General features: G+C 52.4%; 6 protein-coding genes and 1 long non-coding RNA gene across 13 annotated transcripts in view; 5 read left to right on the top strand and 2 right to left on the bottom strand.

The window, feature by feature from the left end:
* The window catches only part of PFKL (phosphofructokinase, liver type), a 6,520-nt gene extending 4,048 nt beyond the window's left edge, over nt 1-2,472 (top strand). Inside the window, exons 16-22 of the mRNA XM_055723993.1 lie at nt 1-93; nt 233-397; nt 610-671; nt 1,030-1,141; nt 1,222-1,321; nt 1,453-1,558; nt 1,644-2,472. The exon at nt 1-93 is cut by the window's left edge and continues 60 nt beyond it. Coding sequence (XP_055579968.1) covers nt 1-93; nt 233-397; nt 610-671; nt 1,030-1,141; nt 1,222-1,321; nt 1,453-1,558; nt 1,644-1,791 — 786 coding nt within the window. The 3' untranslated portion in view covers nt 1,792-2,472. The remainder of the gene's footprint in view (nt 94-232; nt 398-609; nt 672-1,029; nt 1,142-1,221; nt 1,322-1,452; nt 1,559-1,643) is intronic.
* A 2,637-nt stretch (nt 2,473-5,109) lies between these two features.
* On the bottom strand, nt 5,110-11,911 carry CFAP410 (cilia and flagella associated protein 410). The gene is made up of 7 exons (XM_055723925.1): nt 11,766-11,911; nt 11,096-11,114; nt 10,377-10,423; nt 9,344-9,573; nt 8,538-8,709; nt 7,799-7,892; nt 5,110-6,190 (listed from the first exon to the last, which is right to left on the bottom strand). The coding sequence occupies exons 1-7, from the start codon at nt 11,894-11,896 to the stop codon at nt 6,065-6,067; spliced, it is 819 nt and encodes a 272-aa protein (XP_055579900.1). The 5' UTR covers nt 11,897-11,911; the 3' UTR covers nt 5,110-6,064.
* Nucleotides 11,912-21,448: 9,537 nt separating this feature from the next.
* On the top strand, nt 21,449-42,699 carry TRA2B (transformer 2 beta homolog). The gene is made up of 9 exons (XM_055723428.1): nt 21,449-21,600; nt 28,237-28,370; nt 32,275-32,437; nt 33,268-33,456; nt 34,772-34,887; nt 36,062-36,145; nt 39,882-39,944; nt 41,396-41,469; nt 42,283-42,699. The coding sequence occupies exons 1-9, from the start codon at nt 21,565-21,567 to the stop codon at nt 42,291-42,293; spliced, it is 870 nt and encodes a 289-aa protein (XP_055579403.1). The 5' UTR covers nt 21,449-21,564; the 3' UTR covers nt 42,294-42,699.
* LOC129737045 (uncharacterized) lies at nt 21,607-28,132 on the top strand. Its single transcript, XR_008734405.1, has 2 exons — nt 21,607-21,743; nt 27,680-28,132. It is a non-coding gene; the product is annotated as an uncharacterized LOC129737045 (long non-coding RNA).
* A 7,048-nt stretch (nt 42,700-49,747) lies between the features above and the next one.
* On the top strand, nt 49,748-83,242 carry IGF2BP2 (insulin like growth factor 2 mRNA binding protein 2). 5 transcript variants are annotated; one of them, XR_008734359.1, is made up of 18 exons: nt 49,748-50,049; nt 50,570-50,630; nt 61,412-61,460; nt 61,824-61,875; nt 62,413-62,476; nt 64,744-65,016; nt 69,087-69,221; nt 69,736-69,858; nt 70,135-70,270; nt 70,460-70,588; nt 71,517-71,540; nt 72,969-73,034; nt 73,201-73,317; nt 73,584-73,658; nt 73,895-74,026; nt 74,327-74,440; nt 74,968-75,136; nt 80,969-83,242. XR_008734359.1 is itself a non-coding variant. In XM_055723184.1 (17 exons), the coding sequence occupies exons 1-17, from the start codon at nt 49,860-49,862 to the stop codon at nt 75,061-75,063; spliced, it is 1,833 nt and encodes a 610-aa protein (XP_055579159.1). In that variant the 5' UTR covers nt 49,748-49,859; the 3' UTR covers nt 75,064-76,656. The 5 variants fall into 5 exon arrangements, 3 of the variants coding, with proteins under 3 accessions (XP_055579159.1, XP_055579158.1, XP_055579160.1); XR_008734358.1 differs by lacking the exon at nt 80,969-83,242 and adding an exon at nt 75,769-76,656; XM_055723184.1 differs by lacking the exon at nt 80,969-83,242 and having other exon boundaries at nt 71,520-71,540; nt 74,968-76,656.
* SENP2 (SUMO specific peptidase 2) lies at nt 82,718-103,502 on the bottom strand. The gene is made up of 17 exons (XM_055723186.1): nt 103,211-103,502; nt 100,013-100,068; nt 99,309-99,442; nt 98,428-98,503; nt 97,849-97,927; nt 95,205-95,349; nt 94,186-94,289; nt 92,250-92,344; nt 90,974-91,031; nt 89,216-89,279; nt 88,383-88,532; nt 86,894-87,025; nt 86,276-86,479; nt 86,073-86,152; nt 84,675-84,759; nt 83,893-83,988; nt 82,718-83,321 (listed from the first exon to the last, which is right to left on the bottom strand). The coding sequence occupies exons 1-17, from the start codon at nt 103,309-103,311 to the stop codon at nt 83,259-83,261; spliced, it is 1,722 nt and encodes a 573-aa protein (XP_055579161.1). The 5' UTR covers nt 103,312-103,502; the 3' UTR covers nt 82,718-83,258.
* A 797-nt stretch (nt 103,503-104,299) lies between these two features.
* Nucleotides 104,300-126,862, top strand: AMOTL2 (angiomotin like 2). 3 transcript variants are annotated; one of them, XM_055723181.1, is made up of 10 exons: nt 104,300-104,468; nt 119,777-120,552; nt 122,023-122,257; nt 122,799-122,943; nt 123,100-123,192; nt 123,871-124,166; nt 124,277-124,569; nt 124,694-124,905; nt 125,075-125,227; nt 125,531-126,862. In XM_055723181.1, the coding sequence occupies exons 2-10, from the start codon at nt 119,837-119,839 to the stop codon at nt 125,587-125,589; spliced, it is 2,202 nt and encodes a 733-aa protein (XP_055579156.1). In that variant the 5' UTR covers nt 104,300-104,468; nt 119,777-119,836; the 3' UTR covers nt 125,590-126,862. The 3 variants fall into 3 exon arrangements, with proteins under 3 accessions (XP_055579156.1, XP_055579154.1, XP_055579155.1); XM_055723179.1 differs by having other exon boundaries at nt 104,302-104,468; nt 125,072-125,227; XM_055723180.1 differs by lacking the exon at nt 104,300-104,468 and adding an exon at nt 119,389-119,506 and having other exon boundaries at nt 125,072-125,227.
* Nucleotides 126,863-137,361: the final 10,499 nt, after the last annotated feature.

The following is a 137,361-nucleotide window of genomic DNA, read 5'->3' as shown; positions in this document are numbered from 1 at the left end:
ATCATGTGCGTCATCCCTGCCACCATCAGCAACAACGTGCCGGGGACCGACTTCAGCCTGGGCTCGGACACAGCTGTCAACGCGGCCATGGAGGTGAGGGAGGGCAGGGGGCAGCTCGCTGGGTCCCAGGTCCTGCCATGTTGTGGGATGGCATGCGGGAACGAACCAGCGTCCCATCCCGGGCAGCAAGGACAGGTTTTCCTGGTGTGACCCCCGGCTTCTCCTGGTGCAGAGCTGTGACCGCATCAAGCAGTCGGCCTCAGGCACCAAGCGCCGCGTCTTCATCGTGGAGACAATGGGGGGCTACTGCGGGTACCTGTCGACTGTCACTGGCATTGCAGTGGGCGCCGACGCCGCCTACGTCTATGAAGATCCCTTCACCATCCATGACCTGAAGGTGAGCAGAGTAGGAGCTGCTTTCTGGCAGCATCGTTTGGGTAAAATAGGATGGAAAACTGGGAAAGGGAAGGCTCCGAGGCAGGGCAGAGTTTGGAGGAACATGGCCAAGCCCCGTGAAGCTGCTGGGTTGATGTTAGTGGCACTTGGGTCCAAACAAGAGGACCAGAGGGACCCAGGATGGCTGCCAGCATCCTGGCGTTCATCTTGCAGGCCAACGTGGAACATTTGACTGACAAAATGAAGACGGATATCCAGAGAGGGCTGGTACTGCGGTGAGTTGGGGACGCCTGGGGTCACTCACTGAAAAACCCAGCCCTGTGGCAGGGAGCAAGGCCAGAGCTGAGCCCTTCCCGTGGCCAGAGACAGTCCCTGAGTGCAGCGAGGTTTGGCACGGTGGGCGCGTGGCATCCTGCCCGGGGTTGCCACGCTCGGCCAGAGGGATGGTCCTGTGCTGGATGCCTCTGCTGCTGTCCCCACCCTGCCCCAGCATCCTGGGCCGATGGGCTGGCGCTCTGGGCCTCAGGTAGAACAAAACCCAGCAAAAATAGGTGTTTAGGGGAGCACAGAGGGACCCCTTGGGGATGCCAGATTGTGGAGCAGCCCCCCCAATCCCTTCCCTCTGCTCCCCAGCAATGAGAAGTGCCACGAGCACTATACCACCGAGTTCCTCTACAACCTCTACTCGTCTGAGGGCAAAGGCATCTTTGACTGCAGGATTAACGTTCTGGGCCACCTCCAGCAGGTACAGGGGACAGGGCAACATGGGCCACTGCTTTCCCCAAGACTTGGATGGGCCTGACATCACCATGTCTTTGTCCCCAGGGGGGAGCCCCAACCCCCTTTGACCGCAACTACGGGACCAAGCTGGGAGTGAAGGCGGTGCTGTGGATGTCAGAGAAGCTGGAGGAGGTCTATCGTAAGGGTGAGCCGAGGGCTGTGGGTTCTGTGGTGGGGTGTGGGGAGGCTGGTGGCACCGGGCAGCCCCTGCTGCTCTGGTCTTGGCCACTTGGCCCCCGGCAAGGCAGCCACAGTCGACAGTGTCCTCCTACCCAGGGCGTGTGTTTGCCAACTCGGGAGACTCTGCCTGCGTGATCGGGCTCAGGAAGAAGGTGGTGGCCTTCAGCCCCGTGACGGAGCTCAAGAAAGTCACTGATTTTGAGTAAGTCCCATCCCCATGTCCCAGCAGTTCACCAGGTCCCAGGGGGACCTTCCCAGGTTCTAGAGCCATGTCTCCCCCTGCGCAGGCACAGGCTGCCCCAGGAGCAGTGGTGGCTGAACCTGCGGCTGATGCTGAAGATGCTCGCCAACTACCAGATCAGCCTGACCGAGTACATCTCGGGGAAGATGGAGCACGTCACCCGCCGCACACTCAGCATTGAGAAGGGCTTCTAGTCCCACCAGCCCAAGCCGTAGCCCCCACCCACATCCTCTCCATCCCCACGTGCTGCTCGGGGAGCGCCGGGTCTCCCCTGTTCTCAGTAGCCGTGTAGCTTCGCCATCAACCCCTTAAAGCAGGCAGAGCCTGGCTGTGGCTCCCAAAACAGCACAGTCCTGCCCCAGGTGGCTGGTCCAGGGTCTGATCCCTGTGCAGACGCAGAAAAGAGGTGTTGCTAGAGCCCAGCTGCGGAGCCCAGACCCTTAATCTTCCCTTGGTAGTTTATTGCTGTTATTTAATGATGGGGTATCTTGATTCCTTATGTAGCGGCTTGACCGCCTGAGCCAACTGCTGCTTTTAGTCACCTGCCTTGCGCGCAGGAGGGAAGCTGAGGAGGATACGCCGCCATCCTGGAGCGGGTAGGGGCTGGTTCCAGGGGCTTTCGGCTGCCCCGTGAGGTAAAGCTCCATCCTCCCGTGGCATTTGCCCAATGGCATGTCTGGAGGGCGCAGCACAGAGTACCGGGCCAGGCAAGCCCCTCTTCCCTGGCCACCTTGCATGACGCTTGGCTGTGACCGTCACTGTGTGGCCTCGGGTGCCATGCCTGTCATCTCACCACTGCTCTGTGACACTCCCAAATCTTGTACTGTTCGCAGCGCTGCTCTCCTCCTCTAGAGATAAAACCCGCTGGAGCCAAACCTGCCTCGCTGGAGAGTGGTCATTGTGCGCCAAGTCCCCGTGGGAAGGGAAGCGGGGGCAGACCGGGGGTTAGGGTTGGGGGGACAGTCCCCATGAACAAAGCCAGATGGTCTCCCAGAGCTGGATTAATGCTGGGCCAGGAGGTTTCCCTGCTTCTGTCCTCAAAGCCCGAGAGAGCGGGACCGCAGGCGGCCTCTGCCTTGCCGGGCCGTGGCGGTTGCAAGGTCAGCATCCCTCTGCAGGCAGACTTCGCAATCCCAGAGAAGAATTGCTTCTTCCTTGTTTTGGTTCCCACCTTCAAAGAAAGCGCAGAAGTGATTTATGGAGGCGAGATGTTTGTTAAGGCAGTTTCTCAGGGCAGTTGCCAAGCGGGCCGGCTCCCACGTGCAGCACTCGGGCTTGGCTGCGCTGCGCCGCGCTCGGCCGCTGCCGGCCGGCTGTGCGTGTGCATCGCCCCTTTCCCAGGCCACTTCCCTCCTGGGGCTTTCGGCTGACAGCTCCAGCCTCTGAGGCCTTGCCAGCACCAAGATGCATCACAGTCTTTTGGGTCAAACACACAGTTATTTTTTCCTCCAGCAAGTTGTCCCCAAGTGCCAAGTCCCTGCTTTCAGTGCTTTTCCTCTAGTTGGCCACGTTACTTGTTTTAGGCTCCGGAGGAAGATGGTAATTTCTTCATCTTCCCTGCCAGAGCTGGACACACAGCAAGAGCAGACCTTGCTGACGGGAGGCTGCATCACGGCTCTTCCCAGGCGAGTATCTGCTGTGGGGACCCCAGGCAGACCTGGCCGCTCCTCCCAGTGCCAGCAATGGGAAACAGGCTCTTCCACCATCCCACATCTGAGGAGCCCCGACTGGCTCCTGTGCAGGACCTCACATCAGCCAGGGACCATCCCGCGCTGTGCTGTCCCCCACACCTGCCCCACCGCTGGCCTCCAGGACCCCCGCGGTTGGCCTGGACACAAATTGTGCTGGATCCGGACCCGCGGACGGACAGCCGCTGGCACAGGCGGAGACCGGGAAACATCTGCCCTCGCTGCTCCATATCCCCTGCTGGGGCGGGTCAGGGCGAAAGCAGGTCACACCACACAGCTCTTGGCAGCCGCCCTCCAGCAGCCGGGTGCAGGGTGTTAATGGGGAAGGGGGTGTCCCCACGCTCAGGCCAGCTTCGCATTTGGATGCACTTGGGGACAGGGGTCACTGGAGCCTTCGCACCTCATTTCCACTCAAAAAAGCCTGGAGCGCCAGATCCCAGATCCCTTGGCGGGTGGGGGGGGGGGAGATGGACAGGGACAGCCCCAGCATCCTGCAGGGGGGCAACCACCCTGTGTGCTGCTAGAACGAGCAGTAGGGGATGCGGTGACGGTGCACCCAGGCACGGCCAGCCCAGCCCCGGCTGCCCCCCGGCCCTGAGGAGAGGCAGAGCAAAAAAGCTATGAGCATCTTCAGCGAAAGGCAGGCTGCCAGGCCCCCAGAGGGAAGAGGCCAGCCCCCCCCTGGGCTGTTCCGAGGGTGTGCGGGATCAGGGTCACCCTGCGAGGAGCAGTCGGGAGCACCCAGGGCAGCTCACCCGGCCCCAGGAGCACCCGCCCCAGCCAAGCGTGACAAGCGCAGCACGTAGGCAGCGAGCTCTGCTCGGGGACAGTCGTGCAGTCAGGGATTAACAGCCAGAGTTCTCCAGCGCGGAGGGGAGGAACGGTGCCAGAGCAGCCTCAGGCCACGGCAGTTGCTCCATTAGCTGCCCTGATGACAAGCCATGACACTTGCTTTGATCACTCTCCTCCCAGCAAAGCTGGGGGGTCTGGCTCCCCTGTCCCCTGACACAGACAGGCGCGACTACTGCCACCGAGCAGGCTGTCGAGGCAGCCTGGGAGAGGACGTGCCCTCAGCACAAGGGCAAGATGCAAACAAGATGACGGGTATGTCTCTCAGGCCCTGGCTGTCAAGGAAAGTCTGGTACATTATAAATCACACTGGCTATTTAAACGCAGCTGGGTTTAATGCAGAAGGCAAGAACTAGGTCATTTGAGGAGTTAAAGGCATCAGCAATCTTCATCCAAGTGACGAGGGTCAAACTGTGCCCCTTCCCACCAAGGTCAAGTAAACAGGCCTGTGGACACAGGCTGTCACCATCCCCGAGGAGCGTTCCTCACAGCAGCATGACCCGGCGCACGGGTGCTCGGACCCCCGTACAAACTGGGATAGCAGGGATGCGGACACGCCACCCCACCTCACACAGGGCCAGGGTCTGCAGCCGAGCGGCACAGAGGGGCCGCGTCCTGTGCCTCGGAGGCCACTGCCCTGCCTGGGTGGGCTCTGTGCCTCTGCCATGAGCAAGTGAGCTTTGCCCGCTGCCTCTTTTGCTTCCTGCACTCGGCGGGGACTTGTGGCCGCAAGGTTCCCAAATAGCACAGCCCCTTTGAAAAGCAGCCCCTGCAGCAGCTCGGTGCAGAATCAACCAGCGCCGGGGGCGAGCGAGCCCTTTGACGGGTCCAGTGAAGCGGGAAGACGCAGGGGCCCACAGCGCTGCTCCTGCTCCGCAGGGCTAACAATGCAAGCCATGAACCAGACATAATGGAGCAATGCCCAGAGTCAGTTGTTCTCGCTATGTTTGCTGAACCCCAGCCACAGCTTACACGTCCGAGAGGGATAATTGGTTTTATTTGGTATGTCACAACATTTTCATTTGTATTTAGCGGCTCTACAAAATCTTAGTAAATGCAGCTTTTTCAGTTACACAGAAATGCCACCCTCGATGCCTGCGCAAACCTGACAGTAACGCTTGGCTTGTTTTCTCCTAAAAACGCACAGGGGCGTTTTATTCTAATGTTGTTTCCTTAAGATGCCTACAGGGGCATGTGGGGGTGAGAGTACAGCTGAGCATTCAGGATCTAGGAGAGAGTCATTTGTTTCACCTAGGCTGCACCGAGCTTTTCTTTGGTCCGCCTGACCGCCAAGTCAGGTGCTACATGCACTAACAAGCACCAGAAGTCATGAGTTGAATGTAAATTAGGAATTTGACATTGACCTTCAAAATCTGCACCAGACAGTTCTGGGTGATCATTTCAGGCAGCATCTCCCCGACAGACTTCACAAAACAAACTCTGTGGTAGAAACTGCCTTCAGAGCCTGCAAACACACAGGGGCTGGCTGCTGGTTAGTCTGACAGGGAGCCACTGACAAGCAGTGACCTTTCTAGCTGGCAGCAGGCTTGGCCAAGCCCCCTTCGATCGCGCAGCACAGCAGCACCTCTCACTGCGGCCCCGCTCGCTTTTGCTTTGCTGATTTACCGGCAGCTCCCATCAAACAGCCCCAGTGACATGAGACACAGACGTTAACTGAGCCTGTTACACAAGCAGGAAAGCTCCCGCAAGCCAGGTCAGGTGCTGCCCGCCCCAGTGTGACATACACAGCTGGGGGTGATGTCGGGAGCTACGGGGCAGGGGCAGCCAGCAGCACCCCGTTCCAGCCCCTCCGCAGGGGAAACACAGCGGGAAACACGGAGGCTTTGGCTGCAGCCAGGCATGTGTGGGCAGAATGGTGCTGCGGGGCTGGGGCTGGCTGGTGCTCCAGGGAGGTTTGTAATGGGCACTGTCACTCCTCCTGCAGCTCCTTCTTCCGAAACGCCTGCAGTCTCCTCCCCACCGTCTGCTGGACTATCTCCAGACCCTCCGTGTCCAGTTCCTTCATGAGAAGCAGGATGGCATTCAGGACATTGTTCTGTCGGGACGAGAAAGACAATGCTTTACACAAGCATGTTAACACCAGCCCAGAAAAAGACACTTGATTTTCAAAGTTGCTCTTTCTAGGAACACCACCACCACCACAGCCGGCCATTTGCAACAGCCACCTGCAGCTACAGGGACAGAACGACCAAGCCCTCGGGGCAAACACCGACAGAGACGTGTCAGGAGGTGAACTGGAATGCAGGACAAACCCATCCGCCCAGTCCTGCACCGACTGCCCACATGCCTCTGGCTCCCCGCCACCCTCCCAACGGGCTTCTGTGAGGAAAGGCGCACACAAGAGTGCAAGAGCAGCCGCCCTCTCTCTCCAGCGTGACTACATGTAGGATGGGAAAGGACAGGAACCTTCTGATCTGAGGAATAAGAAGAGCCTGTAGAATTGTGAAAGCGTGAGCTGGGAGGAACGCTTGAAGGCCTTCAGCCCAGCCCCCGCACTGACACAGGACTACTGCCAGCACCAGACCATGGCTCTGTCAAACCATGTCTTGCAAAACTCCAGGGAGACATTCTGCAGCCTCCTAAATAACTGTACTTCTAGGGAAAATATTTTTTCTAACATCCAACATGAACCTCCCCTGCTGCAATCTGTGGCCATTTCCCCTTTAATGTTTTCTTTTCCTGAAGGCCAAAGCCCGTGGGTACTACTCGTGATGCTGCAAAGTGATTCACTCAAGTGTTCACTCATAAAACGTGAACAGAGATCGCAGGCAACTAACATCAGAATGAGGCAGAACGTGGTCTAGATCTCACTTTGGCCTCCCTGCACCAATTGAAGTGATGGCGCTCAGCCCAACAGACAGCAATTCCCAGCTGAACAACCAAGATCCATGAAGTTCATCCAAGGCTACACCACGGAAGGGGCTGAGGAACCACCTAAGCTCTCAATGAAGCAACCTCCCCCTAGGCCGACAGTCTACCAGCTGCATTTCAGCTGCTGCCCATCCAGCACGTGTTCCTAGCACAACCCCAGGGAAGGGGCACACGTGAGCTTGTGTGCAGACAGACCAAGAGGACAAACTCCACTGGGCTTTCTTTATATTGCATGATGTCTTAAAGATAGAAGAGAATGGAGTATTTTCAGTTGGAATGGACCTACAAAGATCACCTAGTCCAACTGATGACCTGTCTGCTTCAGGGCTGACCAAAAGTTAAAGCATATTAAGGGCATTGTCCAAATGCTTCTTGAACACGTGACAGGCTTGGGACATGTCTACAGGGTGTGACCACCCTCCCGGTGAAGAAATGCTTCCTAATGTCCAGTCTGAACCTCCCGGGCACAGCTTTGAGCCATTCCTGTGTGTCCTGTCACCGGATCCCAGGGAGGAGAGCTCAGCACCTCCCTCTCCGTGTCCCCTCCCCAGGAAGCTGCAGACAGCAATGAGGTTGCCCCTCAGCCTCCTTTCCCCCTGAAATTAGACAAGCCCAGGTCCCTCGGCCACTCCTCACAGGACACACCTTCCAACCCTGTCCCCAGCTCGCTGCCCTCCTCCAGACGCGTTCAAGCACCTGAACGTCCTTCTGAAATGGGGGGGCCCAGAGCTGCACACAATGAAAAGCAATTTGGTCTTTAAAAGATACTCACTCTCTTCTTGCAGCTGCAGTCTGTCCCTCGAGGTGAAAAGGAGGAAAATTTATCCCTGGGAACAGGCTTCATACCAAGCTCCTCTCGAATTTTGCTAAGAAGGGGAAGAAGAGCAAACGTTATTATGACCAGCTGGGAGAACCTTACACTGCCAGGTGAATCCTTTCTAATCATGGGCAACCACGCAAGAAACATCCAGCTGAAGGACTCAAGGCACATCTATTCACACACCACAACACCCCAAGCAAAATTCCCACGTGAAGCAAGAACCTCACAGCTATAAAATATAAATGAGGATGCCGCCACAAGGAGTCTGCTTGCACCCCCACCTGGGGCAACAGGCTCCCGTGCCTGACACTAGCTGGGACTGCAGACTGTGTGACAGTGCACTGGAACAACACATGCCGCAGCGCTGACATGCGCCAAAGCGTGTCGCAGAAGCAGAGATAAGCAGGAATGGACTGGGGCTCACGCTTCAGAGAGGATCCATCTCTGTCCGCACATGCAGCTGACACTCGAGAGTAAGTACCCACCTACAGAAGAGCCTGTTTTGCAGATACAGAACCAGACCCACAAGTGCTATTAAACCAGCACAGCTCCACCACGGTAACTGGAACAACAGGAATCTGTGCCAGCCGCAGGCCTGGCCCACGGAGTATCAGGGTTGGCTGGCAGGGTCCTTTCATGCCACATGCGAGTTCAGCCCAGAAATCCTAACAGCTCACGAGTAAGCCCTCACTTTGTCTCCTCCAGACTGAAGTTCAGCAGTTCACTCTCAGTCTCTGTTGTGGATTCAGCAGCACTAGATACAGTGGACTCAGGGCAGCCGTTTTCCACATTCCTCCTAGCTGGTGGGGCCATGATCTCCTCACCATCAACCAGGGCCTGGGACAGTTCTTCCTCTGTCACAGCTGCAAAAACCAAAACAAAAGCCTGCTGCAACAAGCTCCAGCAGCCCAAGAACACAGCAGCTGTAACAGGGCAGGTACTGCTGCTACAGAGCTACATCACTGGGGTCTGGGCCAAAAAGTGTCCTTTGTACTGGCCTTTTGCTTTCGTCGTCCTCCTGCAGTAAAACCCGCAAAGGAGGACACTGGCAGCTGTCACCCATCTCACAAAGTCAGAAAGGTATCAGGGAGGGACGCAAACATGCTTTGTTATCTCTTGTCTCTGGAGAAGGCTCCAAAAGCTACCAAATTACTGCTACCAGATGGAAAAGCTTCTTTTTTTTTTTTTTAATGACAGCAGATCCAATTACAGAATCTTTGTTTTGCCACAGCAAAGAGTTCTAAAAAACCACTAATTAGTGGCACCATCTCCGCTACAATGAGGCTTTTAGTCCTGCTGGTGTTAACTCTGGCGCTGCAGGGAAGGGAAAGGAGAAAACAGAAGCGGTGGATCTTGCAGAAGGGATGCTCAACCTCTAACACATCCTGACTCAAGGAAGAGTCAAAGGATGCCTTAAAGAGAGGAACCAACACGTTACCGGTTTCCACGTCGCCCTGCCTGTAGCTTGGGGTTGTCCCTTTACCTGCAAGCACCCACCTTGGTTATCAAGCTTCTGCAGGCTGGGTAGGTTACGCAGCACCGTCATTCGGTAGCGGTGGGGGTCTGACCCACAACAGGGATTTTCAGACAGCCACAGGACCCTCAGCCGGGGTAGGTTTTTGAGGTAGAAGAGCTCATTTAGGCTTGTAATGTTGTTCTTCCTCAGATAGAGTTCACTCAGATTCTGGCACTGATTCAGCGGCTCGAGGTCTGAGATGCCATTCACGCTGAAGAGAGACAGTAGGGTCAGAGACCAGCAAGCTCACCCCTCCCTCGCTGTACTGTTTAGGTGGCAGCACAGCCCCTGTAGCACAGTGGCTTTCCAGCCCCCTTTCCTGCAACAGTTTCACTGAGGAGTCTCATCGTGGCACCTCACCGTGCCACAGCATGGCAACAGACATTCAGTGGGCTTATAGCATTTCATTGTTTTAAACAGGGGAAAGAATTAAAAAAGCAGGCTCTCCTCTCTCCTGATGATGAACAGCCTCTGCTTCCCCCTAACACCTGTCGCACCCGCACACGTTTCTGTAGCAGTTCCTCAGACTCGCTGAAGGAGAACCCATATAAGATTCCCAAGCGAAAAAGCTCAGATTCACAGACAGCACTGGGTCCGTGGGATCCCCAGCGTAGGTGAACGATGGGTGTGTTAGGGGGAGGCTTACAGAAATTAAAAGCTCTGTGAGGTCCATGAAGCATTTCAACAAGCATTCTGCAAACGGGCCCCATGCAGAGGCCCAGAAGATCCCCATCCAAACTACGGAATAGGACTTGGGGAGCAACAATCCTAAGAGGTTTATAACACTTCTCAAAACAGAGATTATTTTCTTGAGCAGCAAAGGGAAACGTGCATAGGAACCAGCAGAAGAATAATCATTTCTGCATCTCTGCTGCTTGAGAAATCAGGCATGAAGAGCCAGGCAGCTCAGATGCACAAGCACAGAAAAGTGGTAAGAAACCAAGGGACAAGGCACAGCCCCACGAGAAAGGCCATTTCCCCTGCCCTCTCCAAAGCTGGCAGTCTGTCATTCACCTGAACGTGATCACCTCAATGTTGGGCAAATCCCGGCATATCGATATCTGTGCAGGAAGAGACAGAAACAGCAATTTGACACTCCCAGAAAACAAATACAAATAAAAGCAATTTAAAATCACACACAAGGAAGATAAAAGCAAAACAGCAGTTTGGGTTTGCTTGAGTCTAACCCAAGCTTAACACCACCAGAGAGATTTGTTGCCATGGTCAGTGCAGAGTCAGCAGCTCCTCCACCCTCTCTGCCCAGCAGTGGAAGCGCAGACACCAGCATCACGTTGCTCTTCTGCTCCAGCAACTCCGCAGTCTCTGTGCTGGTTTTCCAGCCCCCAGACACAGGAGAGGATCCCTCCTACGCCAGACAGCCCTCTCCTAACAAGGGCACGTCATCCAAAGTCCCGAACAAATGACGCAGGACTCAGGGTCCCACTCTCTGGGGGTCTGCACAGGACCTCAGAGTGGAATTTTCCAAGTGCTCTCTCGAAACACCACCAATCGTTTTTATTTCTTTTTTTTTCCTATGAGATGCTAATCAATTCTGAAAAGCACTGCAGCTCACTGGCACCGGGCCAGCCCAAACCCAGGCCTGCGCCCTCCTCGGCGCCCTGTCAACCCCATCCTCTCCCCACACCGGCTGCTGGCTCAGGCTTCCCTCCGGCGGGGTGCGGGCTGGGGTCCACCACGGCCGCCCAGGCCCGGGAGCGCTGCGCCGTACTTACATCAGTCAGGTGGCTGCCCCTGCGGGAGGAGAGCAGGGGTCACCGGCGGCACGGCAGGGCCCAGCCCCCACCTGCTGCCCCCAGGCCTGGGCTGCACAGCCCCGGCCCAGCCCCACCACTGGCCTCCTTGTTCACCCCTTCGCAGGCCGCCTGCCCCCCCATCCCTGCCTGCCCCCTACCCCATCCCTGCCTGCCCCCCATCCCTGCCTGCCCCCCTACCCCATCCCTGCCTGCCCCCCAGCCCTGCCTGCCTCATTACCCCATCCCTGCCTGCCCCCCATCCCTGCCTGCCCCCCCATCCCTGCCTGCCCCCCATCCCTGCCTGCCCCCCCATCCCTGCCTGCCTCCCCATCCCTGCCTGCCCCCCTACCCCATCCCTGCCTGCCCCCCATCCCTGCCTGCCCCCCATCCCTGCCTGCCCCCCATCCCTGCCTGCCCCCCTACCCCATCCCTGCCTGCCCCCCAGCGCTGCCTGCCCCCCCAGCCCTGCCTGCCCCCCCCGCCCTTCCTCCCTACCCCAGCCCTGCCCGTCACCCCCCGTGCCCCCCAGCCCTGCCTGCTCCCTGTGGCCCAGGCCTGCCCGTCTCCCCGGGCCGGCTGCCGCCGCGGGCCCGACTGCGCGTCCCGGCCCGCCTCCCGCCCGGCCCCGGACCCCCCCGCCGGCGCCCACCAGCAGTTGAGGCGGCGGACGCCATCGAGCGCGGCCGCCTTGGCCCGCGCCAGCACGGCCGCCCGCGTCAGCCTCATGGCCGGGCCGGGCCGGGCCGCGGCGCCGCCGCCATCGCCAGGGGCGGGACCCATCCCCCGCGTAGGCTCCTCCCGGCCGGGGCGGGACGGGCCTTGGCACCGGGGCCCCGCGGGGCACTGGCCGGCCTCTCACCCGCAGCCTGGGCTGGGGGCCGGGCAGGGCAGGCCGGGCAGGCCGGGGGCCGGGCAGGGCAGGCCGGGCCGGGCAGGGTAGGGTAGGCTGGGCTGCGCAGGGCAGGGCTGGGCAGGGCCGAGGAGGCCGGGCAGGGTAGGACAGGCCGGGCCGGGCCGGGGCAGGGCAGGCCGGGCTGGGCAGGGCCGGGCAGGGTAGGGCAGGCCGGGCCGGGGCAGGGCAGGCCGGGCTGGGCAGGGCAGGGCAGGGCCGGGGCAGTTCTCCTCCGGTACCCGGCTGTGCTCGGGCTGTGGCCGCTGGGGCTGCCCGCAGCAGCTGGCTGCCCTGCAGCCCCCTGAGGCACAGTTTTACTTAATTACTTAATAGTTACGTGCAAATTGTATTACTAATTTCATTGCATGTTAATTAGGGAATATTGCGTACATATAGCTACACATTTACAGTATATATATTTATATCTAACTTTACACATGAGTATATATACCTGTGCACACATAGAATACATATATACCCCACTATATATGTATATATCAAGGGTGCATAAATGAAATACATACTTCCACGTATTTCTACACCACCTTGTGTGTTAACGTATAGAAACTCAGGTAGCACTGCTGACTGCATCAGCACCAGGAGCTGCAAGGCCTCTCCTGCTCTCATGTTTTGGGGTAAAATTGCTGTGTCGTGCTGCCATCTTCTACCTGGGGGGCAAACACACAGGTTGAACTGGGATGGCTGGAATGAAGAGGCCTGAAGAAGCAGTGTGGTTAGCAAGGACTGACAGTCCAAAAGAAAGGGTTAATACATAATTTCCCGATGTTTTTCTGTGTGTTTCAGCCTTACTCAGCAACAGAAACCACTGCAGGAATGGGGGCTGGTGGTTATTTAGTTGTTTGCACTGGTGTTTTGGTGCAGCACTTCAAATACGTTGGAACTGAACCCTCCGTTGTGGTGGTGGTGGTGGTGATGGCCTCATGGTGGGGAGGGGACATGGGTGGCACTGAGCTCCCAACCTTCCTTACCGCCATGCTTCTGGATAAGCAGGGGGCCAAAAGATGCATTTATTGGGACCAATGGGCATGCACTTTTGAGGAAAAATGTGGGATAAGCAGGTCAGGCAGATCATCCCTCTGCATTTTCTTCTTTCTGTCTCTCAGCACTGGGCTGCCATCACACCCATGGAGAGCTAGCCAGGACCTCAGGCTGGAAATCCAGTGTACAGGTGTTGCACAGAGGCTTTTAGAGCTGCATATACAAGCGCTTGGAGGCAGCTGAAGCAATTTTTGGAGTTCTTGACTTTTCTGTGTTGCAGCTGTTCACAGGCCAGCTGGCATGAGGTGGCTTCTGAGACAGGATTTGGCTGCCTGGGCCATGTGTCAGGGAAGGCAGCTGCAGGATCTGAATCCTCGGTGTCACGGGAGGAACAGCAATGTACACTGCTTTGCAGTACTTTTGTTCTCCAAATCCCAGGCTGCTTTCACTTCCAGTGGAATATGGAAAAACCCGAGCATGTTTTCAGCTGCCCGGTGGCACAAGCCCAGCCCCAGCCATGCTTCGCTGTACTGTTGGCAGCGAAGCCTGTCCCTGAAACAGGCTAAGTAGATTAAGGAATCTTCTCTAGGTGCCACAGAGAGATTTTTGTACTCATCTTACTGAGAAGTGTACACTTCAGTCTGTTCAAGCATACACATCTTCCTCTTGTCTGCTCTGACATCTCTCCTGCCACTGAAACGTGCACAAAAGATTGTTTCATTCAAGTTAATTCAATAAAATCTTAACTCTCTGTTTAATACTACAAGTAGTATCAACAATAATCTCAGGCAACAGTCCTCCTGGGTCTTTTAAAAAGAAGAGAGCTTAAATAATGCATATAGACTTGTAAAGTGCAGTAAAGTAGTGGCCTGGAGAGAACAAAAGGACCGCTGATGTCTGGGGCCACATGGCCTCGTAAGGCTGCGGAGCATCACCTACAATCTGTGGGGTGTCCATGTCCCACTTGCGGCCTTGCAGTGTCACCTAGCAGATCCTACAAGGCTCCAGTGCAGGGACTGAATCTCGCCCCTGTGAGCTCCCCAGCCTCTTGGCTTGTCTCATACTCTGCCACGATGAGATTCAACTTGCCCCTTCATTCCTGGTGGTGGGCTGTGCTCGCTTCTCAGGTCTGTATGCAAGACAGCAAAAAGCTCTTCGTTCACGTGGGCTGAAATCTAGAGTATTTTCAGTTTGGTCTGCACTACATGGTAGTTACACGTTCTCTTTCCAGCTCTATATCAGTGTTTTATATAATACACCTATTATTATTCATTTAATTATTGCTTTGTGGAGGGTCCAGGAAAGGCATTGCTTTCACGTAATTGTGTGTATTTTCTCATTTCAGAAAAGCTCTCACTTATGATCAACAGCTTTTGCTGTGGCCTGTGATTCCTCCATACAGAGTTTCAGGACTTACTTGCAATGCCCACAACAGCTTCAGAAAGAAGTGTTTGAACCCCTGAGCATCCTGGCTACTAAACCAAACCTTCCCTCGATGTGCTATGGGATTGCTGTCAGCATGTGAGTCATGGCAAAGGGAATTTGGAGGAGCTGGGAGCTGCCACTGATGATGATGATAAGTGCTGCTGGCAGTAATCCCAAGTGTCATTGTTTCTGCCAGGATCAGCACCTGCCACTGCTGCTGGTAGCAGTCACACCTCCACACCACTCTTCCTGCTTGTCACCACCATCACCTACGGGCTGAGTGCCATAAAGTTATCAGCGGTTGCCTCCTCTGTTGGCCACGGCGGTAGTTGCTAACATCCCCGTGCCGACGGCAGTGCCTGTATGGACACACTCTTGTTGAGCCTTGGTAGTAAGCAGCCTCACTGCTGCAGCTGGGAGGGCAACCAGAGCCACCTCTCTTGGTGCTACCCCACTTGCAACGGTGCTATCTGCTGACAGCAGTTTTATGTAGCCCAGAAGCTGATCCCTACCAAGCACCATCCTGGTTAGGAAGAGCTGTTAAAATGGGGCAGAAGGAGCAGGATGGATTTGGAGAAGGCATTCAGAGAACCTTTGATACCCTCCTGGTGTCATGAGAGGGGTTGTCAGCACCCCTGGAGATGGGCTGTGCTCCTCCTCTCCCACGCAGTGTGTAGCAGGGAAGGGCAAGCAACGCCTTCAGGGCAGCCACTGGGGTGTTCTTGGGAAATGTCCACTGTTTAAAATGTCTCAACAGTTGTCTCTGGGCAACAAGTTGTTCCCGTAACTGCTCCAGCGTAACATAGCATCATAGCAAGCTTGACCATGATGTCGTGGTTCAGAGGATGCTTTACTCATGGCAGCCCTCCAGCAGCTATTCCACCCAGGACATTCCTTCTGTGCAACTGTCACTGCTCTGGGCTCAGCAACACCAAACAGAATCACTGTTTAGATGTTGGCAGGAAATGCTATGGTTTCATAAGTGCTCATACAAAAATCTTGTCATCATGGAGACAGGCATGTCACCATAAACCAGGGGTCCTCAAACTACAGCCCACGGGCCAGATATGGCCCCCCAGGATCCTCAATCCGGCCCCCGGTATTTACAGAACCCCCCTGCTCTGCCCCCGCCAGGGGTTGGGGGGGGAAACCAAGCAGCTGCAGATGACTGCCTGCCACTTCATCTGCGCGCCAGCCCCCTGGTTAAAAAGTTTGAGGACCCCTGCCATAAACCTATGCAGGCTCCATCAAGAGGCTCAGTTTTCTCTGTGGGAAGCATCCTCTTCAGCCCCTCTGAAGAGCCAGCCAAGATGAACACCAGCGGCTACAAGACACTGCCAGAGCCAGTGAAGGAGACAAGCACACCTGGGTTGCTGTTTGCGCCAAGTTGACAGAACAGCTTCTGCAGAAATTCTGGAAAAGAGATTTGGAGAGGACTTCCAGGAAACCTCCTGCTACCTACCGGGATTTTCCCATATGATCCCACCAGCACTAGCACTGTTTCACTGGAGAGCTATATGGACACCACAGCAAGTGCTTCTGAGGCCACCCTGGGACACTGCGTAGCTCCAGTGATCCAACCAGGATAAGGGATTTCACACCAGCCAAGACCCATCTAACCCAACAAATACAAATTCTCAAGACAGCCATCCACGGTAAAAGGAAATCAAACCAGGCCACTTCAATAAACAATAGCTTAAAATTACATCCTTGTCATGTCAGGCTAACTAAAACATAGAAAGCATTAAATCGAGAACTTGCAAGTTATTTGTATAGCAAATTGCTATGTTATTAAAAGCTAATCTCATCGGAGCAGCTTGTCCTCATAGCCAATTGCGTAGAACAAGTATTCAATTTACTGTGCAGGCTACAAAATTAAGAGTGAAGAGGCAAAGGCCACCAGCTACGTGGAAGACTTCTTCCTTCAGACTCATCACTCTGGTGCAGGAGCTCTGTTGGCATTTCTTTCCTTTCTTTTTTACGCTGTCATTATACCAAGACCATGCTGTTGCAGTCTGGATTTTGGTGCTTTGCTGTGCTGACAGAGCTACTCACTGGTTACAGCTGAAATGCCCAAATAAGAAGTAATTTCCACTGTTCACAGTACTCTGTAGGGACTGTTATTATCAATTCCTTCTGTCAATAATAGACATCATATGAATACATTTACATGAGAATTGGGATCCTGCTGATTTGCATATAATCAAAGTAAAATATTACACTTCTTTATGGAGAGTGTGTGATCCTGTGAGATTCACAGGAAGGAGCCTGAAGGGATCAGGATGAAGTGTCCCTCCCTTATAAAGCAACCAAAAAACATGCAAAATGGGCAGAACATCAGACTCAAGGTGACTCGGAAAGCTCTCTCTTGCCTTCCTCCTTTCTGATGGAAAACCCCCACCAAATTAGTGAAGCAGGGCGAAGGAAGCCAAAACACAGCAGGAGCTGTAGTGAACTAACTGCACTCAACATACTGCAAAGGAGAGGGGAATAAAATGACAGGTACTGGGGAAGAGATAAAAGGGAAAAAAGCAGAGATATCCTTCCAAAGGGTTTATTGATCATTGCAGACATTGGTGGATTACAGCACCAGCCCTAGAGCCACATGTAATACTCCAGATTTGAAGTCACAACCAAGTGGCATATCTGCTAGGTTTTTAAATTACATTTTAAGAAGGATCTAGAGAAGAGCACAAGGGGGTACAAGGAGGTAAAGGGAGTTTAACCAGCACTGTCTTCTCCATCCAGATCTGTCAAGGACAATGCTGCTTTGCCGGGAGAACGTCCCTTGCAGCCCCGTTGTTTTACTTCTCAGTCCTGCTGTGTCCTCACATATCCATGAGGAGGTCAGTGTCATGGAAGAACAAAGATTAAATGACGATTAAGTACATTTATGAGAAGATTAAAGATTAAGAACAAAGAGTAAGTGAAAAGTCCTGAGTAAGAAACACCTGTTTGTGGCAAGGCGCTGCTGTAACAGCTTCTCAAACAGCACTTTCGCTCTGTCCGGTACCAGGAGTTACGTATAATCCCCAAACCTGATCCCAAGAGAAGCAGAGTGGCTTGTGTCTACACTGCTCAGGTCTCTGGAGCAGACTGGGTTGCTTTTACTGCTTCAAAATTGTCTCTTGGTAGTAACCTTTAGGCTATTCTGGAGCTGTGCAAAGTACTAAAGTCCATCCATAGGTCCTGCTGCTGCTGCAGTAAGGTGGACTTGGTGGTGTTTGGACTGCTGCTCTTCGCATTTGCCACATCTGTGCTAGCTGAGATTGACTTGGTGTTAATTTTCAGGGCTTTTTTCCAACAGATAATACATGGAAGGAAATAACTGAAAAAACAAAGGTGGGAGTTCCTTAAATTCCTGATTTCACATGCATTTGAATATTTTTTAATAAATCCACCAGCATGATTTCTTTTCAGGATTGATGGAATGAAAGTCACCTGATACATTTGATAGGTTTTTAAAAATATTTTTCTGTTCCTGATCAGCTGTTGTATCAAATTAATGAATTATGTGCTAATGGAATTTTTACATGCTGGGCACAGTACAAATGCAATGGCTTCTGTAAAGTGTGTCAAAAAGGGAAGTTTTTTATCCTGTGCTGTTTAAGGCTGCTGAGCAAGAACGATGAACCACCCCTGATCAGCTTCAAATGACTAACAGATACCATATGTAATTTGAGTAAAGGAAAGGAAAAATCCACTCCTATGAGTAATGCAAGATGAGGAAAAATTATTATTTTGACAAACAGGTCTTTATGATGCAAAAGGCAGACTGTGATGCTCACTCATGCTAGTTCTTTGGCATTTGCTTAATGAATTGCAGACTATGAAATAACCTGCACTTCTAGAAGTTATGAAAAGATGGGGGGGTGGGGGGTGGTGTTTGGCGGTGCATTCTGATTCCAACATGCCTGCAGCTGCAGAGCCAACCTGACAGCTCCTTGCTCTCCCTCCACCCCTTCTTGCCCCTGCGCTGCCCTGGAGAGCATGCCAACATGTTTACTAGAGCACACAGAAACATTTGCAAGCAAGCCAGCTCGAAAATAATTACTGAACTAGCATTAGACAGTTCTGCTGCCAAGGGTGACAGTCCAGTTTCTCAGACAGCTTTTCAGTGGCAGCATGGGCGTGAGCTCCCACCACCATCTTGCTGCACCCCTTCTCCCTGGCTGTGCTCCACCCAGAGCTGTGCCGCACCAAGCACTTGTGCAGCTTTCTGCTGGAAGGGGATCAGAGAACCAATCCTGCTAAGAATGACCTTTTTCCCTGAGCGCCGGCTCACCTTGCCACTGAAAGAGCAGATGGAAGTGAGCACAGAGAGGACAGTCACTGCTTGAACCGAAGTCATATCTAAGCATGTTCTGAAACTAGAGTGCATGACCTCAGCTATTCGTAGATTTTGAGACATCTTTTCTTGGGAATGAGTTGCACCTGAAAATTATGTAGCATGTGTGAGGCTGCTATTTTAACTTCACAAGTGGTTTTTATAAAATCTGACAGGAATATGGTTGTGGAGAACATGGTCGGGGTCCCACAAATGCATATTCACGTTGTAGAAATGCAATCTGGAAATGGCCCAAACAGATAAGAAAACATCTCACAAAACATCTCTTAAACCAAATCGCACTCGCTGTGCAAAGGGAAAGGAAGGGCTATGTCTGTGGGTGCCTCTGGGAGCAGGGAGATAATCCCCTTGGGATCATTTCACACATCTGCGTCACTGTTGCAGAGGCCGAGAACAGTGGGCTCAGACGTTTGCTGAAAGGTAGGTTTGCTTCGGTAGCTTTAGGTTTACCAAGTTTAAATGCGAATAGAAAGGATCAGAGCAGTCTCTGATTGTCTGCCCTTTTTCCTTTGTGCCCTGTTCTCAGGAGCGTTGGGGTGTCTGCCACCACCAGTACAGGGGAGCTGCAAGAGGCCCTCGCTCCGAGGAACTCCAGCTGATTTATCGCCGGTGGCATTTCCTTGGTTCTGCTGGCGAAGAGCAAGAGCTCAAGGAGGGGTGGGCAGACCCCGCAGATCAATGCTTGGTTCTGCAGCAAGTGTTCTGGGCAAAGATTTGGCTTTTACAGTCACAAGACCCTCTTTGAGGGTTGAGGACTGCCTAGCTTTGTAAGTATAGACCAAGGGCTTGAAAACAAATGGCCATTAAACTTTCAGCAACAAAAGTGAACCAAAGAGATTCCCTGTAGAGTTCAGGTGCTTTCAGTCTAAACTCTCTACTGCACATTTTGGGTGAGCGTTATGGTTTCTAAAGACAACCCAGAACTTTGATCTCAGGTTCCTGAATATTAGGCAGCTTTGACAGGTTGTGTCAGATGTCTCTCCCTGCCCCTTTAGTACAGGATATTCCTTCATCCCCATCTGTTACAAGCAGCATATAGGGAAAACTGATTTTTCTGAGCTTGAGTTCTCAGTGATTCAATAAACATGGTGGTGTTTTCCGTGACTACATCCTTCCACCCTTGCTTCTGAGTTTGTACAGTGCACTGTATCACTAATTGTCCTATAAGGCCAGCAAAGCACTGAGATGAAACCATTGAAAAGTGGCCTTGAAAAAGTTGTGGTTATCTTAAAATCAGCAAAAGCCGTGAAAATACTGTTCACTTTCCTCTTTCGTTGATTTATCTTTGTGTTCTAGGGCTGGCAGGGAAAAGAAAGGCAGCCAAGCTGCCTCTAGCATGTCTCTTCTCATAAGTGTCAAAGCTAATAGAAACAGAGCTGGAGTTCCCCCTGGGCGTTTCAGTAGTCATCATCTGGAAATCTGCAGCGCTGGAGCTGCTGCCGCACAGCAGGGCTCACCAGCGTTTAAGGCTGTCAGTCACATTGCTGTCTCCACTTTGCAGTTTGCCGCCAGCCTGCTGTCTGGCATGTTCAATTTTACTGCTCCGGCACGTTGCTGCCACCTCTTAAATCTGTGTGGCAAATGGCGCTGGCAATAACCTCAGCAGCAAAAAATGCCGTTAAAAGAGGTACTGAACAGCCCTCTGCCTTGCCGCACATTTAGCAGCACAAATACAGGTGGGTGCAGAGCGTTACCCCAACTCTCACTATACAGAAAATGCATTTAGGTGAAGAAAAATAATTGCTGTTGGCAGGTCAGATGGTTGTGGGAGCAGCTGTGGACTGGGAGCGCACCCTCCAGCAGCAGCGTGCGGGGTGACTGGTGCGCTGGGATGTGCCAGCCGGTGTGATGACTCCTGTCTCCAGACTTCAACCCTCCCACAATGCCGTGATTTCAAGAGCACAGAGTAAGTCAGGTTTTTGCTTAAACTGAAGGACTGTATTGTTAAGACATGGCAGTCCGCTCCATTTGGGTGTCCTTGTTTAATACCTGCACAAGTCAGAGCTGCGTTGACCCATTGGGGATGGGGGTGCTTTAGCCCTGCTGCTTGTATTGCCAGGGTGAAATAAACCAAACGTGACAGCAGTCAGTGACAGCTGGAGTGCCCGTGATGAGAACAAGGTGCCTGTGCCACTCCTCGCAGACGCAGTACTACGTGTTTTAGGAAGAAACAATTCAAGGACTGAGCAAAAATGCCTGTTCAGTGATGCTATGCTGCCCTCACGTGGGTATTTCAGAAATAGCCCACTCTTTAATCCCGACCTGCACTAAACTAATGTTTTAAAACACTCGGGTATCTCCTCCAAGAAAGCCCCTTGCAATCACAGTGATTTTTTAAAATCATTTTCACGGCCTGGGCAGCCTGTGAGGCCGGGGGGGCAAGAGGAGGTCCCGGCCTCGGCCGCAGCCTCCGCCAGCCGGGCGGGCAGCACCATCTCCACGCGGCACCGGCGCTGGCTCCTCTGAAGGCTCGTCAGGCTGTGACCCTCTCGGGACGGACTAGCTCCCGAGCCCGGCGGGGCGACCACCGCAGGCCGCGGCCAAAAGCCAAGACCTCCCCTCAGCGGCGGTGGGGGTGGGCGGGGCCTCGCCTCAGGGCGGGCGGCGGTGGGCGGGGCCTCATCTCAGGGCAGTGGGCGGGGTCTCGCCTCAGGGCCTGTTGCGCGGGGGGTGTAGGCGGGGCCTGGCACGCGCGCGCGGGCTCGTCACTTCCTCTGCGGAGAGCGCTGGCGCCGGGGACGGTCGGGTCGGCGCGGCGGTGGCGGGGAGCGGTGCGACGGGACGATGAGCGACAGCGGGGAGCAGAACTACGGCGAGCGGGTAATACACGGAGCCTGAGTGCGCTGCCCGGCCGCCCCCCCCCCCCCCGCCCCCTTTCTGGGCGGCGCGGCCTCCCCCGTGGCCGCGGCCCGGGCGGAGCGGGTGGCGGAGCCGCCACGGGAGGGGCCGCTGCGGCGCGGCGGGTGAGGAGGCCCCGGCGGACGCGCGTGAGCAGGCCCGACGGGACCGGGGCTTAGCGGGGGAAGATGGCGGCCGGCCCGGCCGGGAGGGCGGTAGGGGCGCGCGGCGGGGACGCTCTAGCTGCCCGCCCGCCGGCGCGCTCCATGGTGAGTCTGCCCGGCGCCATCTTGGGCTGGTGACCGGGCGCGCCGGAGAGGGACAAAATGGCCGAGGGCGGCGGGGCGGCGTGTCCCGGGCCCTGCCGCTGCGCCCCCGCCGGCGCGACTCGACCCGGCGGGGCTGCCGTGTCCTTGCCCCGAGCGTGGTGGGGCACGGGCTGTGGCGGGGTCTCCCCCGGGCCTCCCGCGGCAGTGCTGGGGGTGCGCGGCCCTTCAGGCCCCTCCGAGCTCGCAGCTGGGCTGCGGCGGTCTCGCCTGGTGCCGTGGTGCCTCGTCCTCCATCCCCCAGCCCCGTTAGGTAACGTTTGGGTAGGGAAGGAAAATCCCGAGCTGATAGTAGTGTGTGAGCCTTTCTTATACTCCACCAAAGCTGCATTGCAGTTCACTTTCGGTGAATTACTTCATAAATTGAGCTCTGATTTCCTGCTCCTCTCACTCGCTTTTAAAATACTAACTCTGCCTCTTGCTGTAGTTGCAGTCTTGCATCCAGGTGGCTTGGTCTCTCGTTTAATGTAAATATGATTGCAGTAGTCGAAGGGTTAAATCTCAGACTGAACGGGCTTAGTGCTAGGGCAGTTTTGTGAAACCTGCAGTAGACTGTTCTTTTAAGCTGCATAGCAACTTCGAGATGTTACTGTCTGGATGGAATTTTACCAATACCGCAGTAGATGACTTGCTACACTTTTCTTTTTTGGTGTACATCTGCAATACAGATTACTTACATAGTTGTTTTTTCTTTAGTGAATCAGTCTTGTTTTCCTTTGTGGTCTTTAATTTTTACTGCAACAAAGTGCAGTGCAGGGGTCAATACTGTGTTTTGGGGTTTTTTTTCCAGCATTAGTTCGTAACTTTTTAACTTACTGTGGCATCAAAGGGAGTTGTGGAGGTGATCAGTAGTTTAAACTTTAAACCTTTATTGGAAGTGGCAAAAAAAAAAAAAAGAATGTAATGATTCTGAGCACAAAATTGCAGTGTGTTGCAGTGTCTTTCTTTGAATATGGTCCTTTCTTACTCAGATGCACTATAATAGGCTTTAATAGTATGAGTGTTTCTACATTAAGGTAGATTAGAAAAATTTGGTCTCCAGGAAGCTAAAAATACTAGATGGAAATGAATGCTGAAAGATAGGGATTAAAGAATAGACTTGTACCACCCCCAGTGTTATCTCTTCATTGGTGTCTTCATGTCACTCTTAAAACTGGTGTAATTTTAGTGAGGGAGTATTACTTCTGACTTGCCTAAGGTGGGTTTATGTGTGTTAGTCTTTAAAAAGTTGATTTAATTGCTGTTGTGCCTATCAGACTGAAAACCAGTTAAAGATGGTAGCCTGACTAGAGTAAAGTTTGCCAGGGGATAACCTGCATTGTATTCTCAATCAAAATGAGTGGAAATGTTAAAACCTTTGTAGCCAAGTCTTTGAAACATAATTCAGGGTATGATAGGACAGCAATCTGTCCCACCTGCTTTTCCATTCTGTCTCTTCTATACTTGTATTAAAAATAATATAAATTATGTGCAGGCAGTCTTCACAACTTTTGTTGTGAGTTGTTTGTAAGTTGTTTGCAGTTTACTTGTTTGTAAAATTAAAAGATAAAAACGATAGAGCTGCGAGCCTGCTATCTCAGACTAGATCAGGGAGTGCCTTTTCTAATGCTATTGCTAGTGTTATTTATGATATTTTTTGCTTACTTAAGGCTTATATTTTACTGAGTCAGTGGCTTTCTACTCTTTCAAGCTGGAAGTGCTAAGGTCTCTGCAGAGCAGAAACAGTGTTTGGATAAATAATGTAGGATATGAATTTACAACTGTCTGTTAAGCTGTTCCAGGTCTGTGCTGCCAACAAGAATTTTGCTCCTGAAAATGTGTTCCTGTTTTCTGCCTTGTACTAGTGTTTGTATAGTCAGATCTGGGAATTAAATCAGATTTATTTTTTTTTTATTTCTGATTCAGCTTCCAGCTGCATTGGTTTGCAGGCTTGACTCGATAGTGTAGCCACGAGTCCTAATGTCAGCCTTGGGGATGAAGAAGTACCAAGTGCTTTTTGCAAGTAATGGGACTTGCTATTTCATCAGCAACACAAACTTAAACTGGCTAATGTCACAGTTTAAGAAGAAAAAAAATCCCTAGTCATATTCTCTTTTACAGTTTATACTCCATTGTGGGATTAAACTCTGAAATATTTTTTTTTAACTGAAGAGTCTATATGCAACCAATACTTCAGATACCGGAATATATTTCCAATACTGTCAGTATGTTGTAATTGCCACATTTTTTCAAGTCACTTTTGTTTTCTTTTCTTTCATTGAAATTGTGCTCACTGAAGTGCCTGTGATTGAGGCATGGAAGGGTTGGAAAGAAGACTAGTGAAAGGAAGAAATAGTGAGTCTCATCCTGTGAATTAGTGCTGATAATGATTACTTGGTATGTGTCTCTGATCAGAAATTGTTTAACATGGTAGTCAGGCTTGTTTGTGGTTTTTGTTTTTTTTTTTTATCAGAGCAACTTGAATGGTATAAATGCTCAATTTATAGGTCTACTTACAAGGTACTTAACACACATTCTTTTTTTCAATGCTGATTTTATTAATAACTTGTGGAAGACTAAGGAAGCCGTTTGAGAAGGTTAAAAGCAATCTGGGAGCTTGATGCCATGAAAATGATAGGTCATTCTCTGTGTTCTTCCTTCAGATGGCACTTGATCTAACAACTTGGTGGGCTGATTCAGTGTCCTAAGCTGTTAGAAAATAGTTGCTTTTTGCTGATGGGTTGGTTTCTTGCCAGCTTGGTGCAATGAATGAGCCCACAGGGTCAGCGCAAGTGGCAGAGGTGGTGGGAGGAAGCTGGGCTTCCATGCTCATGATCTGTCAGCTTGATTTTTTTTTTCAAAACACACGGGTTTTTTGGTGGAGAAACACGTAATTCTGTTTAGGATTTTAAAGTACTAATAATTTTATTTGGCTGTGTCTTACATTATGAAGCAACTGAAATCTGTAACTTGTATTCTTGTGAGGAAGAACAGATCTCAGAAGTGCAAAGAACATGCAGTCCGCACTTAAATACGCTACAGCTGCTTCTGTCCATGGAAACCTGTTCTATCTACTGCCCCCAAAATAATCCTGCTGTTGTGACTTTCCCTGTTTATAGAGTAGATGACCGTTACGCATCTTCAGAAATGTGCTCAGAGGTGTTAAGAAAACCGGCCCTACAGTATTACACATTGTTTTTAAGATGCTTAAAGTATGGAAAAAGTAACTTGGAAACCACAGGCATGGGCTTCGGGGATTCCACTTGAATTCCAGTAATGCCTGATGAAGGGGAAGGGTTGTTGGTGAAGATCAAGGGATCTGGCAGTTCTTAAATCCACGCTTCACAGAGTCAAGGTTAGGGGGAAAACATGGTTATTTCATAGGGAACACCAGTCTTTACCTGCTTACCAGCAGTGTTTGAATACAAGTAGGATATAGAAGGTTGTTTCTTCTTGTCTTTGTCTACCTGTCATGACAGGAGCCCACTTTGGCGTTTTTTTAAAGAAACTTACAAGTCACAAAGTGAAAGAGCAAAAAGTAGAAAAAGAAAATGTATTAAGAACAGAGGCAGATATTGGAAACTCCAATTTAAGTGAGCTGTGGGAGTGGCTTGTGTGAACCCTCAATGAGCGTCAGTGTAACTGGTTGTAAACTAAGTTTGGAGTTCTGCAGACTGCTAGTGCTTGAAACTGGGTAGGGAGGATTTCCTGGGGGATGGGGTGGGGAGGGTAACAACTTTGAAATTTTAGGGGTTATTACTAGTCTTAGTAAATATCCGTAATATGCAATTAATTCCTTTCAGGCTGTAAGTAATAAAGAAGTGGTATAATCCTATACAATGGGGTAGATTGAAGATAAAGGTTTTGAAGAAGGATGATCTGGAAACAAAATGTGGATGTTTAAAAACTAGAAAATGTTGTAAAGTCCAAAGGAGCTGGATGAAAATAAACCAGCTGTTTTAATTTTCTGATTTACATATACAGTTGTCTTAGGGTGTTTTTTTCCCAAGTTTCAGATCTTGTGTCCAGTTTCGACATCAATCTTAAAGCAAATCTTTAGCAAAGATTGTCCAAAAAAATGTATCTGATTAAGACTTCAGTCATTTCTTTATGTATGCTAATACCATTTCTCCACCAGTTTCTTCAAAGCTCATTGAGTTCTACAAACTCTACAAAGGGGGTATGGGCTATGTTTATGGGCAAGATCCTCCCTAATGCTTCCCTCCCATCCTGTGTTTGTGTCCTTTTCAATACTACACCACCTGTGTTTGAACATGGCTCCTTCTGTCAAGCATGAATCTGTCAAGAGATTTATGTTTTGTGATCAGAAGTATGCTTCCTCAAATGAAGTACAGTCTTAGTTCTGAGTTTTAGCCCTTCAATCTTGCTTTGTCCAACACTTGTGTTTTTAAAAGAGCTGAAGACTTCTTACGGCTAGATTAATACATTAACTCAGAACTCATGTTCATGGATCATTTGCTTTTGAAGGTAGCAATAGGTTGGGGTTGAATTCATTATTTGCAATTTAAATTAGTTCTCAACATTTGCACTGCCCTTTGCAGGGTTAGTATATGAGGTGGCTACAATTTAAAATACCTGCTTAAACATTTTGACAGAAGAGAATATGACCAACTTCGCATTGTTTCTGTTGTTTTTGGTATTAATTGAAAATGTGCTTTATCCTGCAAGTTGGGTTTCCCCCTGCCTGTGCAACCCCCCACCCTTCCCCAGTACTGTATGGGAGGCAACTGTAGATAGCTAAACTTTAAGTTCTATGGATGCAGTTTAAGTACAATTAAATTTTGGATTAGCAAATGCATTTCTGAATGCTTAGTATGGAATGCCCATTAAGTTGAGTGTTCAGGTTAAGAGATGTTACAAAGATAATTATTTTTTGAGAAAAATCTGGTGCTCTGGTGGTGTTAGTGAGTGTTCTTGATCAGAATTGATGTAAAATTAGAATTGTTTTTAGAAAAAATAGAATTCTGAATTTTAAATTTTCTCTAGTATCTTGAAATAAAGAATATATTCTAGTGTGTTTGAAGTGTTTAAGCTGTATGAATGAAGTTAAGCGTTATACTGGTTTAAAAAAAGTGCTAATTAGGTTGTGTCATTACCAGAGAAGATTACAAGTAAAGAACAGAATAGCTGGGATATTATCCCAGAACAGTGTTAGAGTTCATTGCACAGAATTGCATTTTCAGTTGGTGGACAATTATGATTTACTTGGAAGCATGAAGCCTGCATATGTAATCACACTTGTGCAGGCAGAGTAGGGGTGTGTGTGCTCATAAACCTTTGGATTAAGCCTTCAAAACTGCCAGAATGTCCCAAAAAGTAACATAATTGTAAGTCATTGAAGAAACAACTGCATTCAGAAAGCACATCAGTGAGTTGCTCTAGCTGCAGTAGGGACCTTACTTAAGTTACTTGTTGATTTTTGTCTTGAGTACGTGGTAGACTGTGCAAAGTATTTTGAATTTTCTAATGCTAGAATTCATTAGTAGATACTCAGTTGATCCACTGTGCATTTGCTATTAAATAAAGGCATAAATAGTGAATTCAGTTACTTAGTAATAAGTTAAACTGAATTAACGGAAACTGTTTATAAAATAGTAGGGCATTTGGTAGATTCAGTTCTTGAACTGCATATATATTAAAAGTCCACAAAACATTTTTTTTCTAGTTTCAGTTTTGGCACTAGATTTTATCCTGGAGTTTTTAAATATTCTTCATCCTGTTCTTTTTCTATTAAGGTTAATGTTGAAGAAGGAAAATGCGGAAGTCGCCATTTGACAAGTTTTATAAATGAGAATTATTTGAAGCTCAGGAATAAGTGAAGCTGAAATTTGAAAAAAAAGAAAGTGAATGCATGCTATTTATCAGACCAGAAGTCCCACTTGTAGAATATTGAGCAATTTGTGTGAAGTGGGGAAGATGAAAGAAGTCAGAATTTGAAACGGAAGAATGAAGAAAAGGAATAAAAATGAAGTTAAGATAAGAAGTAATCTGGAATCTGAAAGCACTACGCTAAGTAATTACTAGTCTGTTTATGTGTCCCTGTATATTTTGCTAAACATGCATGCATTATCTGTTTAATAGCAAAAGTATATGCAGGGTAAAGAAGTGTCTACCAGGGAAAAAAAAAAAAAAAAAAACAAACCACAACTTCTTAAAAATCTAGGCAGTTCTAATGCCAACTGCCCGGACACATAGATATGAATTTTTACCATTTATTTCACTGGAGCTTGTTTACAGACCTTAGGTAAACGAGAAATTGTGTACAAATTAGGCTTTCAATATCTGCGTGCAGGAATCCCGTTCTGCTTCCAGAAGCGGAAGTGCTCATGGGTCTGGCAAGTCGGGGAGGCACACCCCTGCAAGATCTCGATCTAAGGAGGATTCCAGGCGTTCCAGGTCAAAATCTAGATCCAGGTCTGAATCCAGGTGAGTTTACTTCTTTTACCTCTTCCTCCTCTTCAAGTTGGATGGTTATGTTGGAGGTGAACTGAAGTCCAGTTTAGCCCATTTCTGTTTCCAGAGATAATTGGTGATCTGTGGGCATTGAATACAAAGGGGCATGTGTGGTTTCAGAATTGGAAAAGCTAAACTATCAATTTAGATCTTTTTGCAGCTTTTTCTAAGAGGTAGTCAGCTGTGTAGACTTGTATCTCTGCTGATCTCTTGAGTTCACAGGTGGCCAGCCTTTTAAGTCTTAGAATAATGGCTAGTTCCTGAGTTTGAAGTGTTAGGGTTTGTTTGTCTGTGCATTAAAAGAAATGGGTGCATCAGCAGATTTTCAGTTTTAGGTCATATTAATGTATTACACTTTCTCACTGGAAGCAGTGATGTTTCTGGAGTAGTTAATGGTGTATTCCCTGAAAAAGAAGCAGTAGAGGTAAATGTGAATTTCAACAGACATCTGTCTGACCTTTTAAATAACTTTCAAGTCGAATGGATACATAACAGTCTGGGAAGCTTCAAAGATTAGATCGCTTTCCAAGCTCTCAAAAGTTGTGGAGAAAGTAGCTTGTTTATTGTATTTGTTACATGTCAAGGCAAATGTATGCTATGAAAATGCCTTTTGCACACTATTACCTACCCTTATACTCTTGATAAAAAAGCTGTATGCAGTGACGGAATTCCTCTTAAAACTGTTATAAAAACAGACATAAAAATATGCTGATAGTCTAGAAATCAGACTGTAAATGTCACTGCTAGCCACTTTACATTGGCTTTACCAGCTGTGTCGTGTAAGAGGTGCATTTTAATGAAGAATGAATAGAGGCAACAAAACCTGTAAATGGGTAAATTATGTTATTTTCTAAAGAGTCCAGATAATTGAGTGCTGACTACAGAAATTAATGTGGTTGTAGTTTCTTTACTCATTCATAAGCATTCCGGTTAAAAAATGTAGGGCTTAGCATGGGATTTCTAGTTGAGCTGTTCAGAATATACTTTATGTGTATAAGCAATGAATTAGACTTGACAAAGCCTGGGAGTCAGGCTGGAGGAAGGCTGTCAAGACTGGAAGATAGTGTTTTCCCTCTATCAGTGCTGTTTAGATCTCCTTGCAAGGTCAAAGTGATCAGTTTTGGAAGGCTTTTGTGAGAAGGAAGATACTTGGGAAACTTTGACAGCAGAGGAATGGTTTGGTTTTCTTTTGTGTACTTCAGACAGTGTCACAAGTGTCAAATCATGCACTTGTAGTCCCTGTAGTGTAAGAATAAATATGTCAAATTAAATGAATAAATACTTGGTAGAGTAAGACTGCTGTATAAAGTATGGAATTGCGTTAGTGAGGAATTCATAGCACGGCTCAGGAAGTGTCCAGACCAAAAAAACCCCGACCAAGCAAGTCAGGACCGAGCCCCGCATATCCTTCTGCACTTTAATCCACAACTGCTAGGGATTTCACACTTCTTTAAAGCACCATGTTTTTCTCACTTGTGGAATAACTATAATACTGTGTAAGAATGCGACTGCAAATGATATAAAATGCTGGAAGAAGCAAATACAGGATCTAGAATTTACAGGAGACCTGGCAAATCATTTACAAGAAATCTTATTCAATTAAATCATTACAAGAAATCAATTTAAATGATAAACTGGCCACTGAGTTTTTGATGAACAAAAATACAAGCCTAAGACTACCACGTCTTCCTGAGCATTTAACAGCTGTCTTGAAAATGCCTATGGCTGGAAATACTGGAAGTATATTGCAGAATAAAAGTGTGTGTGTTAGCAGATTTGGGCAGAATTGTGTCAAGGCACGTATTTAGAACCAACATACTTGTATCTCTTTTCAGTGCTGTCACACATTTGAATGTGATCACGAGCAGATCATCTAACTCTGGCTCTCAACAGAGAAATAACCTTGTGAGAACTTTCATAACTCTTAGTAGTTTCTGTTGCAAATGTATTTTTGAGTTACCAGCTTTATAAATTAAACTTTGATTTGGGAACAAATCTGTGTCCTGCGTATTTTATCAGTTGGGGTGTGGATACATGTGGTTTAATAATATGCTTTTATTGAAGTTCTCAGCAGCAGCGTAGCAAGCTTGTTATCTTTGGCTGACTCTGTGAAGTCTAAAGAATTCTTAATGAACAAATAGGATTTTCAGGTGTGGTGGCTTTGCAGCAAAGGAGAATAATGGTAGTATGATGTTTAAGGCAGCATATCAACAGTGCCTATTTAAAGTAAGCCTCATTCTCCTGCATAATGGATTGCCTATTGTAGAAGTGTCCAGCTCTTCTTCAGTGTAATGGGTGCATTCTTTCACCTGGAACATCAGTCCTGTGTTTGCTTTTAATTTTTTCCCTATGTCAGCAGTTGAAATGTAGCTGTATGCATGTGATGAACTTCTTTATTAGTAGTAGTATTATTATTATTTTTCTTTCTTTACTGTCTTCCCTGCCTCGGGGAACTTCTCACTTTTTTTACTTTCTGTTGCCAAAAATAATTTATTCTTTCTAAATATGTAGTTAGAAGTGTTGTAATGGGACATGCTGAAGTAATTTCTCCTGGACATATATACATGTTTCAAGGTGAGGAAGACAGAACTTAGTTGGCTCACTTCTTAGGATGCTGAAGGCATTTTTTTAAGGAGGCCTGTAATGTGCGGAGTATATACTGGTGCAGTTTGACCGTCTGGTGACACACCTAGTGAGAAATCCTGACTGTAGAAGAAGCTGTTAAATGCTCAGGAGTGAAAAACGGGTTCAGGTTAAGAGCTTCATTCATGCCAGCGTAGTGGTGGTGGCGGTACTGTGAAACATGGCTGTGCAATGATGCTAGCTTGTGGTCTTGGTCAGTGCTTATCTGCCTTGGCTTCCACAAACTAGAGGAGGGACACTTTAAACACAAACAGGAGCCCAAAGATTAACAATTTATGACTTAAGAGCCTTTGAATATTGAACAGTGTATTGAATTTCTTAGCCTTGCAGTGATTGTTTTTGAGTAGTGTGTAGATTATTCAGTGACTGCAATCAGCAGGCCAAGCGCAGGCGTAATATTCCAGTTTAAGTGGCTGCCCAGCTTTTCAGCTAAGATTGTCTGTGTTTGGAGGGCTGAGGGTTTACTAGAAGGAATTGGAGTGTTTCAGAACATCATGTCCACAGACCTAGTGCTGTCAGAAAACATTTCTGGAACTGTTATGAGGCCTGGGCCGAATAGCGAGCAGTTGCATCTTTGCCTAAATAAATTTGAAGTATGAACACGTGAACATTCATGAACAGCTAATGGTAAATAACTGTTGAAATACCAAAAGTTACATAAAGCCTACTAGAGCTTAATTTCTTCAGTTTTGTTAAGCTTTATTTCAAGGGCATTTGCCAGGTTTCTGTGTTTGTAATTAAGCACTGTATAAAAGGTGTATTTGCTTTTTAGTGTTGCTGAAAGCAGTGATAGAATAAGCAGAAGTGTGCATCTGTGCAGTCATGCATGCTTTATGTTAACAGGAGTAAATATGACTTATGTCCTTAAAAGAAAGCCACCCCAGCTATTTTTACTTAAATGATACTGTAAATATTGTGAATAATCTAAGTAAATGCTGTGTCAAGACAGAATAGCCTTGTTATAGAAAGTTACAAGCTATTGAGGAATTATAAGCTGACTAAAATGGAAGTTGAGTTCCTGTTCTGCAGTAGAAATGCTCTGAAAGCATCTGCAGTAATCTTAAGTACACAGTCCTTGAGTAGTGATAAATAACTGAATCATGTGATACTGCAGGTTTTTGGAAAACAGTTACTTGGGCTTTTTGTTTAGGAATATCTTGAGATATTGTTGAAGGGTTAAAAAGCCCAAACAAACCCAACACTGTACCTTTTTCTTTTTTCTTTTTTTCCTCAGATCTAGATCAAGGAGGAGTTCCCGTAGACACTACACAAGATCACGCTCTCGTTCCCGCTCTCATAGGAGATCCAGAAGTAGGTCTTACAGTCGGGATTATCGGCGACGACACAGTCACAGCCATTCACCCATGTCTACTCGCAGACGTCATATTGGAAACAGGGTATGTCTTGTTACAGAACTAGATGGCTTGTACATAGTCCTGAATACATCCTGAAATCACTCCATTAGTTGGGGGTTTCCAGAAACACATTCTGCTTCCTGCTCAAGTTTGTTTAAAAGATATTGTTGAGGTCAGTTGTCATTTGACTTTTGGTAAACCGTGGATCTCTCAAGTTTGCTTAGGATTGTGGAGTGGGGGTGTCTTGTTCATCTGTCTTTAACAGACTCTTTTAGAAGTGCTACCAGTGTAAGCTGTTGTCACTACACCTGCTGTAACAAATGGTTGAATGTATGCAGCAAAGGATGGGGGTAGAATTAGGAGGGAAAAACATTTGTGCTTTTCTTGATTAGAAAGCCTGGGAAGCTAAAATGTTTAGCTAAAAGCTGTTTTGATGGTGCCCTTATTAAGGGAGCATGCAAACCTGTGTGCTTTTAGCTGCTTTACAGGCTCAGGTGGCTAAGCATGGTGTGGTTTGTGCTGAAGTGGGGAAACAGTGGTAACTAACACAGAGGAAGATATGATCCAGGTCTCTGTATGTATGTATCCCTCCACATTCAACAGTCATCAGTGAGCCTTTGGAGGGGAAACTTAAAATACTCAGTACCTATTATGTGCACTGAGTACCCTGAGGAATGCAAAGTATTCTTGTGGAAGGAGGCTTCTCTATCTGTAGGTTTGATTGTAATAGTGTCTATTACCAAGTTAACCCAGCCTGAATCTCAGTTGTATCTTGCTTTTGTTGTGAAGATCTGACAGTCACAACTTGTGAAATACTTTGCACTGCAAATACAAGCAATTTTATTCTGGTGTCTGTTTGTCCCTTCCTTTAGGCAAATCCTGACCCAAATTGTTGTCTTGGTGTGTTTGGATTGAGTCTGTACACCACAGAAAGAGATCTGAGAGAAGTTTTCTCCAAGTATGGTCCAATTGCTGATGTTTCCATTGTGTATGATCAACAGTCTCGGCGTTCGAGAGGATTTGCATTCGTGTACTTCGAAAACGTTGAGGATGCTAAGGAAGTAGGTTGGGGTTCAGCAATGTATGTATGGCATGTTTGCTGTGTTTCAGTTGGTGGGATGTATGTTCTTTAACAGGATAGAGCCTGCAGAAACTCAGCCTAAGAAATACTTGGCACCTCATAATAAATACTAGTCTTAGTTCAAAAGATACCCCCTGTGTACCACAGAGCGGAGAGGCATGAATGCTGGTCCCAGTGCGGGCTGAGTTGTATAATTCACAAAAGCAAACTTCAGGCTAGCACAGTGCAAGCGATGCCAACAAGAAGATAAAAGCACCACCTCTCTGTTTAAATATGAGATGAGAATTCCTTCCTGAGTCCACATGTGATCTTACATTTAGTACAGGCATGTTCAGAGTGGGCCAGACAGCCATTTCAGAGCTCTGTAGGAGCACTAATGTGCATTCTGCTGACTAATGCTTCAGTCTGAAAGGGGCGTGGGGGGGGAAATCTTTTCTGAAAATAAAAGGCCAGGCTGTTTGTGGCTTCCTGGTGCCTGCAAGTGTTCCTGGGAAACACTGAGGGATTCAGTAAACTGAAGCGGTGTCAATACCATATAACAAATTACGGGATTTGTGCTTAGAAGTGCTATATAATGAACAGGGAATTCTGTACTCCAGGTATGGAATACTACACTCAGGCGAGCCCTTGGAGAGCACTATAACTCTCTAACTAGGCTTATATTCTGCATAAATTCCACTACTTCAAAGTCTATAGTGTCATCTTTTCCAAATTTGGCAGGAAGGCTTCCATGTTAGGTTGGAGCTTTGGACAAGTCCTGCTACTTGACAGAAAAAAACCCATTGGTTTTGGGTCAGGGGTTTTTGGTTTTTTGGTGGTTTTTTTTTCTTTCATATTTACTTGTGACTCGGATATTACTGTATTCAAGATCATGGTAGCTTTTGAGGATGTATGGGAGGGGAACAAAAAACTCCAATCAACATAAGCGTTCTTTTAACTTCTAAATATTTTGCTTCATGTTGTGTGTTGGAGTAGTTACAACTCCCTATGTAAGCTTATTCAGAGGTTTCCCTTAATCATGTTAGAAACAGAGGCACTGAAAGAATTGTTAAATTACGTTCCTTCCAGGCCTTTTATGCAGTTTAAGTCACATTTTAAGTGGTTACTGAAGCTTATATCCAGCTGGCCTAGAATGTCTACAGTTTATGTTCAGTGTTACACATAAGGCATAAGTGAAACTTAGATGTGCATCCTGACTGAGCCATTTTAGGACTTCTCTTCATATTCGAAGCAGTGTTTAGAAACTTGTGTTGGTAGTAATGTTCATACCAATTGTATTTTATCACTCTGTTTAGGCAAAGGAACGTGCCAATGGAATGGAGCTGGATGGAAGAAGGATCCGGGTAGACTTCTCCATAACAAAAAGACCTCACACACCTACCCCTGGAATCTATATGGGAAGACCCACTTAGTAAGTGATCTGTGTGGGCTTTTTTCCAAACCAGTTTGTGATAGGATTGTCTTGTGTTCTGTTAAAAACTGTTCTGTATCCCCTCTAGGAGACCTGATTCTATGTGTTTTTCCTAGTTAATCAGGCTTTAGCATTAATGCGCTGTTCTGAAAGCTGTTTCCTTGCTTATGGCTTGTGTGCTGTACATTATGTAGCTGTTTCAGTACTAGGAAACTAAAACACAAAAATCACTGTTGATGCCTAATACTTTTTTAAAAAAAAAAGTCTCCTTAACAAGGGCTGTGCTAACACTGATGCGATTATCTGGCAAAGCTTCTGAAAACTAAAAAAAACCAACAACCTGATAAAGGAGGCTTTTCAGTATTTAAAAAAGAAACAACAAAACTACCTGTGGACAGCCATCAGTAATAATGCCTATCTCTTCAGCTCTTTAGATAGGAGGGATTAATTTATGTAGCACCTGTTGGTGACTGATCCAGGGTTTGCTGAATTACAGTGAACAGAAACCCATATTCATTAGTTAATGCAGCCCAGGCAGGAGCTATCTAAAAATCTACAATAAGATATTTTTTTTTATGATTTCTAACTTGTTTTAAGTTGTTATCCTGTGCATGTTCAAATATCAATGTCTTTTTGCAAGCTCAAGTTTTCAAGAGTGGATTAACAAATACTAATTGAGCAGCTGTGTGGCGCAGTTTGCTCTCTCCACAGAGTATACTTCTGACTTGAAGTTGCCAAGAATGTAAATTGTTTTCCCAAAGACTTCAGCTTATGGTATTGGTGGTTAGGTAGCTGTGTTGAGATTGCAGATTATTTTTTAAGCAGAAAGTTATTCCATAAAGAGCTTTCTGCAAGTTAAAAGTGGATGAAGAGTTGTCATAGAAGGGAATTCCTCATATGCCTGTGATAGCAAAAGGTTAAGAGTTTTCAGACCAAGGAGGAAAGTAGCTGCCTTTAATAATGAAATGCTTGAACTTTTAAGTAGTTCTGTTCCCATCTGCACAGATGGGAAAGTGGGAGTGTTCACAACCATTTCAGCTGCAAGGATGCGAGGTAATAATATACCCAGTTAAAATGCTGTATACTGAACTGGCTGTATGCCTACTGAAAAGCACTGCAAAGGATACTAATGTTTTACGTTTTATTAAATGTAATTCTCTTTCACTCCTTGTAGTGGCAGCTCACGACGACGAGATTACTATGACAGAGGGTATGACAGAGGATATGATGATCGTGACTATTACAGCAGGTCATACAGGTGAGGCAGTATTTTTAATACTGGACTGCTTTTTAACCTGTGCTTTCTCATCTACATTTCTACCTATATGTGTTAAGGAATTAATCCTACATATATATGCCAAAATATTTTTGTGTTCACTGTCATTCTAAAATCTTACTATGAAATACTTACCAAAGTGACTGCTCAGTACAAATCAGATCAGTCAAAGAAATACTTCGTAATGTTTAATCTGTGGCATGAGTTAGTCCCTAATGATTTTTTTAATCTGCATTAAGTTTGGGGGGAAAAAGTATGTTCTCTGTACTTTCATTTTAAAAGAATCTTTTGTTAGTTCATCTGCTGTCATTGAAGTGGTGGGAATACAGGTGCAAATGTAATACTTGAGATGGTATTATAGTGCCAACCTACATTTTCAGCGTGGTGTAGTAGACAAAAAGTGGGAGATGTCAGTGGTCATTAGTGTCCTCTACTAACAATCACGGCACCTCAGGTGTTGCCAGCAATAAGGGGACTGGAGCACTACCTGTTCTGCATTGGACATGAGCATAAACCCAGCTTTTTTTAACCTACTCTTGGGTTGGGTGTGTGTGTTTTACTTGAAGGACTCACACCACCTATTTCTGTATGTCTTCAGTCTAAACTTCTGTGTTCGGTAGCATAGTAGTAGTTAGCTGAAAGAGGTGAATATTCAGGCAGCAATATACATTGTCAGAGGGCTAGGAGAGTGGATAGAAAATCTGTTGAAAACACGGTTGGTATGCGGTTGAGTTCGGTGATAAAGCAAGTTTGCTTTCTGCATTTTCCATCAAGACTGCCAACAAGGCTTGTCCCCTGGTGAAATCTTCAGTTTCTGGGACACACTAAGTTGGACACAAAACAAGAGTTCCTCTTTTTTTTTTTTCTTTTTTTTTTTTTGTCTGCGGTTACCCAAACATTCCTGTAGCTGCAGAATTCTATAGTAGTACTTCCTAAGGGGTTTACAAAGCTTAAATGCATCAGCAATGGGTGGATTTATGACTGTTCCCTGATGGCAACGATGTATTCATGGAAATACATGAATTCAAATTGCATTATCACATTATAACTCACAGACAAAGGAGATAATGACCTCTGTGATCTTAGCTTTAAGAGTAGTCTTCTGTTGTTTTTTGGGTATAGAAGAAAATACCATCTTTATATGTAGATTGATAGCTGTGTGGACGTTGTCAGTGGCTGAGGGCAGCTATCTCCCCCTTCCCCTCCTACTACTTTCAGATGCTTTTTCCCATGTTGTTGGCACTGCTTCCAGTCTGTTTGTTCCCTCCCTGCCTTGCTTCTAAAGTGCTTCAGTGCTGCTGGGGACAGGGAGGGGATCATGGAGCTCTACATCATCACAGGGAACACAGGAGACAAGTGTTCTGCTCACGTTTCTGGGAAGCTGTCATTAGGGTACTTCTCTGCCTCTAACAATCTGTCTTGTTGAAACATCAGTGGTTTGAACATTTTGGAGAAGTATACAGTGACAATCTGAAGTCCATACTGGTTATACAAGAATGCAGATATGTTGGGTTTACTTTGCCAGCACTTGTAGGCTTTCATATGTGGTAGTTGCCTCTTTGACCAAACTTTGTTTCAGAGCACAAGGTACAAAAATTTATTTGGGACAGTTAATGTAGTCTAGTCTCATTTAATGTACTAAAAGTAATTAACTGAAATCTAGAGGGTTAATTAACTAAAGCAGCTTGTCAGAGTCTTGGGGAGCAGAAGAGACTTGCAGCATAGCCTGCTAAGCACTCTGATACAAAGTGGTGCTTCTAGCTTGCTTCTCTCACTTTCTGCCTTTTTTGTATGGGGTTCTGATGTAAACCAATCAAAATGGCAAAGGCACCAAAGGACCAGCAAAAGAATGTAGGGCTATGTGGTGTTTGGTGAGAGTTTATACCATCGGTCGATCTTCTGGAGGTTCTTCGTAGTACAGACTTCCTTACCCTTTCATAAAGGGTGAGGGTGTATCTTTTGTCCTTGAAATCTGTTGTTAGTTGCTTGTGTGTTCTTAAAGTGTAATATATTCCTTGTTTAGATTGTAGCGTGACCCGAAGTCTTTAGTGCTTAAGTGTTACCTCTTTTACTCCTGATAGCGAACAGTGGCTCAGATGTTTGTAAAATGCTATTAGAAATTGGAATTGTGTCGGTTCTGGGTGTATGCTAGTGAGAGTAGTTGCAGATCATGTAGTGACAGAACATAAAGTACATGATTAGATGAGGAAGAGCAGGCTATTTAAGAAGTGATGTGAGAAGATGGACTGCTTTAGTTAGTGCGCTTGTCTGAGGGTAGCATATCAGAATTCATGGCCATGCTTCAGCCCAGCTGTTGGCAGTGGTCATGTGCTAGGCGACATTCTGACCCTACATGCTCTCCTGTCCTGTGTCTGTTGTGAACTAGGGCTTTGGGGTGGAAATACTTAGAATATTGACAGCTCCAGCAAGGGTGATTTCCATTTCCTATCTTTAAAAAAACAACAACAACCGACACCCCAATGTTCTAAAGCTCACTGCAGAACCTTTCTAATATCTTCTCATAGCAGATACTGAAAGAGTGAAAGTAAGCCACAAATGGTTTGTCTGTGTCTGCTTTAAAAATATCATGGTCTGCCCAGGTTAGATACCTGCTTTCTCATCCTGCAGGTACTGATGATTTGAAGGAGAGAGAATAGCGTTGTGTATGTGGCAAGTACTTCCTTGAGGAAAGTTAGAATTGTTCAAGATGCAGTAGAGCATTGCGTACTAGTACTCCACCCAAGAAAATCAATCTGTAAAACTGCTTTGCCTGCCTTGCCCTCTGTGCAGTGAAGCCATAAAGAAAGTACAGTGTCAGATGGGAATTGTCCTGTTAAAACTTCAGTTTCTCCTCATTGCTATTGAATGCTTAATCTTGTCTGGAAAAGTATCTGTAAGCTAAAGAGTAACCTTACAAAAACCAAATAACTTGCATACTGGCTATGGACCAAATGGAGAAGACGAAAAAATAATAAAAAAAGGGAGACCTGCTGATTGAAAGTGTAGTGTTTGGGGGTTCTTATCCTTCATATGATTTACAGCCTTTTTGAGCTGCTGAGAGACATCTGTGGCAGTGAGTGTTCCATAATCCAAACTTTACTTAGTCTCTTCCTGGTAATGCTTAACTGTATCTAAATCTGTGGAGGTACTAGCCCAACCACTTGATATTGTTAAATATATATATATTTTTAAGTTCTAGGCAGCTTCTATATAAGGGGAAGCTGCACCATAGTTCTTAAATGCCCTTGTTTAAACGTGGCTGTGAAGCGTTAAAATGTAAGGGTGTGGGGGTTTTTCCCTGCCTCCACCTTGGAATCAACTTTTCCTTAGGGTGGTGAATTGATCTTGATGCTTTAAAAAAAAAAAAAGTTTGCCTCAAGTGGGTAAGCATCTGAGAATAGAATTTGTCTTAGAAGTGAAGGCTACATGCCGATCTTAAACTGCTGCTTGTTGGACAGTATGACATTGTAAAATACAGTATTGGTCAGTTGGAACCTGAGTCGTCTTCAGCTGTTCCTTGAAACCAAGTTTAGCCAGCTCATTCCAGGAATATGTAAAAATGAACATAATGAAGTAATTCAGCATTAACCAGTGTAGGAGCTAATGTTCTCTTGTCTTGATGTCATTTTCTTGTGCTTGATGATGACTTTTGCTTGTACAATGAACTTTTGGTTTGGTTTTGAGTTTTTCAAAAGTCATTCTGTTTTTGTATTCACAGAGGAGGTGGTGGTGGCGGAGGAGGAGGATGGAGAGCTGTTCAAGATAGGGATCAGTTTTACAGGTATGATAGGAAAGCTTTCAGTGTCTGGTCATCAGCAGAAATATTCTTATACATGATACTTTTTTTTGAGTACTTTGAGTCACGTCTAGGGTATCTTCAAACACATTAACACAAACTGGGTGGACGCTGAACACTTCCAGCTCTCCAGTGAGCAGTGGAATTCATTTTGAAGGTTCCCTCATCGCTATGTAAAGGGATGAGGTTAGCAGAGATTCATAGAATGGTTTGGGTTGGAAGGTACCTGAAAATCACCTAGTTCCACCCCTCTGCCATGGGCAGGGTCACCTTTGACTACACCAGGGTGCTTCCAGCCTGGCCCTGGGCACTGCCAGGGATGAGGCAGCCTGTGCCGGCACCTCACCACCCTCACAGGAAAGAATTTCTTCCTAATATCTAATCTAAATCTCCCCTTTCAGTTTCAAAACATTCCCCCTTGTACTGTCACTACAGGCCCTGGTAAAAAGTCTGTCCCCCATCTTTCTTACAAGCCTGCTTTAGGTACTAGAAGGCTGCTGTAAGGTCTGCCTGGAGCCTTCTCTTCTCCGGGCTGGACACCCCCAGCGCTCTCAGCCCATCTCCATAGGAGAGGGGCTCCAGCCCTCTGTCATCTTCCTGGGCTCCTCTGGACCTGCTCCAGCAGGCCCATGCTCTTGTGCTAGGGGTCCCAGAGCTGGATGCAGCGCTGCAGGTGGGGTCTCATGAGAGCAGAGTAGAGTGGTAATCACCTCCCTTAACCTGCTGGCCATGCTGCTGGTGATGCAGCCCAAGATACGGTTGGCTTTCTGGGATGCAAGTCCACATTGTCAGGCCACGTTGAGCTTTTCGTCCACTGAGACCCCCAAGCTCTTCTCCTCAGGGCTGCTCTCAACCTGTTCTCTGCCCAGGTGCAGGACCTAGGGACAAATTAGTGCAGCTTTGCACAGGAAAAACTTGTGATTTATGCCAAGAAGTTAATGTCCAGCATGTTGGGGAATGTGTTTTTTAATTAGGAGATTGGCAGAACTGGGCAAGAAAATGCAAAACTTGGGAGTGCTGGGATTGGAGGGGTTTGGGGTGGGGTTGGTTGTGGGGGTGGCTGCTAGTCAATTAAACTCTTAATCTTGGAACAAATCATTTAGATTAAATGTTAAGGTGTGATTTGGCTTACTCTGCTTGTTCAGGATGCTCCTGGCTTGAAACACTAAAATCACATGTAGTCAAATTGTGAATGCAAGAGAGCTTATATTTCTTCTATTAGTCCAAAGTAATAATACTCTGACTCGGTAATAGAGTATTAAGAAAAGTCAAATATTTGCTTTGTTATCCAGTAGAAATGTTGATGAACTGTTCATGTGCTCGTTACCAAGAGTGTGCTTGGGAAAGCTACCAGGATGGGGTTAGAGGTATCCACATAAAGCGCCTGCCGCTCAGCAGGCTGTAACAAAGGGATTGTTTCTGTTGCCCTTTCACAGGAGGAGATCACCATCCCCGTATTACAGCCGAGGGGGCTACAGATCTCGATCCAGATCTCGATCCTATTCACCTCGTAAGTAGTTGTAAGAGTTCACATGTCAAAAGTGAGTTTCTGCTTTGCCCGAACAGCTTCTTTTGAGCTTTTGTGTCTGTAAAGACTATTTGACTTCTAATTTTTGAACCACAGTTCCCTTTAATATGTCATTGAGCAACTGGCAACCTTGAGGACAGAGCAAATATTTAGTTTGCAGAAAAATAAACTAGATAATGCCACTTGTTAAAAAGTCTGAGGTACTGTTTCTTTCTACGAAAAAGTACGTCAACAGTTTGGTTACTCTAGGACAGCAAGGCCGAATTCCCAAGCCTCACATAGTCTTAACACTGAAACTAAATTTCCCAACATAACTTGTTAAAGAGGAGGTTAACTTCATCCAAGGTCCGAACAGTGCTGCCTTCTTTTTTTTTCTGAATTGCGTATTTGCATGGAAGATAAAGCTGCGATTTGATGGCAGAAATTTAATAAAACACAATAGCATTCCTAGCATACTCCTTTGTAATGGAGACAGAGGGAATGAATAGGTTGTGTTCTCATGTTTACCCTTTGTGTCCAAATGAAAACAAGTGTAACTGCTTTTACTGGTACGTAGGGAGGCTGCCGCGGCGGAGCTCTCGTTGTGCGCTGAGGCGGCAGCCCTGGGCATACAACAGGAATCGGGGGGTTTCCTGCACAAAGGGACTTGCTGGCAGATCTGCACTTTGTTACAGACGAATCATAAGGCGCTCGGGTCTGGTGCAGATTTGACGCGTGGCGGTGAATTCAGACAGAAATCTTGATCTGTCAATCCTTGGAAGCCTAATTGTGTGTATGTTTTGTTTTTTCTTTCAGGTCGCTATTAAAGCATGACACATAGAGGAATTTCTAGCTACAGCCTTTGAGTTGAAATTGCAACTTTGTGGACAATATTTTTATTGTCTCTTCTGTTTAAACAAGTGAACAGTGCCTAGTGAATAGGTGACTTTTACACCTTTGATGAAGACTACTTCTGTGGTGTTAAATGCTGTTTCATTCTGCGTATTTGTGTAGTTTGGTGCTTTGTTTCAAGCTGTGTTTCAAAAGGGGTATGTTTTGCATGTATTTTTTTTTAGTCTCAGTTTTGACTCCTGAAAGGTTTCTATTGTAAAGACAAACTGTTCAGTTAGTTTTTTCTACTGATTCCAAGGTATTCTGAAGATCAAAACCTGTGTAAAATGCTTTCAAAAAGTGAAAAATAAAAAGAAGTTTGTTTTTTCTTTTCCTACTTAATTTTGCCAAGTTGTGGGTTGAAAAGAGACTACAACACTTGCCTGTGTATTCTGAAATAATGTTTAAAGCCCAGAAGTAAACTTCACCCTAATTCTGTGTTGCTGGGTAGTTATTCTCTAAAAGCAGCACCTCTGGGGGTGTGAACCCAGTGTGTGGAGAAGTCCGTGTGCACAATGTACAGCAGCAGGGGGAAGAGGTGTCACGCAGCAGCGCTGTGCATGTGGAGCAAGCAGTGTCCTGAACTCCTGGTAACGCCGTTGAGCTTTGAGTGGGGTAAGCTGTTAGCAGGTGGCCACCTGTGACATGTAGACCTTTAAATAAGCGGAGGGCTTTGGTGGAAGTGGGTAACCATATGCTTCAGAGGTGCCAATGAAATAACATAGAGACTACTTTGATTTTTCTTATTTCTTCACTGATGGTTGTCATCCTTTTTAAAAGTACAGCCTTAGCTGCGTATGTGGCTAAAAAGCATCATTTGAGTTACGTTGCATTCTTGCCAGCGTGGTGCCATTTTGCCTACTCGGATTCATGAACTTCATACGCATCCGGGAAGGTTCTGTGCGAGATGAGAAAGTGCCTTTTTTTGTCAGACAAGCACTTCCCTCAGCCTCGTACCGTAGCTCCAGCGGTGACTGTGCTTGAGGACCTAGGAAATAAGAGCAGTGAGGTGCTAGGCTGCATCTGCCACTGTGCTCTCAGCTTTTGAAGTTACTCTACTATTTTTTTCCTGTATGGCAATTCCCACCCTTTTTTCATGGACTAAAAGCAGTTACAGGACCCTGGGGAGCTGCAGCTCTTGCCCTTTATTTGATGATTTCCCCCGTTCCTGTATGGGAATGGAAGAGCCAGCTGCTCTCCTTGCATTTCTGTGCTATTTCTAACTGGTGGTCTCCATCATCTTGTCTCACTGTAGTTTCAGATCAAGTTGGATCTTTGTACAGAAGTTTTCAGTAACTTTCTCTGTTCTTTCAGAGGTGGGTCGGAGGAAGGACCGGGATGGCACCATGGTATTCCATGGGAACTGTGGGTTTAGATGTAACGTGCCGATTTCTTTCTGAGCACCATCTCATGCTTGTCCCGGTTTGGTTCTCTTGAGCAGAAGGTTTTCGGGCAGTGACTCCCAAGAGCTTGCAGCAGACAATGAGCGATGGGCCTGCCCCTGCAGTTGTCTGTGCGTTAGAGCAGACGTGGCTGTACGAGCTGCTGTGATGGCACTTGGCTCTAAAGAGAAGTGCCACCCAAGCCAGTGCAGGTTGGGATTTAAGTGGTAAACCTGTTTCACCCCCACTTTTTTTATTTTTTTATTTGGTGGGAACTACTGCAGTAGTCCAGTCGGCCCCACAAAAAGCTGGAGGTAGTCCCAGGGCAAGTGCTTGCGTGCCCGCTTCTCAAGGAATAACCAGGTGGCTTGCTGTCCCGTGAAGGCTACATTGTGCTTAAGGTTCTTAATTAAATGCTTCTAAAGACTGTTTCTCATCTTTAAAATCGGTGCTGAATCGCTCCTTTCGGTATTCAGCAGTTCTCTATTGGTTGTAAAATACTTTGGGCCGACACTATGTAGTCTCTGTCATATCATGTAGGAAATCTGTGATCTAATTTTTTATTTTTGTGTTGGAGGAGATGCAGAGTTTCCACATGAGTTTGCAGGGAGAATTTTTTTTTTTTTTGTGTAGAAATAATGTCTACTCCTTTCCAGACTCAAAATTATGCTTTGTACCTATGTAGGGAAGAAAATGCTTCCCCCTTTTGCTCTCAGAAGCAGTTTGACAAATTACATGCAATTGCACAAAGCAGGAGACTAAAGAAATAGGCCCTACCTGCCACAGCTGCCGGCGCGGAAGGCAGCTAACAGCGGCGTGCCAGGCATCCTAGGAAGGTTTTTACAAAAACGTTTTTTAAAATCCCTATTGCGCTTTACTGTCCAGATGGACAGCAGGATTTCAGCAGTAATTATTTTTAACTATCAGCAGTGAGGATCCCATCCAGGGCCGAGCTGGTGCTCCCCTTCATGCATCCCCTGGAGCGTGTAGTGCTGCTTCTGCGCTGAGCATCCCCAGTCCCTGCGCCAGCTCCCTGCTGGGTGTGAGGGTTTCAGGGCCGCGGTTTGCACTGGTTTGCACTGGGGACACGTGCAGGAGCGCTCCCGGGGAAGGTGGGCTCCCGCCTGCTGGAGCTGCGCTTTCTCCTTTGTAGTGCGGGCAGCCTCGTCCTTCTGACCACGTTTTCTTAGTCACAGGCTTAGGCTTCCTTTGAATTGCTCGGCAGGAGTTGACAAACGTAGAGTCAGGAACATGTGTCCTTCGGTAAGCTGCTTTATGTTTTAGTAAAATTAGGATTTCGCAACTCGCGGTCCAGTTCCTGGCAGCTGACTTCATCTGATGGCTTATTGCTGCCAGAAGAGCATCCTCCCACCCCTTCCCTGCACGGCGATGATACCTGGTACTTCTGGTAAGGCCTGGAGCCACGGAGGAGCGCGAGCTTTTCCTCTGCAAAAGGTACAAAAGGGAAGATGGGTGTTTTCAGTGGAGGCAGCGTGCCAGGCTGCCCCCTAAAAACCCATTTTAAAGCTGTTTCTAGGATTTGGGGGAGCGTTGGCTCTGGCAGGGTGGCCTCGCGTGGTGGGGAGAGCCTTTTGTCTGGGGGTTCCTGCCGCTGAATCACTCCCGCTGCCTGTCAGTCCAGAAAGAGCCCCTGGTCAGATGCTCCCCGGCGTGTCATGTTGCCCTCTTACGCGGGAATGACAGATTGCTGTGGTATGTGATGTGCTTTGAAACCGCGTCTGAATCACTGCTGGATGGCCTGATGCTCTGCCAGCATGTAACGAATTCATTGCAGGGGACGGGGGAAGCGCACCCTGAACTTGGGCAGAAATCCTCCCGGCGCTCGGGGAGCATCCTCTGCCACCGCAGCGGCGAAGGCAACATCTGCTGGGGTGGATGCGAAATGCTGCGCCCTTCGCTGACCTGCTTTCCTGTTGAGAGTGGGACAAATAAAAAACTTTTAAAAGCACTTTGCGGGCGGAGGGGGGGGAAGGAAATTGGGCAGTGTTTGTGGTGGTGTGCCGCTGGTCTCTCACCACCGTGTGCAGGTGGAGTTTCCTCTGGGTCGGTTTGTGCCTCTCCCGCCACGAGAGATGCTCCAGTCCCATCACAGTGACCGCTGCAGTGTCTCCCCCCTCCCCGGGGCTAGAGGAGGGTCCCCCGGGGGCTGGTGTATACTTGGGGGAGCCGCTCAGCATGATATTGTTGGGGTAATTGTGGTTTTAGCATATTCAGAAAAACATTACTAAAATTAACTTGTAAGGTTGCTTACAAACATAAGTTAATTTGAAACTGGGCCTTAAGAGTGTCTGGGTCGCGTGTGGCACGGAGCGCTCGGCGCTGTGACTGCTGGCACCCTTTGCACAAGCAGCGCAGCAGCTTTCAGCTCTCCAGCGAGTTTCATAAATTCCTAAAAATCCTATTTTCCCTAGCAACTCCTTAATTTAAAAACACGAGGGTTTCTCTCATGCTCAGCCCCTGTACAAGTATAATTAACAGAGGCCTAGTTATTAATTCAATTACCCAGCCACGACAGATGCCTTGTACTGTGCCACCCCTGAGCTTTAAGGGCTGATAGCCTGAAAGCTCCTGAAATTCTGTTAGTGCTGTCAGATTTTTCACTCGTGTGCTAGCAAACAGATTCCCCCGTGGCTTGAAAAGTACAGAAGCATTTTTCAACCGAATTCTGAATTACTTTCTCCACTACACTGTTGGTGATGGATAATCTTGCCCTACTGAGGTAGGCTGCTGTAGCAACTGACTTCAGCCAATCTTGTGATGCTCTTCCCTCATCGCAGCAGCAGCTGCTCCCTTTTTTTGCTAGGAGGTTTCTAAAAGCCAAAAGACACTTTCCAGAAAGTTCATCAACACTGTGTGAGGTGTTGGTGATGACTGCTGGTGACAGTGGGGGATGGCTCACGGAGCACGTCTCCCTAGGGATTATCCCCAAGTCCGCCTTGCTGCCAGCCCTGCCAAGCACACCACAGCTTCTGGAGCCCATCTACTGATGGAAACGTGATGGCTTCCCAGTATCCCTCACGCTGGCTCCAGGCAGGATCCCTTCTCCCTGCGCTGTCCCTTTCTCTGTCCTGTTCACCAGCACCCTGTGGGGATGGGTGCTCCGGCTGCAGGATCCAAGGAGGGATCCCAGCACAGATGCCCTGACACAGCACCCACCTGACAAGCATCTGTTAACAGGAGCCTGAACAGTCCCTGGCTGCAGGTCCCAGTCAGACCAGTCCGTCGGAAAAAGGGGGGGTGGTGGAAGCTCATTGATCTTAACCTGCCTGCTCCAAGACAGGCATACCAAAGGCTCAGGTTAAAATGGAAGTGCGGGCAAACCAGTTTATCCTGAGCTTGGAGGGCTCTGGGGGACCCCTTGGGCCACCCCCAGCACCAAGGTGGATGTGGTAGTCCCAGTGTTTGTCCTGTCTCCTCCCAACACCTCCAGCCAAGGGACAGCACCACCTCCTTCTCTTCTCATGTCCCATCAACCAAACACTCGGGTTTTTTTCCTAATTTCTCCTCTCTTTTCAAGGCAGCCCTTCACACATACAAGCCTGTTATCTTCTCCAGACTAAACAAACCCTCTTTCAACCTGCCTCTGCTCTCATGTGTTTTTTTGCTCTTTTTATCAGTCTCGCCACCATCTCCCAATCTAGTTCCACATCAGCATCTTTTTAAGAGAGGACTGATCTCACTGCATGTCCCGTCCTGGGAGGGCAGCTTGCCTTTCCTCCTGGGTCCTGCACCACCTTTAGCACCATTTACACTGAGCTTTGGGTGGTTGCTGCCCTGCCAGCTATTTTTCACTAGTGCTCTTAAATCCTCCTCCCCCAAACACATACTTCCCTTGACCATCTCATCTGGACCACGACTGCTCCACTAAAACTCTGGAAAAGAGAGTACCAGCTCCACAGGGTTGGGAAAACTTCTGAAGAAGGTTGTTGAGCACCTTCTGCAAAGCCAAAAATCAGGGGCAAGAGGGATGATATCATGCAGGTAATTGCAGGAGGCTTCCTGTGTGACATCCAGTTCCTGCAGAAGACCTGAGCGAGGAGTCATAAATGAATATTGCAGCCTGTGGGCACTAATTACTCCAGCAGCCTCAGGTTTCTCCAGCTGCTTCCCAGTGGCAACGATGAAACAGCAGCTCCCTGCCCCGTTACTGTTGATAGCTCATCGCTGTGAATGAATTAATGACCTGATCGAGGGTAAGCTTTTTTAAAAAGGACATTATCAATGCATTTTGGCCTAACAGCACCTGAAAAAGGGGCTGAGGATGGAAGAGCCCCCAGACCCACTGGTACATGACAGCCCGGCAGGAGCTGGGCTGAAAGCAAAGACGAAGAAATTGGAGGAGAAAGGATTCTTCTCGCTTTGCATCATCGCAGTCCAACCACATCTATTTTTGCTATACACATGGCATCAAGCACCCGTCACTGCTATTCCTACTCCATCCAGCACCTCCACATGACAGGGGAAGAGTGGCAGCGGGATGCAGCACGCCAGGAGGGAGCGTCGCTTTTAATTGTCCCGCCATGCAGTTTAAAATCTGCGGAATTAAATTACTGTCCATCATCCCCTCCGCAGTAAAGGACGACTGGCCGTAGGGCACAACACTCGGCTCCAAGGACACTTGTGTCCATCCTCCCCTGTCAGCCAGTATTATTTCTGCACCTTATTTTAGTCTCCGGTCACAGCCCGGATGCCCTTCCGTAACGATTTGGCTTTGTATTCTCAGGAAAAGAGAGAAAATCGTCACCTAACCTGCAGCTTCCAGCCCTCGGCAGACAAGGCAGGTTGTGACACTGACTCTTGGTCACTTGAGGACAGCCTTCAGCAGAGCCCCCGCCAGCCATGTGCCCCAGGAGCTCCGGCAGCGTCCACCACCGAGCTGAGAACATGCAAAACTCAGTGCACAGGTGGCAGAGCACAGCTCGCCATTTCGGGAAGCCTTTGGGATGCCGGGTGGGCACACAGCGATGGCTGCTCAGACCTCGGCTGGGGCGGGTTTGTGCACCCGCACTTTCTAAAAAGGTGCATTTCATACAGACTAGTGTTTATTTACTGATTTTTGAACTTTGGTTTCTGAGCAGGACTCTTTCCCTCCCCTGAAGGAACTCCTCAAGTGCTTTTGGGCAAGGACAGAGGGGCTGTGCCAGCAGGACACCTGTGTCGGGCAAGGAGTGGGAGCTGGGGGCGACGGGTTTAAGGGCTGGGGAGCTCGGGGAAGGGGGGGTGACAGGTTTAAGGGCAGGGGAGCTGAGGGGTGTGTGACAAGCTTAAGGGCTGGGAGCTGTGGGTTTAAGGGCAGGGGAGCTGGTGAGGGTGATGGATTTAAGGGCAGGGGAGCTGGGGAGCAATGGGTTTAGGGGCCAGGGAGCTTTGGGGGGTGCTAGGTTTAAAAGGGCTGGGGGGATGATGGGCTTAAGGGCAGGGGGGCGATGGGTTTAGGGGCCGGGGAGCTTTGGGGGGCGATGGCTTTAAAAAGGGCTGGGAGGGTGGTGTGTTTAAGGGCAGAGGAGCTGGGGGGTGACGGGTTTAGGGGCCGGGAAACTGGGAGGGGGTGATGGGTTTAAGGGCAGAGGAGCTGGGGGGTGACGGGTTTAGGGGCCGGGAAACTGGGAGGGGATGATGGGTTTAAGGGCAAGGGAGCTGGGGGTGCGGCAGGTTTAAGGGCAGGGGAGCTGGGGGGGCGGCGGGTTTAAGGGCAAGGGAGCTGGGGGGGCGGCAGGTTTAGGGTCCGGGGAGCTGGGGGGGCGCGGGCTGCAGGCAGGGCCGGACCCTCCCGACCCACCACGAACCGACGTCCCAAGGTAGCGGGGAGCCGCTTCTGCCCGGGCCAGCCGCCCCCGGGGGTCCTGCCCCCCCCCACCCCCCGCGGCGGGGGTCGCGCTGCTCCACCTGCCGCCGAGCTCCGACCGACGGGGCGGCCGCAGGGCCGGGCGGGGGCGGGCTGGGCTCGGCTGGGCTCGGCACGGCTCCGCCCGCTGCCCGCCGCGCTCGCAGGCTCCTGCGGGGCTGGGGCTGGGGCAGGGCGGGTGGCGCAGAGCCGTACCCTCCCGTCCCCGCGTCTCCACCGGGCGCCGAGGGCGGGGAGGAGCCCGGGGGGCTCCCATGAAGCGGCGGAGGATGAACAAGCTCTACATCGGCAACCTCAGCCCCGCCGCCACCGCCGAGGACCTGAAGCAGCTCTTCGGGGAGAGGAAGCTGCCCCTGGCCGGCCAGGTCCTGCTCAAGTCGGGCTACGCCTTCGTGGATTACCCGGACCAAAACTGGGCCATCCGGGCCATCGAGACCCTCTCGGGTGAGCCAGGCGCCGCAGCCCCCCCCGCCCCCCCCCGGGCATCCCCCCGCCTCGCCCCCCCCCCCTCCCCCCCCGCCGGGGCTCCCCCGTGTCGCGGCGCCCCCAGCCCCGGGCATCCCCCCCCCCCCCCCACGCGCTCCTTCCCGCGGCCGCCCCGGCTCTTCCCCAACCCTCGGCGATTTTTCGCTGATTTTTTTCTTCGATTTTATTAAGAGGCGCCCGGGCGCGGACCCCCCCTACCCGCCGCCCCCCCGGCACCCGCTCCCCCTCGGGAACCATTTTACGAGGAGCCCTGCCCCAACTCACCGGGGGCGCGGAGCAAAGGGCGGCCGAAGGGGCGGCAGGGGGCCGGGGGCGGCGGGGCGCGGGCAGGGCAGCGGCGGCCCGGGGGCGGCCCGGCCGGGGGGGGCGGCCCGGGGAGGGGGGGGGGGAGGGCGGCGGGCAGCGGCGGGGGGCTGAGAGGGGGGGAGCAGGGGGGGCCTGCCGCGGGGTGATGCTGAGCGCCCCGCTGTCTCCGCAGGGAAAGTGGAGCTGCACGGCAAAGTGATGGAAGTGGATTATTCCGTGCCCAAAAAGCTCAGGTAACCGCTCGCCATCCCCCCCGCACCCCCCCCCCACCCCCCCGCCGGCCCACGGCGGAGCGGCGAGGGGGGGGGGGGGCGAGGCGGGAGCCCCGCCGGGTTTTACTTTCGCTCTGGGGAGCGGAGGCGGGGGATGGGAAGCGATGGGAAGCGATGGGAAGCGAAGGAGCGGAGCTCCTGGCCCACAGCAGCGCTCCGGCCGCCCCCCCCTCACCCCTGGGTGTCCCGCAGCGCGGCCCCCCCGTACGCGGCGGGCGGGGCGGGCGGGCGCTTCCCGACGGGCCAGCAGCAAACAGCCGCTTGGCTTTTTGGGGGTGAAGAAAAACACCCCCTCCCCCTTCCCCAGCCCTCCGCTTTCTCCGGGGGGGTGGCCTGGGGGTCTCCCCGGGGGGGCGCCCAGCAGCTGGGCCGCCCGCGCTGCAGGAGGAGGTTGTTTTTAATGAGGAATTGAGCAATTAGTTCATTGCAAATGCTCCTCTCTCTCTGGCGGCCGGGGGTCCCCGACACTGAACGCTTGAGGGGCAGAGCCCACCCCCTTGGGGGTCAGGTGTGGGGCTGGGGACACGCTCACCCCGTAGAGCAGGTAACCCCGCACCCCATCACCGCGCTCCCTCGTCGCAACACAGTATTTTTGGTTTTTCACCCCCCCAGTATGTGTTGGGATAAAAGGTCTGTGCGCTGGGAAAAAGCCCGGGACCCCCCGGAGGGTCCTGCGGGATGGTTGGCTCGGTGTGGAGATCGGTGTCAGGACATTAATTTTGGAGTGACGGCGGGGGGGACACGCTGTTGTGTAATTGAGGCTCAGTGGGGAACGGCTCGTGCCCGGCATCACGTGTGCCGGAGTGGGGTTTCTTCCTAGGCAGGGATCACACGCTCTTACCTTCAAAAATCTTGGAAAACAAGCAAAAAAAACCCCCCAACCAACAACAACCCACCCCCCCCCCCCTCCAAACGCCAGCTGTAGTATTTGTAGGGTGAAGCTCTGCAGCAGCCTCAAGCTGCTCTGTCAAGGACTCTGGAAGAGTGATGGAGCCAGAAATTGGGAGTTTGGAAAGGCAGCATGGACCCGGGGCTCGACCTTTGGGATGTAAGCAAGGAATTCCCCTTTACCTAAATTCTCCGTCGGGCTGGGGTGCTGCTACTTTTTTTTTCTTCTGTGTTTTGAAAGAAAAAAGGACATGTAAACAGCCCAGAAATAAATGCCGATTTATTTTGCATCAGGCTGTTTTCAGCTGGCTCCAAGTTTTCTATGCCAGCTCGGCTCCCAAGTTTCCTCAGGTTATTGAGATCTAATTTAAAGCTGATATCTTCTTATCACAGCTAAAAAAATATATTCTGCTTTATACTAATATATCCAGCTACAGGGACCGTGCCTTTGCCTCGGTAGATTATAGATTTTATTTTTATAATGTGATTTTTGGCAGGGAACAGAGCCTCACGTGGTCATGTTGTAGTTGTTGTCGTGTCGTGTGTGTGTGTCCGTGTCCTGTCCCCTGTCCCCCCCCCCCCCCCCACCCAAGGGCTTCAAATTTGTAGAAAATCCGATTTTTGTAGTTGTGGTTGAGCCCTAGAGACGCGCTGGGAATTCGGGGGGGGACTCTGATGGTAAAATCCGCTGGTTATTTAAGTGAGTTTGTGTTTTAATTTGGCTTGGGGAACCCGAGCCCATCTTGGCTCTCGTCCCCCAGCGTTTCTGCGTCACGGCGCTGGGGACCGGGAGGTGCCGATGCCGCCGCTTCCCCGCGTCCACCTGGAGCCCTGTATTTTTATAACCCGATCTCACGGAGCTCTGATTTTACCGCTGTGTTTAGACGCCCAGAAATACGGTTCGATAAGAAATGGGCTGGAAAACCCATTTTCTGACACCTCGCTGCCGTAGGTCGGGGAAGGGATTCCTCGAGGTGCGCCGGGAGCTGCTGGCAGGGGGTTGTTTCTGTTTCTCCGAAGGCAGGAATTAAACGTGACATCGCTGGGAAGGAGCGTGGATCCTGCCCGCTCTGCCGAGCCGCCTCTCATGAGTTAAAAATCAGCCATTCTGCTGCCAGCCAAATGGTTTCGGCTCCTATAGGAAGGATCCAACAGTATCTCGATTGTTTTGTTGGGTTTTTTTTTTTTGTTGTTCCCCTTGTATATGCTGTAATATGCCTTGGAGAATTAAAGAAAAAAATTCCCCTCTTCCCGCCCCCCCCCCCCCCCGCCCCCACCATTTTAGAATTGAAGATTAAATTTTGAATTGATTTTTAGACCCAGCAGGAGCAGGGAATGCTTTTATTTGCTTAAAGCAGGGCGATGCAATCACGCGTCAGGAGTATTCTGTATCTGGAGCGTGGCGGTGAGGGAGGCGGCATCATCTTTCCCCTTAAACATGGGTGGTACAGCTCTGAAATCTTTGAAAATCCTGTTCATGGGAAAGAAAGAGATGAAAAAAACAAAATAATCAGGGTTGGTTGTGAAATACAGAAAATAAAACACAGCCACCCCAATGCTGACTTTTATACAAGCATTGGATACAAATGTGGAGTTTAATAAGGAGCGAAGCCCTGTTTGGTGTCCCCAAACCGGTGACATTTTTGGGTTCCCAATTGCGAAGGTGCCTTTTAAATTCTGCTTCCGCTGTAATTTTCAGCGATTAGAAATAAAAGCACAAGGGACATCCATCTTAACCGCGTGGAGGGGGAGGCTGGACATCACTGTAATATTAAAAAAAACATATATATTTTTTTTTTTTTGCTGATCTAGTAAATGGCGAAACTTAGGGGGTTTTGCTGCGGGCAGAGGTTGCCAGGGGGGTGGTGATGGAACTGCCTGCCCAGGCAGCTTTGCTGGGGGTGATTTTGTGAGACGTGCAGGATTTTCTCCTGTTTCAAAAGGAATTAGCCTTAAATAATTTTTCCTCTCTTGAGCATCAATTCAATTCTTGTTTCTGTGTATTTTGGCTTTATTTAGTTGTTTATTTACTTGTTTTCCCCACCCCCTTGTTTTTAAACCTAAAATGCTGATAACATTAAGGCTCAGAATAAATGTACAAGCCCTTTTGTGTCCCCATGGGCAGCCCATCTTTTCTTTCCTTATTATTAATTGCTTGTCGTCAATGAGATGCTTAATTAGGGGAGAGGAAATCCTCGTGCAAACCATTTGCTCTGCCAGGAGAAGCCACCAGCATCTATTTGTGTGTGCATCTATAAATATACGTGGGGAGCAGAAAACATACTCCCGTGGCTGTCTAGTTTTAATGTGTCTAATTTAAAAAAAAAAATTAATTAGAGAAACCTAAAGGGCAAGAAGAGATTTTTCTCGGGCCGCAGCGTGGGGAGGGTTTGCTTCGCTTTGCCAAGGGAATTAAACTTGCTGGGGATTTTCTTGTGTGTGGTGAGTGCTGGGTTACGCCAGGCTGGAGGGGGATGCAGAGTGCTGAAAGTGGGGCTGCTCGCCGTCCTGCTCCGGGTCTTAACTATAGCTGTTTAATGTATTTCAGGGTCTTTCATATTTATATAAAGTAATAATGGGTGGTTTAGTTTTTAAAGCATTTAGTATCTTTTATGTAAAAATAAAGATACTAAATATATATAAAGATACTACATATAAGATACTATATGTGCTTTTAAAGGTATTTTAATATGTAGGTAGTAAAAGTATATATGTATAAAAGATACTTTTCAATGTATGTTTATATATATTAAAACAATACTTATATATATTTTATTTTTTTTATATATATATAGTGTGTATACACACACAAAAATGATATTGCCAGGGCGATGCTGGTGGCATCAGGCGTGGGGAACCCCCCTCGTGGTGTCTGCTGGGTGGGTGGCAGGGTTCCGTGGGTGCTGTTCCCTGTGGAGCTGGCCGGGAGAAGGCCCTGGGGGGGCTGCCCCTTTCCTAGGCTGACCCTGGTGCTTGTCGCGGCTGGGTGTGATGCCATTGCTGGTTTTATTCTGTCTGTTCAGGTGTGGGTCAGCTGGGCGCTGGTGGCAGCTGACTTGCTTTATTTTTCTTTAGCTGCCTTTTTGCTTGGTTCTTCGCTGCCCGCCAGGAGCTGGGGATGGGAGCGGGGTGCTGGCATCAGGGATGCGGGGATGGGAGCCGGGTGCTGGCATCAGGAATGCGGGGATGGGAGCCGGGTGCTGGCATCAGGGATGCGGGGACGGGAGCAGGATGGCATCAGGGATGCGGGGACGGGAGCAGGACGGCATCAGGGATGGGAGCGGGTTGCCATCAGGGATGGGGGCAGGATGTCACTGGGGTTGCAGGGATGGGAGCGGGGTGCTATCAGGGATGCAGGACAGTGCGTGGGTACAGATGATGCAAGAGGCTGACCGAGGCCATGCTGCAGCCTGCTGGGGCACTTCTTGGTACCGCCGTCAAGCCTGCCTGGGTGTGAAGGCACTAGGGAGAGGCCAGAGCCGAAAGGAAGATGATACGTGAATGTCATGAGTTACCTATTTTTATCAATGTATAGTTCCTCCAGTTGTGTGAACTTGCCTTTTTGCCCCGTTGGGTATCACATTGATGCCCTGCTTAGCCCAGCTCGCTGGCACTCCCCAGGGAGAGGTGGGTGCTGGGTCTGGGGGGGTGGCTTCGGGTGGCAGGGGCTGGGAGCCTGGTGTGGTTGAGCCCCCCTTGCAGCAGCGCTGTGTGTGCCCCCCTGCCCGGCACAGCGGGGCTGGCAGCCCTGCTCCCACACAGGGCTTGGTGTTCCCCTTCATCCCGATACTGAATGGGGGTGCGGGGGGGGTGTGTGTGTGTGTGTTATTTTTCCCCTCCTCTCCCCCTTATTTTCCTTTTCCCTCCCTCTTTTTTTCTTTTCTACCCTCCCTTCCCCCACTTTTTCTCCCCCCTCCCTTTTTTCTTTTTTTTTTTCCCTCCTCTTTTCCTTTTTTTCCCTCCTCTTCCCCCCTGCCCCCCCCCCCCCCTTAATCTTGAAAAGCTGTGACAGATGGGACGTTATTTCCCATTCATCCCTATTGTTAATACATCCCCAGCTCACGGGGATGTATCAATCACGTGCTGTCCTTGCTGCCCCCCCGCTCCATCCCTCAGCAGGTTGTTTGTCCTGCAGAAGAGGACTGGGCTTTAACGTGAACGGATTTTAATTCCTTAAGAGTGTCAAGGCAAAGCCCCTGGGCTGGGAGGAGAACTGGAGCAGACGCATCTGCGATGCTCTTGGCAACTGGTTGAAACTGGGGCAGCTCTTTAATGCTTATCCAGCCCAGCGCTGACAGTGCCGTTGCTTGTTAAGATCCGCTGCTGGGTTGGGTTGGATGAGAGCAAAACTTGTTGAGGACAACCCCGATAGACCAAAAAAATATATGGAATAATTGAGAGACGCAAACCCAACCACCGCCACCTTCCCTGCCTGGTTCAGGGACCGTGTCAGTCTCAGGCTCTGGGTTGCTGGGTCTGAAAAATTCAGGTGGGGCTGAGTTTAGTCCCTACCTGATGACGAGCGTCATGTTTTGTATGTTTTCTTGCCTGGGAAAAATATTTCATGAAGCAGGCAGGGCTGCCGGGGAGATGGTTCGTTTCCAGCACGTTTCACCCCTGTTTTTTTTCCCCCAGTTCTGTTGAAAACTGATTTTTATTGAAAGCAGGAGCTGCCAGACAGTGTTTTCTCTGCCCTCAGTACTGATCTGAGGTGGAAGGTGATAAATTCCCTTTATGGCTTTATTATAGTGAGATATTGCAAAGCTGGACTAGAAAAAATCTTCATTTTTTAGGGCAAACAGTGGTGAAGCCACCCTTACATACCACTGTACGGCTTGCATTGAAGCCAGGTCAGTGAAATTGATTTTATGGTTCCCCAGTGCCTCTGGGAGGGGAGGGCCCTCGGGGGCAGGAGACCCGGGGCAGGGGGGGACACGGGGGACCGGGGGGTGGTCCATGGAGCTGCAGCCTGATGGGGCAGGGGAGGCATGAGCAGATGCAGGGTGGGCTCGTGGAGGTTGAGCAGGGGGCCTGGTGGCTTGTTGTTTCCATTTCACAGCTCCATCACATTCTTATTTTTCTTGTTCTGCATCCCTGGATTTGGGGGGGGGGTGCTGTTACGTGTTATTTCCTTGGGAGCTATGGGTGGCTACGGAGCCGTGCGAGTTCTGCTGCCTACCTGAGCTGCTGGAAGGGGGAGAGATGTGCCAAAGAAAACCAGTCCACCTGATTCTGGGGAATAAACTGCAAGTTTTAAGGCATCTTCCTGTTTTATTGGTTGATTTCAGCAAGTACGGGTAATCTGGCATGTGAAGCTCTCGTTTGTGGACATCAGCCGGTGATGCTGGTGGCTGTCGGTTTTCCATCCCCTTTCCCTGCAGGGTTGTGATGTTGGCCTTGCAATTTCGGTCTAATGGATGCACAAAATATAGCACAGCTCCGTCGTGGATTATTTCGTGAACCCAGCTTGCAGCCTCGCTCGCTTAGAACGCCGGCCCCTTCGCCCTGCGTGCGGTGCCAGCCGGCATGCGGTACCCAAAACCCAGCTCTGGGGTGGAGGAGGTGGTTCTTCCTCGAGCCAGAGTAGCCGCTAGCAATCAGGACTGATTTTGATTGAATTTAGAAGGGCAAAAAATCAGGGGAACCTATATAAGTCTGATTTTCTTTAGCACTTGCAGGTGATGCTCAATTGCCACTGGGCATTTTGTCCTGGACTGGGCACCGAGATGGCTGGTGGGTGCAGGGGTAGGGAGGAGCAGGAGGGTGGTTGTCCCAGGGCAGCTTGCTACGGCTGCTCGCGCCACACAATGAAGTATTTTTTCACAAACGTTGTACCTGTAGTTACTGGTCATTGTGATTTATTATTTTTTTCTTAAATTCCTACCAGTCTGCTGCAAAACAGGTTGGGTGAACCGTGGCTGCTGCCTTCATCATGCGGTCGTGCGCTGGGGGCTGTGTGCGCATGCTGAAATCAGTCCCCAGTCTCCCAGGTTTTGGGAGGAGTGAGGAAAATCAAAACGAATTCTCTGCTCCAGAGTCCTCTCAGGAGTGGTGTTGGAGGAGGGTGGCCTTGAGCTCTGCTGCCCTGTCCCATGAGGACCACGCATGGTCCGTACCCCAGCCCTGGGAATAATAGATGATGGCCCTGGATACACATCCATCACTCCGTCAGCTATGACCACGCGTGGTCCAGCACGGCTTTGACCAGGTAGGGAATTACGAGAGCTATTAAAAATACACCCAGTAGGAGTAATAACCTTCTTTTAAATGCTGAGCAGTGATAATGAGCAACTGGGAGACTCGCCAGGTGGTGGGGGTGAAGCCTTGAGCGCTATTTGGGTAGCTTTAGGTGCTCTGCATCAGCCTGGATGGATGCTGGGAAGTGGGAATGTGCTGTAGTGTCCCCTGGGAGGTGGGGTTATACACCGCCTCGCTGTGGTCCTTCTCCTTGGGTGTGTCGGGAGGTGGGCGAGCGGCACGGAGGGGATGAGGCAGCTCCTCGGGGGACCGGGGCTGCCCTGGCATCTCCCTTGGCCGAGGTGCGGGAGGCGACAGCCCCGGTGCGGTTCAGTTCAAGGCAGAGGCGTTTCTAGAGCGGCTGCCAACACGCTGGCGAGGGGACCACGCCTGGCCAGCGGGCCGCTTGTGCTTGGATGAGCTGCTTCAGAATGCCCCATGTCCCCCGTGCTGCTGGGCTTTGGTGACGGGCTGAGCCGAGCCAGGTGAACCCCAAAAGGAGAGTGGCTTCTGCGTGGTCCAGCCTGTGGCATCCCGTGGGCACAGGTGGTCGCCAGGCTGGGGGGGCGGATGGCTGGAGCCATGGCTTGCAGCTGAGCGCTGGCATCTCGGGATACGGCAGGTGATGGTGCCGCCCGCCCTGTTTTGGGGCTGGAAGGTGGCAGGACCAACAGGGCAGCATGTGGGGCACTCTGCCAGCGGGAGAGGCCGGTCCTGGGCTTCGGTTGGGCTCATGCAGCTGGGAAGGGCTTTTTCCCGGAGAGCTTTCGGGTGCCGATGGTTTGCGCCTTGCTGGCACCTGGGCTGGGGCTCGCTGGGGCAGCCTGGCAGCGTGTCACCGCTCGGCGCAGGGGCAGGATGCATCTCTTGGAGCAGGCAGGAGCAGTGCCCCAGGAGCTCAGCACAGCACCGCTCAGGAGTGGACTTGGGTGTCTTAATCACCCCTCTGGGAAATGTTAGTGTGTTTTTATAAATGAAACATTCCTGTTTTGTGGAGTGGGCCCTGCAGAGCGTTAGTACTGGGTGCGGCGTCAGCCCTGGGCAGGTGGCAGGGATGGGCAGGAGAGGGGTTTTGGCTGTTGGCAAGTAGTGCAGGATGGTCATTGCCATGGTCCCCCTTGGTCCCGGTCCTCCTCACCGCCTCATTTCTGGCCAGGGGTGGCGTTGGGTGGGATGGGATGAGTCTTCCTCCTTGCCTCGCAAGGATCTTACAGCTGCATGCACAGCCTTGAAATCCTGGGTGGCAGCTTGGGACATGAGCCGGTGGCTGCTGGAGGAGAGGGGTTTGGTAGCGCTGCAGGAGAGCACCATTTCCCCCAGCTCTGGCTTCCCCACTTTTTTGCAGTGACCGATTTCTTCTGATAGGCAGAGCCATCCCTGCGAGCCGGGCAGGGTTCTTGGCCAGGGCAGGGAGGTGACCGGTCAGCAGGGATGGCCGTACGCAGGATCCCTGGATCCCTGGGGGAAGGTCTGTCAACCCCCTGCAGGGTTTTATTGGGGCCACCTCCTGGGCTGGGTGCGAGTGCAGGGTTTGTTGTCTGTCGCTGGTCGCACTGCTGGCCATACCTGCGTGAGCAGCACCACGAGATACGAGGCTCCTCGGTGGCTTCAGCTGCTTTGTGTGACCATGGTCCTTCTCCTGGGCTGGGCTCTGGGTTTTCCCCACCCCCTTGTTTTTAAACCTAAAATGCTGATAACATTAAGGCTCAGAATAAATGTACAAGCCCTTTTGTGTCCCCATGGGCAGCCCATCTTTTCTTTCCTTATTATTAATTGCTAGTCATCAATGAGATGCTTAATTAGGGGAGAGGAAATCCTCGTGCAAACCACTTGCTCTGCCAGGAGAAGCCACCAGCATCTATTCGTGTGTGCATCTATAAATATACGTGGGGAGCAGAAAACATACTCCCGTGGCTGTCTAGTTTTAATGTGTCTAATTTTAAAATAAAATAATCCCCCACATCGCAGGGCACGTCCTTTCCCTGCTGCCCCTTTCTCGCTCGTGGGGGCAGGCGCCCCGGATCGCTGCACGTATCCACCAGCATCCTCAGAGTCACGCTGCTCGTGCTGCACCCCCAATTCCTGCTTCCCAAGGCAGATGGCTGCCCGTCCCAAGGTTCCCGTTGCCCTGTGCTGTTAAACTGGGAGCAAGCGGAGCGTGCTGCCACTGTGGAGGCAGAAAGGTCGTGTCTGGAGCTCACCAGCCCCCAGCACTGCGATGCACGGCTCCCGCCAGCCCGGGCTGTGGTGGGCTCTGCGTGAAAGCCAGCCCGTCCTCTGGTTCTTGCCGTGCCCCACATTTCCTCCCAGTCCCCAGTGACTGGCCCCAAAAGACCTGAGAAACTTTTTAGCTGCCAAAATTGTTTGCAGGGGCTTGGGGCGCACCTGTGTGACGAGCAGAGGGTGCAGGGGCCATCCTCGCTGCTTGGGCCAAAGTTTGGAGCCATTTGCCAGCTGTTGGAAGGCTGCTGGTGGGACCAGGGTGTTGGGATGTTGATGGGTTGCAGGTGAGCAGAGCTCCTCTCACCACTCCTGTAGGATTTGGCCCAAAGCCCCTGGCTGTTGCTGGCCATCGGCTGGGGCTGCCGGTGGCTGCTTGCCTTCAGGCTGGTGGTGCCATGCCTGCCGGGTGTCCTCCCTGAGCTTGTCCCAAGGCAGGGCAAAGCTTTGCCAAGGTGGCTTCCAGCTGCCGGTCAGCTCCTGAAACCCGGCTGTGTGCGTGTGCCACGGGGTGGCTCGGTCACAAAACGTAGCCCTGGTGCTGGGAGAGGTGGTCTGGCTCTGCTCTGATGGAGCTTCGAGCTGGGCCAGGTGGGAGCAGGGCGCTGCTTTGGCTGGAGCTGAGGGACTACGGGCAGGGTTAGGGATGCTGATCTGGGTGGACAGTGCGCGAGTTCACGGCGTGGCTGGATTCTCCGTGGACTTGGGTGTCTCCGAACACCCCACTTGCCCAAACACGTCATCTTGCAGCCAGGATGGGGAGGCACTTGGTGGCTGTTACCTCTTGGGAGGCCTCTGCAATGGTTCCTGCGCATCCACGCCTGAGGCTGTGCCGTGGCGACATTGGGGGTGCAACCAGGCAAGGTCGGGGGTGCAACCAGGCAAGGTCGGGCACGCTGGCCATCTCCAAGGGCAGGCCTCCCAGGATATGTGTGTAGGTTTCCCCACGGAAAGCAGCCCCGCGTTGCTGGGAGGTGGTGGACATTGGCAGGATGCGCTTTTTGAGAGCCCCCCTCAAGGCGTAGCAGGGCTGGCCATGGTGGCTCTTGGGGGTCCCGTCCCCACCCAGCCAGGTGGCCCGGGGCAGTGCGCTCAGTGCACGTGTCCCAGCCATCCCTGTGTGGCCGTGGCTCTGCAGAGGCTGTTTCAGGAGGTTTCCTTGGAAACTCAGCCGCCGGCGAGAGCATGGAGTGTTCTGGAGACAGCTTCGGCCTCGGTGCGTGGTGACCGGGCAAGGCTGGGAGAAGTGGCTTTCCCCGGGGCTGGGCTGCTCCAGGGGGGCGTGGGGGAGCGGGATGCTTTGGCAGGTTCTCCCCAGCACCGCCGGGTCCCCAGGAGGCCTTTCCCCTCCTGCGGCGGCGTGCCGGCAGGCCCTAACCCTGGCTTTGTCTTTGCAGGAGCAGGAAGATCCAGATCCGAAATATCCCCCCCCACCTGCAGTGGGAGGTAAGAAGCGGACGATCCCAAACGCATCCCGTTCTCCTCCTCCTCCATCAGCCCTGCCGAGCACCGCGAGCTGTGCCGCGGGAGCGTGCGCTCCGCATGCTGGCCACCATTTACCTTCCCCAGTAAAACCAGGAGGGAGGCTGAGCGTGAACTGGGCTCCATCTCCCCCCACCTGCTTGTGGGTTCCGGAGCTGGGGAGTGGGGGTGACGGGAGGCAGATGGGGGAAGGCATGTAAGCGGTTGGGTGACGCTGGCGCTTCGGAGGGTGTCTGCGGGTGCAGCAGGCTCTTCCCTGCCCCTCCGTGCCTGTCGGGCAGACCCTCCTGCCTGCCTCACTTGCCCTGTTTGTGCTCTCTCCCCCAGGTGCTGGATGGCCTCTTAGCTCAGTATGGGACGGTGGAGAACGTAGAGCAAGGTGAGGTGGTCCAGCATGGTCCTCATCTGTGTGAAAGCCCCAGCACTGTTCCCCAGCTCTCCCCATGCTGGACAACACCTGCTGGGGTGAACCCTAGTTTTCCCAGTCTTCGGTACTGGGCTAAAGTGGTTTTCCCTATGGACACAAGCCCTGCTGGCAGTGATGGGGCCACCTGTCCGCTGGTGGGACGGCACGGGCTGTCGGTCCTCCATCCCCTGGGGCTTCTGGTTGCCGGCAAATTAAAATCCCAATTCTCCGTGCAAGTGAAAACCAGCCGGGTGTTGTTTGGGGTCTGCTGGTGGATTGGTGATGTCCGGCTGTGCGTCCCCCCTGGCAGGGGTGGCAGGGTCCAGCCTTGGCACCTCCCAGTCCTTTGCCAGACCAGCCCACTCCTCGTGCTGGGGGAAAATACAGCGGTGCAAAAGTGTAGGTGGCGGTCGGGGCCATCCCCCACAGGACAGGTACGGGGGGGCCGGGAGCAGCGGTGATGTCTCTCTCCTCCCTGCTCTAACGCTCCTTCTCTTGATTTTCCCCCAGTCAACACAGACACAGAAACAGCTGTTGTCAACGTAACGTATGCAACTAAAGAAGAAGCAAAAGTGTAAGTGGGTTTTGCTTTGTTTTGTCCATAGTTTCACACCACCTGAACTTCTCCCGAGGAATCCCAGGTATCTTCCAGGCTTCTTTTTGTCTCCTCTCTGAGCCTCCTTGGCTTGTTTTGGAGCTCTTACAGTGTAAGCTTCAGGTGCCTTAAGGGCTGTCTGTGTATCTTCTCGAGGTACAGCAGGCAGGTATTAGGTTTGTCTTGAGCTGTGTCATCTTCCGTGTCTTCTGCCAGCAGTCTTCTCTTCATCCCACCACTGGGTGGTCTCCTGCCTTCTTCCTTCACATGGGAGATGGTTTCTCATGGTGCCCCACCATACATGCACAGGCATGGCTGGACCAGCCTGGAGCCATCAGCCCTGTGGTTTTCCCCTCTTCCCCTGTGCCTTCTCTTGTCCCCAAGGGGCATTGTGATGTGCCATCTTGCCTTTGGACACTGTCCTTCCTACGAGGTTCTTTGCAGGGTCCCGCTGGCCTTGTCTTGAGGGAGCAAAGCGCTCTAGGAAGCTGAGGGTTGGGTCAGATAAGCAGTGGGTCAAGGAGTCATCTTCCCAGGCTAGAAGTCCAGACCTAAACTGGGAATGTACTGGATTAATCACCAGTCCAACCACCCAGCCCAAGCTGCTGGAGAGGTGGCATATGGTGAAGGAAGTGGGAGAGATGGTGAAGAAACTCTGTGGTGATGGGAGACTTGAGTACCCTCTGCCATGTGGGGAAGGTTCAAGTTGGAGACCAAAAAGCAGAGACTGTTGTCTCCTGCTTCCTGGAGTCAAGAGACACCATCTGGTCGACACGTAAAAGGCTGTCAGAGTGCGTCGGCCGTAGACAAGAGAGGGCCTTTGGGTGGCCGAATAACTAGTTAGAGGGTGGGAGGGAGCCGGGGGTCCATGGCCGGGCTCTGCAGGGGAGGGAGAGCAGCGGAGGGTAGGTCACCTGCATGTTGTGCAGACGCACACATGAAGAAAAGCCACCTGTCAAGAAAAACTTGAAAAGGACGGAAGAACCCGATGAGCCTGTGCATCAGTGCAGTGGGGCTGTGTGAAGACATGGTTGAAGATTTATTGTAGCCAGCAGAGGAAAAAACCAAACAAATTGGGGGTTATTTCAGAAATGCAAGGGCTGTTTCAAGCTAAACGCTTTGTTACAGGCTTGTAGAGACTTTAGCCCTGTGCTGGACACCAGTCCTAAGTTAGCTGCGAGGAAGTGGTGAGCACATCTCACACTTGGTGGCCAGGGTATTTTTGGTATGACCAAGAGCCAGGCAGACCCCACGCAAGGAAGACCCTTTGCCAAGAATCCGTTTGCTGATGGACTTTCCGGCAACTTTCCATCTGAGTTGACCCATCACCAGGTTGGCCTTGTGGTGACAGAGATGGGAAGAATGATCTGCTGGTCCAGGAGGCCAGAGGAGAGTCTTCCTTGGCTCTGTTGGGGTGGCCATGCTGGGTGTGCTCCAGCCTCGAAGGTGCCACGGACCACAGGTAAACGTGCCATGAGCTGCTGTGTCTTGGGATGGGTGGCAAGAAAAAAGGAAGACAGAGTCTCACCGACACGGCAGTGCTTGACGCTCTGAGGTATGAGGCTTCGTGAAGAGAAGATGCTGTGATGGGTCGCATCCAGCTGGACTGATGCCTGTCTTAGGTGGTGTTCAGCAGCTTGGCACAGAAACGAGTGATGGGAGGAAAGGCCAGGGTGGTTCGTGGGTCTGTCTGTGTGATTTAGAGCACGGTTGCGTTGGGAAGAGGTGAAGGGAAGACCTCGGCGGAGAGCTCAGCCAGCGGGGTGCTGTGCTGGTTTTGGAAGGGGACGGTGAAGCTGCAGAGGTCCTCGCTGGGTGCAGCTGCTGGCAGTGGCGGGGTCGTACACCTGCCTACGAACAGCCAGAGCGAGACGCGGTAGCGGAGGGAAGAAGCGTGGCTGATGCTGTCGCCGCTCCCAGCAGTCCTGGCAGACTCGTGGTTGAGCATCCCACTGCTGAGGAGGGGCTTGGGGTGACGGGAAGGTCCGGGTGGTGCATGCCCAGCCTCACCAAACTGGAAAGGGAGTTGGGGTTCCCGCTGGAAGGGTATCCTGTGCCACGTCCTTCTCCATGGAGTGCCAGCTCTTGCTTGGAGCCCCTCCGCACGGGGAAAGCGGGGGGATTTGGCTTCCCGCGGCCACCTTCCCCAGACTGGGGAGGGACCACGGTCTACAAGGGCAAGTGCTGGGGGGGCTGCCCGTCCCCGGAGAGCCCCTCCCCACCTTCCACATCTCCCTACCTTGCAGAGCAATTGAGAAGCTGAGTGACCACCAGTTTGAGAACTATTCCTTCAAGATTTCCTACATCCCGGATGAAGAGGTGAGCTCCCCTCCGCCCCCGCAGCGATCCCGTCGTGGGGGCCACTCTTCCAGGGAGCGGGGCTCCTCCCCAGGGGGCTCCTCGCAGCCCAAACAGCTCGATTTCCCACTGCGGATGCTGGTGCCCACGCAGTTTGTTGGTGCGATCATAGGAAAGGAGGGCTTGACCATAAAGAACCTTACTAAGCAAACCCAGTCCAAGTAAGTACCTCGAATGGTTTTGTTTCCTTCCGTAGGGTGCTGTAGGTCCCTGGCATGGGTCCTCCATGCGCTCAGGGCTTCTGGGTGCCAGCCAGTGCTGTTTTCTTGGGGTGCAGCCTTTGTGGGGTGGTGGCAGAGCCCATGTCCTGAACCGTTCCTGCTGGCCAGGCTGGTCTGGGTAGTGCCAAGAGGGGGATGCACGTTCCGAAAGGCCGGTAGTGAGTTTCTAAAGCCTAATCCCAAGAATGGCTGGGGCCAAGGTTTTAGGGAGAAACGGCAAGTTTGGGGGTACAGCGCTGAAGGGGGATCCGAGGTGCAGCGGTCGGTGCCTGGGCGGTCCTCGCGCTCGGGGTTCGCTCATCCTGCAGAGCCCTGTGTGGGCTGTTGGGGGGGAGAGGGGCACTGGGAGCGCTGCCCTGAGGAGGACGGGTTTTTGGTAACTGTTTGAAGCCTTTTGTTGCCTTCTAGTATGTTTATTTTTGAAGAAAGAAAAAAAAAAACAAACCCCAAAAAAGGGAAGGGGGGGACTGTCTTGCCAAAGTTTTCCATGTTTCTCTTGTCGATGTTCACATTGATTTCGCCTCTTGATTTTCTGCATGGTTTTCCTGCATGGTTTGCTCCTGCCTGGATTTGTTTGTGTTTAACCCAAAGCTGTCTTCTCCCATGCTCATCATCCTGAACCCAGTGATCCCACAGGACATAGGACTCCTTTACCAGAACATCCTCCAGGGCATCCTAGTTCTCAGAGAAGCTTTTAGAGGCAAATGATTTGGTAATAGCGTGTCTGCTTGAGCAGGAGGTAGGAAGACGCGCCACTCCGCAGCCCAGCAAACCGAACCCCAGTACTGGGTTTGTGGGAAGAGGTTTGTACGGAAAGGGGGCAGGTGGTAGGGCGAGGAGCATTTTGAGCCTGGCTAGCCCTAGGATGTGGCCACCTAGTAGCTGTGAGCTGGTCCTGGTTGGCCAGAAGCCCTTCTTCACCAGGTGAGTCCCCTGGTGTGATGAGCAGCAGGTGTAGCTGTGTCCTTGCCACCCAAGGCTGGAAGGTGGCCCTTTGCCAGCCCTGAGCTTGGCAAGGAAGGTGGCCGGCACCAGCCGCCGGTTTCTTCTGACCACGAGGCCAAACGCTGCTGCCTGGGGCAGTTCCTGCCACTGAGCTGTCCCTCCTTGTGGGCTGTGTCCCTGAGCCTGCCCTGGAGACCTGGTGCTGTGGAGGAAGGCCATGCTCCATGCGCTCACTTCTCCTGCCCTGCCCAAGGAGGCCATGTGCCGTGGTGGGCCACCACCTCTGCTCCAGCCTTGGGCAAGGGGGACCTCATGCACCCGGCCTGGGCAGTCGCAGGAGACCATTGCCTTCAGTCTGGGGTGCCAGCCGGCTGCTCTGCCCCTGCTCGGGCCACGCTCACCCAGAGGTGTGACAATCCTGGGGACGAGGGTGCTGGTGACATCCTGTTGCCCAGCCCCTGCTCCTGCTCAGAGTGACGCTGGGTCCTGGATTCCTCTGGTCACATAGGACTTTGCCCCTCTCTTCCCCTAGAGAAGATGCTAGAAGTGCCTAGAGATGCTCCTGAGCTCCAGGGGACAAAACTGTCTCTAGGTTGAGCCATCTTCTTCCTTGGCTGAAGAGGTGTCCAGACCAAGAGCTCACCTCCCAGACAACCTTCCACAGCAGCCGCAGCCCTTGTAACTTGATAAGAAGAGGACCATTGCTACCAAGCAGCCATGGAGCCAGGATAACCCTACATGCAGACCATAGTGTCCACCTTGAGAGGGCTGTCCCTCACGGCCACCGCTCTGAAGCGTTCCCAGCCCCCCATAAGGTGTTTTGGAGTTTTTTTCCTGCTGCACCAGGGGAAAACCTGCCCTGTCCCTGTTGTCTCCCCTGCCTGCAGCACCCCAGGGTCCCATGCACAGCTGCTGATGGGATGAGGGAGTTGAGGGTCTCCTTCTCCATCCTCCTGTTGGAATGGAGCTGTGCAGCAGTGGGACATGCTGGAAAGCCCAAAGCTCTCCTCCACCCTCCAGCTCTTCAGGGTGGAACCTGCCCAAGTGCAGCGGCCCCTTCCTGGCGCCCCGTCTTCTGCAAACTGAGCTTGCACCTACACGTCCAGGTTTGGGATGGGTTGGTGATCAGCCAGAAACCTGGCCTGTGTTCCTCTCCTGGGCTTGTCCAGGGTACTCATCACATTGGTGCGTCCATTCAGCCCATCCATGGCTCTTGGCCCTTCTTTGGTACAAAGTCTCAGCTGCATGCCTCATCTCCACCAGCCTCTACTGCTCCTGGGTTCAAGAAGCTACCTGACTCCTGTCTGTGGGATTTGTTGGGGCAGCCATGGATCCCTCATCGGTTCCCCCCAGCTGGGAGCTTCAATGCGGTGCGATGTTGTGGCACCGCTCTGGAGCATGGGCCTGTCATCGCCTCTCGTGGCATGTCGTGATGCGTTTACCTTCTCCCTGGTGGAGGGGGTGGCAGCGGGTGTCCCTGCATCTGCTGGGTGCTGCCTCTGAAGGAGCAGGTCCTCCAAGTCAAGCTGATGGAGCTCCACAGCTGGGAGCGCCTTGGAGGGCGTCACACAGCATGCAGCTGGGTCACGGTGCTGTAGACGTAACCAAAGGGCAGGGGGAGCTCGGCGGTGGCCATGCCTCCAGCACCTCATTGCACAGTCCAAGTAGGACCAGTCTCCTGCCTGAGCAGCTCTAGCTGAAGCCACAGGAGATCTGGAGAGATGTGGCCTGCAAAAGGGATCAGACTCTGTCTTCATTCCACCTTCGGTGCTCAGATGAAGCCACCCTGAGGTCCCTTCTGAAGCTGGTTCAAGGGCTCCCGCCTTATCTCAGGGAAGGTTCACCCACGTGCTTCCCTTCTACCTGTAGATGAAGCGTCCTTGTTCCTACACACTGTCTCTTGAGCTCCTGGAAGAGCTGAGCTGTGCAAACCCACTGTGACCCTGCAGCATCCAAATGTGCTGGTTAGGGGTGACTTTCCACCACGACCCTTGGCCTTGCATGCACAGCAGCACCCCTGAATGATCCCGGTCAGGATGGGGACCTCTTGTGAAAACAGAGTCATGGCTGGAGGGCACCGTGTTGGAGCTGAGCACTGGTGGCATCCACTGAGTGGCTGAGCGGCCGCTACTGCATCTTCTCAGAAGATGTGGGCCAGCCTGGCCCTTGCTGAAGCAGTGATGGGGACACCGAGGTGGTGTCCAATGCCAGGACGGCTGCACAGCATCATCCTCCGGTGGGAAGAGCGCGCGGACTCGTGTGGAGAAGATAGAACAGTCGCTTACCCCTGTTCTCCAAGACGCGTGGTTGACGTGTGGGAGTCTCCTACCCTGCTTTCCTCTCTCCCTCTCTCTCAGGGCTTTGCCAGGTACGGTTGAGCGGTGAGGAGCGAGCTGGAGGCACGTGCCTCCTCCCCGCCATGAGCTGAGGGGAGGACCAGAGGAGCTAGAGCGCGGTGCCTGCCGGTGCGCAAGGGAGAGCTTTCTGGTCTCCCGCGGAAGGGCGTGAGTACGAGCGCTGTTGTTGACGTGTGGCCCCGTGTCGTGACACACGCTGCCTATGGGTAAGTTGTCTCTCTGTCCCAAACAACACGCAATGGTTGTGGCAAGTTGCTGGGCAGCCTCGGGTGTTGTGCGGAGAGAGGTTGAGGTTGGAAGGGACCTCTGGAGACCTCTAATCCAGGCTCCTGCTCCAGGCAGGCTGGCATCAGAGATGACAGACAGGTTGCACAGGGCTTTGGCCAGTTGAGGATTGGTTCCGTCCCCTCTTGATGCATTGTTTGACGTTGCTTGAGATCCCTCAGCTCCTGGGCAGACTTCAGGTCGTAAAGGTGAACGTAGCTCAAATCTGATCTAAGCCAACCGAAGTGAGACACTGCCTGGGCTTGCATGAGACCCGGTGATGGTAGATGTATGTCAGCAAGACCCAGGTTCCCCCCAGAGCTTGCGCAGGTGTTGAAATGAGCTTTTCTGCCGACAGCGGGCTCAGCTCTGAGCTCTGGAAAGCCTTCGTGACATGCCAGACACATCTCAGGGGGCTCCTCTCTGCTGATTGTTTCACTGTAGGGTTGACATCCATCGGAAGGAGAACGCTGGCGCCGCTGAAAAGCCCATCACCATCCATGCCACGCCAGAGGGGTGTTCCGAAGCCTGTCGCATGATCCTTGATATCATGCAGAAGGAGGCGGATGAAACTAAATCGTAAGTGCCCCTTGGCTCAGCAAAAAGGGCAGGTTTGGTGGACGAGAGGTAAATTCGGCCATCGGTGGAGAAGCAGCCGTCTTCTGTCACCTGCCACCCCCCGGGGGAATGGCTGGCATTGGGAGTTTCAGGATGGAGTCGTGGGTCAGTGAATGACTGAGAGCTTCGTGACTTCTCCGTGGTGGGGTTGACAGTGCTGTAGAGACCAGAAGCTGGGGTGGGATCCAGAGAGCATGTAGGCAAACTTGGAGAACAAAAACCCCCGTGAAATACAGGTGTGCCTCTAGGCTGGGGAAGTCCCCGAGGACACTTTTGTGCTCTCTATATGTTGTTCTATATATAGGGCTAGAGCCTGATGTATCCTCACTATGGATCTATATGAAGATGGGGAGATACAGTGGGGGAAACGGTGGTGGTTCTTCTGCTCCTTCCACCCCATCGTTAGTGCCCGTTGCTGGAAATTGGTTTCTTGGCCAGGTGGAAATTTAGATTTTATTTTTTAATCCCGTTTTAGAGCAGAAGAGATTCCCTTGAAAATCCTAGCACACAACAGTTTGGTGGGGAGGTTGATCGGCAAGGAGGGCCGCAACCTCAAGAAGATCGAGCAGGACACAGGCACGAAGATCACCATCTCCCCGTAAGTCGTGGTGAACACCAAGCCATCCCCTTCTACCCAGCACGGTACGGGCAGCGGAGGAGCCAGAAAACAGCAGTTGCATCCTCTCATGCACGTTCCTCATCCCGGGTGGGTGTTCCTCATCCCAGGTGGATGGTGGGCTTGGGCAGGGAAGAGGGCGTGTGGTCCCCTGCTGTCTCCGGGCGAGTTTAGTTTTCCAGTGTTTTGGGGTTTTTTTTTCATTTTTTAACCGGGGAAAAAAATGTAACCGTGCCTCTGGATGTATCTGTGGGGTAGCTTGCAGGATTTAACCATTTATAACCCTGAGCGGACCATCACGGTGAAGGGCAGCACGGAGGCGTGCTCCAATGCCGAAGTGGAAATCATGAAGAAGCTGCGCGAGGCCTACGAGAACGACGTGGTGGCCGTCAATGTAAGCTCCCAGCCCTCCCGCCTGGGATGCCGCCGCTTCAGGGCCGTGCTGAGGCGGCTGGGAGACAACTGGGGGGCAGCCGGTCTGTTACGGCGAGGGCTGGCAGCAGGCCTTCACCCGTTGTGTCCACACTGTGGTGGGAACCCCGCTCTGCCTTTTACACGTTTCTCCACGTCTTTGCTTTCCCAGCAACAAGCCAACCTGATCCCAGGTCTGAACCTCAGTGCTTTGGGCATCTTCTCGACGGGGCTGTCCATGCTCCCATCCACCCCAGGCGCCCGAGGGGCTGCAGCGGCCACCCCGTGCCACCCGTTTGCAGTAAGTGCAAGAAGTTCTGGGGTGCGGGGGACGCGTTCTCGGGGGCAGAGTGGTCGCTGGACTCTGCTGCTGTAGCTCTTGAGTTTGGGTGGACACGGTGGCTGTAGGTGCCATCTCATGGGGAGCCTTGAACAAGAGCTCTGGCTCTTGGCCGTTTGGGGAAGATGCTCATTGCAGTAGCAAAGTGGAGAAGGCAGTGAATGAATGTGGCTCGTCGCTCCTTGGATTTAGCTCCCTGGGAAGATCAGCTGCATCCCCGTGGGCTGAGCTGGGTTTAACCTGTGTTTAAGGACCGTCTGTGTCCCAAGGTTGCCGGTCTCTGAAGGTGGCTGGGGGCAATCTGTGCTGATGCCAGCATGGAAAACGCACACAGGTGGTCTTCTGTCCTGACCCCAAACCCACTGCTGGATTGGGATGGTGTGGACTGGGTTGTGCCCTGTGGGTCTGTTCTTGGTGGCCACCTGAACCCACCAGCATCGTCACAGGGCACGTGGAGTGTAGGGTGAAGGGGGATGAGCAGCCCACCCTGAGCAACCAGCGCCATCAGCATTGATCCCTGCCCTACGCCCAAAGGGTTGTAGTTGTTGGGTGCCAGTCGTCACCTGAGTTCATAGGCAAGGGGTTTCCTCTTCCTTGGGATGCTGTGGCTGCGAGACCTGGGGCAAAGCAAGCCTGGGAGGCAGTTTTAAAACCACTGAGGTCACACGCTGGCAGCGTGGTCCAGTGTCAGGAAGACACGCCGGCCATAGTGCTGAGGCAGAAGGTCCATCCCCAACCTGCTGGCAGCTGGAGAACATCCTCAGGGTGACCAGGCTCTGTGGTCAGTCTCCGTTAGTCTCTAAATACTCCTGCTGGGATGCTTTGGCTGCACGGCGACCGGCACGCGGGTTAATTTACTTGTGCTGTTTTCTTTTCCTGGCGACGCCAGCAGCAGAGCGGTCGGAGGAGAACGGTGAGTGCCAGGCTGGCGTTGCAGAGGGCTGGACGAGCGTGGTGGGTGCGATGGCCGCGGAGGCACCGAGGGCCCCTCGGTCTGCCTGCACTGCCAGCCCGGTGGGGGAGGGGCGGGCTGCTCCTGCATCCACCACCCCAGTGAGCGCAGCCTTTGGGAAGGGTCTGCTGGAACGTTTGCTGGCGTGATGGAGCGGAGCCAGGCAGGTCTCCTCACGGGCGGCGTCTGTGTGGCCTTTTTAAAGCCATCCTGGCGAGGCCAAGAGGAGCAGTTGCTTCTGCCATCGTTGTTTTTCTATAGTAAACCGAGGAGCTGCCAAAAAAATACCTAACAGGAACCAGCCTGGCTCTATGGCAGCTCCTTCCCCTCAAGTACTTCGTGTTTTCACACCTCAGAGTGGTCACTTCTGATCATGTCCTCAGCAGGACCTGGGACCGGTGGCTGGAGCTTCAGCTCTTGGAGCTCTAGAGACCTGGCGAGGATGGAAGATGAGGAAGGAGCCTCACAGTGAACGGGGGGAGCTGGGGAGGTTCAGTGCCCACGCTGGCCACAAGGACCAGCTGGGCAGGAGAGGACACGATGGTATAGGAGACGTGGAGCAGCCTGTGGCCAGGAGCAGAGGGTGGGCACAGGGAGCATGATCTCGGTGCGAGGGAGAGCGCAAACCTCAGCGCAGCAGGTTTAAGTAGAGGGCTGGGAGCAAGAGCCACGTCAGCTGTGGGCAGGGGAACTGGGTCCTCTCCACCCAAATAACCGTGGTTTGCAGGTAGCAACTGGTTGCGCTTGCATCCAGAGCGGGAGAGAGTTGTGTCTGCTGCCAGGAGAAACGTTGATGTATTTGAGACACTGAAGAGTTGAAGCGGAGTTGAGTTGGGTTGCTGGGATGCACCCCTTTGTGCCGTGGAGAGACCCACGGCTTTCTCCCTGTCCCCAGCCCCGGTCTTGGGAGAACATCTTCAGCCTTGGCTTTTTCTTCTCTTGGAACTGGAGAAGGGAAACGGTGGTGGAAATTGGAGCCAAACCAGACATTTCGCTTGGTTCTCACCAAACCCCCACCTTCTCTGCAGGGTTTTGCAGCAGGGTTTTGGCTTTCCAGGGTTGTGGATGCTCTGAAAGGCCGTAGAGGCCAGTTTTCTGCTGTAAACAGTAGTAGGACACAGCCAAAAAAATAGTAGCAGGGAGGGGCTGGGGGTAACTGGGAGCCCCCATCCACCTCGCAGCCTCGCTGTGCTCACGCAGGAGCCGCGCTGCAGCTCGCCCCGCTGTGCACCTGCGCTCCCCGGGGGGAGTTCCAGGGGGCTGAAGGGTTGTCCCCGTGTCCCTGCCAGGCTCATGGTGGCACGCTGCTCCATGTCAGGCTGGGGGCGGCCAGGAAGGGGCCTGGCACGTTGGGAATGTCACTGACCCTTGTTTTCTCTCCTGCCCTAGAGCTCTGCGTACCTTTCGGGTCTGTACGGAGCCACCCCAGCTGGCGCCTTCCCCCATCAGCACCCCGTGAGTGCCCCGGCACCTCCCTCCGTGAGACCTTTGCTCGGGCACCGTGGGAGGGTGGGCGTGTGGCCGGGGGGCAGCCGCTGCCCTGGGGTGCTGGCAGGGGGGGCAACCCCCACCCCAGTCCAGCTGGTCCCCTGACCGTCTTGCTCTTCTGTGCCCCTGCCAGCTGCCGGAGCAGGAGGTTGTGAACTTGTTCATCCCGACGCAGGCGGTGGGGGCCATCATCGGGAAGAAGGGGCAGCATATCAAGCAGCTGGCACGGTTTGCTGGTGCCTCCATCAAGGTGAGCAGGGTGCTGCGGGGCTGGCCCCAGGTTTGCGCCTTGTTTCCCCTTCCTACTGCTGAGGGCAGTGAACGGGAGCCATCGGGGAGCGATGCTGCTCCCCACATTAGTACACAGTCCTGTGACACTGGTTATCACCCATGCTTGGGTGGAAGGGGATGCCCCGATGTAGGGGGATGCTCCTGCATGGGGGGACATCCAGCACGGGGGGAGGTCTTGCCACAGCGGGGCCCTGCTCACACTCCTCCTCCCCCGTCCCCCCGCAGATCGCCCCAGCAGAAGGTCCCGATGCCAGCGAGCGGATGGTCATCATCACGGGGCCGCCCGAGGCTCAGTTCAAGGTGCGCTGGCCGCGGGGTGGGGGCGGCTGAGGGACAATCGAGAGCATCCCTTTGGTCGCTGCTGTGCTGCCAGCCTGGCTCTGTCTCCCTCTGAGTGCTGGGGGGCTGTTTGCTCGGTACCGTGGTTTTGATGCTGCCAGACATCGGTACATCATCGCCCCTAGGGACGGAGGGCACAGAGGCACTGCCAGAACTGCTGCCCGATGGTTTCACTTCCCTTGTGTCTCGCTCTCCAGGCCCAGGGGCGAATATTTGGGAAGCTGAAAGAGGAAAACTTCTTTAACCCGAAAGAAGAAGTGAAGCTTGAAGCCCACATCAAGGTGCCTTCCTTCGCTGCCGGCCGCGTGATAGGCAAAGGTGGCAAGACGGTAGGTGGGGGGTGTGGGGATGCTCCCCTCTGCCCCAGGACTGCAGAGCTGGGCATCACCCATCGCCCCTGCCCGCCCTGGGGGGCAAAGCCCAGGTGCTCGGTGACTGCGGCAAGGCCTTGACCCCAGCCCCGTGTCCTGGTGGTGGCTCTCACTGGGTGGTGACTGTCCCAGGGAGGGGGACAGGGTGCGCCCCATGCAGCCTGGTGCTGTGCGCGGGCTCGGAGCCAGGGCTGACACCAGCAGGGGAGGATTTTGGCTCTTCCACAACCAAACCTTGGGATCTGTCATTTGCTCCAGGTAAACGAACTGCAAAATTTAACTAGTGCAGAAGTGATTGTGCCGCGAGACCAAACCCCAGACGAGAACGAGGAGGTCATCGTTAAAATCATTGGGCATTTTTTTGCCAGTCAGGTAAGGTTTGGCTGTGGCCTTTCCAATATTCCCAACCAGTTTAACCCACCAAGGAAAGCTGCCGAGCACAGCGCTGCCTGGGCATCCTGCAGCTCTGTTCCGCATGGTTCCTGTGCACCCGGGATGCACTAAGGGGTTCTGGCAGCTCTTCCCAGCTGTGCAAGCATTAGATTTAAAGGCTGGCTTGATGGTGTCTTAGATGCCCGGGGTGTGAATCTGCTCCTCTCTGGCGTCAGTGCCAGCAGGAAGGTCCCGCATCCCTTCTTGAGGGTGCTTGAGCAGGGTGGCAGCAGCCAAACCCCAGGCTCTGGAGGAGTGACAGAAGCAGCCCGTTAAAACCCGGCAGTGCTCCACCCGCAGCTGTGCGGGAGCAGAATGGCTCCTTCGTTAGCATATCCTTAATTACTGCATGCTTGTCCCCTGCTATTAAAAGTTGGAGGGCGATGAGCGGCAAGATGCTGTTGTGGCTGGGGGGAGCGGCTGCGCGCGGTGCCCACCCTGACGCCCACTTCTCGATCCCACCGAAGACTGCACAGCGCAAGATCAGGGAAATCGTACAGCAGGTGAAGCAGCAGGAACAGAAACACTCTCAGGGAGCCCCAGCCTCGCAGCACAGCAAGTGAGGCTCCCGCCGTGCCGGCCAGCACCGCCCGATGAATGTAACCCCGCCGCTGCCGTCGCCGGACCCCCCAGCAGGTCAGGGGAGCAAACCAAAGACCCCCCCGAGCCCCCCCACCCCGTGGCCAGGGCGCTGCGAGGATGTGCAGCGGAGGGGTACGGGGAGGGCTCTCTCCATCCCGCAGCCTCCCCCTTACTCCGTCGCTTCCTGACGCTATCCCTTTAGTTGGACTAACATAGGCAGAGAGATATTTTTATTTTTAATTTCCTAAAAGCCACCTGTTTCATCCAGGCACGGCGAGGGGAGCTTGCCCGGCGTGGGGGGCTGCAGCGCACAGCGCTCCTCGATTTTTAGAATTAATATATCGATAATGAAACTAACGCTGATTTTTAAGTTTCGTAAGAATTTTTTTTTTTTTTAATTCTTTTTTTAATTTCAAAGGGGTCGGGGGAGGGGGATGGTTGTTTTTAGCAAAAGCAGGCTTTTCTAGAGTTTTAAGGAAAGGAGCTAGTCCATTGGTTCTCTAATGCACAGTAGAGCAGAGATGTAGGATTGCCAGCAGGGGAAGAAAAAGAAAATATTAAATGAGTGTTCAAAAGTGATTTCTTAAGGGCTTTGAGAAGAGCAGTGCCTGTATGAGCCAACAGAAGGGATACCGTCTCCTAAAAGAGGAATCTCTTTCACACACCCTTTCCTCTTTGCTTCACAGAGTCCAGAGCTGGGGTTTGCATCCCTCCTGTCCCCCTCTCCGGCTGTCTGTCTGTCTGTCTGTCTGTCCGTACCCCCCCCTCTCCCATCACCGCCCGCCCCGCCGCGCTTGGCACCCGCATCCCTGAGCAGGGAGCTCAGGGGACGGGTCCCCGCTGCAGGGAGAGGAGGGGACAATGTGGGGAGGGGGAGAACCCAGCAGATTGATGAGAGGTTATCAGCCCAGGGCTGGAAAAACCAGCAAAATTTAAAAAAAAAATAAAACAAAACACACATACCCCCATGACACACGCATACACACACACACACAAAAACTACCTCAGGTTTTCGTACCTCAGCACCTTGCGCTTGTGTCTCCCTTTTAGAGATTTTGTATGCCTTGTAAAACTGATAGTTGGAGCATTTTTTTATTTTTTTAATAAAAAACAAGTTGGAAAACGATCTTGACCAAGTCAGCTGTGAGGCAGGAGAAGGAAACCATCCCACGTGTCCCAGAGCTCTTCTGTAGTCTCCTTCTGCTAGCTGAGAGCCAGTGGCCGTTCCTTCAGAGAAAGCTTGAGAAATGTTTAAAAAGAAAAAAAAAAAAAGAAAAAAAACCCCAAACACCCACAAAACCCACCCCCAAACATTAAAAAAAAAAAAAAAAAAAAAAAAAAAGAGGGTAGAAAGAAAAAGAAGCCCAATAACTGAAAGCGGTGAAACCTGACGGGCAAGAGGAGGGACAGAGCAGCGTGGCCCCGGCGTGTGCCGTGTGCTGGGTGAGGGGCCAGGGCCAGCGCCGGACCCCCGGGCTGCAACTTTTCCTCTACTGTGGAGTGTTCTGTGAAAAACCAACCCAGCAACAAAAACAGACGAAAAAAAGTGAAATATATCCAGCTAACGAGCCTGAGCTTGTTATCCGTTGCTTTCTTTCGAGTGCCTCGAGTTGGTCACAGCCAAGCTGAGTTTGGGGGTTGGGTTCCCCCCGGCCGCCCCCTCTCCCGGGGCAGCCAGAGCCGTGCTGCTGGGGCGAAGGGCTGGATGGGGGGGGCTTTTTCGCGGGGGATGGGGGGCAGGGCAATGGTTGCGGGCCTTGCCAGGCGTAGCTGTACCAAACCACAGCCGCACCACTTGCCACGCCGACGTGGTTGGGAAAGGTGCAGGGCACAGAAAAAGGCCCGTCCCCACCTGTAGTGCAAGTGGTACAAAGAAAAGTATCAGGTTTTGTATTTGCTGCCCCCCGTAGCCCGGGGCGGTGGGAATGGCTGGGCTCAAGGAACTGGGAATGGGAATGGCTGGGTGCCTGGCGCTGGGAATGGCTGGGCTCCTGGTGTTGGGAATGGGAATGGCTGGGTGCCTGGTGCTGGGAATGGGAATGGCTGGGCTCCTGGCGCTGGGAATGGGAATGGCTGGGCTCCTGTCACTGGGAATGGCTGGGTGCCTGGTGTTGGGAATGGGAATGGCTGGGTGCCTGGCGCTGGGAATGGGAATGGCTGGGCTCCTGTCACTGGGAATGGCTGGGTGCCTGGTGTTGGGAATGGGAATGGCTGGGTGCCTGGTGCTGGGACTGGGAATGGCTGGGCTCCAGGCACTGGGAATGGCTGGGTGCCTGGTGTTGGGAATGGGAATGGCTGGGCTCCTGTCACTGGGAATGGCTGGGTGCCTGGTGCTGGGACTGGGAATGGCTGGGCTCCAGGCACTGGGAATGGCTGGGCTCCTGGCGCTGGGAATGGGAATGGCTGGGTGCCTGGCGCTGGGACTGGGAATGGCTGGGCTCCTGGCGCTGGGAATGGGAATGGCTGGGTGCCTGGCGCTGGGACTGGGAATGGCTGGGCTCCTGTCACTGGGAATGGCTGGGCTCCTGGCGCTGGGAATGGGAATGGCTGGGCGCCTGGCACTGGGACTGGGAATGGCTGGGCTCCTGGTGCTGGGACTGGGAATGGCTGGGTGCCTGGTGTTGGGAATGGGAATGGCTGGGCTCCTGGCGCTGGGAATGGGAATGGCTGGGCGTCTGGCGCTGGGAATGGGAATGGCTGGGCTCCTGGTGCTGGGACTGGGAATGGCTGGGCTCCTGGCGCTGGGAATGGGAATGGCTGGGCGCCTGGCACTGGGACTGGGAATGGCTGGGCTCCTGGTGCTGCGACTGGGAATGGCTGGGCTCCTGGCACTGGGAATGGCTGGGCTCCTGGCGCTGGGAATGGGAATGGCTGGGTGCCTGGTGTTGGGACTGGGAATGGCTGGGCTCCTGGCGCTGGGAATGGGAATGGCTGGGTGCCTGGTGTTGGGACTGGGAATGGCTGGGCGCCTGGCACTGGGAATGGGAATGGCTGGGCGCCTGGCGCTGGGAATGGGAATGGGTGGGCTCCTTTCACTGGGAATGGCTGGGTGCCTAGTGCTGGGACTGGGAATGGCTGGGTGGCTGGTGTTGGGAATGGGAATGGCTGGGCTCCTGGCGCTGGGAATGGCTGGGCTCCTGTCACTGGGAATGGGAATGGCTGGGTGCCTGGCGCTGGGAATGGGAATGGCTGGGTGCCTGGTGTTGGGAATGGCTGGGCTCCTGGTGTTGGGAATGGGAATGGCTGGGTGCCTGGTGCTGGGAATGGGAATGGCTGGGTGCCTGGTGTTGGGAATGGCTGGGCTCCTGGTGTTGGGAATGGGAATGGCTGGGTGCCTGGCGCTGGGAATGGGAATGGCTGGGTGCCTGGTGTTGGGAATGGCTGGGCTCCTGGTGTTGGGACTGGGAATGGCTGGGTGCCTGGCACTGGGAATGGGAATGGCTGGGCTCCTGGCACTGGGAATGGGAATGGCTGGGTGCCTGGTGTTGGGATTGGCTGGGCTCCTGGCGCTGGGAATGGGAATGGCTGGGCTCCTGGCACTGGGAATGGGAATGGCTGGGTGCCTGGTGCTGGGAATGGGAATGGCTGGGCTCCTGTCACTGGGAATGGCTGGGTGCCTGGTGTTGGGAATGGGAATGGCTGGGTGCCTGGTGCTGGGACTGGGAATGGGTGGGCTCCTGTCACTGGGAATGGCTGGGTGCCTGGTGTTGGGAATGGGAATGGCTGGGCTCCTGTCACTGGGAATGGCTGGGTGCCTGGTGTTGGGAATGGGAATGGCTGGGTGCCTGGTGCTGGGACTGGGAATGGCTGGGCTCCAGGCACTGGGAATGGCTGGGCTCCTGGCGCTGGGAATGGGAATGGCTGGGTGCCTGGCGCTGGGACTGGGAATGGCTGGGCTCCTGTCACTGGGAATGGCTGGGCTCCTGGCGCTGGGAATGGGAATGGCTGGGCGCCTGGCTCTGGGACTGGGAATGGCTGGGCTCCTGGTGCTGGGACTGGGAATGGCTGGGCTCCTGGCGCTGGGAATGGGAATGGCTGGGCGTCTGGTGCTGGGAATGGGAATGGGTGGGCTCCTGTCACTGGGAATGGCTGGGCTCCTGGCGCTGGGAATGGGAATGGCTGGGCGCCTGGCGCTGGGAATGGGAATGGCTGGGCGCCTGGCGCTGGGAATGGGAATGGCTGGGCTCCTGTCACTGGGAATGGCTGGGCTCCTGGCGCTGGGAATGGGAATGGCTGGGCGCCTGGCACTGGGAGTGGGAATGGCTGGGCTCCTGGCGCTGGGACTGGGAATGGCTGGGCTCCTGGCACTGGGAATGGCTGGGCTCCTGGCGCTGGGAATGGGAATGGCTGGGTGCCTGGTGTTGGGACTGGGAATGGCTGGGCTCCTGGCGCTGGGAATGGGAATGGCTGGGTGCCTGGTGTTGGGACTGGGAATGGCTGGGCGCCTGGCACTGGGAATGGGAATGGCTGGGCGCCTGGCGCTGGGAATGGGAATGGGTGGGCTCCTTTCACTGGGAATGGCTGGGTGCCTAGTGCTGGGACTGGGAATGGCTGGGTGGCTGGTGTTGGGAATGGGAATGGCTGGGCTCCTGGCGCTGGGAATGGCTGGGCTCCTGTCACTGGGAATGGGAATGGCTGGGTGCCTGGCGCTGGGAATGGGAATGGCTGGGCTCCTGGTGTTGGGAATGGGAATGGCTGGGTGCCTGGTGCTGGGACTGGGAATGGCCGGGCTCCTGGCGCTGGGAATGGGAATGGCTGGGCGCCTGTCACTGGGAATGGGAATGGCTGGGCTCCTGGTGTTGGGAATGGGAATGGCTGGGCTCCTGGTGTTGGGAATGGGAATGGCTGGGTGCCTGGTGCTGGGACTGGGAATGGCCGGGCTCCTGGCGCTGGGAATGGGAATGGCTGGGTGCCTGGCACTGGGAATGGGAATGGCTGGGCTCCTGTCACTGGGAATGACTGGGTGCCTGGTGTTGGGAATGGGAATGGCTGGGCTCCTGTCACTGGGAATGGCTGGGTGCCTGGCACTGGGAATGGGAATGGCTGGGCGCCTGGCACTGGGACTGGGAATGGCTGGGCTCCTGTCACTGGGAATGGCTGGGTGCCTGGCACTGGGAATGGGAATAGCCGGGCTCCTGGCGCTGGGAATGGGAATGGCTGGGTGCCTGGTGCTGGGAATGGGAATGGCCGGGCTCCTGGCGCTGGGAATGGGAATGGCTGGGTGCCTGGCACTGGGAATGGGAATGGCTGGGCTCCTGTCACTGGGAATGGCTGGGTGCCTGGTGCTGGGAATGGGAATGGCTGGGCTCCTGTCACTGGGAATGGCTGGGTGCCTGGCACTGGGAATGGGAATAGCCGGGCTCCTGGCGCTGGGAATGGGAATGGCTGGGTGCCTGGTGCTGGGACTGGGAATGGCTGGGCTCCTGGTGCTGGGAATGGGAATGGCCGGGCTCCTGGCACTGGGAGTGGGAATGGCTGGGCTCCTGGCGCTGGGAATGGGAATGGCTGGGCTCCTGGCGCTGGGAATGGGAATGGCTGGGCTCCTGGCAGGGCTGGCGCAGCCGCAGGGCAGCCCCGTGTCACCGGCACCATAAGGCTGGGTCTGGCCCAGATGCGCTGTCTGGGCGCCCCACCACCCCCCTCCTGCACGGCCCACGGCACGGGTCACGGGGCAGACACATTGGAATGTACAAAGCTGAGTGACGAGCATCCCCCCGCCGTGGGCAGCAGCCGGGGGACACAGCACCGCTCACGCTGCACCCACGTTCTGCCACCGGCACGGGCCAGCACCCGCTCATCGCCTGCACGAGGCCACTGACCGAGAAGCGAGGCCCAGATCCCGCACACAGCAACGCACAAACGTTAACAGCCTATTTCTCTCCGTAGGGTGTCTCAGGACACGTAGGGGCACGAGGAACCGAGCCACAGCTGAAGGGCCAGAGCCCACGAGATGACCTTGAGGGGACATTGACTGGTACGCGTACCATTGCCCCGCGATCTCAGCACCCACAGACACGCAGGCACTTCTAGGCGACCGGCCGTGAGCAGCGCACACGGGGTTTACACCACCGAAGCGCTTTTGGGTTTGTGTAGAGGACAGGGGAGGCAGCGGCTGGCTGTGGGTCCAGGGAAGCTGCTCGCGGCAGCACCACCCTGCTCCTTCCACCCAGCGGCCGAGCCCCCTCTGCTTAAGGGGCGCCTTCCAGGAGGACCCGGAAAGCATCCCCGCACCCCTGGCCCCTCTGCAGGCGTTGCTTTGTTACTGTTTTTTCCCCCCCAAAAGAGAAATTCTGGTTTTGTAACCAGCAGACTGCAGGGTCAGCCTCAAAGCTGCACCCCCAAAACGGTGAGAATGGAAGCAAAGGGGAAAGGATACCCAACGCGTTCAGCTATGGGGGCCTAGCGTTAACAAACGGCTAAAATCTTCCGAGTCCTCAGAGATCTAGGGAAGATTAAGTCATGTAAGAAATACACAACAAAAGATGACAGCTGGCCTTTGTAACAGTTGTCTCTGGAGAATCTCTGATTTTGTGACAGACTGAGCTAATCCCTTTGAAAGCGAAGACTGATACAGCTGCTGACCTGCGGCGCAGATAAAGCACTTACCCGCTTTCCCAGGAGAGCAGATCTTCAGCCAAGGAGCAGCACGGTGAAGGCTGATCACACCCACAATGACAGTGGGGAATGTCCCCAAAATCACCATATTTTCCCCCAGAGCTGAGGCGATACCATAATTTAAGGTGATTTCCGGTGACAAGATAACTATGCCATAACAGAAGCAATCTGACATTTACACAAGCATTCCGACACGTGGCTGCCAAACCAGCTATGGGGCAGTCTTTCCTCTGTGACGGTAAATGAAAGACCTGAAATCCTATTCCAGTTCTGGAGTATAAACTAAAGGGGGAAAAAAAAAAAAACAAACCCCAAGGGGAGAACACCCATGTTCAAACTAATCTATCTCAGTCTGACTGTAACAGTGAGGGTTCAACACAAGCTCTTCATTTGGCAGACACACGGAGGCAGTGCCTGCAGCGGAGGGCAAAAGGCAGGAACGGGTTCCAGCAGCACCGCTGAACCTGGCAGGACACGCGGCCATAGCCCAGCGTGTTTATTCCACTTCCACAGCAGAACACTGCGGAGACACCCGCGTTACCCTCAAACAGACCCGAGCACTGCGCAGCCCCTGCTCACCAAGCAGCACACACAGGCTTTGTTTGCCTTACCGAGAAGTCTAGTGAGTTACCCCAAAAAGAAATCCGCTTCGGTATTACCGGGACTGTGCTTGCTCGTCTCGCTGCTGTACCACATCCCAACTGCCCCTTCAGGATTTGGTGGTGATAGCAGAGGCTTTTATGCCCGCTGTTCATCCTGACTAGAGTCTTCTTCCTCATAGATTGTAAGTGAAAAGTAAAAACCACACTGACACATCAAGGTTTTTTTCAATTAAAAAACATCACTATATTTAATTACCAGAGTTTCATTCAAGTAAGGCTCTTTATATAAGTTACATATTTATTTTAATAAAAAGAAATAAATACTTCTCTCTTCACATTAGATAACTCCCTGGAGACAGAAAAAACAAAAACAATAATGAAAACACAAACCGACCCCAACTACAGGGGTTTCACTATGGATTTGTTACAAATCAAAAGACGGTAAATGTTTGCTTTCTGTGGTCATCACAAATCCAGTTTTAGGAATCAAGTAGATCATAGATATTCTAGAAACAGAAGAAAACTCTCTTTGAGGAAACAGTAGCTCAGCACATTGTCCTTGGGAAGATACGTTTGGGTAACACAATTGTTACCACCGCCACAGATGAGAGTCCAATTTGTCCATAATGTGGCCACGTGTGCTCCGAGGTACGAGCATCCATCTCTGTATCCGAGGTTCACAGCATCTGTTCTTGACCGTTCCCTTGGTGAGGTCACAGCAATCCTTCTGGCCTGCACTCAAGGCGCACTAGCTGATTTCAAAGAGAGTTACTGTCTCCAGAATTGGGGGGGGGGGAAAAAAAAAAAAACCAAAAAAAAACCCCAAACCGCTACTTCATAGCCTAAAGAGGAAAATTTGTGTGCCTGTTGACTTTTCAAATAAGATACTAGAAAAGTAACTAAAATAAGAGTTTAGTCACCCTAAGGTGATCACAGTGTTACACTCAATAGTGCATGTTTCATATAAGCTGCTGATGGATTATTTCCCACACCATCTTCTTGCGGAAGTAAGGCATGTTATCCTGAAAAAGAAAGAAAAACCCATTAAATACAAAGCCACAGTAGAAAGAGACAGAAAATATGCATAAACAGTTAATTCTTTAATGTGAAGTTTCTTCTAAGAACTGTCAAACACTCGCCACTTGGATACAAAACGTGTTTCACCCGTGCAGCTCCTAATAGGGTGGCACGACAACCCAACAAAGCCAGATGTACTCCACCACACAACAGCTTACAAGCACTTTAGTAAGAGACCACCGGGTTGGAAAATAACTGGTGTCTTAACCGGTCAAAGGGTGAAACCTGTTTTTCCAAAAGATACCAAGGCCAGGTATCACAAGCCCACTGGCTGCAAATTCCTGCCCAAAAGGAATCTCACTGATTCAACTAGGAAGGAGACACCAGACATAAGGATGGAGCACATAGTTCTGCCCTGCTCAGGCCACTTTCAAGTTCCAGCCCCAGAATCTACACACCAAAAACAGAGAAAGGTACAAAACCTCAGCCCCTGCCTCAGACACAGTTAAGAGCTGCTGTAACTCCCCTGGCTCTTCTATCTGCAGAAGCCTGGAACTGTTTATAACCTTCACTCACCTGTGTAAAGGTGATCGGCTTGTCTCTGGAAATACAATCTGCATATTGGCACATAAAAACCCCACAGTCGCTTCCATTCAATTGCTGAGGGATTTCCTAATGAATGCAAAGAAGATGGAAAATGTTAAGAAAGAAAAGCAATTTGACATAGCGCACTACCCAAACCAGACACTCATGGACCTACCTGTAGAATCTACACTTGCTGCTCCCGAGCACAAGGAACAGACCCAACTAACTGCACATCACCCCTCCCCTCTGCTTCCTTTACTTCGATGTTACAAGCCAAATCCTTGGCAGGCTGATAAGGGATAGCAGCCTTCCTCCCTGCAAAGTGTCTTGAGTTTTACACAGCGTCACGTTTCTCAAATCGAGTCTTTAGATACTGCTTTCTACTATTAACTCGTTGAGAAACATCAGCTCAACCCTTTGCTTTGTCACATGCCAGGATCTGTGCTCCAAACAAGAAGCCCACATTCTCTGGCAAGAGCTAAACAGATTTTTTACACTTGACTTGTGAAATGGGGGCAAAGCCAGATTCACCTTCATGTGGCAGACTAATTAAAAAAAAGAAAAATGAAAAAAGTATTCAGCCAGCAAGGAGAGGCACTGCTTAGAGATTTCATCCCAGCACAGTTTGCTGGTCCAACTTGCAGCCTGATGTGGTACCGTAAGAACACAAGATGCTCACAGCCGTGCTCTAAAGCCTTGGACTTATTAGAAACTGTTAAGATCTTTGTGATGAGTTATAGTTCACATTTCAAATCCACGTGGTGCTCACTTACATGTGATCCCATGCTGTAAAGAGTCCACTCTGAAAACGTCAGCTCCAGATTTCTTTTTTCCCGGCTTTCTTCTTGCAGGTATTGGCTGTTCAAAACAACAATAATAAAATCACTCTTCATAATTTAGGCCAACAAAAGAAAAAGCTGCTGAAGGATCACAAGATGATGAAGGGCAGGACAGTAAAATGTCAAGAGGATCCTCACAGCAGCTATTTAAGGCATTTGGAGGAAAAATCCAAAACTCAATTTTACAAACACAGTGTGAGGGTGTGAGCTAATGGTGTAGGAATGAGACCAGCAATACCAACAGAGGCTTCCACAAAAGTGTAAGCTCATTGCCTAGCAGAGGTCAAAAACCCCCAAATCACACGTTATCTGAGGAGGAACAGAAAAATCAAGCAAGGAACCATAATGCCATAATTCCACTGTGTGCCTTAATCCCACATACCAGGTGCACCTCCAGAAGAACAAACCAAAAGCTTCTGGGCTAATATCTCTGGCTGAGGAAGGTCTCAGGCCACCAGCTGCTGAAAGAATTCTCTTGAGGACATTTTATTCTATGCAAACCTGTTCTTATACCCTTTCCCAAGCATCTGCTGTTAACTGTTCAGGGGAGCACTGGACTAAAAGAACACTTGGTTTGTCTCTGTGGAGCTGCTCTCCTGCTCTTGCTCTACAAAACTGTTGGTTTAAGGGGGTTTGCTACTTCTGCATCACTGGCAAAGACATCTACGGACACTGGCTTGCACAATGTGATAAACCACAGCCGTTGTATTTGAGATGTATGCCATGCCAGCTGATACATCTGGAAAAGCTTGCCACAAGACATCTGTCTTGATTGAGAATGTCAGAAGTGCAACTAACACCCAGTGAGGACACGAGGGCAGCCTGCTGGGGTAAGCTGGAGGGAAATATGATGGGTTTGTTTAAAACAATGAACAGAAGTACCGAAAAACTGAGAAGGAGCATGTTACACAGTTCACTGCAACAGAAAGGATGAACATTACAAGTGTGTGTGTGGGGGAAGGTCTCAATACAAGAAAAGGATAAAAGAGCTAAGCAGTAAAGAGTAAAAGTATGTGTAGCTCATCACAAACAGGAGTGTATATACCCTAGGACCCCAACATTACTGAGCTGCAATCTAAAAGTTCTTAAAGGAGGAGTTAAAAAGCTCTTGGAAGACTGTAATCCTTTTACAGTCAGGTTGGTATTTTGAAACACTTCCCTGAAATTCTTCCCTCCCATCAGTAGCCCAGTTTCATTGATTACTAACAAAGTCAGCACGTGTGTTTCGTATCTACAAGAAATGCAAAAACTTGCAGTCGTATTTACAGGGACAAAGTCCAAAAACCTTTTCACATTTCACAACATAAAAGCATTGACTGAACAGCTACTTACAATAAACGTTCACAAATCGTGTCCCCTTTTTGTGTCATTGAGTCAAAATATCTGATGGTCTTCTTTCTGACATCTATGACCTGTTATTAAAAGGCAACTGTTAAGCAAAGCACAACCTCTGCACACATAGCAAGATCTAAATGACTTTTCCTGCTAGTTTTTTCTCCCCATCCAGTTCTAAATAAAAAGCCAGTGTCACTCACCACTAGGGCCCAGTGCACTCTCAGATGAATGGGCACTAAGATGAGGTCCTGCTTGAAGAGATCCACAGCTCTGGTCCATCTTCTTACTGCTTTGTAGCCCCCAGAAATTAGTTTGGGATAAAAGAAAGTACTAAAAGCATGGACTGCTGGATATCCTTCCTTCTTATTTCTTTCCATCAGAAGAGTCATGTAGAAATTAATGACCTGTACCATATAAAGTACAGTTGAGATGTAAAATAATACACTAGCTTACCGAATTAAAAATACAGCAACATGCCCTTGCTGGCCACCCTGAAGTACGCAGCTGAGTGAGCTCCAGCCTCAGCTGTCAGCTTTTGTTCCAAGCATTTTGTACCTGGTTACTTCTGCAGTTCGATAAATACACCCGCCACCCACTCCAATAACCTAGACACACTCCTGGAAACTGCATAATACAAGTAGTAAAGGAATTTCCTGACCCTTATTTCCAGACTAGACCCTTAAGTACCTAAAATAAGAACTGTACAGGTATTTGTAGGCTCTGCAGTGAAGGTCATGAAACAATTTTGAAAAGACTTCTGTACACAGCGAAGGAGTATTTTTAAATAAATGCTGAATTAGTGCTGCAGCTAGTTTTACCTCATCATTTAGCCAGTGAAGGTTCTTTAGTGTGTGGATGTCGTCACGGGTGACCTTGAGTTTGAAGGCACTGCTCATGATCTCATCTGGCAGACCTTTGCCAAATGCAGCCATGACTTCTCTCTCCATAGCCTGAAACGAACAATTAAACAGGGAAGGACTTAGGAAACAGAGAATTGAGCACACTGACCTTTCAGTTGACACAAGGCCTGTAAATTAAGCTCAGGTGACAGAGCAACTGGCTTTGCCAGTTTTTTTGCTAAGTTAGCAATAGCACTTTTTTGTTTGTTTCAGCATCCTAACTTGGAACTTTAGAGCCCAGGTTTGCTTCAATTTGTTTTCACAAAGGATGCTGGTATCAAACATCTGGACTAGCAAAACACACTAAAGCAGCTGAAAAATGGACAGAAATACAGCAAACACCCTTCGTGCGTGACACCGCAGCACTCTTAATACTGAGGTTTAAGCCAGCCTCAGTAGGCATTCTCCATACCAAGGCAGGTGAGTCAGGAGCCTGAAAGAATTTGAAGGTGGGGGACTTCAAAGGGAACTGAAGTAACAGTAGAAGGGGGAAATGAGGCAGCTACACTGGAGTCAGGCAATCGGGAGTCCAGGTTGTGCGTGCAACTGATTGTAATATGGACATTTCCATCTAAGTCTGCTTAAGGAATGCAAATAAATCACTAGGTCTGGTAGTATAAAATACTCTGATCTGCAACAGCATCTCCTTCTTGGTTGAATCTGGGCTAGCAAAATAAAAAACACACATGGTTTTCCTTGCACTGAGCATCACTCCGCAGACTTTATAAACTCTGGATTTGCTAGCCTTTTCCAAGTCAGTCCACAATGGGCATAAAAAAGGCAATTATATCAGCACAATCACAATGCCAACAAATAAAAGCAGCCAAAATTTTTATATGTAGGGGAACCTGAACTCCCACTCGCTGCTGAACAGCATAGCTAAGTTAACTCCTGTGACCACTGTTACATGCAGTGCAACCACACCCAGTGCGCATACCTGACGGCGAGACCCTGAGGATATATACAAGATGCTCAGGTCCCCCACAAGCAATGCATAGGACAAAAAAAAAAAAAAAAAATCCTGCAGATTAGCAAAAGCTTATTTTTCAGGTTCTGTCACCATGGTAGGACAGATTAAGAGGCAGATCCAATACAAACGTATGAATCAGGTTAGCACTGCTCTGGGAGACTGTTGTTAAACCTGGAATAACTTTTGTCCTGGTAGCAGAAGCCCCACAAAAACCCTTAGGTCAGCACAGCTGAAGGAGTATGTGGAGCATATTAAATCCTAAAAAAACCCAGCTTTATGGCTGACCCTTGCACTGTGAAGTCACAGCTGCAGACACTCAGTAACAGGTTAAATGCAAGTTCTTAAGATTTCAAAAAGCCTTAACAACCGCCTACAAGGAGTTCCTTGCAGCTGTTTCACAGCCTTCTGTTTTTTCTAATAGACTGTCAGTTATGGTACCTCTGTGAGTGCTGAGAAGTGTTCTACTGGTTTTTCTGAGCTTGGGAGTTTCTTCTCTTCCACACCAAGGGCAGATGACCTTCCGGACGGAACAGGTGACAAATGCAACTGGAATAATGCCTCTTTCGAGATTTCAGTTCCATACTGTTTCTGTTAGACAGAAGGACATTAAGATAGCAAGAAAGCACAATTTGTTTGCTAAGAGATAGTGCAGAACATCACGTTTTTGTACACACGTCCAACCAGCAAAACTCCAAAGTTACTTTTTATTGATGACTGCATTCCAACTGTGCACCCATGCAGGGCTGCACTCAAAACTAAACAGAGGCAAGACAGGCAGAGAATTAGTTTGGCTTGGACTAGCATTAAGAATGCCCACAAAGCCTCCACATGTAGGTATCGAGTTGAGACTGAGACTAGTATTTCTGATTTCCATGATTAAAATTTTACTTTTTATCTCAATCCTGAACAGAGAAGAAAGTCAAAGAAATGTACTCCCTATCTCACAAAACAAGACTAAAGATACTGCAAGTCCAGCTTAGCAGGTCAGCTAAGTCCGTGCACTAAACATTTTGAACCTATACCAAACACATTAACAGGGAAGAATAAAAATAGTATAGTGTAGTGTGCTCATAACAGTCCAGAAACAAAACTAAGGGCAGCGGGAAATGCTTTTTGATAACATAGTCATCAAATTCTACTCCCACTTTCCCTGGGAAAAACAACTGGGACAAATACATCACTTAAAGTATGTAAGCAAAGAGTGCAAAAATTTCTGAACTAAAATAGCTATATTTTCCTTAAAAGTGAAATAATTAATAAAACAACTTTACCACTACAACCGCTTGTTTCACGGGTCTTCCTTGCTCATGAAAGTTTTCTGCTGCTGTGTAGTACCTGCGAGAAGAGAGGGGGAGAGAGAAGTGAGCTGTATATCCATACTGTCCCATGCAGTTCTCAAGATTTCACCTCCCAGATAAGAAATGCTTTTTCAAGGCTGATTCTGCCTAGAGCCTCAGTTGCACAGACAAACATCTGACAACACCGTCTCAGCTTTCAGCACCATTCTTGCACACCAGCAAGACCGGGAACAGAATGAAGAACCGGGAGCTTTGCAAACTTTCTTCCATCTCCATGTGCAAGACTCCTTTTCTTTTCTTTTTACCAGTTTCTTTATTTGGAAAACAAGGAAGCAACCAGCACTTCCTCTATCAAGTGCTTTGGGATCTACTGGTGACAAATACTGCATGCTAGGTGTTACACTGCAAGGTATAACATGAACATCTGCAACTATACTTGCAACCAAATATAGTTAGCTTACAGAAACTAAGACCAGCACATTGAATTAAAAATGGGACAGCTACAGGACGTTTACTTGCCTTCTATAGGCTAGTCAAGAAAGTGACTACCCCCGTTTGGAGAGGATTATCATTAAAACCACGCAGACTCTGAAGAGCAAACAAATACACAGACATTAAAGTTGTCCATATATATGTCCCTTCTTCAAAAACAAGAATTTGCATTGTCACCAAAGATCCCCTTTTTCCGGAGGGAGATCTACAACAGACTCTCATGGTATTTTACACTTATTGTGCTTTAAACACTTTCAGTCCAGCATGCTAAGAGTAGATATTCCCAGGCCTCACCAAATGACTTTCAGTTAGCAGCTAAATCTGAAGAAAAAGGCAAGAAAATGTTCCCTCTACTTGAACCCATCATACTCTGTTAGTTATTTTATTTCCCTCTCTCCCCTCGAGCGTAGGGGAACCAGTGACAATTTAAGCACAGGAACACTGCTGCACAGCTAAATATAGCGATCGTGTTTAAAGCGGGGAGAAGAATAGGGACAGAATTAGCTAAAAGACAGGACTGCCACAACTGAATCTCTCTCCGTTCCCATCCACGCTTTCTCCTCTCTCATTTAAGGGCAAGACACTGCAGAAGGAGGCATGCATCAGACTACCGTACAAAATCTCTCCCTGTAGCTGTACTTATTGCAACCAAAAGCCCATTTCCCTCAACACCACAAATGCATCTGAACTCAGTAGTCCTGACAACTCAGCCAGCCACCACAAAAGAGTCCACTGGCCTCTCCAACAGGCAGACAACCTGACTGCATGCTTCCTTTTTGGTCTCACCTTCAAACCCAAGGCACTCTGTAAGTCAAAAAAACTGCCTTGGTCCCACCAGGCTTTACAAGCTCTCTAATCCTTATGCTTAGGATCCTCGTTTCAAAGTGAAAGAAATTAAATGTCATCTCATTAACAGTTTGGCAGAAAGACACTCGCAAGCAAAAAATGGATTCTGCAAATCCAAGGACAACTTAGTATGGCCACCACTCTCATCCTCACTAGCTTTCTGAAACCACCACACCAGCACAACCCTGTTTGTCACACAGCATGGCTCAAGCACGGGAGCTGTACTTGAGATGCAAGTGGCTTGTAAGCAATTCCAGAGCCACAGGCTAGCTGCTACTCTTCCACAGCACTGAGACAATAAATATGATTTGTCTTCTTCTGGACACTAGTGGAAGCTGAAAGAGACATGCACGAGCCAAACGAAACAAGAACCGTGATTAAAAGAAACTCTACCTGATCATATCGCTTCCCTGAGACCACTGCGGGCTGCAAACAACTCCCTGTTTGATACCTGCACAGAAAAAGCAGTAATATGAAAACAAGAAGTTGACTTTCAGTTAGCATCAGATGTACGTAGCGCTCTGTTTCTGGGTGATAATACAAAAAACCTTTTAATGACAACTGTATGGTTAGGAAGTTTGAACTCTGACAAACAGCTTGAACTTTGAATACCATATGTGAGTGTATGAGAGCTGAAGCAGGGCATTTATGAGGTGTTAACTCCAACCTAGATTGCACACTTGACTAAACAAATGATTTTTGCAAACCCAGATGCTCCTCCAGGCTCAGAAGAATAGTTTCTCATTCTCTATGACAAAACAAGCTTTCCCCAAATTCCAGCACCTGCTCAGAAATAATTTCAAAACCTGTATGATTGCATAATAAAGTCACAGATACGTAAAAAGAAGTATTGATGAAAAATTATTGAAGTAATGAACATGGAAAAATACTGGGACAATACTAAATGTATACAGATGAACAGATGGCATTATAATACACTGCTGGTATGAAAGAAAATAGGTTGTCAGCAAACCAGTAACTATCCCACACTCTGCAGAAGACAGCTAAGGTCACCTTCAGTAGTTACGTATCTTCAACTCACTGAAGATGAGCTACCAAAGAAGCTAACTTGATATAAACAGAGGTACTGTGCAATTAGCTTACTTGGTTTCGAAGCTCCACTACCACAGAAATAGTTATGTATAACATTAAAAAGGGATTAAAGGAGTAACACATAACCACCACTCTGAGTTAAGTACCTACGAGTGTGCAGTAATGTGTTGCCCTCCCCGTCTATCTATAGCCAGATACTACAACGTTCTCCTGCAGAGCACAGTTAATGCCTGCAGCTACAAACACCACTGGTACAGTCATGTCTCTCAAGTACGATTTTAAACAAACTTTTCCACTTCAACAAAAACCTTACCAATCCATTTTCGCCAATAACTAACTATGGTTTGGAGGTGCTGGTGTTCCCCCTCTTTTTTACTTCCCCCTTTCCTTCCAGAGACATTTCATTCCAAGAGCTGACATCAGCTATAATAGCATAAACACACTGGCTGATTCAGATTTCCTTATACACACAGATTAATGAGACACTGGCACTGACAAATCTTTTTAGCATAACCTTTTTAGCATAACCTACACCTTTGAGACATAAGGAACTGCCCTATTTTGATCTGAAGTCTATCTACAAAGTGGAACAGGTATGAATCATGGGGATACTCACCAGTCATTAGTGTCACACATGGATAGATATTTCCACATTTTTGTTCTTCCAGGTGACTCTCGGTCGTCACTGGTTCCTTGGAGTAGGCTTGAACACTTTGGTGCAACAAAAAAAACAAGAGAGAAGAATCACAATTTTTATACGTATGGTATTTTTTCTCAGTACATACTCATTCACTAGAAAGACTAATGTTTATTCATACACAACTGTCTACATTAGAGTTTGAAGCCATAGTAAAAGCAATAGAAATATTAAGGTAAAATGAGGCTGTTTAATCCCTTAATAGGAACATCCAGTCTCCTGCACTGGCTTCCCGACAAAATGCAGAGGACATTTCCACGAAGAGGCAGTTTACACTCAGAAGCTTGGCTACTTTCAACTCGGGCATACTGAAGATACAGGATTCAAATTTTCTGTCTCCAGAATTTCAAGAGACTAATTAATCATGAAATTTTCTTCCTTTACCTTTTCACCAGCAAATCAGTGTCTTTCTTGTTATTTCTTTAGACAGAAAAAGTATTCTTTGCACATCCTACAAGTATCTGAGGAGACCACTTTATCTTATGGGACAAGACAGCATTCGTTACAACCGCCCTTGGCCAATTCTCTTCAGTTTATTTATTAAAGATTACGCTGATACTGAGAATGCAATGTCCACAACATGCAAACTGCTGGGACGTTTTACTTCAGACCTACTCTACTCTGACCTCAGGGACTACATGCTCATTCGCACTTGGAGTGCATTAGACACATTCCACAGGAACACTTTCAGGTTTAGCTTCATCTGAAAGGGATCTGTTTCACATGCTCCAGGTCTGCTCAGATATGAGCCAAACCACAATAATCAATGACTGGGAGATTAGGTGCCGAAAGCAGAGTCTTGACCCACCCTAAAATGCTATTGCCAGTGCATCTAAAAATACACGAGATACTCTTTTCCATATCATTTTCATACACCAGAATGTTTAAACACGATATCCTGTTCGGAAGTTGTGTGTCTACATGTTTTCTAGCTGTAAACCACTAAGCAAAGATTGTGAAACAACCCAGGTTTCACAGCATTTAAAGGAAACTGCCAGAAAGCATGGCATTTCACACAGTCTTACTGTGTAGAAAGGCATGCTGGAACTTCAGCACCATCTTGGCGTCACTGTTTTACAAGAATTAGGCCCCTTCTGCACAGCTCTGAAGTGTAATTACTCCACTAAAATAATGGCTTCTATTATATTTGAGTTTTTTACTTGTGTCGTTAACTTCATGCAATCTCTTGACACAGTTACATCAAATACACTCATCACTGGTAATATATGAATCAGAATCACACAAAAGTTCTCCTTTACAGGTTGCTTTAGGAACTGGAATTCTACACACAAGTGGGATTTAGTCAACTTGGTGTACTGCAAAAAGAAAACATCCTGTAACTTGTGTGAGAAGGACTGGGGGAGGTAGAAAGGAACAGAGAAAATTCTGGCATACCCTGTCTTTCCCTTATTTGTATTTCACATTCTCAGATAAAACAGGACTCCTGACCAAGGGAAAACTCATCAATTGTAAACAAGAGGAAGATAAATTATTTTTAATGGTGCTACAAGATAACCAGTCCTGCGGATTTTTATACTAGAAGTTACACTGCCAGCACTACAATCAGATACTACCTTTCTTAACACAGACGGGAAAGGAGTATCAGAAAGAGAAACACATCCGTATCAACAAAGGAGTCGTCACCTTGAGAATATGCATTCAGATAATATTCATGCTTCATTGCAGAGAGCTGAAGGTGGGGTGTCAGTCTTTTAAAAATTAGTTTGCCCTAACACCTGCCTTGGCACATTATCCAGAACCCTGAGAGTAGGAAAGGTTAATTCCCCTCCACTTCCACCTACAACAGCCAAAAAGTTACTACCAAAAAGTTAATGGCTATTTTTCATATAATTACTTGCGGTTGCTTGTGGGCTGTGGGGTAGAGTGCCTTCTAGGATATTTTTCCTTTACTAGTTGCAAGAGCTGTTTGTATTTCTCCTTTTCTCCTCGCTGAACACCCTAGCAGAATGAAGGGAAAAAAACAAGCAGATTAGAACCACTGCATACGAAGCAAATGTTTGTAATCTGGACATAGTGCGGACTGCACAGGCTGTTCCCAAAATACTGGCACATAACTCAAGTTTGCTTTAGCAGGAATTCGCACACCTTCATTTAGTGTTAGCCCTGCTCTAAGAACATGTGTCATACTATAAACCTCAAAATTCCTTCTGCAACTGTTTCCTCAAATGGGGGCCTCTTCTCTTTAGCTGTGGTCTGCACCTCTTGCATAATCATTCAGGCTAATATGCATTCCTGTCAATAAACATAATGATTGGGAGCTATGAGTCCCCAGGGTATCGTAATCATACTCCACAGCTTGCCGTGGCCTGCTTCTCCAGTACTTCGGTGTGAGTTCCCCTCTCGTGTAAGCTAGCTTTATCAGGGATTTTCCAAGAGCTGCTTCCGATATGGGAAGGAAAAGGACAGGGGAAGGCCTCTCCAATAGTCCTGTAAGGAAGGATTATCACCAGCTGAGTGTTTTTCCCCCTGCTTTAATCCTTTTACGGTTGCTGTGTAAAGATCACAGCTGAGCTAGGTTCAGGACAAGAGTGAAACAACTCTGCACAGATCCACAGCAACAAGGCAGTACAGCCTCACTTACAAGTGCAACTGGCTGGACGGTCCTCCGCCAGTACCTTTTCCATGAAAATGGTTTAAAATTCAATCTTTCGGCAACAAAGCACTGCTCTGTTCCAAGACTTAGTGAATGTAAAGACAAATAAGATGCTATATGCCGATATTCCTGAAGCGTTCCTTTAACTTCAAGCTGCACTCACTGTGCTGTTACGAACTGCCACTTCAGCATTTACGTACAGTTTTGTTACAACTGCTAAATTGTTCCATTTCAAATGACACCTTTCTCACCCAGCATACCTCTTCAGCAGTACAGAAAAGCCTCCCCATTTTGCTGCCTTCTGAAGTTGTGGATTCTGGCACAGCACGCTCCCTAATGGGTGGCCTCAGCGTTAAGATGTCACCTGGAGCGGGTTTGACGTGGTGCTTGCCATTCCTGCTTGGGCTGAAAACATCAACGGCAAAAGAAACAGCGTCAAGACAACATTCAAATACGCACCTCTTGATTCAAGCTCTACCACCAGCTATTTCATAAAGCACGTACACTGATGATGATGATGGAGAAAGACGCAAAACACTTACGACTTTCAGATGAAGACCTGCTGTCTTCAACTGGCTAATGGGAAGGTACAAAGAAGTAGAAGTGACTATCAGAACTGCCTTCAACATACACCAGCATCTGGTCTGCACATCACAACTGCACCCAGAGGCATGTTATGTCAGTGGCAGGCCAATCCCTGAGTAATACAAAGACTAAAGAACGAGGCCAGTGTGTTATTCATACCATCCAGCCCAGCTCTCCTAAAAGCCAGTGCCCTGGCACCAAAGCGTAGCTGTGGCTTTCCTCAGAGAATAATACAAGGGAGGTGAACCTGCCGCTCTGCTCTGCCCTGGTGAGGCCGCATCTGGAGCGCTGTGTCCAGTTCTGGGCTCCCCAACTCAAGAGGGACAGGGAGCTACAGGAGAGGGGCCAGCGGAGGGCTATGAAGATGACCAGGGGACTGGAGCATCTCCCTGATGAGGAAAGGCTGAGAGAGCTGGGCCTCTAGCCTGGAGAAGAGAACACCAAGAGGGGATCTTATCAATGACTACAAGTACCTTAAGGGCGAGCGTCAGGAGGACGGGGCCAGGCTCTGTTCAGTGGTGCCCAGGGACAGGACAAGACGCAACGGGCACAAACTGCAACACAGGAACTGCCATCTGAATACGAGGAAGAACTTCTTTACTGTGAGGGTGACAGAGCACGGGCACGGGCTGCCCAGAGAGGCTGTGGGGTCTCCTCTGGAGACACTCAACACCTGCCTGGACACGACCCTGTGCAACCTGCTCTAGAGGAACCTGCTTTAGCAGAGGGCGGGACTAGCTGATCTCCAGAGGTCCCTCCCAACCCCAACCACTCTGTGATTCTGGCACAGACCTCTGGAGATCATCTGGTCCAAATCCCTGCTCAAGCAGGATCATCCACAGCAGGCTGCCCAAGACTGTGTCATCCAGTCAGGTTTTCAAACATCTCTGAGGACAGAGACTCTCCAGCCTTTCTAGGCGACCTGTGCCAGTATTTGACCACCCTTAGAGTAAAAAAGTGTTTCCTGATGTTCAGATGAAATTCTCTGGTTTTCAGTTTGCTCCCACTGCCTCTTGTCCTGTCAGTGGGCACCACTGAGAAGAGCCTGGCTCCCTCATCTTCATTTCCTCCCTTCAGATGTTTATACGCATCAATGAGATCCCTCTGAGACTTCTCTTCTCCAGGCTGAACAGTCCCAGTTCTCTCAGCCTCTCCTTGCATGAAAGATGCTTCACCTCCTTAATCATCTTCGTGGCTCTTTGCTCTAGTATGTCCACAGCTTCCTTGTGCGAGGGAGCCCAGCATTGGACACAGCACTCCAAAGGTGGCCTGAATAGAAAGGAAGGATGACCTTCCTCAACCAGCTAGCAACACTATTCCTAACGCAGCCCAGGATGCTGCTGGTCTTTGCCAGGAGGATGTATCGCTGCTTCACGTCAGCCTATTGTCCGTCAGGACCTCCTCCTCTGCAGAGCTGCTTCCCAGCTGGTCAGCCCCCAGCACGTACTGCTGCATGCAGTTGTTCCTCCCCGCATGCAGGGCTTTGCACTTCTGCTTGTTGAACTTCAGGAACTGTTTACCCAGTTCTCTCCAGCCTGTCCAGGTCCCTCTGGATGGCAGCATGCCCATTGGGTGCATCAGCCACTCCTCCCAGCTTTGTATAACCTGTCAATTGGCTGAGGGTGCACCCTGTCCCACCGTCCAGGTCATTAATACAGATCTTGAACAGTGTTAGGCCCAGTACTGATCCCTGGGGTACACCACTAGTGACTGGCCTCCAACTGGGCTTTGTAACTTTGTCACCACAGTACCTCCAAGCTGTGGTACGCACAGGACTACTAATCCAATTCCGAGACTGGAAGGTAAATCGTAACATCAAATTATGTCATGACCCATTCTCTCCTTCCAGCTATTTCTGACTCCGAGGTAAGGGTACAAACAGTGCCTCAGCATCCCCTAAACAATAACTCAAAACAAATGCAACGGAAAGGATAGTTCTTTGGTTTTTTTCCAAAATAACTAATTTTTTTTTTCTATGAAATTAACTATTTAGGACCTTTCAACAAATGATCCTGGTCTCAGCCTCTTCTCTAGTTCAACGCTTTCTTCTACCACAGACCTTTAATTTTTATCTGATCTCCTGTGTCTATGAAATATCTGGATTTAGAGAAAAAGTTTAAAGTGGGTTGGAAGGGAAAAAACCCCAACAAAAACAGCTGAAGACCTCCCTTAGTATAGCAGTCTGGAGGAGTTCCTGAATACCTTGGAAAAATATTGCTATGTGGACACAAATACAGGCAACATGGGAAGTTCAAGAATGAAAGTGAAAGACAGAAAACCGTTCAGAGAAGTTGTCAAAGAAAATGGAAGGATTTTTACCTCAAATGTGGAATCGTCTTGTAAGAAAGGGATAGTGTTTCCTTATTCAAGCAGGCATTGGTTCCACAAGGCATTTTATCTATGAGAGAAGAGCGTAAGCCATCAGTAACTATAAAAGGAAAGTGAAGAGGTTTATGAGTTTACAGTAAAGAGCTTCACCAAAGCTAATTTTTTTTCATTTTTTCTTTTACATTATAATATTACTTGTGTTATGTTACTTAAGAATATTTTCAAGATCTTCATATTGGCAACTACTGAAAGTTGCCAGCCTAAACCTGAAATAAAAAAGGCTTACCAGGATCTACTACCTAAAATTAGCATTTAAAACAATTTATGTCTGCTCTTAGCTTGCCAGAAGTATCAGAACTGAAGGACTGCAACGAAGGCAGCTCTTGTACAGAGCCTGGCCCCAATCCAGAAGCAATGCCAGGATGCAGGGAAGAAAGAGAGTTCACACTCAAGTATTCCTAATGCTACCTAGATATTGTGCCTTCCATAATCTGTACATAAGCCTAGGGGTAGAGTTGCACAGTACACAAGGTATGAAAGAAACAAGTTAACAATTGATGTCAGCCTTACCAATTTCCAGCATTTCTGTTTCTAGCGCAGAACCTGCTCGTCTTTCAGATGAAGGGTCAGAAGAAGCAGGCTGAGTCTTCAATAAAAAAAGAAAAAGTACCAACATGAACACAACCTGAATGTGAACCCAAGAAAACATAAACTTCCTGAAAATTAGTCAGCTCTATTATGACCTGGGGACCATGACTTGCTGGTTCAGATTGCAGCAGAATGCAAATCTTTTTGCAGGATCTCTGAAAAGTACGCTCTCATACTTGCAGTGACTAAAACAATACAAGCTTATCTCTGAGTTTTCAGTCAGCTCCTAAACATTCCAGAGCATGATAGTTTAGCCCTTGAAAAATATATTTTGTATAAATTAGAGTTAACTACTCTCTCAGGAACGAATAAATATTCCTCTTATCCTATGGGGCAATAAGAAAAATAACACTACACCTTTGAACCAAACTAGGGAGTCAAGCAGTTCATGACTCATTTTTACAGAGCCAAAGTCCTACAGGAATCCTCTCCTGGACTGGTGGATAACAAACCTAGCAGAAAGAAGTTTATCTAAAGGAAGTATGCAGTTTTTCTTGTGCCGTATTTTGACTCGTTAACTATGAGCTCGAGAAAGAGAGTAACAGTTTACAAACACACTAAAACTATAAACTTGAAGAATTTTAAAGTAACTGGAAGACAACTAACATTTAGCTCCTTCCTCAGTGGCAAGTGCTAGAGCACGGTACGGAAACCTAAGGAAGGCAAACCCAGCACACAAGAGCTGCTGGCTGCAAATGGGGAAGAACCACCTATTGCTGCACAGGCTCAGAGCAGGCCAAACTTGAAGATGCAGTAGGGAGAGCCGCTTCCTCTTTCATCCTGCACAGATAATCCTTACTAACCTCTTCGGCAGACTCTGTGATTGGAGCTGCATTGCTGACTGAAGCCTTCTGGCATTCACTTGTCACCTCAGCCGGCAACTTCACCGCAGCAGAAACTTCTTCAATGTTCTCTTTAGGCTCAGAGGTGCCATAATCTAAAAAACAAAGACAGGCCATGTAACAACATGATTTAAAAAGGCATGCCAAAATTTTCAGATGCAGACTAAAGTGACTCTTCTGTTTTCAATTCAGCTTTTTTCCCCCAAACCCACTAGCTCACAGAAATACATCTTTTCTCTGCCTGTCCTCAGTTTAAAGTTACCTTCCTTCACATCCCAGATTCTAAGTGATTTCTCATAAGACATGCAAATATTTTGAACTGACAGAGGTACACTGCAAATACAGATGGGAGGGAGCACACAGCTTTGATTTAAAATACTCTTTCTGCCAACATGCACGTGCTCACTGCATACTTAACTCACACAGGGGTATCTCCTGCTGGCAGTAAAAGTATTGTGCTCTGCCACAGTCAACACAGATAACATCACACATAGGGCTGGGCCTAGGATGCACCCTCAAGCCACTGGCTACACAGATGGCCACAAGGAAAGAATGGTTTCGGTAACATTCAGTAACAATGCTGAAGTACAAAGGCCAGAGTTTTCTAACATACATGAAACCCAAGACAAATCAGGCATATTAAATACTTCTGTAATGTACAATACCTAGTTTTCTACGTTTTGGTTGAACCTTGTCACGATCTTCCGCAGGTAGCTGAACGCTGAGGAGAGAACACAGAACAGCGGTTTGAAACCACAGGCAAGCTTTTAACAGGCTGATTTCCCTTTGCAGGGCCCAAACTTCCAAAGCTAGTTTTCATATCCCAAAGGTTTCTCCTTCCAAGCACCCCAGGATCATCTCAGGCACACATACCCAACCGCCACCGCTGAGCATCTTGAGCATCTCACAACAACAGCCCCCACCTCTCCCAGGCAATGGACCACTCACAGACAGCTAATTATCCCACTAAACATATCAGGCCTCTTTTCCTCATTCTGTTAATGCTTCCTAATGTTTTACATTTGTTCCTATCACCAAAAAATTGCTTAAATTAATATGTAAAGCCTTCCTCAAGGAAAGAAGCATACCACAGATTACTGAGCCACCCAAGTTTGTCAGTCGCTATGCTGAGTTGCAAAGAAAAGTCTAAGTAGGACAGGAAATAAAAGGTGGGAAAGCAACTCACGCATACACCCACTTAAATAACTTACTGCTAAATCAGTGCTTGTGAGCTAGTTCTTGAAATAATTCTGAGCTGCACCCTTTCTTACAAGGTGTTAAGTCTGAGTATTACCAGTCGATACAATGATAAAAGTCTAGCAAAAGTTTTTGCTTCCGGAAGAGTGCAAAGGTTGTTCGTAATTTTTTTTTCCCCCCTCCAAAAATACCATGACAGATGGCAAGGGTTCTTTGAAGAATTCTTTGGTCTTTCTTAAGCAAAATAATTTATTTTAAACTGTTACGCCCCTGAACCCTGCTGGTATCATTGCTTCTGGACTATCTCCCATCTGTTTTGGGAGCACAAAAAGTATCCAACAGCCTTAACTGAACCATAAAGAACACTTGCTATTACCATGCTATTAAAGTCAGACAGAAAATACTGCAGGGTATCTGTTAAATGCAAATCTATTCCTGTAACAATGCATTCTTACCCAGCATATTTGGTATTCCAGAAGTAAAACTGAAAAAGGCAAAACATTTGTATCCTCCTGCTCAATTTTTAGCAAGAGCTAACTCATTTTGAGCTGCTCTTCCATGAAGACTTTCCAGCATCAGTCTTCTGCAGGGATAAAGCACAACGCAACCTCCTCCAGGCTATGTTCTGAGATACACACAGTTTACATCCCTGACTGCAGTTACAGGAACTGTTTTGGGCCAGCAATGCCTCCTTCTTTAGGTTTAGCAGAATGAATGTTGTTTTGTCCTTTTTTACTTTACCAGCCACTTGGAGGTTTAGAATTAGTTTGCTTTCAAGAAAAGATTAATTCTCTCTTGATAATTCAGCAATAAATTGGGACACCATTGGTGTTCTGAAGGAGGCATGGCCAGGGAACATGGATGAGCAAAAGGCAAGGAAAAAACCAAATGTATGCTCAGCTACAAATACACAATCCCGTGAGAAGGTTAAGCTGTGTCACTGCAACTGGGGTTTTGCCAAGTGCCTAGGAGAAACAGGTAAGTGCACAGGGTGTTGAGTAATATTATGACATGCTGAAAAAATGGCCCAGAAAATAAAAGCAATTTGAGAGACCACTCTCCACGTAAAGATGCATTCGTGTTGTTCTCTGCGTTCTAGAGAAGAGAGCACCTATTCATGCCCACCATTTTACTTGCCTCCTTAGCAACCACAGGAAAAAACTAAGATATAAGGAAAACTCAGTATCTTCGCAAACGCCTATACAAGTCAGGCCCTCTTCTTCTAAAAAAACTACTCCCCCACCCGTGCTGAGAACTGCTAATTAAGATTTATAATTCATATTTGTAAAAAATTCAAGTTTTCACAGGTTAACCCTCCCCCCAAAAAAATCACACACTGCGCTTCAGTGGTGCAGTACAAGAGCAGCTAACAGTCATCTGCTTTCCCCACCAGTTTCACCACCCATGCCCAGGATTTTTCATCTTTCTATGATAGGAAAACCTCAAGTGGCAGAAATAACAACCACCCTGTGGTTTAGGTTTCCCTACAGAGACTCACACAGGGAACCTGGGAACCTCTTTGCTATTTTACAGTACATCTGGGTGAGCACCGTTTGAAAACTTATTTCAACGGGACAGCTTCCGAAGCCACCTGACACAGATTCACCTGAATTTCATCCTGATTGCTTTGCTCATTATTTCCAGTGATCTCTTAACAAAACTGGGTCTCCTTGTCAGACCACAACAGAACAGCCTGCAGCATCTACAAAGGCACATTCTTCAGCTTGGGATTACGCTCTGCACAGCAGCTGTGAACAGCTACTTGTGCAACAAGTGGCTCTTTCCAGAAGATAGGAACTTTTCCTATTCACTCTGGAATGCGACACTAAGCAGAGCTTGCTGGAGCAAGCTACTCCCAGAGGGACCAACCACACTCCCCGAAACACAGCATGTAATCCATACATTCCCTCTCTTCAGAGACAGAAGTGACAGGCACGGAGATGGCTTAGCCACGCGTCACCGGCCGCTCTGGGGCACCAGCAATTGCTAACACCTGGGACGGCATCCCCCTTTCTTCCACTCCACATACTTATCACACGCCCATGCCATGACTTTCCTCCATACCCTGTAAGCATACATACTGGTCTCCTACTCCGTATCCCCACCCCCTTTCTTCTTTCCAGCCCCCCACTGTGCAGATGGAAAGCGAACGAGGGGGCGGGTTTGCCGAGACTTAACGGGGAGCTCCCGGCCCCCGCAGCCAGCTCGGCGTCACACCCGCCCCGCCGTGCCCAGGGGCACAGGGGGGCCCGCGCCCCGCCGCCCCCCGCCGGGCCAGGAGGCAGCCCGCCCCGCGCCGCAGCGGGGAAGGGCGGGGGGCGGCCCGGCTCTCCCCGGAGCCCATCACTGCCCTCCCGCCACGGAGCGGGGCTCTGGGCGGGCAGAGGGGCCGAGCCCACCCAGGGGCGGGCAGCCGGAACGACGGGAGCCCCAGGGCGAGGCAGCACGCTGCACCCGAGCCCACGCTGCAACAGAGCGACTGACGCCTCGCCCTGAACACCTCAGGCCCCGGGGGAGGCGGGGGGGGGATGCTGAGGCGCCGGGCAGGCCCCGCTCCCGGCAAGCGGGCCCCGGGGGTCCCGCAGGCCCCACCCCGGGAGGCCGCGAGGGCTGGTGACGGGGCGAGGCCCTCGGGCGGCCGTAAGGCGGCGGGGCGGCTCGCTGACCTGGGGGGCGGCCTCTTGCGCGGCGGCGGGGCCGGGGGCGGCGCGGGGCGGCGGGCGGCGGCGAGGAGGGCGCCGAGGGCCCCCAGCAACCATTGGTACATAGGCCCCGGCCGCCCGCGGCGGAAGTGCGCCCATGCCGCACAACGCCCGCCCGCCCGCGCGCGCAGCACCGCCCTCCCATTGGCTCCCACCGCCCAAGGGGCGGGAAAGGGCGGGGTGGGGGATTTAAACGTTTGCGCATGACCGTTGCGCCTTTCCCGCCACCTGAGGGGGGCGATGGCGCTCCGCCATATTTGAGTCCTAACCGCAGCCCGGCCCCAGCCCGGCCCATCCTCTGCCTCCCAGCCCACCCTGTCCTATCCTAGCCCGGCCCATCCTCTGCCTCCCAGCCCGTCCTGTCCTATCCTAGCCCGGCCCATCCTCTGCCTCCCAGCCCGTCCTGTCCTATCCTAGCCCGGCTCATCCTCTGCCTCCCCGCCCACCCTGTCCTATCCTAGCTCGGCTCATCCTCTGTCTCCCCGCCCGTCCTGTCCTATCCTAGCCCGGCCCATCCTCTGCCTCCCAGCCCGTCCTGTCCTATCCTAGCCCGGCCCATCCTCTGCCTCCCAGCCCACCCTGTCCTATCCTAGCTCGGCCCATCCTCTGCCTCCCAGCCCACCCTGTCCTATCCTAGCCCGGCCCATCCTCTGCCTCCCAGCCCACCCTGTCCTATCCTAGCCCGGCCCATCCTCTGCCTCCCCGCCCGTCCTGTCTTATCCTAGCCCGGCCCATCCTCTGCCTCCCCGCCCGTCCTGTCCTATCCTAGCTCGGCTCATCCTCTGCCTTCCAGCCCGTCCTGTCCTATCCTAGCTCGGCTCATCCTCTGCCTCCCCGCCCGTCCTGTCCTATCCTAGCTCGGCTCATCCTCTGCCTCCCCGCCCGTCCTGTCTTATCCTAGCCCGGCCCATCCTCTGCCTCCCCGCCCGTCCTGTCTTATCCTAGCCCGGCCCATCCTCTGCCGCTCGCCCCACGCCGTCCTAGCCCGCCCTATCCCGTCCTAGCCCGGCCCCTGGTACTCTCCTGCGGCGGCGTGAGTGGTTTTGCCCCGGATGGATGGGCGGGTTTTCCCCCGGAAACCACGAGCGGAGCTCGGCCCGGAGGCGGGGAGCTGCGCGGTCCTGGCCGGCTCCGCTGGCAGGGGAGTCCGTTACCTCCTCGGGGGAAAGGCCCTCTGCCCCCCCCCACAGGTGCCTTCCGCGTCCCGAGGGACAACGGGCAGGTGAGACCGACGGCGGCGTGCGCCCGGCCGCCGCCTCCTGTTTCCTACCCCCGCTGTGTTCAGGAGATGTGAATTCTGTGTTTCCCGAGCCCTGTCCCACCTAGGTCGCCGGCGGTTTGCCATCGGGACCCCGGGCGCACTCAGCACCGCAGCCGCCTGAGCCATGGCCGAAGCCCAACTGAACCCGGTGGTCCCGGCGTTCCATTGGCAGGCCCGGTTGTGATGTCAGGGGCCCAACGGTCCGCGGGCCGGTTGCTGGCGCGAGCTGCCTCGGGGCGCGAGCTGCCTCGGGGCGCGAGCTGCCTCGGGGCGCGCGCGGCGGGCCGGCCGGGCAGCCCCTCGTCCTGCCCCGCTAGTAAAGAAGTTGTTTTTTTTCAATACTGCGTTTGTCGGTTGTTGCTCTGGGGTGGAAATTAGCGGGGGAAGCTGCGGGTGTTGACTCGGGAGGGGGAATTAGCGGGGGAAGCTGCGGGTGTTGACTCGGGAGGGGGAATTAGCGGGGGAAGCTGCGGGTGTTGACTCGGGAGGGGGAATTAGCGGGGGAAGCTGCGGGTGTTGCTGCAGGGGAGACGCTTCCTCATGAAAGAAATGAAGAGTTTTCACGTCTAAGGGAAGCAAAGGAGGGAGCTGTGGAGGAGAGCGGGCAGGTTCGATCACCCGGGGCAGCCCTTGTGGCCGGAGGGCTGCTGGCTTTTCACGCCCGCAGGGAGCCTGAGCGATGGTGTTTGGATTAATTAAAACTCCCTTCCTCGTTACTTCAGGAACTTAACTACGACTCCGCTTAGGCTTCGGGGCTTGGGCTGAGGAAGATGCCCGAGCCCTGCGGGCCGGCGGCAGGCCGGGCCGGCCGAGGAAGCAGCCCAGCAGAGGGCACGGCAGCCCCGTGCCCAGCCAGCCCTGCGCCGGCTCGGGGCGCCGCAGCCCGCTTTCCGCGCGTTCCTTCTCCGCGGTCCGTGGGGCCTACCTGAATCCTGGAACCGGGATCTGGAGGGGTTGCAGAGCGGCTGTTTGAATTCCTGCGTAAAGGTGTGAGGTTTTTGACAGTTTAGCTGTGCGAAGCCGAGACTTGTCTGCAACGCTCCTGCTGGTTTTGTCCACAACTAAATCTATGGGGAGGGAAAGCCAGAACGCTAAGCCCACCAAACGGTATCCTACAAACTAGGAAAGGAGTAAGGATGGTCTTTGGGGAAGGGGTCTTCCCTGCCCCTAAGGCAGACACTGCACACGAGGCTCGTACAGCTGCCCTGCACGGCTCGCTGCCCTGTCAGCGGGCACAGTGCTGGGAGCAGGCACAATGCTTGTCTCCTGCCCTGGGACCCCCACCCTGAGAGCAGGCGTGGAGCCAGGAGGTTCTGGACCTGTGGGGCTGGAAGATTTCTCTGAAAGCGCAACCCCCCAGCTGTGGTTTCCTCTGCTGTGCAGTGTAGCCCACCTCAGGAGAAGTCTTAGGGTTCAAAAAAAGATAACAGAAATTCTCTTGGGAATAGAGTTTGCTGTTTTAAGCAAGCTCCTCAGTGCCTCCTGGTAACACCACTTCCTTATCCTCACCAGGACAGTGTAAGGACAGTGATTTTAATGCTTTTAAAGGATTCTAAAACATCCGTAGGAATGGCTTTGTGTGTGCTTTGCTGTGCTGTGAGCGCAGGGTCAGCATGGCTGCAGTGCTCATCCGATGTCTGTATGACCTTTGCAGCCTGAAGGGTTTGTCCTAGACATAAAAGGACAGTTAACATAGAGTTACATGGTCTGATTCTTCTGTAAGTCGTGTTAGTATGAAGACTATAGTGATCTCTAAAACATCAATAACCAGATATGTAAAGAAGTTAGAATTCTGTTAAATTAATGCCACCGGACTGGGCAATCTTTCCTCTTGTAGCTTTTTCTCCCCTTCTCTCTCATGTCTATAGCAAAATTTTCCTGTTTTGTTTCGGTTTGGTTTTCTAAAGGAAAATATAGTAACAGCTAGATGTGCAAGAGGCTGTACGTCATAACTCCAGCATGTCTTTACAGTGCGGTTTTACATCGGTTACATTTCTCAATCCCTGTAATTTTTGCAGCTGATGGTTAACTTCATGACTTAATTCTTTACTATGCCTTTCAGCTTCTTGCTCAGTACGTTGATGTGTACTCAAAATGATGACATTTGGTGCATGTAAACCAGAATCCTGTTACCGGCCATTTAAATACACATGGATTACCTCTTTCCCATCTCCAACCCAATAGCAAACGCAGCTATTTTCAGAATCTAGTCTTATTAATTGTGTGTTACCTGACGTCTCTGCCTTTAGAGCAGCTTCAGCGTGAAAGCAATGTAGTTCACATACCTGGATGCTGAAGCAGCATATTTCAAATTAGTGACATAACAGTAATTCCGCAGAATAATTAATTTGGGGGGCTAGAGGAGTGATTGGTTATTTTAGATCTACATCTAATTTTAGGTATATAAAGCATAATATATTTAATTTTTCATTTAAATCTCATTATTTTACATGTGTTCAGGACAATGTCTGGGTGGCACAGAGCCATTTGCAAAGGAGACGTTTCCCCATTCTCCCCACCACACCCTGGGTCTAACACCAAGAGGGGCCAGGTTAGCTCAGAGCAGTTACAATCCCTGTCGTTGCATGGCTCTGGGCTCTGCACCCTAAAAAGCTGCTGCTGCCGCCTGTGCTTTCACTTAGTGCCTACAAATAGAGGCTTGGCCTGTGGGTTTGGAGCTTGGCGCTCCCAAACCAGCACTGCGAGTCTCGGCAGCACACGTTTGCTGATGCTTTCACGTCGCTCGCTCACCAGTCTTTGCCTGGGGTATCATCCCACTAAATATGATTCAGTTTGTCAACATAGCCGTGTTATGACTCGCGTGTGTTTAGCTGGTCAGCCCATTTTGTGCAGTCACTATCAAAGTGGGATCGCATGTGACAGCAGAAGCGGTTGGAAAAAATAGCTTCCATTTCACCCCAGATAGCTCTGAGGCTGAAACTTGCTCGCTCTTTTCCACTGCCCTGGTTCAGCAAGGTTACGCATTATAATGCGGTGCCTGTAGTTAAGGTACATTTATAATACTAGTTCACATTGGTTGCATTTTTTGTTCCCTGTAATTTGCATAGCTGAAGGTTAAGTTCACAGCTTCGCTGGGTATTATCCCTTTCAGTTTCCTGCTTGGGATGGGAATAGCTCTAAGCACATCTCTGTCCAGCAGCCCGTTTGTGCCCGTGTTTACGGTGCGTCGTAGCCGGTGGGGTGTATTTCACCCGAGCGCCTGCTGCTCCGACGTGCCTGGCTGGGCAGCCTCGTGCATGTGGGAACGCAGCACCTCACAGCACATTGCAGGAGCAGAGATGACCTGCATTTCAGGACCTCACGGCTTGTCTCTGCTTTCTGCCCTAAAATGGCCCCTCCAGGAGACAGGCTCCTTCTCATACCCAAGCGTCGGTCTGGGCAGTCTTACTCAGGATGTAAAATCTCAGAGCATGAACTCACCTCCTGGCTGAACTGAGAAGGGCAGGTCTGAATTCACCCCTCTCTTCTCACCTGCCCACTGACACCTCCCAGACATTCCTCCTTCCCCAGGGACTGTTGTGTTGTGGTGTCACTTGTCACTCTGCCCAGAAGGGACACCGCCATCTCCACCACTTTGTGGATGGAGGAGGACTCGAAGCGCAGGGCAGAGGGGTCCCTCAGCTTCCCAGCACCGTTGCCATGGCAGGGGCTTGTGTGGAGATGGCACATCATCTCACCGGCCACCGGTGCGCTGTCTGATCTTGGCTCTGTGCCATCTGACCTGATCTTGGCTTTCCACTATCATCCTCCTGGCATGAGGCAGCCTATAGCAGGGCAGGATTCACACTGCGAGATGCCGCCCTCCCACCCGAGCCCAGAGAGCCGGACTTCTGCCGCAGCGCCTGGGCCCATGCATCAGAAGAGGAGACTGGTGTGCCATCCCCAGCGCCCACTCAACACACCTGGAGGTGTGGTGGCCACAGGAACTTCTCACCCCTGTCCTGCTGTACCTTCAGGGCAGCTGGGTCATCTTGCCTAAGGGAAGCAGAAGGGGAAGGCAAGGGATGGGAAGGGAAGGTGAGGTAAAGGAAAGTAAGGGAAAGCAAGTGATGAGATGGGAAGGCAAGGGATGGGAGGGCAAGACAGGGCAGAGAGCACCTGAAGCACTCTGGCTAGGTCTCCTAACCCCATTTTGATGTCAGGATGGGAAGTCCCACCTACCCTAATATTTCCCCACCGCCGACCCCATGTGCTCCCATCCAGGAAACAGGCCCTGGGTGGGCAGCAGTGATGCCCAGAGCAGGCAACTTGATGCTGGAGGCCCAGAGAGATGCTGAGAGCCCAGAGGTGTCTCCACTCTGAACCATGTTTGGAAAAGGGCTGCAAACTGACACCTTGGAAAGTCTTGGTTCAAAGACAGAGTGCTTAGCTGAGGGCTCCAGCCTGCCCAGCGGGTGACAGCAGTGGTCCTCCTGCCGCTGTGTCTCCTGACCATGGTGCTCTGGGGCTTTATTCCTGACTCTCTCTTAGCACAAGCGAGCGGTTACACTTGGCCACTTGCTTCCTGGATCCAATACTCTTTTATCACATTCCGTCAGCGGCTGCTGGATTCATGGACCCTCTGGTCTCCGCGTGGCGCTGGCCTGAGTGGTGTGTGCACTGTGGCCATCTCCCTTGGGATGGCTCCTCGGCTGCACGGTGTGACTTTATTTACTTTTTCCTAACCAGATGGGGCTGCAACTAGTGGGCCAGGTGCTGCTGTCATGCAGCGAGCCGAGTTGTGTCATTCTTCTGTGGTGGAGGGCAAACAAAAATACCATGGCACAGAAAACAACACTGGAGATGGTGACTCATGCCCCTGCAATGCCACGTTAAGGTTCCTAGACACAGCCAGCCTTTTTTTTCTAAGCAGATGCTGAAATTTTCGGATATGAATTGCTAGGTTAGAACCCTCAGAGCACTTGCAAAAGGCCCGGAAAGGGAAGATGCTGGTAGGCACTGGGGAAGGGTTGCACGCTCAGCACAGCCATGGCCACTTAGGAGGATCCTGCTGGGAAAGGTGACGTGGAAGCAGGTTAAACTTGGTGCTAGATGGAAGGGCAGAGGTACTGACACTTACGATCACAGAAATGCAGAGCCACACATGAAAGCCAATCCTATTTACTGGGACAAAACCAGTCTCTGAAGGATGCATTCATGTGTCCCAGCTGTGAGCTGGCTGTTGAAAGGTCTCCTGGACTTCTGCTGCACTGGGTGGTGATGAACAGAGGCAGAAAAGAAAAGGAAGAGCACAAGGAAGTTGCTTGCAGTAATGATACGATGTCCACAGGGAGCTCTGTGAAAGCTGGGGCTGCAGGAGGGGAGCTGGGGCAAGCCTTTGGGGCAGGCAGCCCCGCTCATGCTCCAGCACGGGCTGCAATTTGGGATAAACCCTCGGGGCAATCTGCATCATCTTAGTGCACAGCGGGTGGCTTGCTGAGCGTGTAAAGGGGGGATTGTATTCTAGGAGAATTAGTGCATTCAGCTCTGGGGCCCCAAGCACAAGAGGTGGACCTGTTAGCGTGGGTCTAGAGGAGGCCACAAAGATGATCCGAGGGCTGGAACACCTCTCCTGGGACGAAAGGCTGGGAGAGGTGGTGGTGTTCAGCCTGGAGAAGAGAAGGCTCCGGGGAGACCTTGCTGTGGCCTTTTGATATGTAAAGGGGGGTTATAGAAAGATGGAGAGAGACTTTTTACCAGGGTCTGTAGTGACAGGACAAGGGGAATGGTTTGAAACTGTAAGAGGGGAGATTTAGATTAATATAAGGAAGAAATTAATTAATTACAACGAGGGCGGCGAGGCGCCGGCACAGGCTGCCCCGAGCAGCTGTGGGTGCCCCATCCCTGGCAGCGCCGAGGGCCAGGCTGGACGGGGCTGGGAGCACCCTGGTGCAGGGGAAGGTGACCCTGCCCGTGGCAGGGTTGATCTTTAAGGCCCCTTCTGACCTGAACCACGCTGTGATTCAATGATCTCAAGCACGTGCCTCCCTTTAACTCTCGCTTTCAGCAGATGACTTATTTCCTTGTCAGGCCCCTCTGCCGCTCTTCCCAAAACCGTCTGGCTGCGAGTGGGAGCCGGAGCGTCCTGCCACTGGCAGCTGGATTTGGAGCAGAAGTGGACAACCCATATGTAACTAGGCAAGGTCGAATTCCACTTTCTGTTATGGTGTTTTACAGAAAGATGAAAAAGGAGCCTTTATGCGGCATCTCATCCCTTCAGAAGAGCGAATATTTCTGGCTTACGAAAATTCCTGAGCCTTCTTGTGTTCTTGTCCTGCACGGCTTCTTCCTCTTCTTTACCTAGAGATTCTGAGCCTGATGTGGAGTTCAGATTATCCCTCGACACAGAGTCAGGACTAACTGCACAGGTGTGAATTCCTTGCACAGATAACTTGACAAACAGGACAGCCAAAGAGTGAACTCCCTTGAAAAATGATTTCAAATTGAAAAAATGGAAGTTCAAAAGAGCATCAGAGAAAGGGGAAGCATATCATTTGGACTGATTTTTTTTTAAAGAAACCAAAGTTCTGTTTCCTTCCTGCCTAGAAAGGCAGGTCCCTTGAAACCCCATAAATGAAAAATACTGCTGCTGTTTGTCAGACCGTGGCATCTGGGGACCGGCCAGGGAGTGAGAGGGTCAAGCAGCCCAGGAGACAGGTTATTCTGTAGAAACCGCTGAACCCACCGGTGGGATCAGACCTGCTTTAGCCTGCCAGTTTCTCTTCTCATTCAACACTGATGAGGCTCGAGGAGTATTTCAGTGGGGGCAAGCAGTCGCGGGGGCATTGCTGCATCTGCTGGGTTGGTATTTGGGACCAGAGAGGATGGGAGTGTTCCCACTCACTTTCAGCGGGTTTTGTGGTAGGATGGGAGGTATGGGTGGGTATCAACTCCGCATGACGACTGCTGCTCTCCGGCCAGGGGGCTCGGCAGTTGGGGTCAGAACAGCGGCGCTCTCTGCTCCGACGGGCTCAGCTTTGGCATTGCATTGATTCAGTGCCCCCTGCCCGACGTGCTAAGGAGCAGGGCTGAGCGTTTCCAAAGGAAAACTCACATCAAACGCTGCCAGAAGGCTCTGGTGACCATATGGAGCTGGGAGAGGGGTGGGGGCCAGCCCTGACCTTTATTGTACGGAGGGCATTGCTGCTGACCCTCTCCCTGCCCCTCCAGGGTGGCTGTTCCCATGCAGCTCAGGTTGTTCCATGCAGTGCTCAGGGCTCTCTGCTAAATAAGACAACTAAATCCTTGAATCCAGGTTTTAGTGTTTCCATGTGCCGCCAAGTATCTTAATCTGGGCTGTTTGGGGAATTTTTATCCCGTGGATCCCTTGGTATGCCTGGAATGTTTGCTTTTCCTACTGTGTTCGTGTGTTTGAGGCACTCCTGTAAAAACAAGAGCTTCCTGCCTGCCTTGTAAATCTTTCCTTGATTGGCAGAGTTGCCTTCAGTGATTAATCAAGGGGCAAGCGAAGCTGACACCCTTGGGGAGCTTGCTCCTTGCAGATGCCCGGCACATGGGTGAGAGACCTGAGAGGGGGACCAGGAGAGCTGGCCGCGCTCCAGAGCCTGCCCAGGAGACACATGTGGCGACACCGGTTTTCGGTAAGAGCCTGGGAGAGGAAGAAATAAACGGAAATTCCAGCGAGCTAAGGAAATGCTCCAGAGGGCCGGGACTTCAGAGGCATTTTCTGTTGTATCATTGAGCACACAGCTAAAACATGTGGCTCCACTTGCAGGTCTTTGCTCGGTGGCCAGCGTAACCTTCCCACCTTGGCCGGGCTGGGGAAGGGTGAGGTTTAGCCGTGCACGGATGAAGACTCCTCCAGGACATGGGCCCAGGACAATGTAAAAGGGGAGTCTGCTGAGAAGACCAGGACCTCGAGAGAAGACCAGGACCTGCTGAGAAGACCAGTGTTGGTGCACTTGGGCTTCATCTCCACATTCCCCTTGGAGGCTTCCAGGTGCCAGAGGCTCTGCCTGTATGTGATACAGGGTGCCGAGTTAGCTCTGAGGAACAGGTCACCTCCAGAACAAGAAAAATACCTCCAGCATCCTGGCCAGAGGAGCTCCAGTTTGCCCCAGCTAGTGCAGCTATTGCTCTTGTGACACTGAACTTGCGTGCCAGCACCGTCCTTGGCCAGAGCGGGCTGTGCGATTCCTGAACCAATGCTGTGTTGTGCAGGGCAGACATGTGGACCTGTCCCCACCTCCCCATGTTCCCAGAGGAGGCTCAACTTGGCAAAAAAGCTGGCTCATAGAGCAGAGCTGCAGGCTGCCAGCCACAGGACCCGCCACAGACTCACTGCCATAAGCAAGACGACCTTCAGCATGGGAGTCTGGCAGAAACTTGTCACCAAAGACTCCCAATACCCATCATTTTCAAGTCCTGGTCTTCCCACTCTTTGCTTTGCTTTTCTCCAATGCTAGAGGCAGCATCTGTGCTGTGTGCTGGTGGGGAACACTGCCAGGATGAGAAGGTCCAGGAACAGAGCGCTCATGCATAGTGTCACAGCTGAGCAGGCAGCTGAGGAGGGTCTGTATGGCCACCAGCTGCACCACAGGAGGAGGGACAGGTAGCGGCATGGGAGTGCTGGGGACACATGTCCCTGCCTGAGGCAGCCGGCGTGGCTGCTGGCGGCTCCCAGGAGCTGATGTACAGAAAGAGCATTTCTGCCACACGGAGCTGTAACAGTCTGGGCAGAGTCCTGCAGCGTCTCCCTGCTCTTGGACAAACTTCTCCTGAGGCCCTGACTCTGTTTATCCTTCTGGCTAATAACCAGGTGCTAGTTATGGGTCCTGAGCCCATCTCTCCACACTCGTCCGTGTCCCCCTGACAGACGAGACCAGGGGCAATACGGCCTGTGTGTCTATCCCTGTCGCACCTTTCTCAAGACAGTGTTGGGTTTGAAGCTGCTGCTGCTCCACCCTCCGCCTTTACACCCTGCTTTGCCTCAACTGTGTCTCCTCTGCACACTCGCTGGGCTGGAGGGAGCTATATAGAGAGATGGTCTTCGCTGTCCCCTGTCCACATCTGTCCTGATGCCACCCCAGCTTCCCTCACAACTACCATCACCATGTGCAACAGGAGAAGCTCAAAAATTCATGACAAGGGAGTCAAGGGATGTTTCCCAGCCACTTTGTGTCCACACAGGTTTTGCCTGCAGCCGCATCTGAGTAATGAGCCCCCGAGTAATCCAGCCATGTATTAGCAGTGACCAGCCCGGTGACACTCGCACTGTCATCATGCCAGGGGACGTTCAGTGCCATTAAGGTGTTACCTTCATGTCTGGCACACTGTTCACTTGTGTTTTCACCACAGCCAGCTCGCAGGCATGGCTCAGGTGTTCGGATGCAGCTGGCACTGTTCCCAGTGGTGACACAGAGCTTGTCTCTCCCGTGCCACATCTAATTTATTAATACAGAGTAACTGTATTAATTGGTACGAGACCAGGTGAACAGGAGGCAGCATGGTGGCAGAGTCCTCAGCCAGGGAAGTGCTGGAGGCTGCTCTCCTGCAGACCTCTGCCTCCTCCTCAGGTTGTCAAAGAGGTGCCATTTCTTACCAAGGTTTTTCCTGCCAACCTCCTGAAATCCTGCTGCATTTCAGCACCCAACAGCCTTCTCCTTGGCAAACTGGCAAGACACAGACTGGATGGGTGGTCCACGAGACAGGTAGGAAATTGGCTCACAGGCTGCGCTCAGACGGTGGTGACCGATGGTTTTGACTCTGGCTGGCAGCCTGTCCACATGCAGGGTCCCCCAGGGATCGATTCTGGACCCCCCACTATTCCACATCTTCAGAAATGATCTAGATGATGGGGTTTAAGGCGCCCTCACCTGCTGACGATACCATACTGGGTGGTGAGGTGGACATGCCAGAAGGGAGGGCCATCTTACAGGCTGGAAGAGTGGGCTAGCAAGAACGGAATGAAGCTTAATAAAGACAAGTGCAAAGTCCTGCACCTGGGACAAGAGAACCCGAGCCCAGTACAGGCTGGGAAGCACCTGAAAGGAACCTGGGGTTCCTGGTGGACCTGGCTGAACAGGAGCCAGCTGGGAGCTGCTGCAGCGATGAAGGCAAGGCAGATCCCAGGCTGCATCTGCAGGGGCGTTACTAGCAGAGACAGAAAAGTGATCATCCCACTCTACCCAGCGCTTGTCAGGCTGCACCTGCGGTGCTGGTCCCCCACATTTCAAAAAAGATGTGGACAGACTGGAGAGGATCCAGTCTGGGCCACATCAACCTGGAGGCACTCCAGAGCAGAGACAAGTGTGCAAACAGGTGACACTGTGTCACCCCAGGCTCCCACCCAGCGCTGGGGCAGGGGATGGAGCCGTCCCCTCCTCCCAGCAGTGCCGGAGCCATGGGGGGTTCCTTGCCAGCCCTCCTGTGGGAAGGAAATCACACCCGGTGCTGCGCATTTCTCAAGAAAGAGTGAATATGCCTCAAATGTGAGAACGTGGCCAAACAGCAGCGAAGGGCTCTGCTATGGAAATGCCGAGCCGTGTCCCCTGGGGCTGGTGGCTCCTGGCATCTTGCTGGGCTGCGGTGGGCGGCCGTGCTCGACCTTTGTTCTTGCCGACATCTCCTTGGTGGATGCCGGCGACTGAAACCAAAGCCCTGGGTCCCACCGCGCCGGGGCACGCAGCTCAGGAACAGTGAACCCCTCTCAGGAAACAGGAAAATAAAGGAAAGCAGTACAGGACAATTTAACATCCAGGAATGGAAATGACTCAGGGGGTTTAAAACACAGAAAAGAGGAGGAGGAGGGTCCCAGCCCCTTTCTGATGGCCACGTGGCTTTGTTACAGGTTTGCACATTGTCCCTTGCATTTCCTGCTTCAGGACAGGGTTTGGCCCGTGCTGCCTGTTTGGCGGGGCTGGGGGGCACAGGGGCATCCAGCCTCGATGTCTCCTTGCTGGTGGCAGCTTCCCAAGGGCCAGGCAAGGCTCGGGGCTGTCCCTGCCACTGGGCATTGGTTCTGGTCCTGCTGAGTGGCTGCTGGAGCCAGAGCCAGCAGCGGGGATGGCAGGAGGGTGAAGCTGCGGCACTGCAGAAGAAGCGCGCACACCCAGGAGCGCATCCCTGACTGTCATGAATCTGTGTTATCCTGTGGCTGAACAGCAGTCCGGGGGGGTTCCAGCCATGCTTTTCCCTGCCCCAAATTCCTGAGAAGGGGCTTTGTGAATGTGTGCATGGCATCACCTCCCTGGGTGTCTGATTGATGGAGAACTGCGGCAAAAGTACCTTTAGAGGGGAGCAGGGATGTCCCCTGGGTTACCCAGGTGCTGGTTTTGGGACATCCCAGCTGCATGGCAGGTAGTCCTGCCCTGCCCCAGGGGGAGAGCATGCAGGACAAGGTGTGGAGAGGGAGCAGGAGCACTGCCAACCCTGTGTGACCCTCACCTGGGGTCAGACCCAGCATCCCCCCAAACAAGGGGGAGTCTCACTGCTCCGGCTCTGGGACAGATGTGCACGGCATGGAGGCAGCTGGCTCTTTCCTGGAGTGATGGGGCAGGTAGAGGCAGTGCTGGAGCTGTGTCTCGGGGGATGGTTGCCTGTAGGGTTGTCCCCATCTGCCTTTTTGCAGCGGCACCGACCCTGGCCCCCACATTGCTTCAGCTGAGCCCTCCCCGCCCCCCCCCCCCCCCCCCCCCAGGCTGTCTGGGCTTCCCCCCGGGCAGGAAGGGATCTTTCCTCTCCTTCCTCCACCAAGGAAGAGCTGTATCAGTCAACAGCTCATGAAGCAGCAACAAAAAGAGTGAGGGGACTGGGCAAAAGCCAGGAGGACCCCATGCCCCCCCCTGCCCTCCCCAGCCGGTTGAGGAGTGTTTCCCATCTGAGCTGCGGCACTGGGAAAAGCCATGGGAATGGGGTTCCCACCATCGCACAGCAGCACCCCAGGCCACACATCCGCACGGGGGCAGAGCTGGGGCACCCCCAAAATGGTGTGACTCCCATTTCAAGCTGCTGGAGAGAAACCAGTATCAGAGGACAGGGAAGAGGAGTCGTGATCAGGCCTGGCATCTTGTGGGGGTGTCGCCAGGACTGGAGCGCCCAGCTGGGATGCTGGGTGGCAAGGAAGAGCCTGGGTGCTGCCTTTGCTGCCTGCCCATGGGATTGCAGCATCCCGGTACCTTCAGGGGGCAGCCCAGGGGGTCTCCTGCCCTGCACCCAGCACGGACCCTGGCACTGGGAAGGAGTACAGGAAAGGTGCTTGTGTGATTCCTTGAAGTCCAGCCCTCCTTCCCACCTGGCTGCACTTTGAATCAGGAGCTTGGGAGAGAAGCAGGTACCTGGAGGGGGCTTTATAGGGCAAATCGCCACAGAGTGGTTTGGGGAGTTCAGCACCCTGCAGCCCACAGCAGGGCTTGGCAGCTGGGGGACACTTTCACCACCACAGCCATCACCCCGGGGAACGTGCTGAGCCCAGCCTAAAGCTGGCTGCGCACCTCCTCTCCATTGCAGGCACCTTCAACTGCCTGCAACGCCCGGTTATCCGGCACGGCCGAGGCATTTCGGGAGCTGTGAAGACAGCCGAGGTGATCTCATCCCGCGAGTATTTTCTTGGCTCATTCGTCTCGCTCCAACGCCTCGCCTATAAGGCTCGGCGGTGAGGTCAGTGGGAGGGTTTGGCATTGTGGAGCCATGTGTCACCCGGGGAGCCTGGGACAGCGGCACCTGCGCTCGCCTGCCGCTCCAGGGGACGATGGAGCTGCGAGTCGCAGCCCCACGGCAGGACCCCCGCCAGGCTGCCCACCCACACCCTCCCACATGGGCAGAGGGTCCGTGTGGGCAGCCCCCGGCATGCCCTGCCGCTGCCTGCTGCCCACCAGGCCCGGCACAGGGCTGCCGGCTGCTGTCTCGCCTCTTCCAGGGGAAAACAAAAAGGTTGAGGCTTTTCCTACCTCCAGCATTAGAAAGAAAAAGAGGAAACTCTTCAGATCACTTTCCAAAGGGGTGTTACCAGCCCAGGAGGGGTTTCCTGCTGCCAGAAATAGAGCAGTGTTCAGATAAGGAGGGAAGCAGGATGACGCAGGTGTAGATAAGGCTGGTGGATGAGCCGGGAGAGGCGGCCTGGCTGCCAGGGGAGCTGGGCTGGCTCCCGGGGGGCTCGGGGTGGGTTGCCCCATCCCCTCGGGAAAAAGCAGGGCAGACACACAGCCTTCAGAGGTGCTGCTGCTGGGCTTGGGGTATCTTGGAACAGTGCATCTGTCCGTCCATCCATCTGCCCGTCCATCTATCCAGCTGCTGCTGGGCCTGGACTGGTGCTTGGTGACACAGGGACGAGAGCCATGCCCTCTTCTCATCCCCACAAGAGGGTAGACCCTCGCTGGGTTTTCAGGATCTCCCCCATACCCACGGGGCTGGGGCTGATTCCCACCTCCGAAACTCCAGCCAGGCAGGATTTGACTTGTGACTGGTAAAACTGTGCTGAAAAACTTGTTTCTTGAGCCCCGTTACTGTTTGACAAGCTTCCCGGTGCTGAGCACAGGCTCAGGACCTGCCTGGGTGGGGATGCTGTCAGGCTTTGTTAAGCCTGAATCCAGCATGACCACGCCAGAGCCGTGTCCTTCATCTCTGCGCCTGTAACACGGCGCTCTTCTTCCTCCACGCACCGACTCCTCCCCGTGCACCTTCTCTGCACGCTCCCCTGCCTTGGAGTCTGTTACCTGCTACACGTCGGGGATTTATCCCCCCTGCTTCCCCCATTTTTTAGAAGAAAACCCAGCGTGAGAGAGCTGCGCCTGCAGCCCCTGGACTGCTAGCACATCCCGTGGTGCTTGGGGTCTCCCCGGGGTGATGCCACCCGGAGCAGCGTTCACGCCAGCAGGAGCAGCAAGGCAAGGAGATGAGGGGAGACCACCGTGTCCGTCCCCCTCCCAGACCTGCCTCCAGATCTGCACCAGTTGGAAGATACCGGCTCCCCCTCACAAGAATAGGAGCTTAATGTGCCGGAGCTAATTAGCAATTTTCCCCTGCACCTGCCTCGCCGCCTGCCCTCGGCCATCTGCCACCTCGGGGCCTCGGTGCTGAGCTCCGCATGGGCAGCCCTGGGCGCGGGGGGCTTGCGGGGGGCTTGTGTCCTGTGCTTTGGGGTTGGGGGTCCTCCAAAGCTGAGCTGAGGCTCTTGAGCGCTGAAAGGAGAAAAGGAATTTGGCCCTATGGGCTCGTGCCCCCTCGTGTCCCCGGCGCGGCGGATGGCCAAGCCCCACGGCGGCCCCGCTGGGACGGCGTCTGCCCGAGAAGGGAAACTGAGGCCGGGAGAGGGGCAGGGGCCGTCCGAAGGCGGTGACCCCCATGCTCCGCAGGCCAGAGCTGCCGGGGCGGCTGTGGCGAGGCGCCCCCCAGCCGGGGGAGGCGAGGGGGCTGCGGGCAGAGCAGATGGGCCAGGGGGGGCCGGGGGGCTGGCGGGGTGTTACGGACAATGGGGCGGCTCCGCCAGCAGCCGAGCGGGGGGGAAGGTGTCTGTGCTCCAGGACAGCTGGTGGGCAGAGCCCCCCCGCAGCTGCCAGCCCCCCCGCACGCCCGCGGCGCACATCGGCCCCCGCCCTCCCCCCGCTGCTGCCCCCCAGCCCCCAACCCCCCGTGGCCGCGCGTGGGGCCCCCCTGCAGCCCCCGAGCCGAGCGCCCCGGGCATCCCTGCTCGTCCCCGGGGCCGTGGGGGGACCCCCGGGGCTCGGCGTGCCGGGGGTCGCGGGAAGGCTCTGGGCGAGGGGGGGGGACGGGGGAGCGGGGCTGCACGTCCCCCCCCTCCCGGGAGCGCGGGGGCTGCAGCCGCCGGCCCCAGGAGCTGCCCCGCGCCCCCCGCACGCCCCCTGCCGGCGGCCCCGCGGGGCGGGCGGGGCGGGGCGGGGCGGGGCGGGCGGGGCGGGCGGGCCGGCCCCGCATTCCGGGCATAGCAGCGCCCGGGCCGGCCCCCGCTGCCGGCGGGACGCCCAGAGCCGCCGCCGCGCTCCCCGGGCAGCACCGCCGCCGCCCCGCTCCGCCATGCCCCGGTAAGTGCCGCCCGCCGGGGCCCCCACCGCCACCCGGCCGGGGGGGGGGTGTCCCGCCCGCCTCCCCTGGCCCCGGGGCAGCGCCGGTCGTCGCTCGGGCCGTGGGGAGCGGCCCCCCCCCCACCGTGGGTGTGATGGGGGCGGCAGCGCTCGGCCCCGCCGGCACGTCCCGGTGCTGGGCCCCGCTGCTGGAGGCAGCCCCTCGGCCCCAGGGCCTGCGCTGCCCCCCGCCCGCGCCGGGCCGCCCTTATCGCGCCTCTCCCCGCGCAGGTGCCTCGGCGTGGCCGGTCGCCGCTGAGCCCCCGCGGTGGGACCGTGGCTCTGCCCGCGATGCGGACGGCCGAGGAGTCCAACGGGACGGTCCTGCACCGCCTGATCCAGGAGCAGCTGCGCTACGGGAACCTGACGGAGAACCGCACGCTGCTGGCCATCCAGCAGCAGGCCCTGCGCGGCGGGGGGGGCCCCGGGGGGGCCGGCAGCCCCCGCTCCTCCCTGGAGAGCCTCAGCGCCGAGGAGAGCCAAATGGTGCAGCAGTCGGCGCGGCAGGAGCCGCAGGGCCAGGAGCATCACTCCGACCACGTCTACCTGGAGAGCAGCGTCCATCGGCTCTGCCAGCCCCTGCACAAGGGCGAGGAGCTGCCCACCTACGAGGAGGCCAAGGCGCACTCCCAGTACTACGCCTCGCAGCGGGGCGGGCAGCGGGGGGAAAATGGTCCGCGCGGGGCCGAGAGCGGCACCCGCCGCCCCGACGAGGGGCTGAAGGACCTGAAGCACGGCCACGTGCGGTCGCTGAGCGAGCGGCTGATGCGGATGTCGCTGGAGAGGAATGGGGCCAAAGCGCAGAGCCCCATCAGCGCCTCCCACAGCTACCCCCAGCTCTCCCGCCACCACCAGCTCGCTGCCCTGCGAGGGCAGCACCCAGAGGGGCCGGAGCCACGGGGACCACCCCCGGAGTATCCCTACGTCATCCCTTCCCAGGACGCTTACCTGGCCGAACCCCAGCCGTGCTCCCGGGAAGGCCCTGGATATCAGCATCCCGAAATCAGGTAACGTGTAGCCCCTGGACCCGGCTTTTGGGGGGGCCTGCTGGGGGCCTCCCAGCCGCAGTGCCCCAGGAGCAGCTGGGATGGATGCTCGGAAGATGCGGGATGCGGAGAGCAGTGGGGGACCTGGGGCAGCTGTTGCTGAACCTCTCATCCTCGCAGGGCCAGGTCCAGCTCAGCCCGAGGGGCTCTGTGCGGACCCTTCTGGTCCTCTCCTCTCCCCAGTTTCTCTTGGCACAGTTGGGTTTTTCCAACTGGTGGTAAACTTCCCGCTGCCTCTGCAGACCCTGCCCCCTTGCCATGCACTGGGAGGAATTTGGGGTTAATTTAGGAGCTGGAACCAGCTCAGGAAACTGCTAAATGTGGAACAGGCATGGGGCAGGGTGGAAGGCAAACGCGCTCCCCGCTCCATGGAAACCCACACCGTGCTCCTGAGCCGGTCCACGTAGCACTGGTTAGCTGCCGGTGCCGTGGGACTGCTGCTGAGCTGAGCCTGGGCTGGTGCCGGGGAGTTTGTGGAGGCGATGAGCAGTGCCGGGCAGCTCCGGCCCTTCCCTTTGGCAGCTTGACGCCTCTGGCAGAGCCCCAGGTTGCCTGTGAGAGGGCCACGGAGAGGTCTGGGAGGCCCGGAGGTCTGGGCATTGCCTGGCATTTGAGGAGGACTGGAAACAACTTCCTCCAGTGTGGAAAATGATGGGAAGAAGGGAACTGGAGGCTTGATGGGAGGGTGAACACCGCTTCCAGACCTCCTGACCTATCCAGGCAGAGAGCGATAGCATCTCCAGCAGGAAAACCTTCTCCTTCCAGGGAACAAAGAGGGGAAGGGGAGCTGTGAGGAAGATGTATTTATTCTTCCTCGCTCCTATATCATCCCGCAGGAATGCAGGCCCTTGGCGGGCAGCCCGCGGCAGAGCAGGGCTGGGCTGTGCACAGCCACCCAGCTCGGGGTGCTCAAGGCGGCCGTGGGATGTCGAGGAACTTGGAGTGGGCAACGCGAGGGGCGGCTGGGCTGGCCCTGCTCCTCCAAATATAGCGAGGACATATAAATAGTTTGGTGGTGAGGAGCCGTGCCAGGAGCCCTCGCTTTGCCCAGACACCAAGGATAAGGGGCTTCCAAGGTGCATCCTTTGCTGAGCTGTCATCGGTCTGCAGCATCCCCAGCAGCAGGGTGGGTGTGGGCGGCTGGGAGCCCATCCTGGCCCACTGGCCAGGTCCGGGAGCTGTCAGGTGAAGGTATCCCTGCAAGACAGGGTTTATTTTGTGTTCGAGGGTGCTCAGATGAGCACCTCTTAGAAAGAAAATGCTATCCAGCTCTGAAAAGCAGGAGAGGATCCTTCCTCCTCCTTTGGGGTGACCTGGAGGCACTGATACCCCCTTGGCCCGTGGGTTTGGTGCGGTCAGTGAGATGCCGGAGATGCGGTCGGCTCTCCCTCCCCATGAAGCCCCCTTGAGCATCCTTCTCCCTCCCTGCAGGGTGCTGCCCACCCACGTCCCCACCGCTTTCCTGCCGCTGCCAGGCAGCCTTTGCCCGGGAGCCCTGGGTCCCGCCGGCGTGGAGGCACTGGTGAGCGCCCAGGCAGTCTCAGCTGGCAGCCGCCTGGCCCGGGCAGACGCGGTCCTGCGGGAGAACGAGAGGCTCCAGCGGGAGACCGAGAAGCTGCGGCGGGAGCTGGAGAGCTGCACCGAGAAGGCAAGCCGCATCCAGAAGGTGAGCGAACGGCAGCAGCCCCTCAGCCTTGGCATTGTGTCCCCCCTGCCCACGGAGATGCTCAACCAGCTGCTGTGAAAATTCGCCCCCTTTAGTGTTTTAATCCCTTCTCCTCCTCCCTCCGGCGGCTTGTTCCCCTCCGAGCAGCTGTGTTTCAGCGGCGCGGCAGCCGGGACTGGGGAGAAGGAGCCCATTCTCCAGTGCCCTCCTCCCTCCGCCTGTCCCCCCCATCCCCAGCCGCCACAGAAAGCCCTTTGTGCGGCTCGGTACAAGGGGCGGCTGTTCCCTGCCGGCCGGGCTATGGCAGAGCCAAAACCTGCAGAGGGACTCTTCTGCAAGAAGAAAGGCAGAAAAAATTCTTCCCCCTCCCCCCAAAACGTGCGCTGGGGGTCAGCCGCGGGGGGGGGGGGGGTCCCATGGGTGTGCTGAGCTCCTCTGGCAGCTTGGGTTGGGCTGAGTGACCTGAGTGAGCTTTGGCCAGCATCTCCCTTTCCTCATTCCATGAATATCTAACCCTGGCCTGTCCCTTCCTCCGCCCCAGCTGGAGAGCGAGATCCAGCGCATCTCAGAGGATTACGAAAACCTCGTCAAGGCGTCTTCCAAGCGGGAAGCCTTGGAGAAAGCCATGAGGAACAAGAGAGATGGCGAGATGCGACGGCTCCAGGACTTCAACCGGGACCTGAAAGGTGAGGGACCCTCTGTGTCCCCATCCCCACGGGCACACTCTGTCCCCTGGCTTTTCCCCCCCGGCGGTGTTTCCAGGGTAAGCCAGGCTTCTCCCACTTCCTCCAGCTGAAATCTTGTATTTAAATCTTAATTGGGTTTAATTGCCTTTGGACCAGAGCGGTTGGAATCTGCGAACAAGCAGCTGGCCAGCAAGACCCAGGAAAGCCAGGAGAGCAACCAGGGCAGCGTGGCCAAACTCCTGGCGCAGAGTAAGTCCCGGGGGATGCCCGTCCTCGCCTGGCTCCTGGAGGCACCCGGACGGTGGGCTCAGCACGCGGTGGGCTCAGCACGCTCCCCTTCGGCGGAGGAGGAGGCGGGTGGCGGAGGAGGAGGCGGGTGGCGGGCAGCAGCTCTTGCCTTCCCCGGGGAGGATGGAGCAGCTCTTGGCGCTGGACTCAAGCCATTAATCCTGGCCGGCCGGCCGGCGGCGTGACCCGCATTCTCTGCATTCCTGCCGCCCAGCCGGCTCTTCCAACACTGAGCCCGCACTCCCGCCCGCGCCAGCCGCCCTTCTCTCCCTCCCTCCTACACCTCGCAGCTGCGCAGGCCTGGGCTTTGTTTTGGGAAAATACACCTAAATCCGTTACTTTAGCAGAGACGCACGGTATTGGTGCTGTGTGGGAGGAATTGCATCCCATTCTCTTTAGGTGGCTGGATTCACGCCAGGCAGCTTTTACTCTTCACAAACTAAAATTTGGGCTGGAGTGGAGGCTTTCAGCCCTCTGCCTGGGTGGCTGGGATGCCACCAGCCCCCATATACCCTGCGTGCTTGGGGAGGGACGGCACGGCCACGTTCTGGGGAGCCAAGACCCCCCTCCGTGGGGCCTTGTGGACCGGCCTTAGGGCAGCAAAGCCTTTTCGGCTGAGGCTTGGGGTCTCTCTTGCAGGCTACGAGCACCAGCAGGAGAAGGAGAAGCTGGAGCGGGAGGTGTCCCTGCTGCGCAGCGCCAATGAGGACCAGCGGCGGCGGGCAGAGCTGCTGGAGCAGGCGCTGGGCAGTGCCCAGGCGCGGGCGGCCAAGGCGGAGGCCGAGCTGCGGAAGAAGCGCGCCTACGTGGAGAAGGTGGAGCGGCTGCAGGCAGCCCTGGGCCAGCTCCAGGCTGCCTGCGAGAAGCGGGAGCAGCTCGAGCTGCGGCTCCGTACCCGCCTGGAGCAGGAGTTGAAGATGCTGCGGGCTCAGCAGGTGGGTGCCGGCGAGACACAGTGGTGGGTGCCGGCGAGCCGCAGTGGGTGCTGCATCCTCCCAGCACCTCCTCATCCTCTCTTTTTGTTGGGGTTTTTTTACCACTGCAGAGACAGGCAGGTGCTGTGGGCGGGGGGATGCCGGAACTGAGTGCCCACACACTCTCCGAGCAGCTGAGGGAGAAGGAGGAGAAGATCCTGGCCCTGGAGGCCGACATGACCAAGTGGGAGCAGAAGTACCTGGAGGAGTGCACCATGCGGCAGTTTGCCATGGACGCTGCAGCCACTGCGGCCGCCCAGCGGGACACGACCCTCATCAGCCACTCCCCACGGCACTCGCCAAACAGCAGCTTCAACGAGGACCTCCTCCTGGCCAGCCACAAGCACCAGGAGATGGAGAACAGGTAGTCCCACCTTGCCAGAGGTGTTTTCCCAGACAAGCTTGTGCCGTGTTCTGGTTGGGCAGGGCCCGCATCCTCCTCTCCCCCTCCGGCTCCTCTCCCAACTTCTGCCTCTTCTCCTCTCCAGGTTAAAAGCCCTTCATGCCCAAATCCTGGAGAAGGATGCCGTCATCAAGGTCCTGCAGCAGCGCTCACGGAGGGATCCCAGCAAAGCCCTCCAGGGCTCCCTGCGGCCAGCGAAGTCTGTGCCCTCCATCTTCGCTGCCTCTGCTGCCCCGAGCTGGCCAGGGGCCGGCCAGAGTGACCGGCTGGCCGAGGGCAGCTCCCGGGGCATCGCAGGTAAGCACGGGCACCTGCCAGCTCCCTGCCTTTGCTCGGCAGCAAGGATTTGCTTCCAATTTCCTCTGCGGTTTTGGAAGCAGAGAGCCTGGGGAGTGGGGATTTCTCCGGTGAGCCATAGGGACTGGCCGGAGGAGCTGGCGATCCCTAATGGCATCTCCTCCAGCAGGCAAAGCCACCGCCGAAGGGGCGGCAGCACCCGCTGCCCTTCCCCTGCCCTCCCACTCCAAGCATGGCAGCAAGGACGGCAGCACGCAGACAGATGGGGTGGCCGAGAGCAGCGAACAGGGCGAGGGCACCGAGCACCCAGCCGGTGCGCTGGGTGAGTCCCCCTGGGGAGGCATGGGGGAGAGCTGGGGGTGCTCCAGTGTGTGGGCTTAGCACCCAGGAGACGGGCTGTGCACAAGCTTCGGTCATTTTTATAAGGCATTTTAAAGGCCCCAGTTGAGTCTGGTGGGTTCAAGTCCCTGCAATCACTCGTCACGTTTTTAGGTGCAGAGCTTTTTTTGTGAACACCTTGGGGGACGCTGGCCCAGTGGCACACTTGCTGCTGGCCCTTTGGTGGGATGGGCGCCATGCTGATGCCCTTCACCTCTCCTCCAGCTCTCACCTTCTTTCCTTGCAGAGAGCTCAGCTGCTGCCAGAGCCCCGGACCTGTCCGACATGGTGGAGATCCTGATCTGAAGCCACCCAGGGGCCGCATGCTGGCCCCTCCACCCTCCCTGCCTGCCGCACAGGCATTGCCGCCCTGCCTGGGACAGAGGAGCCTGCGGGAAGGAGGAATGAGCCTGGAGCTCAGCAGCATCCCCGCGGCCAGTTTCAGCAGGTGGCCCCCGCACGTGGAAGGGCCACCGTCCCCACTTGGCACCCACATGTGTCCCCAGCTGCGCGGGGCGCGCTGGAGCCCGGGGACCTCACCGTGGTGACAGGCCCTCGTGACTCCCCTGTAAATACACCCAGGTTTTGTATGACGGGAGCAAATGTATTTATCGTTTCCGCCTCTCTGCCCTCCTGAGGCAGGGGGCTTCTTCCCATCTGCTCCATGGTTGGCTCCATCGCCAGCCCACCTCTGGGTCTGGCCATTTGCACCCACCCGGGTGCTTGACTTCCAACTGGAAAATCCCTCTCCGTTTGCCCAAACTCTACCCTCTGCGCGAGGGCAGAGCTGGGAAGGATCCTCCGTGGGTCCCATCGACTGCCCAGATCCACGTGGCCAAGCCAAGCGCTGGGAGCCCCAAACCTCCGTCACCTGCATCCCGCCTCTGGCCTTATCACAGACGGGCAAGCGGTTTGGGATGGAGCGGTGGTGGAGCAAAAGAGAAAATGATAATCAAGGGAATGAAAGGTGGAGGAGAACCCCCCCTTGAAACCGGAGGCGAAACGCTTGGAGCGAACCGAGGACAGCTGATGGAGGGGGTGGGACACGCCACCCCTCTCCTGGCTTCATCCCACCATCGCAGCCCCCGGCTACTGGCAGCTGGCTTCTGCCCATAGCCAGTGCTGGCGTCTCGCTACTCTGAGCTCAGACGCTTCCCGTCCTTGGCCTTCGTGTATATATTTTTTTTTTCTTTCTTTCTTTCTTTCTTCTTTAAACGTGCATTTGCTGGACAACTGCATTTTTTATTTTTCTTTCCCAGACACGTAAAAAATGCGTTCGGTTCTCGTGCATTGTTTACAAAGTGGAAAATAAACAAACAAAAAATTATGAAAGAGGAAAAAAAACCCCACAACTTAATATATTTTATATTAATATTGGTATTTCTTTTTAAGTATTTTTTTTCGTGCTGTGAACTTTTTTTTTTCCTGCCAAAGATGATGAGTTCTTGTTTGTGCGTTTTAAGTTATCTTAAGTATTTAAATGTAAACCTGGCTGTTTCGTTATGCCGCCCTATACCGAGATTGCTGTAGCATTCCACTTGGTATAACAATATTTTAATAAAAAAACCCCAAATATTGACCCATGGCTACTTTTTCTTTTTTTTTCCCCCCCATGCGATGGGGCAAGGCAGAGGTGCTGCTGGGGGAAGGGGTCTAGGGGTGGCGATGCCTTGGCTGAAGTGCTGCCCTGCCCTTCCCAGCTCCCCAGGCGCCAATTTGGGGTGCAGCTGCATGGGAGAGGGGAAAAAAGTGCTTAAGAGCATCTATGTGTTCTTTGAAATCCCACTGGGATCCCATTTCCCCACGCTGATGGGGAAAAAGGATGAAGTTGCCTAGAAATGTCCATGTAGTTCCCTCCCTGCATGTAGTACTCTGGTATCTCCATCCTGATGGGATCCTCCTCTTCCTCACAGGACCCGTTCCTGCCCTCCTATGCCCCCACCATGGGGACTCCTTGATGGCCACATCCTCAAGCACAGCTGGATCTGATCCTCAAGCTCTCCCCTGGCTTTGTCAGCCACCTCCAAGCCCTTCCCACCCTGCCTGGCTCCTTGGTCTTCTGGAAGACCAGATGTTCTCCTAATGTTAGAGCTAGGGCTGCCTTAGGACTTCCACAGCCCCATCGTGCTGCTCCCCAGCACCTCCCCTCTGAGCTTGGTGTTTGCTTATGTCACTTAGTTTTAATAGCTGTCACATTTATGCTTCCCAGGGAGCATCCCTGGGGACCCTGCTCTGGCTGCTTGGGTGCTGGCAGCCTGGCTGGAGCCATCACCAGCTGGGCTGGGGCTTTCCCTTTTATGCATCTCTTGGCATTTATTGGCAGCTCTTTTTTTTTTTTTTTTTTTTACTCTTGCTGTCCCTGGGGACCGGGAGATCGCGTGTGAGCCTCTGCAATGGGCTTTAGCTGGGATTATGCCGAACAATGGCATAAGAAACCAGCTTTGCTGCCAGCTCCTCCCTGGAAGGTGGCTCAGGACTCCGTTGAGGATCACAGGTCTTGGTGGGACTGTGATGCTGAACACCAGCTCAGCTCCACCCTTCCCACCCAGGAACCTGGAAGGAGTGTGGCTGAAAATACGAGGTTTCCTTTGTCCGTGGGACAGGTCTCCATCCCTGCAAGAGCAGATTAGAGAGACTCGGAGCAATGGGAAGCCCAGAGCTGGGCTCCTCCTTCCACCCATGGCTTCTCCTGGGTTTTGCAAGCAGGGAACCAAGCTCCCCCCAGGCACAGGGCATGTCTGCAGGGGACGTTCTGCCCTCCCTGAGACGGGACCAGCGACGGGGCGGGCTGGATGGGAAGCTCACAGGGAGTTGCTGCTGGAATATGTCAGGGGGTCCCGGCAGGGGCTGTACCTGCCCTGCCCCCCCAGCTCCTGCTGCCCCAGAGCTGCAGGCAGCCACCCGGGAAGGCTCGCAGCATTCCTGGCATACCGCAGCTCTCCCGCCCCAGCTTTATTTACCCAAATCCGGATGCGGAGTGGCCTTGTGGCAGGTCGGGCTGTTTACAGGAGCTTTCCAGGTCTAGGGATTCAGACCCGGCCTCTGGTGAGAGCTTTGCCCACTGCTTGGCCATCCTCCATCCTGCCCATCGCTCCTCCGTGGACCTCTGCCCCCAGGGCTTTCGCAGGAGCCAGGAAATGAAGGAGCAGAGCCCTGGACAAGTGGGAAGGGAGAGGAAAACCCCAAGGCCCACCTGTGAATGCGGGAATCAGGCTGTGGGGAAAAGCTGCCTGAGCCAGGCAGGTTGGGGCAGGAGGTCACGGCTCCTCCTGCTACGCCCCCGAGGATGCGGCAGCGGCACCCGGCTTGTTTGTTTTGGTAGGGTTGCTTTTCAGTCAGAGCAACAGCCTGCTGGAGCTCCACACCTTGGCCAAGGAAGGCTGCTGTGGGGGTGTGTTATCACCTGCTTTATCGCTCTGTCATCGCAGGCATTTCCCTCCGCCCTTTCTGCACCATCTCACTGGGTTGCACCATCAGCATCGCTTGGACCTAGTCTTTTATCCCCCGTGGGTCCTGCTCAGGCCAGGACATGTCCCTGTCACCACAGCACAGCCGAAATACCATGTGGGACCCAAACATCCTGCTTCTGCTCCCATCCCAGTGTCTGTGGTCTCTGTGTCCTTGATCCTTGCATCCCTGTGTCCCCGCATCCCTGTGTCCCTTCATCCCTGTGTCCTTGATCTCTGCATCCCTGCATCCCTGTGTCCTTGATCCCTGCACCCTTGTTGCCCCCCATCTCTGTGTCCTCAATCCTTGCATCCCTGGGTCTCTATGCCCCTGGAAGGGGGTGGCTGGACATGTTTGCTGAGCTGTTGGCTGGGCTGGCACCTGGTTGCGACACCTTCTGTGTCCATCTTTCCATCTGGAGAGATGGAAAAGGGCCAGCAGGCTCTGCTTTGAATGCCACCACTGTCACACTGGTGGCTTTGAGTGAGACACCCGGTCCCAGGGCAGAAGCTTTCACTGGGGGAAAGGAAGACGGCTCATCTGGCCCGGGGGGCTATTCGGGGAGGTATGGCCCCTCCGCGCTCACAGTGGGCCAGGACAAGGCTGAGGATCTTGGGGCCCCATGGCTGTCCACTATGTCCCATTCCCAGACAGGAGCACCTCATTCCCCTGGTGCCACATCACAGCAGCATCTTTGCGGCTTTGATTCCTGCTTTTTCTTGTTCCTCCTTGGAGCCTGGAGGTTGGAGCTTGGTCTTTGTAGCATCCCTGAAGCTTGGCAGGTCCTTCATCAGCCCTGGTTCCTCCTTGTCCTCTCCTCATACATCTCCTCTCCTTTTCCATTTGTCAGATGCTAGAGCTGAATGGGGAAACACAAGCTCATTGCAGCTTCCTCATGATGGAAAACGGCTCTTTGAAAAGCTGAAAAATCCCCACCAGGGTTTGGAAGAAAGGGAATTTCACTCTCCTTCCAAACAATCCTGATCCTTGTAGGGGAAATTTGGCAACGCTGCGGGCCAGCCCTGCAGCCGGCTTCCCAGCAAACCAGTCGGGCAAACCGCAGCGCTTTCTCGCGCCTCAAGTCCCAGCTTGCTCGTTGGGTTGGCAGGAATGAAGCTCTCCCCGCCGGGCCTGCTGAACCCTTCCCTTCCCCCTTCCTCCCTCCCTCACCCCATCGCCTCCCCCGGGGGTCCCCCAAGCCCACAGGCTCCTGTCTGTGCCCAGGGGCTTGTTGGGGGGCTGTCCCCTGGCTTTGTTCTGTTGGGGGGGCAACACTTCCCTGGGCAAAGTCCTTGGGCCAGGCCTTGCATCCCGCTGGGTTGTGAGCACCCTCCGAGCTGTCCCCTCCCTGCAGAGCATCGGCGTGTAGCAGGCGCCGGAGCAGAGATGGGACTGGGGTGGGTGGTGTTATAGGGGAGATGCGCAGCCCCGCCACCCATGGGGGTGGCCACCACTCCCTCCAGGATGCTCCATCCACTCAGCCACGGAGCAGCGTGAGCATCCTCCAGCACTGCGAGCTCCTTCTCCACCTTCCCCAGCCCCAGGTCCCTCCTGAAGCTGCTGGCGGGGACTGGCCGGGCACGGTGGCGGACCTGGCTCCCGGAGAGCTGCCTGGTGCTTTGCTGGACTAAGCAGAAGCGGTGGGGCCACGGTGCGAGCGTGGCGAATTCCTCATTCCTCTTCCCTGCGCTGTGCTGCCTGCCTGCCATCTTTGCATGCAAACAGTAAACAGGCTGTTATTATCCCGGATGCTTTGAATAACTGTGGCTATTTTTTCTCTTCCCAGTATTCTAAAAAGGCAAAAAATTCCCTGCGGTTTCTGAGTCAACTTTTTTTTTCTCGCTCTCTTTTCTTTCCTTCCCACCACCTCTGTGACCTTGAAAAACCAGGCAGATGAGCTCGCTGGCTCTCCTCACCCGCACCCGCTCCCCGGCTGTGCTCTGGCTGCCACCCTCGCTGCTCCCTGCGGCTGGCTGTGGGCAAATTTGGGGCCAAGCCTGGTGGTGGAGCAGCCCCGGGCTGGCAGCAGCAGGCAGGATCCAGCCCCCGGGCACCTTGCCCATTGATTGCCCTGGCCGAGGTGGCTGGGGATGCTCGAGGCAGCTGGGGATGCTGGAGGTGTCTGGGGATGCTCGAGGCAGCTGGGGACATTCCAGAGGATGCAACTTGCGCAGAGAGCTGGGGCAAGGGAGCAGGATGCTGCCCATGCTCCTTGCATTTTGTCCCCCAGGGTTGGAAAATGTGGGTCTGGGGATGATGCAGGCAGCTGGGAGCCAAGAGGAGCATGACAGCAGCTCAACCACTTGGCCTTTGCAGGCAGCAGTTCTTCCCTGGTTCACCCTGCAGGTTCTCTGGCAGGACTGGGACTCCTTCCTCCCCTTTTCTGCCTCCTCATCCTCCCACAGGTCAGCCCTATAAGCCTTTGCTTTTAGGTGTGATCCCCAAAAGCCTTCCATGGACCCAGCACCGGGGTCTGGATCAGTACGTGGTGGGCAGTGGCCAGGCAGAGGATGGCTGTGGCCAAAAGCCCCTCTCTAGCCTGGGGTTCGGTGCCTGCAGCTCTCCAGGAGGCCAGAGCCGGTGGCCAGAGGCAGGGGATAGGTCAGGGTTCCCATGCCCCCACCAGCTCCTCCAGCTCAACTGCAAAGGTTTGCTGGTGGGTGCAGGTTGGGGGTTTTATGGGTTTTCCCTCTCCTGGGTACGTTACTTCACACAAAAAATGCATGAGCGCTGGCCCGTGGGTCACGCAGCCTTGCGGGCAGGGGACACCCCCGCTCGCAGCTGCATCCCTGACTGCCAGAGGAGGAGGTGCCGGCAGGGTGAGCTCCACGTTTAGCCCCAAGTTGTTTCATCTCCGTAAAATTTTTGGGATGCTTCAAATGCTCCGGCAGCCGAGGAGCAATGGTGAACCTTGACAGACGGACGGGCAGCGGGAGGCGAGGAAGAGGAGGTCAGTGCCAGACCTGGCGCTGTGCCTCTCACCTGTGTAACGCGCTCAGCAAGACAGGCGATGGCACGGCTGGGTCTCTGTTCGGGTCTCCAGCTGCAGCTAGGGCTCAGCTCGATGGCAGCCGACACGGTTGACGAATAGCTGATGATTCAGCCTTGTGCAGCACCTCTGGGGGGAAGCCAGCGCTGGGCTTTTTTTGGGGGAGGGGGGGGGATGCTGTCTGTGCTGGGAAGGCACCAGGGTGGGAGCTGGGGGATGGTGGGTCCCCAGGGCGGTTGGGGTCCGGACACCAGCTCTGTGATGGAGCAGCACCCCCGTGGGTTTGTTGAGGCGAGGGTCGGATGAAAGGCTTGGGGACCAACAGGTCCCCTGGGGTAACGAGAAGGAGCCAGCGAGTGGGACAGGGGATTTCAATGTCTGGAGAGATCTGAGTGTGCGGGCTCACCTCTGGCTCTGAACGCTTCCCGGGAACAGGAGAGCAATAACCAGGCAGGAGGGTGGGAGCAAAGGGCTTTCCACTCAGCAAAGCTGGATGATGGGAAATCCCACCATTGCTGAGGCTGGCAGGGACCCCCGGGGACCCCAGGCTCCCTGCCTGGAGCAAAGTCAGCGCAGAAGACTCAGGACCTCATGAAGCAGAGCTGTCATTGCCCGTGGGGGACCCCCAGCATCCAGGCAGACCCTGCTGGCTCGTCAGAGACACTCGCAGGATGCTGGCCACAACGGCATGGCCGAACGACAGCGGGGGGCTGAGCTGCCCAGAGGTGACAGCCAAGCACACAGCAATTTTCAGCTCCTGCCTAAGAGTGGGGGGCTCTGAAATCAGCTGGGGCTGGGGGACGTGTCCCATGTGTCTGTCCCCTGCAGAACTCATGCAATGCCATCTTTTGCTGAGCACGACACTACTCATGTGTGTACATTGAAGTGTTTCTTATCTTGTGGTGCCTGACTGCTATGGGCAGGTTTTGTTCTGTAGGGCAGCGATGAGCAGCCTTGATGTCACGCACATCGCCTGGGATCAGCAGTTCAGCGTGAGTGAAGGGGAGAGGTGCAAGAAACACTTCTGAGTAAAATCTTTTTTTTTTTTTTTAGCTGAACATCATTCACGTCACCCCCGTCCGTATTTGAGCTGTTCATGGCCCAAGATGCCTTTTATTTCTTCATTTATTTGGACCAAAAAAACCCACCCCTAAGTGCTTCACCATGACATTTTGGAAGTGCAGCTTCCTGCCAGGCAGGGGCTGTTTTCCAGAGCTCTTCATTTTCAAACACGCCACTGAAAACGTTCAAGCAGAAATTGGAAAGAAAAGGAGCTGCGCATCCTGCAAGAGTGGTGCTGGGGGTGGGGGGGCTGCTGCTCTTCGGGTTTTGCTGCAGCAGGGAAGGTTTGAGGTTGGTGGCAGGTCCCCAGGGCTGCAGGACGAGTCCAGCCGCAGGGCACTGCAGAGCGCTCTGGCCGAAGGAGCCAGGGATGGATCATTTTCCATCCTTCATTAACTGGATGGAGGCAAATTGTGGTGTTAGAAGTGCGTTTGGAAGTGGAGGGGCACGAGGCTCAGGACACTTCCCTGGCAGGACAGGCAAACGACCCCCGGCCACAGGGGATGGAGATGGTCGGGGCCATCCAGAAAACCTTTAAAAATCACCAACTTCATAGCCCAGGTCTTAACACCAGCGCTGCATCCCTGCACAGTAACTCTGACCAGGGAATCTCAAGGGAAACATTTTCCCACAGCAAAATGGCTTGGTTTCTTTTTCTTTTTCTTTTTCTTTCTTTTTCTTTTTCTTTTTCTTTTTCATTTTCGTTTTTGTTTTTCTTTTTTTTCTTTTTTTTTTTCTTTTTTTAATTTAAATAACTGGCTTCTTCCTTCCAGGAAAAACTGGATGTTTGGCCTTCCTGCCCGCTGTGGGGGAAACATTTCAGTGTAATTTTGCTTCCCTCTTCACTTTAGAGCTAAAACTCTTCTTCTTCAAAAAAAAACAAACAAAAAAGTGTAGAAGGAATTGTGTTGGTTACTTGAAGAGAAGGTGCCTATTTCTCACTGTTCTCATGCTTAGGAAAATCACAGAAATACTTAAATCTGGGGAAAACAAGTTGGCTTCAGGCCAACGGAAAGTTTTAACTCCCGGGGCTTGAAATTTTACACATTCAAGGTTTCCTTGAAATTTTTCACTGGGTGGGGGGAGAGAATCACTTCCCATGAATTTCCTAATGCTCCAGCTGAGAAAGCCAAAGCGTGTTTCATCTCAAGCTGACACTCTGAAGCCAAACATCTCGCTTACATCCCCTGTGGTGCTTTTCTCCCCGGGTTTTTGCATGAAGCGATGATGGGATGCCACAGCCACCGTCAGAGCCGGGGCAGGAGGGATGCCTGGTCCCCATGGCGGGCACTGGGGATGACCCACCGCCCCGTGTGCCCCCTCCCCAGGTGCCCAGCTGCCCCGGCTGCCTGTCCTGCATGCTCCCTCCCATCGGTGCAGGCTTGAAGCTGCGGGGAGGGGGGTGGAAGGGCATTACAGAGCCTTAAAAAAAAAAAAAAAAAGTTTCAGGGAGAAAAACACAAACAGCGAGAGGCAGAATGTGAATTTTGGCCTCGATGGAAAATGACACAGGCTGGAAAATATTCCCACCCGCATTTTTACAGCCTTAAAAAGCGATCCTTTTTTTTTTTTTTTCCCCCCTCTTGCGTAGTGTCCAGCATGAAGTAACACTATGCTGGCAGAGCCCAGCCTTGAGGTCCCATGTCATGCCCCAGCAATTTGTAAGCAATGTCGTATTTGCCCAGTAAACAGGGGTCGGTACGGAGGGAAGGTCAGGGTTACGTGTGCCTGGACCCGCTGGAGAGCAGCGCCGGCCGCTTTCGGGAAGCGAGGACAAGCCTCTGCCACTGTGACTGGTTGTCCTGGAACTCCTGGCATGTCTGGGACCCACCAAAGGTTTAGAAGCATGTTTCCAGGGCAACCAAAACATATTATTTTTTCCAGCTGTTCAGAAAAAAAAAAAAAAAGGTGGAATTAAAGAAAAAAAAAAAAGAAACGGAACCAACAGAGGAAATTCTAAGAAAATGAAATCAGCTGGAAAAGTGGCAGGCGGGTCCCTCTCTCCCTGGCCCTCCCTGACAAACATTGGCTGGAGATGGGCAGGGAAGATGCTCGTGGTGCAGGCGAGGTTGGCTCCATGCAGGGAAGCACACCAGGGCTGCCCTCGTCAGCTGGGACTATTCCTGAGCTGCTGCCCTGTGCGCCAGAGCAGGGACGGCTCCATCCCGGAATAGAGCCATCACAGAGACGTTGCCTGTGGTGGCTATTTTGGGTTGTTCAATGTGTGTCTCTAGCAACTGGGAGGCTCCTTCTCTGGGGCCCAAACACATCTGCCTTCTGCCCATAAGTCTCTATATTTTCATCTTGGTCCTCGCTCCTCTTCCATTTGTTTTTTTCCCCATCTCGCTTGGCTTTATGGCATGTCTTTTTAAACGGCAACATTGCTTTTTCTTCCCCACATTCGGCTGGCTCTGAGGCTGAGCGGTGCGTGGAGACAACCCGGTTCAAGGAGGACCATGTGTCGGTGGGGAGGAAGGCTCAGCATCACCCAGTGCCCCAGCCTCCCTGTGCAGGGCTCACTGGCAGGTCAGGAAAACCAGATCGCACATTCCAGGCAATCTTTTTTTTGCACTCCACTTATTTGTTTATCGCTGCTTGCAGGGCGTAATCCCTGCTGCCCTCCTCTTCTATGCCAGGCATTTGCTGGCAGTGCTGCTGGGCGAGCTCCCAGCTGGCAGTGAGCCCCTGCCCTGTTGTGGAGCTGCAGCCAGCAGGGAGCAAGGGAAGCCAGGTAGTTAATACGGGGAGCCAACTTTGGCTTTTGCAAGGTCTGAGAGGACTTCAAGAGAGAAGACAACCCATGCAAGAGAGGGACACGTGTACCATGGCTGCAGCTGAGCTCAGGGAGGCAGCTGGTGGCTTTGTGGGCATTTGTGTTGCAGAGGAACAGGGGTGAGGGGGAATGAACACGGCTCTTGGGACTGCTGCGCCATGGGCAGCAGGAGGGCTTGCTTGAGAGGCTGAGGTTGCAGAAAGCATTGCTGTGTGGTAAAGCAAATAAGAATCACGTCACCCCCCTTGGCTTTTGCTTGCTTCCAGGCAGAAGAACCGGGCCCAACCTTCCAAACCATACGCTTTTCATGCTCTACCAAACACCATCTCCATTCCACCGGCCATCTCCACTCCCACTGCTCCTTGGAGGCTGGTGCCCTGGCAGGCAGGGGAGCACTGAAAACGATACTGAATCTGGAGCAGCTCCAGCTCCACAACCTGTCCTGGCTCCAGCACCGGGGATCCTTGGCATGACCACGGCACAAATACTTAAGAACAGAATCATGAGCGTACAGGCTCCTGTTGTGCTGCAGATCCCTCTTGCTGCCTCCACACACAGCCTTGCATCGCACAGCCAGAGCACAGCTGTGCATCTCCCCGACTGTCACATCTCGCTTACAGGCCAGGGAACAAAATCCTGGGATGACAAAGCAGCAGCATGCCAGGGTGAGCTCTACCACCATAGAACAAACATGAGGCTTAACCCCTGAAAGCCAGCACGGGCACAGCACTCCCAAGCATCTCCACCTGGGACAGACTGTTCGTTCCCACTGTTGGTCCAAAACAAGCTCGGTCCCCTCCTTTGCTGGAAGAATGGGGGCAGAGGGCCTTTGTGGTGGGTCTGCTTTCTGGGCTTTTCCCTCCCTTGAAGCCATCATTTTGGGGCGAGGGATGTCTGCAGCTCAGCCCTGCTCTCCTCCTGTCCTAGGTGGCCAGGGACATGGGCCAACTCCTTCTGTGTTTGGACAGAAGGCTCAGACAACCGAAAGACATGGGCTTGATTGTGCTACCCACGGACACACCAAGGGCTCAGGAACAGTCAGCCTTCCCTCCAGCAGAGAAGAATTTGCCAGGTAACCCTGGATGCTCCCTGAGCTCGACTTTAAGAGCATGACTAGAAAGTGTTGGCTGGCTCCAACGTGCCGAGGCAAGCGCTGCCTCTTCCTTCAGGTTCTGCAACAAACCGCTGGTGCTTTGCTTTTGTGCAACACCTGGAGACCTTCCAGAAGCTGGGGCAGGTAGGGGAGGTATGGGAGCCTGCGCCACTCAGCCTCCCGGGAATACCAGGCCAGCCTGCGGTCCCGCACGGGGTGTTTGCTGCTCAGCTCTGTCCCTGCACAGCGGGTCGGGAGGGTCTTGCCGCACTCACCCCCTCCCTTGGCAGCAGAACGAAAAGTGGATTTTGTGATACCTTATTTCATTTTATCCTGTTCTCAAATCACAGTTTCCCAGGGGCTGGGTATAATCCTCCTCTGGTGTTCTGGTGTTAAAAAATGAGAATTCCGCAAATTCTTTCAAACCTCCCCAACTTTCTCAGCTTCCCTGCAATCTCAGGGCTTCACCATCCTTGAAAACTGCTGGAATGAGCAGCATTTCCCTGGTGTCGTAACGCTGACATAACAGGGTGGTGAATCAGTGGGGATCTTTCTGCCTCAACCATGTTGTATCATTGTTATTGCTGAAGTTTTGCTATTTTAAGCCACAAAGCCCCGTACAATCCAGTCTAAGTAAATGGCGAGTAACTCCGTCATATCCAGTTTCAAACCCCTGAACTGGTGAGAACTGTATTAATGCAAAACTATTCTGGT

This window comes from Falco cherrug, chromosome 11, assembly GCF_023634085.1.
Source record: "Falco cherrug isolate bFalChe1 chromosome 11, bFalChe1.pri, whole genome shotgun sequence".
Classification (NCBI taxonomy): Eukaryota; Metazoa; Chordata; class Aves; order Falconiformes; family Falconidae; genus Falco; species Falco cherrug.
This window is presented reverse-complemented; position numbering and strand designations above follow the sequence as displayed.

What these genes read in the sequence shown, in the direction of transcription:
- SENP2 (XM_055723186.1), bottom strand. Translation starts at nt 103,311, where the DNA reads ATGTACCAATGGTTGCTGGGGGCCCTCGGCGCCCTCCTCGCCGCCGCC. An exon ending in CAGGGAAGCGATATGATCAG is followed by an intron (nt 89,280 to 90,973) that starts GTAGAGTTTCTT and finishes CTCTTCTCGCAG; the next exon opens with GTACTACACAGCAGCAGAAA. An exon ending in ACTTCTCAGCACTCACAGAG is followed by an intron (nt 87,026 to 88,382) that starts GTACCATAACTG and finishes TGTTCGTTTCAG; the next exon opens with GCTATGGAGAGAGAAGTCAT.
- CFAP410 (XM_055723925.1), bottom strand. Translation starts at nt 11,896, where the DNA reads ATGGGTCCCGCCCCTGGCGATGGCGGCGGCGCCGCGGCCCGGCCCGGC. An exon ending in ATTGAGGTGATCACGTTCAG is followed by an intron (nt 9,574 to 10,376) that starts GTGAATGACAGA and finishes GTCTCTCTTCAG; the next exon opens with CGTGAATGGCATCTCAGACC. An exon ending in TTCAGTCTGGAGGAGACAAA is followed by an intron (nt 7,893 to 8,537) that starts GTGAGGGCTTAC and finishes TCCCCTTCTTAG; the next exon opens with CAAAATTCGAGAGGAGCTTG.
- IGF2BP2 (XM_055723183.1), top strand. Translation starts at nt 49,860, where the DNA reads ATGAAGCGGCGGAGGATGAACAAGCTCTACATCGGCAACCTCAGCCCC. An exon ending in ACGAAGATCACCATCTCCCC is followed by an intron (nt 69,859 to 70,134) that starts GTAAGTCGTGGT and finishes TCTGTGGGGTAG; the next exon opens with CTTGCAGGATTTAACCATTT. An exon ending in TAGGCAAAGGTGGCAAGACG is followed by an intron (nt 74,027 to 74,326) that starts GTAGGTGGGGGG and finishes CATTTGCTCCAG; the next exon opens with GTAAACGAACTGCAAAATTT.
- TRA2B (XM_055723428.1), top strand. Translation starts at nt 21,565, where the DNA reads ATGAGCGACAGCGGGGAGCAGAACTACGGCGAGCGG. An exon ending in GACGTCATATTGGAAACAGG is followed by an intron (nt 32,438 to 33,267) that starts GTATGTCTTGTT and finishes CCCTTCCTTTAG; the next exon opens with GCAAATCCTGACCCAAATTG. An exon ending in TATTACAGCAGGTCATACAG is followed by an intron (nt 36,146 to 39,881) that starts GTGAGGCAGTAT and finishes TTGTATTCACAG; the next exon opens with AGGAGGTGGTGGTGGCGGAG.
- AMOTL2 (XM_055723179.1), top strand. Translation starts at nt 119,837, where the DNA reads ATGCGGACGGCCGAGGAGTCCAACGGGACGGTCCTGCACCGCCTGATC. An exon ending in TATCAGCATCCCGAAATCAG is followed by an intron (nt 120,553 to 122,022) that starts GTAACGTGTAGC and finishes CCCTCCCTGCAG; the next exon opens with GGTGCTGCCCACCCACGTCC. An exon ending in CAGCTCCCGGGGCATCGCAG is followed by an intron (nt 124,906 to 125,071) that starts GTAAGCACGGGC and finishes CATCTCCTCCAG; the next exon opens with CAGGCAAAGCCACCGCCGAA.